This window comes from Triplophysa rosa, linkage group LG4 (genome assembly GCF_024868665.1).
Source record: "Triplophysa rosa linkage group LG4, Trosa_1v2, whole genome shotgun sequence".
NCBI lineage: Eukaryota > Metazoa > Chordata > Actinopteri > Cypriniformes > Nemacheilidae > Triplophysa > Triplophysa rosa.
Genome location: NC_079893.1, coordinates 30920418 through 31039398, shown reverse-complemented (window position 1 = coordinate 31039398; position 118981 = coordinate 30920418). Strand labels below are relative to the sequence as shown.

Below are 118981 nucleotides of genomic sequence, written 5' to 3'. Positions count from 1 at the left end.
TGACGAATAAAAATAATTATTTTGCCATTGTTTCGTTTTCTATAATATGTTACATGTATATTAGTCGTTTATTAGCTGTCTTATTGATGACTAGTCTATTCTTGGTCTATAGTTAGACGTCTATTAGGTTTTCACTGACAACCCAAATTTTGCCTTGTTTTAGAGACGTCAGGGCTGTGTTTGGACGGCTAGATGTGAAATCGCTTTCTGGGAATAAAGTGCCTTTTCATATATTTCTGAACTTAGACGGCTTTTGACAGTTATTAAAGATGTGAAGCACTATTTTCGACAGGCAAATGACACCACACGTCTGTATTATAAACTGCGAATAAACTCTCGCTCTGTCGCTCGTGTTAAAATAAATGAAACGCGCACCGTTCTCGTGATCTGGCAGATTAATCATTTTGGAATAATGCCCAAGACACTACAATTTTGTAAGGGTTTTAATGCAAAAAGCTAATGGTTCATAATGGTATTTTAATGGAAACCATTAATTTCTGTAATGGTTGATGCTTTATTTTCCATTTTCTAAAAAAAAACGTTCCAAAACGAACAAAGTAAAGAAAAAAACATCACAATGTAAATAAGATCACAGAATAAGAATATGTGAATAAGTCAATTTTGACAAAAATGTCAGAACCTTCTAATTCGAAAGCAAAGCAGTGTCAAGTGAACATCTGTCTTGATCACACAACCTTATAGCACCTTCATAATGCTTGTGACAAGGACTGTATTCTGTACTTGATTTGTGGATGAAATATCTATAATTATTGTTAATATCACTTCATATTCTACTACAATTCTTAATAATTAAATTAAAAATAAACACTCGTTTTAATTACAGTCAATTAATTACTCCACTGTACATTTGTGAAATTATGAGTCCCTGTTAAAATGTGTATAGATGGCTGTGCATAGTACAATATGCGTTTTGTCAAAATGTTTTGACATTTCATTTCAGTGATTAAAGCACCTACTGCTGCTAGTGAATGTACAGCAGGGGTGTTCCATCCTGCTCTTGGAGGGCCAATCCTTAGCAAACACAACTGAACAATCTAATCAAGATCTTCAGGATTAATGGCGCTAAACTCAGGAGCAGAACTGAATACCCCAGACGTACAGTTTTCATACAAAAACTTGTTCCAAACATGTAACATCTTTCTGTTTAACACAAAAATGCAATATATTTAACTGTAAATTATAGTACACCTTCACTGAATGAAAAACATGCAGTGAAAGTGAATAGTGACTGTGTTTCTACAAACCCAAATGTGTTTCAACATCAAACATTATTACAGAATATCCGTAAAGTTTAAATAAAAAACTATTAGTCAATTAGTTTGAGAAAAACAACTGCCTCATGTTTTGCGTAAATTATATTTTCAGTATTAGTAATATAACAATGATCTGATGGTCACTGATAAAGCAAGTGCTGTTTCCTCTTATTTTCCTCTTGCCTGCTTTTAAATGATCTATGATTTAATTAAAACTGCATGAATGGAGCATTATGATGCTTTAGGAGTGTTGAACAGAAGAATTGTTCAACATAAATATATAATTAACCCGCCCGATCGTACAGTCTTCTACTTATTTTCTTAGCTTCGTATACTGTGATAGGCAAACTGAGGCCAGTTTTACTGCACCCATGCATTGTTGTTCTTTTGTTGCACAAATTGCTATTATCTTCCCTACTTTGTACGTCGCTTTGGATAAAAGCGTCTGCTAAATGACTAAATGTAAATGTAAATTAACATTTTACCTGACATTGTAGAATCCTTCAGTCCCACAAGGATGTGAATGTCAATTCTGTTCCGGTTTCATCCTAAGTAAAAATGAAGTAGAAATATCGTATTACTTCATGTGCCTATAACAAGGAGCATATTTTTCTTTGTTCCAACATTTACGTTGCTTGTTAAACTTTTTTCTTTTACCACGAGATCTAAATGAAAATTAACCAATGGTTTTGCAACAATAACTAGTTTCACTATGGCATAAAACTGTGGTTATATAAATGGTAATCAATCCGCTAAAACCATACTACACTTTCACTGCCTTTTGTAAAAACATTGTTAATTTTCGATAACTAAATCAAAACTCGCCGAGATCAAACACGTCGATGCTTCTTGAAGTTGATTATATGTCTGGTTCTTTGATAAAAAACCTTCCGTCTTTACTCGCATGTGCGTGCACCTGATTTCTCAGAAATTCGCTGTCTGTGATTTCACACCAGTTGCTTGGGAACGTTGCTAAAGTGATGATGTAGTCAGTGGATTAATCCAATATGCAGAGGTGGTATTAACGCGCTACATTTACTTCGTTACATTTACTTGAGTAACATTTGGGAAAATATGTACTTTTTAAGTTAAATTAAAAGTGTGTACTTTTACTCTTACTTGAGTAAATTTCTAATAGAAAATCTGTACTTTTACTTCGTTACATAATTTACATTGCGTGACGTTCCTTCATTTTAAAATATGCTTTTTAAAACGCGTTGTTTATTTCAAGGTTGTCGTCTCTTTCTACGGGCATTCCCGAGTGATCGATTCTTTTGAGTCGATTCTTTTGAAAGCATTAATTGAACAATGGGCAAAACCATTTGAATAGGCTAATGAATCAGTTCAAATGATTTGTTCAGTTCGCAGCACGATCTGAATCATCTGAAGCAGGATTACTCACTCCTTGTAGCGCGAAACTTAAGAACACGCAGAACACAAAGAGCGTTGGATGAAGTGGATATTAATCTATATCTATACAATCAAAACTGCAAATGTGTCATATTGTTTGCCAGCGATGATAAATGCCCGCCATATGCGCGCACCCGCGCGACCTGTTCGTCAGACACAGCAACACCTGTCAGACACAGAAACGTGGGCTTGCAGAAATATACATTAGAAGAACAGAAGGAAGAAAACTTGATGATGGGTTGCCATTTTGGTCATTTTAAGCATGCATGAGTATCCCCATTGGTCTTCTGGATACAAAGGAGCTGGTTCGGTGTACAAATTTGATCTTGCTTTAGCACAGCCCACACAATTTCCCATCCCCTGTTTGCTGGCTATGGCAATTACCCAATCCAGCCATAAATTTGATTCCTCAAATCCTGTTGCTTTTTCTATAACGTCCTCTGCCCTTAATTTGGTATAATCTACCGTGACTACTCCTGTTTTTGGTCGTTCTGATTCTGATCGGCTCTTGTTGCTGTCTACACTGCCAGTGCTATTGACTACAGGCTGGGTTTTATTCCTTAAATTTATTTTTTATGACAGTTTTTGGGTCCATCCCAGACGTTTCTACCCCACTACTAAATATATTGCCCCCTCATGGTTAGGTTGATTCTTGGGTCCTCCTCCCGCTTCCCTGGGATACTTATGCCAATTTCCTAATGACACCGTGATTGGATTCTGTCCTGTGCGGTAATCTCTTTGGATCTTGATTTGCTTCCACATTTTCCCACAACTTCATCTTGATTAGTCACTCTACACACACTTGAAAAATGAAACAAAAATGGAACTTATTCCTTCAAAAAATTATTAAAACACACCTGTAAATGAAAAGGTTATGGTTATATAGCTAATGCATAAAACAGTAATCTCTTGGGTTAAATACTGATTACTTAAAGCAAATTGAAAATGAAAAATTATAACTCATACACAGTTATCTGTATTACCACCCCTGTGAAGACCTCCTTTAAAATTGCTTCTACTCTTGTCCAGTCCAATTTGTCCCTGCCACACCCTATTTTTGGAATTGATAAGCTTGTTATCTTATTTTCAACACAATAATCTCTCATACAGATTATGCTTTTTGTGAAGTCTTCATAGGTTGGCAATTCTTTTTCTTTTTCTTTTGTGATTAAATGAAACACCAGTCTTTGTCCCTCAGTTGTTATAGCACATTCTCCTACTGTTTTGTTTTGTGCCCTTACTTTCTCCACTCCAAATCTGTTTCTGAATTGCAATGCAATCCCTGCTCCAAATGCACAGTCTTTGCTAACACAGTGTGCCACAGGTTCTGTTTCTGGACTGTCAAATAAATCCCCTTTTGTGTACCAAATTTTTCCTTTTTTTGGTGTCTCTTGTGTTTGTGTTGGTGTATTGTCTGTGTGTGTCTGTGTATCTTCCCCCTTTTGGCTCTGAAGTTCCTTCAGCGCCAACCTTGTATCACCCAACGTCCGTTCGGGTGATTCCGCTTCAGCACACGATGTCCAATGGTACCACGTGTCTCCTTTACCTGCAACCCTTACTGTGTGAGATGTGCGTTCCACAACTTTATACGGACCAGACCATCTGGCTTGGTTCCAGCGTCTTTTGAACACTTTCAGCCACACGCACTCAGTGGTCGGAATCTCAGGAGGTACTGCTGGAATTGGTGTCCGGTCTGCAATCTGTTTTGAGAATTCTGAGACAAGAGTGTTAAGTTTGTCATAGTATGGTTTATACATCATTGGTTGAACCTTATTGAAATTCAGCGCTGCGCTTGGGCCTGGAAATTGTCTTCCTGTTAATAATTCAAACGGTGTGAAACCAGTTGTTCTGTTTAATGAGGCCCTGATGAAAAGTAGTGCTATTGGTAACGCTGCTAACCAATTCATTTTGGTCTGTGCACAGATTTTTGCCAATTTTGTTTTAATGTTTTGGTTAATCCGTTCAACTTTACCCTGCGATTCCGGATGATAGACGGTACCAAAGGAATGTTTGAGACCTAACGCTAGTTGAACTTGCGCCAGATGTTCATTTTTGAAATGTGTTCCGTTATCAGACCTCAGTCTTCTGGGAAAACCATACCTTGGGATGTAATGATTGACCAGACATTTAATGACAGATTGACTGTCTTCACGTGCAGTTGGCCATGCTTCCGGCCATCCAGTGTAGCTGTCTACCATAACCAAAAGATACCTCTTGCCCTGCACTGTGTCACCCATATCAGTATAGTCAATGACAACCTCCTCCCCTGGACCTATGCGTAAGGGAAATTTCCCCTGATGTAGGTGCACCGTACCCCTGACATTGTGGGTCTGACAGACTGTGCAGTCTTTCAGATGTCTGGATATCATGTCAGTCAGGTATGGGTGCCACCAATGTGACAATGCCCTTTTCATTTGGGCGCCCCGCACATGGCCTAGGCCATGGGCCTCAGTCAGGAGAGAATGGATCAGTGATGGCGGAATGACAGGACTACCATCTCCTGATTGCCACCCCCTTTCACCTTTCACCGTGCCACGGTCCAGCCACATGGTTTTCTCCTGGGGAGATACCTGTTCTTGGGCTAAGGCAATTCAGTCCCAAGACAGCGTAGGTAACAAGTCATTGACCGTCGGGTCAGAGCCTAACAGCTGTTTGTCAACAGTGTGGCCTGCCTCCCTTTTGGCTGCTGCATCTGCTGCCTGATTGCCTTGTGAGGTTCTTGAATTGGTTTTGTCATGGCCTTTGCATTTAATTATGGCAACTTCTGTTGGTCCCTGTATTAGCTGTGCTAGGTGTCTCATTTCTGCCTCATGTTTGATGGGCGTGTTGGTGGCCGTGAGGAAACCTGCTCTCTGCCATTGCGTCAATTCTACATGTGTTGCCCCTACTGCATATGCTGAGTCTGTATAGATGTTAACCCTTTTGCCCTTTGCCCACGTCAGAGCTTCACACAACGCCAAGACCTCAGCACGTTGAGCCGATTTTAGTCCTGTCAATGTTCCCGACACCACTGTGTCGAATTCAGTTCCTTCCTGTTTAACCACTGCATACCCTGCCACTAGTTCACCTGCCTCTGTCCTGAAACAACAGCCATCAGTATACAAATTGACAACTTCTCCTGTCATTGGTTCAGTTCTCAGATCTGGCCTAACCTTAGATTCTGAGATCGCTGTGACCTCACACTCGTGTGGTTCCCCCTCCATCATACAGTCTGCCATGTTGATGCCACTGTGTGTGAATGTGAGATTCGGCCAGGTTAAGACTTTTAACAGTCTGTCTTGTCTCAAAGGAGACATGGTAAAGGCTAACGAATTAACATATGCCATCACAGTATGGGATGTTAACACAGTCAACGGATGGCCCATAACAATGTGTGCCGTTTTTTGTAAGATTTTGACCAGTCCTGCAGCGTACCTGGTACACGCAGGCTGTCTCCTTTCAGTTTGGTCGAGCATGATGCTCAAATACAACAGTATAACTCTACCGCTTGTGTCTTTTTGGAAAAGCACACCATTGACTGTGTTGTTGCTCTCAGAGACATCCAAATAAAATGCTTTCTCATAATTTGGAGTGGCCAGATCAGAAGCTAATGCCAAAGACGATTTCAGAGCAATGAACGTCTTCTCTGTGTCTGCTGTCCAATCCAAGTTCCCTTTAAGTTGTCTGGGCCCTTTTTGTTTTACCATGTCTCGTAATGGGACTGTGCGCTCTGCAAATGCTGGAATGAAATGTCTGCTGAACCCAGCCAATCCCAAAAACGACAACATCTCCTTCACATTCCGGGGTTTTGGATGATGCAAAATTGAGGACCTGTGCTGTGATGAAATTCCTGCGCCTTGTGCTGATACTACTCTCCCTAAAAATGTAACTTGGGGCCTACATATCCGCAATTTGGATTTGCTTACCTTGAAACCTGCTTTGTGCAAGTGTGACAGCACACTGCGAGTAGCTGCCAGACAGGAGTCAGAGGCTTCTGCTGCTATCAGGATGTCATCCACATATTGAATAAGGGTGACATCTGCTGGCAAGGTATAGGCGGTAGCGCCGGATATAAGGGAGTTGTCGTTTTGTCTGACTGAGCCTTCTCTTCGGCTGCTTCCTGTTTTTTAGTTTCTGTCTCTTTTGTCTTTCTCTCATTCAACTTCTCTACCGCTGTTGCTGCCAACGCCATATTATGCCATCTTCCGAATGCCTCATTCAATTTCTCTTCCTGTGCTCTTCACTTTATGCGTTCTATCAGCCCTGTTTTTTCATTGTCTCTGTGATCAATCCATTTTTTATGCACTCTGTACTCATGCTCTATCACAACTACTGCCAAATTCACTTTGCTCCTGTCTCTCACTTTACACACATCTTTTAATTCTCCATACATCTCCGTCAATTGCATTCTCCTTTTATCCTTCTTTTTCTTCTCCGTGCCACTCATTAGTTGACTAACTATTTTATCCCACTGGGCTTCTACATTCTCTCCTCCACATGTACCATATTCCTCACATTCTCTATCAAATTCTCCCTCCATTCTGACTCCTCCCCTTTTTTTTTTTTTTTAATTACCGTTACGTATATTCACAGTATTGCCACTACAACAAATCACCACATATATTGCAACTCTTAATAGACAGTTACAAACATTTAGAACGTTCCAGACAAATATGTATATTTAAAATTCCTCCGTGTACCTTTATTATTTTAATAGATGCGTGCGTAACTAATTGTGTATATTGAAAAAATCCTAAGCTATTTTCACACCCAGTGTGATTCCGTGTACCTTTTCCTTTGACTATGTGCCTATGTTTTATCTTTGGGAGTTGAACCACGCTCCAGGGCCCTTCCCCCAGGTCCTTTGATCACTCGTCAGTGATACGGCCCCCGGGCCTCCGGTTCTTCCTTTATTTCTTTTTCCTTTGTTACTTAATTAACACCATATTCATGCTTTGTTCATGTGTTCAAGGTCATACTATACCAATTCCCACAGTCCTATCTCGACATCAAATTTAGAATTTTCAATCACAGACTTCGATTATAAAGTCGCCCTTTTAGGGCGCCCGTCAGATGTCGAGAAAGGTCCAGAGAATCGTCCACTCCTCCCAAGAACGTCGGGGTCACCAAATGTTGGACTTGGCAAAGCAATCCTCAAGTCCGCGTGTTCAATAACTCAGGAGAGTAGAAATTCTCTTCAAAAGAGTCTTATGTCTGGAACTCTGAACCGCTCGTCTCTCCCTCAACCCAGCATTTATAAGAAGACACAAAGAAGTTCAGTTTTCGAGGCGGTCTCTTCTTCAGAAATCAGCTGATTTCTTGTAAGCCTTGGTAAGCATCAGTTTCGGTCAGACCGCGCTGGTTTTAGTTCCTGATTCTCTGCAAACATAATCTTTTTTTTGGTTATCACATGGGTGAGGCACCAGACGCGCCTCACATAATTCTCAAAAACATATTGTTCCGTACATTATTTATCAGACTATAACCTATATGTAAAGAGTAAATGAATAATAAAAATAATGACAACTGTAACATGTTGAAATTTACTCATCAGTAGTTTTTTCATTGCATACTTTTTTACTTTTACGCAAGTCATTTTTAAAATAGTGACTTTTACTTGAGTAAAGATTTTGGCTACTCTACCCACGCATATGCTGCGTTCCAGGCAAGTATTCCGGATATTTCCCACCTAACACCCGGAAATAAACGTCTGGAATTGCGCTCGAAGTCAAACATCCGGACCTACTTTTTATTAGTTGTCTGTCTGATCTCTATGAAAAAATAGGCTATGCGAGGTTAAACGGATGGGTACTGCGAACTAACAGAAATGCCGCCAAATAGACCAGATAGTGCACATGTTTGCTTTTTGAACAGACATCCATTAATTTCGGAATATGGATGGCATTTAATGAAAATAGGCCTACATGGGAGTAAATTCCATAGCTGCTTTTGTCACTTGCAACGTATGGTCAGCAAGGTGCGGTATCGAGAAACTATTGTGAAACTTAAAACCTCACCGTACAGACATTCATGGAAGCTGATTTCTTAGAATGTAGAACTTTTGCACATAAGAAAGTTCTTTAGAAAAGTCTTCAATCTCCACAAAGTTCCGTAATTTTGCCATTGTTTCGTTTTCTATAATATGTTACATGTATATTAGTCGTTTATTAGCTGTCTTATTGATGACTAGTCTATTCTTGGTCTATAGTTAGACGTCTATTAGGTTTTCACTGACAACCCAAATTTTGCCTCGTTTTAGACTAGACGTCAGGGCTGTGTTCGGACGGCTATTAGATGTGAAATCGCTTTCTGGGAATAAAGTGCCTTTTCATATATTTCTGAACTTAGACGGCTTTTGACAGTTATTAAAGATGTGAAGCACTATTTTCGACAGGCAAATGACACCACACGTCTGTATTATAAACTGTGAATAAACTCTCGCTCTGTCGCTCGTGTTAAAATAAATGAAACGCGCACCGTTCTCGTGATCTGGCAGATTAATCATTTTGGAATAATGCCCAAGACACTACAATTTTGTAAGGGTTTTAATGCAAAAAGCTAATGGTTCATAATGGTATTTTAATGGAAACCATTAATTTCTGTAATGGTTGATGCTTTATTTTCCATTTTCTAAAAAAAAACGTTCCAAAACGAACAAAGTAAAGAAAAAAACATCACAATGTAAATAAGATCACAGAATAAGAATATGTGAATAAGTCAATTTTGACAAAAATGTCAGAACCTTCTAATTCGAAAGCAAAGAGTGTCAAGTGTACAAACATCTGTCTTGATCACACAACCTTATAGCACCTTCATAATGCTTGTGACAAGGACTGTATTGTGTACTTGATTTGTGGATGAAATATATATTATTGTTAATATCACTTCATATTCTACTACAAATCCTAATAATTAAATTTTAAATACACACTCGTTTTAATTACAGTCAATTAATTACTCCACTGTACATTTGTGAAATTATGAGTCCCTGTTAAAATGTGTATAGATGGCTGTGCATAGTACAATATGCGTTTTGTCAAAATGTTTTGACATTTCATTTCAGTGATTAAAGCACCTACTGCTGCTAGTGAATGTACAGCAGGGGTGTTCCATCCTGCTCTTGGAGGGCCAATCCTTAGCAAACACAACTGAACAATCTAATCAAGATCTTCAGGATTAATGGCGCTAAACTCAGGAGCAGAACTGAATATCCCAGACGTACAGTTTTCATACAAAAACTTGTTCCAAACATGTAACATCTTTCTGTTTAACACAAAAATTCAATATATTTAACTGTAAATTATAGTACACCTTCATTGAATGAAAAACATGCAGTGAAAGTGAATAGTGACTGTGTTTCTACAAACCCAAATGTGTTTCATCATCAAACATTATTACAGAATATCCGTAAAGTTTAAATAAAAAACTATTAGTCAATTAGTTTGAGAAAAACAACTGCCTCATGTTTTGCGTAAATTATATTTTCAGTATTAGTAATATAACAATGATCTGATGGTCACTGATAAAGCAAGTGCTGTTTCCTCTTATTTTCCTCTTGCTTGCTTTTAAATGATCTATGATTTAATTAAAACTGCATGAATGGAGCATTATGATGCTTTAGGAGTGTTGAACAGAAGAATTGTTCAACATAAATATATAATTAACCCGCCCGATCGTACAGTCTTCTACTTATTTTCTTAGCTTCGTATACTGTGATAGGCAAACTGAGGCCAGTTTTACTGCACCCATGCATTGTTGTTCTTTTGTTGCACAAATTGCTATTATCTTCCCTACTTTGTACGTCGCTTTGGATAAAAGCGTCTGCTAAATGACTAAATGTAAATGTAAATTAACATTTTACCTGACATTGTAGAATCCTTCAGTCCCACAAGGATGTTAATGTCAATTCTGTTCCGGTTTCATCCTAAGTAAAAATGAAGTAGAAATATCGTATTACTTCATGTGTCTATAACAAGGAGCATATTTTTCTTTGTTCCAACATTTACGTTGCTTGTTAAACTTTTTTCTTTTACCACGAGATCTAAATGAAAATTAATCAATGGTTTTGCAACAATAACTAGTTTCACTATGGCATAAAACTGTGGTTATATAAATGGTAATCAATCCGCTAAAACCATACTACACTTTCACTGCCTTTTGTAAAAACATTGTTAATTTTCGATAACTAAATCAAAACTCGCCGAGATCAAACACGTCGATGCTTCTTGAAGTTGATTATATGTCTGGTTCTTTGATAAAAAACCTTCCGTCTTTACTCGCATGTGCGTGCACCTGATTTCTCAGTGCTAGATGTGATGAGTAGTTCAGTGGATCAATCTCAATATGCAGAGGTGGTATATAAGACTGCGGCTGGACATTATACTTCGATCACAATTTTACTTGGAGTAAACATTTGGGAAATATGTACTTTTTAACAGTTAAGAAAGTTAAATGTGTACTTTTAACTCTTACTTAGGAGTATATTTCTTCTAATAAGAAAGTCTGTACTGTTTACTCTTCGTTACATTAATTAACATTGCGTGAACGTTCCTTCATTTTTAAAAATATGCTTTTTTAAAACTGCGTTGTTTATTTCAAGGTTGTCGTCTCTTTTTACGGGCATTCCCGAGTGATCGATTCTTTTGAGTCGATTCTTTTGAAAGCATTAATTGAACAATGGGCAAAACCATTTGCTGTATTTTCGAACAGTCACCTGTGTGCACACCTACTTTCAATAGCAATTCACTTCTGCTATTACACAGCAGTTTCCATAGATGCATTGAATTCAGTTTCTGACAGTGTAGCCACTGGGACTTTTTAAGAGAATTCCTGTAAGTTCTTGAAACTTTTCCTCATTTGCCATTATAATGAAATAATGGGAAAAAAATTAGTTACATAACCGGCACATATAGACAAACACCAACATAGTTATATGAAGATCATGATGTTCTCATTTGACAATGCTTTATTGTTTTGTTCTGTCATTCTAAAAGACATCAACATACCAATTTGTGTTGATTGTTATTTCAACCTAATTGCTGGATTGTCTTCATCCAACAAGCAAACAAACAGCAGTCTTTGGTGTTGTAGAGAAACACAGAGATTGCTTGTTTAAAAGTTTTATTTCTTCCTTTAGAAAAGGTCATCAACCCATCTAGATTTATGGTAATATATTTAATTTACTGATTCAATAGGAATTAACTACAGAAAAAGTGTCACATTGAAAAAAACATCGGCAGTGTAAGTGGAAGATTATATTATACATTTTTCTTTAAGCATTGCTAACGATGAGAAAATAAGAGTACATTGTGTTGACCCCAACAACAACAACAAAAAAACATTTTTAAATTGTAATTTTGATCCATAATTTATCAGAAACGGCAGGTTATTAGATGGAGCAGAAAATAAATACAATTATAAATAAAAAATACAGGTTATAAAACAAAGTGACCCCACAACATCTGACTATTTCTATAAAAATATAAATATCTCTTACTTATAAACGTGCTGCTGCTTTTGCTACTACTGCTGCTGCTGCTTCTCCTAATACTTTAAGTCCTGCTGCTGCTTCTGCACTTCCTGCTGCTCTTGTAACTGCTGCAACTGCTGCTCCTCCTCCTGCTGCTACTTCTGCTACACCTGCCACTCCCACTGTTGCTACCCCTACAGCTGTTAATACTTTTGTGCCAATCTGTCTTACTCTTTGTCGAAAATTCTCCCGGTCAATCCTCCTCTGGGCTTCTTCATACATCTTATTAGTGTAGTACATTCCTCCGTTTCCCTTCACCATTTCATCTATCATGTTCAGCAGTTTTCTGACCTGATCTTGATTCGCTCTATCGTTATTGTTGAACGAGCGATATCTACTTCCATACTGGTTAATCAGTGCCTTCATATCATTAGATTGTTGAACATACTCCTCTAATGTTTCATCGTTCAGCACGTCAGCATGAGTGAACAGAATGATAGTGTATTTTTCAGCATCCTTTCCTAAGTTCTCTTGAATCCATTTCACTGCTTTCTTCTCCTCATCTGTGAATTTCACATCCAGTCTGATGACCAGCAGAAACACATGAGGACCAGGAACAGACAACTCTACACACTTTTCAATCTCAGACTTCAGCTTCTCCTGAGTCATTGATGTATCAAACAGTCCTGGAGTGTCAGTCACTGAAATGATCCGTCCACCCAGATCAACTTTTTCTTCCTGACATGATCCAGTGACAGGAACCAACGCATGTTTTGCTTGAAATGTATCCCTGCTCAGTATAGTGTTTCCAGTTGAACTCTTTCCTGATCCAGTTTTACCCAATAACACAATCCTCAGATCTGCAAGAGAGAGCAAACGGGACAAAAACATTGTTTATCTCATAGGTTCTCAGCCAGGGGGGCGCAGGGGTACTGCAGGTGGGGCACGATGGTTCCCCTGAAACCCCGACCTTTGGAACTCGATCGCGAATGCATGGAGGAACGCGACTGCAAATTGACGGAGGGCAATGTTCCGTCTGAAGCTGCGCGCTTGAGCGACCACGCAGACTCATTGTAGGTCCTGCGCAGTGCAATTTTAGGCTGCGCACAAAAGCATAATATCTACAAAGTAGGCAAATGTCCAGGAAGCAGCAGTAATTACCTCAACATCATCTTAAGAAACAAGACACCGTTAGGGTTACAACTGAATGTGGTAGTGTCACTTCGTTCTTGCCAAGAACAGGAACTTCTGCTTTTATTGAAGTAAAAAAGTCAAAAATAGTTTTCTCATGCATTTTTTTCTTATTTGGCAGATGATGTGATGATCAACTTCCCAGCACGCGCCAGACAGAAGATGGGAGGGGATGTAGAAATAAAAGCAACAACACATATTTTCTTTAAAGTTCACGGTAGGTTGTTTGTTTGTTAAAGTAAGTAAACCAACAAAAGGATTAACCTTTTTATTTGCTATTGATTTGTATTAGATTTATTAAGTTATTTAAAATTGTATTTAGTCATTCTTTAGATTTTTTTATTATCTGAAGTTGTTGTTGGACAATTTTCCTTATTTTTATCTTATTATCATAATCAATAATATTTAACTGTATTGTATTTATAATATTTTATTTGGTCTCTTTCATGTTCTTATTTTGTATTTTTCCTAGTTGTTAAATGTTCTTTTTCTTTATAAAAGCTTCAAGTTGTTTTGACGAATAAAAATAATTATTTTGCCATTGTTTCGTTTTCTATAATATGTTACATGTATATTAGTCGTTTATTAGCTGTCTTATTGATGACTAGTCTATTCTTGGTCTATAGTTAGACGTCTATTAGGTTTTCACTGACAACCCAAATTTTGCCTCGTTTTAGACTAGACGTCAGGGCTGTGTTCGGACGGCTATTAGATGTGAAATCGCTTTCTGGGAATAAAGTGCCTTTTCATATATTTCTGAACTTAGACGGCTTTTGACAGTTATTAAGGATGTAAAGCACTATTTTCGACAGGCAAATGACACCACACGTCTGTATTATAAACTGTGAATAAACTCTCGCTCTGTCGCTCGTGTTAAAATAAATGAAACGCGCACCGTTCTCGTGATCTGGCAGATTAATCATTTTGGAATAATGCCCAAGACACTACAATTTTGTAAGGGTTTTAATGCAAAAAGCTAATGGTTCATAATGGTATTTTAATGGAAACCATTAATTTCTGTAATGGTTGATGCTTTATTTTCCATTTTCTAAAAAAAAACCGTCCCAAAACGAACAAAGTAAAGAAAAAAACATCACAATGTAAATAAGATCACAGAATAAGAATATGTGAATAAGTCAATTTTGACAAAAATGTCAGAACCTTCTAATTCGAAAGCAAAGAGTGTCAAGTGTACAAACATCTGTCTTGATCACACAACCTTATAGCACCTTCATAATGCTTGTGACAAGGACTGTATTTTGTACTTGATTTGTGGATGAAATATATATTATTGTTAATATCACTTCATATTCTACTACAAATCCTAATAATTAAATTTTAAATACACACTCGTTTTAATTACAGTCAATTAATTACTCCACTGTAAATTTGTGAAATTATGAGTCCCTGTTAAAATGTGTATAGATGGCTGTGCATAGTACAATATGCGTTTTGTCAAAATGTTTTGACATTTCATTTCAGTGATTAAAGCACCTACTGCTGCTAGTGAATGTACAGCAGGGGTGTTCCATCCTGCTCTTGGAGGGCCAATCCTTAGCAAACACAACTGAACAATCTAATCAAGATCTTCAGGATTAATGGCGCTAAACTCAGGAGCAGAACTGAATATCCCAGACGTACAGTTTTCATACAAAAACTTGTTCCAAACATGTAACATCTTTCTGTTTAACACAAAAATTCAATATATTTAACTGTAAATTATAGTACACCTTCATTGAATGAAAAACATGCAGTGAAAGTGAATAGTGACTGTGTTTCTACAAACCCAAATGTGTTTCATCATCAAACATTATTACAGAATATCCGTAAAGTTTAAATAAAAAACTATTAGTCAATTAGTTTGAGAAAAACAACTGCCTCATGTTTTGCGTAAATTATATTTTCAGTATTAGTAATATAACAATGATCTGATGGTCACTGATAAAGCAAGTGCTGTTTCCTCTTATTTTCCTCTTGCTTGCTTTTAAATGATCTATGATTTAATTAAAACTGCATGAATGGAGCATTATGATGCTTTAGGAGTGTTGAACAGAAGAATTGTTCAACATAAATATATAATTAACCCGCCCGATCGTACAGTCTTCTACTTATTTTCTTAGCTTCGTATACTGTGATAGGCAAACTGAGGCCAGTTTTACTGCACCCATGCATTGTTGTTCTTTTGTTGCACAAATTGCTATTATCTTCCCTACTTTGTACGTCGCTTTGGATAAAAGCGTCTGCTAAATGACTAAATGTAAATGTAAATTAACATTTTACCTGACATTGTAGAATCCTTCAGTCCCACAAGGATGTAAATGTCAATTCTGTTCCGGTTTCATCCTAAGTAAAAATGAAGTAGAAATATCGTATTACTTCATGTGTCTATAACAAGGAGCATATTTTTCTTTGTTCCAACATTTACGTTGCTTGTTAAACTTTTTTCTTTTACCACGAGATCTAAATGAAAATTAATCAATGGTTTTGCAACAATAACTAGTTTCACTATGGCATAAAACTGTGGTTATATAAATGGTAATCAATCCGCTAAAACCATACTACACTTTCACTGCCTTTTGTAAAAACATTGTTAATTTTCGATAACTAAATCAAAACTCGCCGAGATCAAACACGTCGATGCTTCTTGAAGTTGATTATATGTCTGGTTCTTTGATAAAAAACCTTCCGTCTTTACTCGCATGTGCGTGCACCTGATTTCTCAGNACATATTGTTCCGTACATTATTTATCAGACTATAACCTATATGTAAAGAGTAAATGAATAATAAAAATAATGACAACTGTAACATGTTGAAATTTACTCATCAGTAGTTTTTTCATTGCATACTTTTTTACTTTTACGCAAGTCATTTTTAAAATAGTGACTTTTACTTGAGTAAAGATTTTGGCTACTCTACCCACGCATATGCTGCGTTCCAGGCAAGTATTCCGGATATTTCCCACCTAACACCCGGAAATAAACGTCTGGAATTGCGCTCGAAGTCAAACATCCGGACCTACTTTTTATTAGTTGTCTGTCTGATCTCTATGAAAAAATAGGCTATGCGAGGTTAAACGGATGGGTACTGCGAACTAACAGAAATGCCGCCAAATAGACCAGATAGTGCACATGTTTGCTTTTTGAACAGACATCCATTAATTTCGGAATATGGATGGCATTTAATGAAAATAGGCCTACATGGGAGTAAATTCCATAGCTGCTTTTGCCACTTGCAACGTATGGTCAGCAAGGTGCGGTATCGAGCAACTATTGTGAAACTTAAAACCTCACCGTACAGACATTCATGGAAGCTGATTTCTTAGAATGTAGAACTTTTGCACATAAGAAAGTTCTTTAGAAAAGTCTTCAATCTCCACAAAGTTCCGTAGACACATTTTTCAGAGTTTTACACTGCAAATGACAGTAATGAATAGAAAAGCAAAAAATATAGCAACATACAAATATTTATTCTTAAAAATAAACTCTTACAATTGTAGAATAATAAAAATGCTAAAAGCATTGTTTTATGTTTGCAAATTGTTAAATTAATGCTGATGCAGATGTTCATCTAATGACTCAATCATCACTATAATAATAATGAAACTCAATAAAAATTCTGTCAAACAGGAGCAACAATTTGCTATCTGGGTGGACAATGTTTTAACTTTAAAATGCATTATTTAAAAAATATATGTATGTATAATACACATATTTTCAGGTGTCTGCTTTTGTTTCCATAGCTCTGTAGCGAATTGTTGCATGTGAACATATAAAAATGATTAATATCTGTATGATTAGCCTACATGACTGAACATGACACTTCTGAACCCATTAGAGAAACGCTGGTTTTTGGACCGATTGAGACTCCAGTTCCCAGGAATTTGAGCTCCACTCCACCCAGACCAATAGATGCTCCTGTATCCACTCCGAGCCCCAGCTTCACACCAACCGGACCGGCTTTGGCACATGCGCTCGCAACTTCAGCTCGAGCCATCGCTCCGACTCCAACCACACTGACTTCAGCACCGGCCGAGGCGTTTGGACCTTTGGCTTCTGCCTCAAACACACTGAATTCAGCACGAGCTCGACCCACTCCTGCTTCTGCGTGAGCTCCAGCTTTGGGAATTCTCTGCCCTGGTTTGTCTGTAAAAGCTACTGCATAATTCGAGCATCGAGCATATTTGGATTCTGCATCGGCATATCCTGGTCGGTCAAATGTGTCGATGACGTTTATAACATCCACGACATCAACTTCAGCTGAAGCAAGTCTCACATTTGGCTTTCTTGTAATCTCTTTTTTGCTTTTCCATGTTTCTTTCTTGAGTAATTTCTCATTGATGTCACTCGAAACTTTGAAATCTATTGGGTGTCGTCCTCCTCGTAGCCGTCTGGTGTATATGTCATCATCTTCATCTTCAGATAATAAAAATGATAATAAAAATAGCACTGAATGTTAATTAATTCAACGATGACTGCCACAAATATTACGCAGAGAAAGGCTTATTAACTTTTTTTTGCACTAGATCTCTAAGGCCCGGTTTCACAGACAAGGTTTAAGGCTAGTCTCAGACTAAAAGGAATGTGTGACCTGTTAATCTTAATCTTAATTCAACTAAGGCATAGTCCTGTTTTAAACTAAACCGTGTCTGTGCAACCGGGCCTTAAAGATGCTAAACGGCGTACGCTATGTCGTATAATTTCATAAGTCATAATAAATTACAACAGAAACAACCTAAAAAACCATAACGCTGAGTTTAGAAAAATAGACCAACTTTAAAACGCTCTTACCATTGTTGTTTCGGGGCATTATTGGGGTCAGGTCAGAAGTTTAAAAAGCTCAACGGGTGTTTGGTGGAGAGGGGTCTCTTTGTTCTTTGAAATGTCGACTTCTGTCAAGCAGTTTCACTTTCTGTAGTTAAAGCATCATGAGCCCTCATCCTTTTTTTAGTTCAAGACCATTACAGAAATGTAATGCGAAAGGAGTTGGAGGCTGCACTGGATTTTAACTACCTTACTTCTGATTGGTTCATTCACCGACGAGACTGCTTTCTGATTGGTTCCTGTCTGTAAAACCCGCCCACGGCAAATAACTCGAAAGCATGGGTGCCCAAACATCCAAACGAAATACACCTGATTGAGCTAATCAAGATCTTTGCTAAATAAACTTGTGGCAGATGTGTTAAAGCAAGTAGAAGCTAAACTTTGGGCACTTCTGCTCTAAACATATGATATTGGGGAGTCTAATTTCGATCCGACGTCAATCAGCACATTAACACAGTACAATGTTTTAGAGCAGCGGTTCTTCACCTTTTATTGGTTATGCACCCCATGAGCTGATTTAAGATCTTGCGTTCCGAGAGGGGTTCTCGTGCGTAAGATGTTGTTACGCTAATGGAGGTCACGTCTCACTGTGCAGGACGTTTTGGCCGTGTAAGTTCATGTCTGTATTTTTAATAGTTTGAAAGTTTATCTTGTATTAGAACATGTTTGGTGATTAGTGTTTAGTATTTCGGATCCGCTAGCGTACCAATGTAAAATTGGTTCGACGTTTGACATGATTTTTCAGAGATTTAGCCAAGTACAGGAAAAAATCAATAGTTCTTTAACGATTTAGCCCAATGACAAGAGACATGCTGAGTTCGAATTGTTGTCAAATGTACAAGAGAAGCACAGTGCTTTTATTTGTTTACTTCTGCCTTAAAGTATTGTAACTGAAAGACCTTATAATGTAATGTATAGGATAGGGACTGTCTGCAAAGCAAAAAACGAAGAGCAAAAAACACAGTAATTTCATCTAAATGCTTCACTTTTAAAATAAATGTCAAATCTAATGGGTGTGTGTTGTTACTGGTTCAAAGAAGAACATTTAAATGCTGGTATTGTAAACATAACTGTAAGACAAAAAAACTATTGAAATGTAACAACTGAGGAGAAAGCTTGGGAAGCTTTAGAAAGAGCGTGCACTGCACTGCCCCCTAGAGGAACATGGTGCAGTTGCTCTGAGTTTGATATTCAGCATTGGGAATAAATTAATTAAAAATACACATGTCAACCTCAAAGAGTGCGTCTTGTTACCGGTTCACAGAACAACATTTTGATGTTGGTTTCATGCGCATAATTATAACACAAGACGTGATATTTTAATGCCAACAAATATAAGGGTTTTCATCGCACAACTATTACGCAACCCATCACATTGACATTTTAACAGTTACATTACTTAATGTTTTATAAATACATTCTTCTATTTCAACTTGAAGTGTGTTTAAAGTGTGTGTCTTGCTACTGGTTCCTAGATGAACATTTAGAAGTTGGTTTTATTCAGAGAACTATAACACACAAATAAAAAAACGATTAAAATTGAACGCTTCATAAAAGCTCACAAAGCCTTTCACAGGTGCAGTACAACGCCCCTAAAGGAACACACTTTGAAGTTTACATGCGAGAGTCTGTGTATGTTTAATTTATTCATAATTCTGAATATCAAACTCCGAGCAACTGCACAGTGTTCCTCTAGGGGGCAGTGTAGTGTACACTCTTTGCAAAGCTTCCAGAGCTCTTTGTCAGTTTTCACATTTTAATAGCTTTTGTTGTGTTACACTGTTGTGAATTAACCAACATCTAAATGTTCATCTAGGAACCAGTAACAAGACACAACATTTGGAAGTGGGCTAGAAGAGTCTACTTATTATAAATGTCAATATCATGCATTGTGTTACAGTTCTGCGCATAAAACCAGCATCTAAATGACACACTCTTTGAAGTCAAACTGTGTGCTTTTAAGAATTATTTTTCTAATCAGATATTTGGATAAACTCAAAACAATTACAATGTGTTCCTCTAAGGATAGTTTTGCCTATACTTTGCCTACTCATTTGCCTATACTTTTCACTTGCGCGTGCAAAGATTTGCGTATCTTTTGCGCATGCAATGCTCTACCAGTTGAGCTATAGGATGAATAGGTTGAGCTCAATAATGAAACCAGTGCCTAAATGGTCTTCTTGTAAACGGTAACAAGACACCAAAATTTAACTGTGGATTTCTAACAATATTTTTGTGACATGACATTTTAATCACTTAACAAAATTCTGTTATTCGAATGTTTTTATTAACATCGTTCAAAAATATTCTGTTCAGGGTTTGTCAATGCTTGTGTTTTACAGTATTTTACAATCACTTAAACCTTGATGCAATTTTGTAAAACTAAATTTTTAATTTCAGTGTAAAGCAGATAAATTCACTGCAGTTATGTAGACTTGGTCTGAAATGAGTTATATTATGAGTGAAAGGCTTCTCTGAGTGAGCCTCGAGTACCACAGTTTTTTGTTATTGTAATAACAAGACATTCTGTGAAATTGATTTGAAACAATCATTGCTCTGTAGTACGATAACACTCTACTTCACATTTCGTTATTGCGTGATACAGTGTGAAGTGTCAAACTCGGTCTGATTTAGTGCTGATCTGATCTGGCTTCATTAATTCAATGTTTTAGGTGTCACATCAGAAGTGAATGTGCTAAAACACTATTGCTGTTGAGAATAAATTCAAACGATTTATCCAGACCATTCAAACAGTGCATTCTCTTCATGTTTATCAAAATAAAAACACCGTAAGAAAAGTTGGTTCCAGGTTATTGGAACTCAAATAAAACACACTTGAAACGTATGGACTACGACCTATTAACATGCAAAGATGAGATTTTAAATGACCTTTATAGAGTTACCTATTGTTATTCGGCTTGCAAACAGTAAAGGAGTCTGAAATATTAGGTTTCTCTGCTTATAAAGCATCTTCTCTATTGACTGTTTCCTCTTTTGTGGTTTCATGTGCAATTCACAAAGAAACACTAACCCTCTCTCTTTCTCTCAACAGGTAGTGGTCTAGCTTTTGTTGAAACTAGTAACTTTATATTGGCACCTATTTATTATTGCTGCTGTATGACATATCGCTTATTGCTCCTGAACTCTTTGTAAGTGGCTTTGGATAAAAGCGTCTGCTAAATGTAAATGTAAATGTGGGTTTTGTGCCGTCACGTTCCTCAGACAGACTCGAAGCATTTCCTTATGAAACTCACTCACTTTTAACCTTTACTCTCCTTTAACTTATCATTTCTTTTTCTATTTTTATTCTCAGAGCATTTGCATACATGCCTGTTTATACGTTTAACAAAATAAATTATCTTTGATTCCTTTAATGTGGTTTATATTTGATTTTCTGTCATTCTGTTGTGAAGTTTACGGTTACTAGATGTGTAACGTGTCTGTCTAGGACCTATAGGCCATGTGCATATGTCCTTATGGTCTGTTGGGTTAAAACTGTGTAAAAACTGACTTGAATGTTCATCACGCTGTAGATACAGTATTTCTGTACTTTCTGATGTTTTGCACATTTGATATGTCATTCAGGTAATCCATGCGTTTAAAACGTGCATGCTGCTCACAGTTTAATGCATAAGATCGCATGAAACCTGTTCACTTGTTTTTTCACAAAAAATTAAATCTCATTTTACTGTATTTGTAGCCGAGGTGTCACAGGAGCTATTGATATTTCTGTGACGTTCTCTTTCTGTGTGCTTCTCTGTGTTTAAGGCACTTTGTTTAAATTATGCTTTAAACAGACATAAGGAAAGTTTTTTTAGGGAAGTCTAAAGCTATCACACTGCAACATGGAAATTTAGTGCTGATTATAATGTATTAATGTATTTTGTAAAGAAGAAAGTACTACATAGCATGAGGGCAATGACAGAATTTTCGTTATTTGATGAACTATACTTTTTCAATCGCTTCTTTCAAATTCTTTGTGAGCAGAGCATTTTTGTTTTGCATGTCTTATTTTAAGCACATCCGTTGTTCATGTGTCGATGGGGACAGATTACAAAATTACAAAAAGAGGAAGAGACGTTCAGCTTGCGTTTGCATTTGGTTCTAAAGTTCAGCGTGATCGTCTGTCATCTGAGCGCTGGAGTTCAGACTCATCGGAGCTCGGTAAGAGTCTCACTTTTCAATGAATAAGATATTGTTTGATTACTGCTAATGATGAAGTTTAATCACACATTTGACATCGACGTGAAAAAGTGTAAATGTGTTAGGTCGATTCCAAGAGAGATTCAAGTTTAATCTGAAAGACTGTAGAGTGGTGTTTTATTGTTGCGTGTTTTTTATATCTTCTGTTTAGAATGGCTCGTCGTCTTCCTCTGATCTTTCTGCTCATGATTCCGGGTGAGTTACATCATCACTTCAGGGTCTGTTCCTCAGTCAGTGATCGAAAGATCATATTGGTTGTCTTTTAATGGGTTAGTTCACCCAAAAACATTCTGTCATCGTTTACTCACCCTCTTGTCATTTCAAACCTGCATGACTTTTTTGTCTACAGAACCCAAAAGAAGATATTTTGAAGAATGTCGGTAACAGAAAACCTTTGGTTCCAATTGAGTTGCGTTGGTTTTGTGTCCATACAATAAAAGTCAATGGGGCTAATGGTTACCAACATTCTTCAAAATATCTTCTTTTGTGTTGAGCAAGAAAGCCTCAGGCACTGAAAGCCGTGGTGAAACATTTACTATATTAACACATGCTCTTTTTTAGTATCGGTTACTCGCATTCATGCTACTGATGGTTTATTATGATAAAACTGATGCAGCGATGGCAGTTAAAGTCTAACTTTGGATACAGCACATATACAGTAGATTGTAAAATCAAGATATCCGACTGCTAACTATTAATCATACAGAGCTCTGAATATTCTCAATAATAATTTAAATTGTATCACTCAATACAAATTTGAAGTAGCCTGAACACCTTATCACTTGGATGTGCACTAAAACATACACAACGTCTCCAAATGCATAACATCATCACTGTACATGATGCTCTTGGCAAGTTTTCTCAAAGGTCTTTCATCATCCTCTAAAGAGCTCCATACTTTAGAGTCAGTTAAAAGTGTTTTACATCATCCACAAACTGACATTTACTTCATTTATTTGTGTTTCAGGAGTTTATAGTGCTGATGATTGTTGGGGTGTGACTTACAGCTCTTCACACATCTGTGCACTGAAGGGCTCAACAGTGACTATAAACTGCACTTACACATACCCTACTGGATATCAGATCAAGAAAGTGTTCTGGACCAAAACTCAAACACCGACAGATAATGTGTTTCCAGATCTGTCTGAGGACTCTGAATACAAACAGAGGATTCAGTATCTGAGAGATAAACAGCACGACTGCAGCGTCAGACTGACTGATGTGAGACACACAGATTCACACGAGTACTATTTCAGATTCATCACTGATAAACCTGATGGGAAATGGATCGGTGCTCCTGGAGTGACTCTTGATGTCACAGGTGAGAGTGAATGAGTGTGTGATGATAATAATGTGATGTGTTGAATGACATGAGGAGGATCAGTGTTGTGTTGTGTTCAGATCTTGAGAGTGATGGAGGGACATTCAGTGACTCCAAATATTGACAATATAAAATCATGATAAATGTCCTTTAAAGATACTGCAGACTTTACATGTTGGACCTATAACCTTTATATTTGTTTCTCTTTATATCCTCCAGATAAACCTGTGATCTCCATCAGTTCTTCTGGTGTAATAGTGGAGGGTGATTCAGTGACTCTGACCTGCAGCAGTGAATCAAATCCACCTGTTCACAACTACAGCTGGTTTAAAGAGAATCAAACATCATCTGTTGGATCTGGAAACATCTACTACATATCAAACATCAGATCTGATCACAGTGGACAATACAAGTGCAAGACCAGACATACATGTGGAGAGAAATATTCTGATTCTGTGACTTTAAACGTTTTGTGTGAGTTGATTATTAAACAGTGTAGAACATCCCAGCCTGAAACCCACAAATATTCAATATTGTCAAATGTTTTTTTCAGATCCTCCAAGGAACGTCACAGCGTCCATCAGTTCTTCTGGTGTAATAGTGGAGGGTGATTCAGTGAATCTGACCTGCAGCAGTGAATCAAATCCACCCGCAAATATCAGCTGGTTTAAAGAAGAAACATCTGTTGGATCTGGAAACATCTACAGCATCTCAAACATCAGATCTGATCACAGTGGACAATACAAGTGCAAAGCTAGAAATGAACTTGGAGAGAGAAATGCAGCACTGACTTTAAATGTCTTGTGTGAGTTGATTATGAAATATCATAATAATAATGAGTGACGTGAATGTTGAACACTGACAATATATTTTCTCCCTAAGATCCTCCAAGGAACGTCTCAGCGTCCATCAGTTCTTCTGGTGTAATAGTGGAGGGTGATTCAGTGACTCTGACCTGCAGCAGTGAATCAAATCCACCTGTTCACAACTACAGCTGGTTTAAAGAGAATCAAACATCATCTGTAGGATCTGGACAGACGTTCAGCATCAGTAACATTAATTCACGTCTCAGTGGATGGTTTTACTGTGTGGCTCAGAATGAAGTTGGATCTCAGAGATCAGATGCTGTTTCAGTAACAGGTGATAGTTTTATTAACGGTTCATCTGTGTATCTTCAGTGTGGAGAATAACTCTGGATATGCTTCCTCTTTCAGTGGGTCATAGTTCCTATAGACATCTGCTGTTTGGAATCGCAGCGGCATGTGGAGGATTGTTCACCATCGCCATCATCATTGTACTCATTTTGATTATAATGTAAGTCAGTAAATTCACTTTCCGATTGGAGCAGGTGCATTCATCTCATGTGTGTATTTTTATTAAAATCAATGAGTTATCAGATCATGTTTATTATTTAACAGGAGGATTCGAAGGGTTGCAAAAACCAAAGAAGCTGCTGTGAATCAAGTGAATCGACAGGTTTGAATGATTGTTTGGAATGATTTGATTTTGCTGTGTAACTGTAGCTTGTTCTTGTAAGAAACATCTAAACTCATGCGTTCATATAAAATGGTAGAAAACGTGCAACCCAATATCAGCGTAATGTTAAAACATATTACGTTGAAATAGTGTTAGGCCGAAAGACGATGCCAAACTTGTATTAAGACTTGTGTCTGCACAGCTTGCATTGTATAAAGAAGACACGCCTCGCTTTATAAGTTTTTATTGAATATAATATCAAAATAACAATACAAACAAGCCTCAGATTATGTACAGATGATGACACGCCTGAACTGATAACTGACCAGCTCGCACTGTATAATATAAAGAAGATGTGTCTCTGCGCAGATCATAAACATCTTTTAGATGTCTGTATGACAGTAGATGTCTCTGAGACGTATTGCAGATGAGTAATCGATTGATGCAGGAAAAAACACGTCTTGCAGATGTAAATGCAGACATCAAATAGATGTGTCACAGATGTGTGCTATCAGGGTTCTTACATTTACATTACATTTATGCATAAATGCGACTTATATTGCATTATATTATACATTTGTATCTGAATACGCGCAATCCCTGGGATCGAACCCATGACCTTGGCGTTGCTAGCGCTAGTTGCTATTTTTTTTATTTTTTTCAGGATGACCTGTACTGCGCCGTGAATCATGTTGATCTTGCTTCCGAATCCGCCCATTGTGATGATGTACAGTATGAAAGTGTTAAACCTCAGAGACTCGGAGGAGAACAGACAACTGCAGGAGAAGCTCCTGAATCCAGAGATCCAGAGGAGCTCCACTACGCTACGGTCCACCATCATAGCAACGCAGAGATGAGACGATCAGAAGAGAATGAAAACCACTACGGCAACATTACAAATGACAAACCTGATGCTTCTGTGAGGTGATAAGATTTGACCGAAGGAAATAACTCATCCTGAAGTGAAAATATTCATATTTCATTACTCGTTCAGCCAATGAGATTGTATTTCCTCTGTAGAAGTAAAAAAAGAGCATCAAGAGATAATCATGTCAAGTTGTCTTGTTGTTGAAGAACAAATGACCCTTCAAACAGTCGAATGTGTAATGTTGTGTTTCTTTTTGATTTTAGGTCAAATGTGGAGGACACCTCAGTGATCTACAGCAGTGTAAAATAAAGGGGGTTCAGACGTCACTTTGGATTGCTGAAAATCATATTCATGTTTTCACTTTAAGGTGAACTATTTCTGTTTCAGCTCAGCCAATGAGATTGTATTTCCTCTGTAGAAGTAAAAAAGAGGATCAAAAGATAATCATGTCAAGTTGTCTTGTTGAACAAATGACTCTTCTCATCAAACAGTTTAATGTGTAATGCTGTGTTTCTATATTATAGAATTAATTCAGCAAAAACCACCGATTCTCAATACGTAACTATTATACAAGGCGGCTTTATTTGTACTGTATAATCTCATTCATACGATTTGCACTCATACCAAAGACGGTTCAACACAATCTATTTTACCAGGTGGATAATTTATGAATTGTTACAATGTTATTTCTATGTTTTAGCACGTTTCGATGTCATGCCAGTAACGGTTTGGGGGTGGGGTTAGGGGAGGGGCTTCAGTATTGCTTTTTTGTAATAATCGTACGAATTAGCCACCTCAGAAAATACTTACGCATTCCAGTGAGCTCAGGTTGGTCGGTTAGGTTTAAGGGTGGAGTTAGGGGAGGAGCTTCAGTATGGATTTTTCGAATAATCTTATGTTCTTGTAAGATTTACATTGTAGGATTTCATACGAATCATAAACTAGTTATGAATTCCCGTGAGATCGATCAGGCTGTTAGTACTGATTCACTGATTCTCATCTTAACCTTTGATATGCCCACCAGTGAACCTCAGAAACTATTGCGCTAACATTGCAAATTAAAACCAAACCAATTGTTTGGTTAATGGTCTCAAACAAGTATAATGTAAAGCTTTGCTGAGTAAAGTTTATTTGCATTTGTTTGTGGTTCACATGGCTGTTTACACACATTCACAGTTTACCTGTTACTCAGCTGGCAGATGGTTATTGTGAAAAAATGTTTTAGGCAACTTGTAATGAATGGCGATCCTTTTTATTATGTCTAAATTAATTTATTTTTTACAATTTTGCACTGTTGCAAAGAAGCTTTATATACTTAGTTACTGTTGTGAAGAGATATCATTATAATAAAAATAAAGACCACGTTGAATACATGGTATTATTTCAGTTTTTTGGTATTATTTCAAGTTTTACGTTTGTAACTGGACATTTCCATTTTTTGTTATTGAATAAATATTAGTAGCACTGTGACTGTAATATTAATTGTTTAAAGGTTGTGGTCCGTTTCTGTGTGGAAAGATGACTGAGTTTACGACAAATAGATCAGATTTAACCCTGAAATCAAGTGGAAATACCTGAAAAATACCTTCTTTAGAAAATGGTCTTTGCTCTGGCCGGCAGCTCACACTTCTGTTATTTAAAGACAAACCATCTAAACAATTCACGAGATGTATGGATTGACACATTGTTCACAAATTATTGTTTGGCTGCAGGAGTCATTTGGATTACTTTCACGATGGATCTACAGTATGTGCTTTCTGAAGCTTTGTCATTTTGAGTCATCATTTTTATGTCGAATTATTTGTTTGTGTTAAACGTAAGAAATCTAAAATGAGATGATAGTGAGTAAATTATGAGAGGATGTCCATATTTGGATGAAGTGTTTCTTTAAGGGATGTCAGAACTTGCCTGTCTGTGGTTGAAGTGACAACATCTGTTCTTACTCAAGACGTTCTTCTGGAAAATTTGACACGCATACATGAATGTCTTCTGATGGAGAGTTATCTAAAGGTAAATTTTTAGCATTCATCTTTTTTTTTCAAGTATTTGAGTCTTCTTGATACTTTTTTGTATTTCTGTTTGTTGGCTGTTTGTTAGAGACGTTGAGGTTGTATGTTAGAGGAAGAAAGAGGAAGACGTGTACTGAACAAGTTATCAGTTTGAAATAAAGAGAAGTGGCCGTCTGAAAGACGCCAGTTTACGTATGTTAGTGTTCTTTGAGAAGATCACATATAACTAAAACACGGTAAGAGACATGCAATAAAAAAATTCAAATATCAGTTTAATGCTGTTGAATAAGTTTTAACAGGTGTGTTTATAGCACAAAGAGTGATTTATAGAAATGTATATTGTTCCTATAGAGATGTCCATCATCATGGCTCCTCCTCCTCTTCATCTGATCCTTCTGCTCATGTCTCCAGGTGAGTCGTGATACTGAAGAGGAGACTGAAATGTAGAATATTGGTCTTTGACAATGCAACTTTTAAACCTTGTATCGTGCGTGTTCAAAACATCATGTTGCAGTTGTTTGCAACAGACATAAGAACCGATGTCACCTCCCTTATAATTTTTCGTGGTAAAAGTGTAGTAACCATGTTTTTTTGGTGAATTGATTACTGTCGGCAAAATCATGGTTCTACTACAGTAACCATGTTTTTTTAAACTTTGGTTGATTTTCTGAAGGGCTGATATACGAAACATCATATTCAATAAGAATACACAGGATTTGAGAGTTGAAATAAAACACACAATTTTTCCTTTTGTTATTTTTGATAGTATGTTGTCTGATGAGTATTTTTCATCACTAGCTGTGTCTGAATTCGCCCGCTATCTCCTAGTGCACTATATCGGGTGTCCACCATTTTATAGTGTTGTCCGAATTCTAACTGAACAACTCTTTCCCTACATTCGTTCACTACTTTTTACCCACAATGCATTCTTTCAGACCATTCAGCGATCTGAAGATTGCTCATACTGCTCGAGAGCCCACACGTATTATTACATTCAGTAAATGGCAATCAATTGATTATGCTGTTTTTGCAAATTCAATTCTCACTACCTTAAATGATATGTCCTCTGCTTCACTCGAGGATAAAATTTCATCATTCAACAATGCTCTCACATCCAATTTAGATGTTTTTGCTCCCCTAAAATCACATCACATCTCATTTGTACGGTCCGCCCCCTGGTATAATGATGACTTGCGTTCGCAGAAGGTTGCTTGTCGGAAACTGGAGCGAAAGTGGCGCTGCACTGGTTTAAACGTGTTTTACCAAGCTTGGAGAGACTGTTTGGCTCATTATAGAATGGCTATTGATACTGCAAGATCTACATTTTATTCATGTATTATTGAAAATAAACAAAAAAATCCTAGAAAGCATTTCTACACAATTAACAGTTTACTCAATGTAGATGCTTCCAGATCCTTGACAGCATCTGATCAGTTATGTAATGATTTTCTTCAGTTTTTCAGTGAAAAAATTGTTAATGTCCGCAAACTTATATGTAGTTCTTCTGGGCCTGCTTCTTCTACAGTTAATTCACAAACCTTCTCTGGTACCCCATTCTTTAAATTTACTTCAGTACAATCTGAGTCACTCTGCAGGCAGGTTTCTCGTATGAAAGTCTCCACTTGCATGCTTGACCGTATGCCCTGTAGTCTTTTTAATCATGCTTTGACTATTTATGTCCCTCAGTTCTTGCTATAATAAATGACTCTTTGTCAACTGGTGTTGTGCCTGCAGCACTTAAAACTGCGGCTGTCACTCCCATTTAAAAAAAGCAAAGCACTGACGTGAACATTTTTCTAACTATCGCCCAATCTCGAATCTACCATTTCTGGCAAAACTCTTAGAGGGTGTAGTTGCGGCTCAATTGAATAACCATCTAATTGAAAATAACCTATTTGAGCCCCTTCAATCTGAATTTCGGAAACTGCACAGCACTGAGACTGCGTTGGTTAAAGTCACTAATGACTTGCTAACAGCTTCTGATTCTGGCTTTCTGTCTCTTCTCATTCTCTTGGATCTTAGCTCAGCCTTCGATACCATTGACCTTGCTTTGCTTGTCAGAGAAAGTTCTTGAGGTCTTCAGGTCTTATCTCACTGACCGCAGACAATTTGTGTGTATGGGTGGCTTTAGATCTAAGGCTGGTCTTATATACAGTATACTGGTGTCCCACAAGGGTCAGTATTGGGTCCCTTACTCTTCAGCATATATATATATATATATACACTCACCTAAAGGATTATTAGGAACACCATACTAATACGGTGTTTGACCCCCTTTCGCCTTCAGAACTGCCTTAATTCTACGTGGCATTGATTCAACAAGGTGCTGAAAGCATTCTTTAGAAATGTTGGCCCATATTGATAGGATAGCATCTTGCAGTTGATGGAGATTTGTGGGATGCACATCCAGGGCACGAAGCTCCCGTTCCACCACATCCCAAAGATGTTCTATCGGGTTGAGATCTGGTGACTGTGGGGGCCATTCTAGTACAGTGAACTCATTGTCATGTTCAAGAAACCAATTTGAAATGATTCGAGCTTTGTGACATGGTGCATTATCCTGCTGGAAGTAGCCATTAGAGGATGGGTACATGGTGGTCATAAAGGGATGGACATGGTCAGAAACAATGCTCAGGTAGGCCGTGGCATTTAAACGATGCCCAATTGGCACTAAGGGGCCTAAAGTGTGCCAAGAAAACATCCCCCACACCATTACACCACCACCACCAGCCTGCACAGTGGTAACAAGGCATGATGGATCCATGTTCTCATTCTGTTTACGCCAAATTCTGACTCTACCATTTGAATGTCTCAACAGAAATCGAGACTCATCAGACCAGGCAACATTTTTCCAGTCTTCAACTGTCCAATTTTGGTGAGCTCGTGCAAATTGTAGCCTCTTTTTCCTATTTGTAGTGGAGATGAGTGGTACCCGGTGGGGTCTTCTGCTGTTGTAGCCCATCTGCCTCAAGGTTGTGCGTGTTGTGGCTTCACAAATGCTTTGCTGCATACCTCGGTTGTAACGAGTGGTTATTTCAGTCAAAGTTGCTCTTCTATCAGCTTGAATCAGTCGGCCCATTCTCCTCTGACCTCTAGCATCAACAAGGCATTTTCGCCCACAGGACTGCCGCATACTGGATGTTTTTCCCTTTTCACACCATTCTTTGTAAACCCTAGAAATGGTTGTGCGTGAAAATCCCAGTAACTGAGCAGATTGTGAAATACTCAGACCGGCCCGTCTGGCACCAACAACCATGCCACGCTCAAAATTGCTTAAATCACCTTTCTTTCCCATTCTGACATTCAGTTTGGAGTTCAGGAGATTGTCTTGACCAGGACCACACCCCTAAATGCATTGAAGCAACTGCCATGTGATTGGTTGATTAGATAATTGCATTAATGAGAAATTGAACAGGTGTTCCTAATAATCCTTTAGGTGAGTGTATATATATATATATATATATACAGTATATCCACTAGGTGAACTACTAAGATCTCTTATCCTTAATTATCATTTCTATGCTGATGACACACAGATTTATATTCATTCAAGACCAGGTCAACATCTGGACATTGTGCATCTATCTAACTGAGTCGATGTGATCGAGAAATGGATGTCTGATAATTTTCTGTCTCTAAATGGCTCCAAAACTGAAGTTATGCTCATTGGCTCTCCCCATCAGCTGCGGAATGCAGGCTCTATAACTTTATCTATCGATGGTGTTTGGAGTTTCAAAGCAAACTAATAAATCTTGGAGTCATCTTTGATGCTTCACTGTTATTTGAGCCTTTTATTCAGATTATGGTTAAGACATCCTTTTCCATCTGAGAAATATAGCTTGTTTACGTCCTATGTTGTCCTTTTCAGTTGCTGAGAGGATGATCATTTCTTTAGTTGTTTCACGTATTGACTACTGGTAATGGTCTTGCTGGTGTATCTAAAAAATCCATTAACAAACTACAATATGTACAAAACTCGGCTGCTAGAATTCTGTCTGGGGCCAGGTCTGGAGCCTCATTTATAAAACTGTGCGTAGAAACCTTCCTAAAAGTGAACGTACGCCAGAATGCTGAAAAGGGCATACGCAAACAAAAAATGAGATTTATATAACCTTGCACACGCACACCTGCACTCAATTCCCTTTATAACTAACAGCCTACCTGATAATTTGCGCAAGTGAAAAAGTCTCACATACCACCCTTTACGCATCCACTTTCATCCATATATAGCCAATGCAAATTACCTCAGGAATATCCGTGTATATTTAAATGAGCCAGCAAATTAATGGTTCTTTACGCTTAATAATGGCAGCAATGGAGAGCAAGGCAAAGAAGCGCAATTTCGCCGACACAGAAATTGAGGTTCTTGTGAGTGAGGTGGAGGAGAGAAAGGATATTTTGTTTGGTGGCCACAGCAGTGGCATTACTAACATAAAAAAATATGTTGAGTGGCAACATGTCACAGCAGCAGTGAATGTAGTTGGTTCGGCCAACAGGACGGTTCCAGACATTAAAAAGAAATGGTCCGATCTCAAGGTGGGGGCAAAAATGGCTTTCCTCTCACCGTCAGAGTGTGTCTGCGACTGGTGGGGGCCAGGGCGCACCCGCTCTGTCCCCACTGGAGATCCGGATGGCTTCGATCATCGGGGATACCAGCGTGTGTGGTATTTTGTCTGAGAGGGAGGGAGACACAGACGTGGTGGAGACAGGGGAACCAGGTAAATCATTTTATTGCATGTGCACACAATAAATAAAAAAAAATGTTATTGTTGTGTCCTTGTTTTTCCAGAGACTGCTGGAACACAGGATGGCGAAGAGACTCCCGGCGTGGAGTCTGCACCGTCTGTGGAGTGTCCGGAGGTCCCCAGCACGAGTGCGCCCCGACCGCATGGCACGGGTGGAAGTAGTTGAGTTCTGACTGAGGCTGTCCTTCAGACACAGAGGGACACAATTGATGCAATCACCGTCGTAGCAGATGAACTTAAACAGATAAGGATGGTTTTGTGTGACATTGCATCTACATTAAAAGATATTGCTAAAAAATAAACCTTTGCGTTGTTGTCCCTTTACAAATGCCGCATTACTTCCTCACGGAGCCTTGCTCCATGATGATGGCCTTCATGTTGGGGTAGGGGGTGTGGGTCAGGCTCGTCATGCTGGTGGTAAGGGAGGTCGGGTGGAAGAGGGAGACCATTCCTCTGTGCCATGTAGAATGGCACATGCCATGATGATCTGGCAGACTTTTTTTGGGTGATATAAAAGTCTACCACCAGAAGCATCAAGGCAACACCATCTACCCTTGAGAAGGCCAATCGCGTGTTGAATGAAGTCATGTGTTGAACCAGGCCAGCGTGTGATAACATTTGTCAGAATCATGTTGGGCTCACAAATAACTTGCACATTTATGGAATGCACATGTTTTCGATTCACATAAATAAACTTGTTGTTTGTGGAGCCCTTATAGCAATATGAGTGCAGTCAATTGCACCAATTACATTGGGGAATCCGGACATTGCTGCAAATTGCCTTTTGATATTGACCTGTTGTCCAGCAGTGTAAGGAAACTTCATGTGTCGACTTGTCATTTTAATAATCCCTTTCAAAACCGCAGGCATGAAGACGCACAGGGATGGCAGTGAAATCCCAGACCAATGACAAAGTAATAGAATCTAAATTTCCTAATGAAGCGTAGCGCAGAAACGCATCATGATAGTTGTAAACTTACCTATCGGCTAACTCTCGCTGGTCAGTCCCGTTTGCCAAAAATCCTAAAACTGAAAGGACTTGGGTTGGTACCGGGATGGCGCGGTTTCTTCTAGTTACCCTTTGTAATGTTGGGCCCATTTCAGCACACAGATCCAAGAGCATGGCTCTAGGGAACCTAAATCGGCTTAGTAGCCAGTCATCATCATGTGCCAGGAAATCTTCATGGTCTCTAAACGCTCTTTCCCTCCTAAGTTTGCCATTGGCATAGTCCTCCAGCAATGCCAGCGCATCCAACATTCAATACTATATGCTGAAGTCTCACTGCAGTATGTATGTTTGCAGCGATCACAAGAAATCCTTTACACCTTGTCATACCAATCAGACAATGGTAAACCAATACGCCCACCCTGAGAAAAATATGTAATTTCCTTCATCTGCTGTCAGTCCCTCAACTGACCATCAGTGTCGCCAAACTGCTCTGTCTCCAAAATTCCCGTACGCATGGGTCAGAGTTTGCGTGGAGGTGCGCAAATTTTTGTTTTTATAAATCCCATCTTTTGCGTGGGAAGTGGCGTACGCCTCTTTCAGGACATGTTTTGTGCGTACGCAACAGTCATAAATGAGGCCCCTGGTGATCATATTTCTCCTGTTTTGGAGTCTTTACACTGGCTCCCTGTCAGATTTTAAAATCCTTATGTTAACATTTAAGGCTTTGCATGACCTTGCTCCTTAGTACCTGTCTGATCTGTTATTGCCTTACACACCATGTCGAAATTTGCGCTCTTCTCAGTGTGGTTTTTAGTGGTTCCCAAGACACGGCTTCGCTCCATGGGTGATAGAGCATTCTCCTCATATGCTCCTGAGTTCTGGAACTCTCTCCCGGCTGACATTAGGGAGGCAAATTCACTAGCGACTTTTAAATCTCTTCTTAAAACATTTTATTTTAGGATTGCTTTTACTTGATTGTAAAACAACACACACACACAAAAAATAATAATAATCCAAAGTGTTTTTTTACGAACTGTGTTGTTTTACCTAATGTGATGTCTGCTGTGAAGCTCTTTGAGAAAGCAACTTTTAATGGCACTATACAAAATAAATGTATTAGTATTATTATTATTCTGATTTTTTGAAAAAACTCGCTCACTCACTATTTTCCACGATACGTATACAATAAACGTGACAAATAAGGTAAAAATTAACTTTTCAATTTTACAAAACAAACCATTACACCGCAGGTGTAATGTAAGCATTATGACAGATGTCCTCGACAGTACTGTCAGGCGCAGGATATATTACGTCAGTGTCTGAAATCATTCACTCATTTTCATTCACTTCTTCCCCATATAGTGGACTATTTAGCATAGGGAATAGTGAATGAGTGAACGAGTGAGCGAATTGAGACAGCTCCGGTGAACCGGAAGTTGCGATCGTTTTTACTTCCGTATTCTGACGCATTTCCGAGTGAAACAGAATTTCGAATGAGAAAAAACAGTCAGCGTGAATAGCGTTTCCACTCCAAATTGATTGGATGTAAAAAACAGATGTTGTATTTTGAAATGGAACTGGCAGCAGACTGACAGTTGGAGGGGAGGAGTTAACGGATGCTCCGCCCAAATCATCTACGTTTTATCGTCAGAGGGACAATTTCACTGGGACTTCAGTGAAAACAGTGAAGTTTTCAGCAATTAAATTGTAATGTGACTGCTCACTTTTTAGTTGGGGTAGATTAAATAAACATGTCCATTTCATGCTTTTTACAGCCATCTAAAAAAATAAATAACATACGATTGACCTTATTTTGAAAATATATTCTTTTTAATGACCTTCAAAAAAAGATGCAGTTACAACATCTAGCAGCAGGTGCTGGTACACTTGAATGATGTTCAGGTTTTAAAGATCGTTCATATTTCTCCAGAGTTTCACACTTCTCACATATCATAGTCAAGTCTTCATTTCTAGTTTAGTCTGTTTAAACCGTTTTCAGTCCTGTATAAATCACAGACTGATATTTTTCAATCATTCTTTTGTGTGTTTCAGGAGTTTATAGTGCTGATGGTTGGGATGTGACTTACAGCTCTTCACACATCTGTGCACTGAAGGGCTCAACAGTGACTATAAACTGCACATTCCATGCTGATTTTCAGATCAAGAAAGCCTACTGGACCGAAACGTATGATGCATTTGCAGATCTGTTGGAGGACCCTAAATACAGTGAGAGGATTCAGTATGTGGGATATAAACGGGACGACTGCAGCTTCAGACTGACTGATGTGAGACACACAGATTCACACGAGTACTATTTCAGATTCATCACTGATAAAAATAAATGGACTGACGGACCTGGAGTGACTCTTGCTGTCACAGGTGAGAGTGAATGAGTGTGTGATGATAATAATGTGATGTGTTGAATGACATGAGGAGGATCAGTGTTGTGTTGTGTTCAGATCTTCAGGTGGAGTCTGAAGGTGAGACAGTGATGGAGGGACATTCAGTGACTCTGACATGTGAAAGCACATGCAGTCTGACTGACACATCAACATTCATCTGGTTTAGAAACACACACACATTAAATGAGAGAAAGAAGAAACTCATCCTGCCGTCAGTTAGAAGAGAGAATGCAGGTGACTATAGCTGTGCTGTACAGGGACACAAACTCACATCACCTCCTCGACGTCTCCATGTCACCTGTAAGTTCACTCTCAATTCTTTCATTATTCACTTAAGCCGACTCATCACTGATCTACTGAATATAATCTCTCAATAGATCCTCCAGATAAACCTGTGATCTCCATCAGTTCTTCTGGTGTAATAGTGGAGGGTGATTCAGTGAATCTGACCTGCAGCAGTGAATCAAATCCACCTGTTCACATCTACAGCTGGTTTAAAGAAGAAACATCTGTAGGATCTGGAAACATCTACAGAATCTCAAACATCAGATCTGATCACAGTGGACAATACAAGTGCAAAGCTAGAAATGAACTTGGACATAAATATTCAGCACTGATTTTAAATGTCTTGTGTGAGTTGATTATGAAATATAATAATAATAATAATGAGTGACGTGAATGTTGAACACTGACAATATATTTTCTCCCAAAGATCCTCCAAGGAGCGTCTCAGCGTCCATCAGTTCTTCTGGTGTAATAGTGGAGGGTGATTCAGTGAATCTGACCTGCAGCAGTGAATCAAATCCACCTGTTCACATCTACAGCTGGTTTAAAGAGAATCAAACATCATCTGTTGGATCTGGAAACATCTACAGCATCTCAAACATCAGATCTGATCACAGTGGACAATACAAGTGCAAAGCTGAAAATGAACACGGAGAGAAATATTCTGATTCTGTGACTTTAAATGTTTTGTGTGAGTTTAATTTAAAACAGTGTAGAACATTGCAGCGCGAGTATATTCACGTCTTTTCTCAGTGTGAAGAGTAAATCTTGATATTTTCGCCTTCAGTGCATCATAGTTCTTACCGGAGTCTGCCGGTTGGAATCACAGTGGCGTGTGGAGGATTGTTCATAATCATCATCATCATCATCCTCATATTTATAATGTACGTCGAAGTCTTTTACTGAGGAAAGTGACAATGTTTGTATTCATAAAATATAATATTATGAATATTTTTCTTGATTTCACAGTAAAAGGATGCAGATGAAAAGTAGAACGAGATCTACTGCTCACGAGTATGAGGTGAGATAGTCCAGAGGATCCAGATGGAGTCTTGCGAAGCAGCTCTTAAAACGTTCTTTCATTGAATAATGAACTTTCATCTTTCAGAAGGCCTGTATGGTGCAAGAGCTGTTTGCAAAACTGTAGAGTAACTTCTCTTTGTTTGTTTATAGAATGATGGTGTCAGTAATGACACATATACAGCCCTCGATCTCAACACCAGATCATCTGACCTGTACCACACACTCGCAGTAAGACAGATCTCAAACATTACAATCCACAACGAGTCAGACGATCTATCAGAATAAACATGTTCTCTGTTTCTTCCAGTTTTTTACACAGACGGTCCATCCTGAAGGCGCACGCACAACTCCCATTCTGAACTCTTCTGTGTATGAGAATCTACCAGCACCCGTCCTCAATAGTAGATCATAGGAGAGACTGCATGGGCGGTTGCAACATGGTTTATTCCTCCGGTCAGGAGCTATAGAGTGATGATGCTCATACTGCATATGCTCAGTTCCACCCTTCTGGAAAAACATCTGACATATGTGACCATTCCTTCTAGCCAAACTAAATTTAAAGGTGAAAAGTTTGTTTTAAATGCTTAGATTTTTTTCTCTTTCTGTCTAAACTGTTTGTGTTAATCATTATATATTCATATCATTTAAATCAGTGCTTTCTTAGCTTCTAAAAGGCATTGCTAGCAAGTGTCAAAGCTGTTGTGTCTAGCTAGAATAGCAATTTCTGTCATGGCTGCCAGTGTAACTGTCCCTTATGACAACAGTGATGGAAAAACTTGTCATATAAACATGATACAATTGTAATTTTATGGATTAATAAAAAACTCTTTCAATATATCTTAAAGTAGATACTGTCAGACTAGACCACAATGTTGCCTACAAAAAAAACATTGCCTAATAATAATAATAATAATACAAAATAAAAACCATGGTTCGTTACTCATTACTTGGAAATATGTTTTTTCCAATTTAGTCTTTATACCATACAGTCAATTTAACGTCACACACACAAGTGTTTCTGTAAATTTTCAGTGTCTTGTTTTTTTATTTAAAATATTTTGCCAGTTTAACTTTTTAAAGACCCTATTTGTTCACAAATAAAATTAAGAAATTGCAAAATTATGTTATAGAATATTTTTTATTTCATTTTAAAGGGGTGATTTAATGCTGGTTCATGCATTCTGACTTTTTTTACAATGTTAAACATGCTGGCTTCTCATGCTTAAAATGGTCAACTTGTCAAAAAACGAGTTGGACGTATTACGTAGTATTTCTGTGCTCGATACACTCCCCCGAAGATTCGTATAGGTTTCGGAATGCTTTTCTTTGAACACGAAAAACCGTTGCCTAACAACTTTTCTTAGTCCCTTATTGGGCAATTCTCCCGGAAAAGCACGGCCACAGCAAGGCGAAAGAAATAGCCCGCCCACGCGTCAACCGGCGAGCGATCGGAAGACCCGCTTACCATCAAGATTGGCTGCTCAGCATCAAGATTGGCTGCGTTATGGGCCTGCAGCTGCAGCTCGTTACTCTTGCAATAGTGAGAGAAGTTGAGGTGTGTTTGTTTGTTCAGGCATTTCAGTGATGGATATTATTTACACGGTGGATATAACGGATTTTGAGATCGTTTGAAACTGTTAGATGGTGCGGTCCCAATGCTAAAAGATGCCGGACATGAACTGCATGCGGTAAGTCAAACTTAATCATATGTCTGTGTTTTGTTGGCAATCGGCTCGTCCGTGCATAATGTATACAACACGAACTTATAGTGAATCAGCAGTTAGGCAGGCATAATGCCATAATGTATTGTATGCTCGTGAATTAGTTACGCCCCCCCCAGGATGTTGTCTGTTTTCAGAAATAATTGTACAGCTGTATCTATCATTAATAAATGTGATCAAGCTAAATACTCGAAGATAGGAAGTATGCAATACTACTCTGTTGGTACTCAAGATTAACATGAGATTGTCAGAAACCGCTCGTTCAAACGGACCTTTAATGAATGTTGCAACTGTCCCCTGTTATGGGTCAGTTGCAAAACTTGACTTTGTCTGTTCAAGTATAAATTGTGCGTATATGTTACAGCAGTGTAGGTGGGTAGCTGACAGATGTGGGTTCAAAATATTAAAATTTTGGCTTTTTACTAAAAACAGTCTCTGAGAAACTGAAGGAAATACAAAAGGTGTTGCAACCGTCCCCAGTCTCGACTCGGCATCAAACTCAATACTGTACAACAATAAAAAGTCAATATAACCAATCCACAATGTATTGTTTACAATTGACAACACACAAATACAAATATTTCTTGTAAATCATCCGTGTTCATCAAACCAACAACACCCACAAAATCCCCCACTCCCAGTTTCGTTTTAGTCTACTGTAGATGTTTTAAATATAAACATTTTCATTTCAAACCCTGCAGGGCTGTTGGTTCATTTAAAATGAAAGTGAAACTAGAATATAGACGAGAGCGCAAATGAACTAAATCTCATTTAAACGCGTATATGGGCACAACATAAATATGTCTTTATGGTCTTATTATATTACTTCTCCATACAGCTAAGACATAAACACAAATTAATAGCACCAATATGAAATGGGATTTCTTGTAAACCATCAAACCAGCAACGCCCCCCAAAACCCCCCATTCCCAGTTTCGTTTTAGTCTTGATGTTATAAACCCAGACGCGCTGTGATCGTCCCATTTTGTAGCTGAAACACTCTTAAAAGTAAAACAGACACTGCAGGAGTGTAACTCGACTTCAGTCCAGTTTTTGTCAGAACAGGGATATTTCATACTATCCAGGTGAAATGGCTGCAAGGAGGCAAGAAAGTGAGTATAATATTTATTTTAAGCCTTTTACATTTGTTAAAGTGTTGCATTTAAGTGCTTTTAACTATTTGTATTAGTTTTGCTGAATAAATATTGTTCTACGTAAATTCAAAAGGGAAATAAAAATATAAATGTAGATGTGCACAATATAATCAGTGTCTATAATTTTCATGAATAATTTATCGCTCAGTATGGGGAACACCTGACAACTGACATCAGTGAAATGTCTTTCGTGTGTGTTGCAGCTCAGGCATGTAGTCAAAAGAGGTTGATCTGAAAACACAAAAGTGTAAATGATGTACAGGCTTCAATTCAGACAAAAAGGATGGATAGAAAGTGATTGATAGGCTATAGATAGATAAACTAAGGGGCGGTTTCACGGACATGAGATTAGTTTAAGCCTGGACTAGGCTTTGGTTAAATTAGGATATTTAAGTCGTTTTTAAAAACATACGTTACAAGAAAAACATTACTGGTGGGAATCTAGAGACAAAACAATGACACTGATATATTTTAAGATATGTCAGTGCAAGTTGTTTTCGATGAAGACATCTCCAACATTTAAGTTAGTCTGGGACTAGGCTTAAACCCTGTCCGGGAAACCGCCCCTAAGAGTGATAGATAGATTAACAGTGATGACATTACGTTTGAGTTAAGTGTTTGCTATGATCTGCAGATGGATCCTTCACAAAGGTGCAACTAGCATCAGCTAATATTAATGCTCTGGATGTCATTGGCGTCATCGACACATTTGACAGACCAGGAGATGCGTACACAGAAGACACATACGCTCGATGTGGAACACATGCAGTAGCTTTCGAGGACGAGCCAGGAAAGAGACTCCCTAAAGCTGGAGCTCAATGTGAAGCAGGAGTGGGTCGAGCTCGTGCTGAATACAGTGTGTTTGAAGCAGAAGCTAAAGGTCCGAACGCCTCGGCCGGTGCTGAAGCAAGCGTAGGTGCACTCGGAGCCAGTGCGATGGCTCGAGCTGAAGTTGCCAGCGCGAGTGCTAAAGCCGGACCGGTTGGTGTGAAGGTGGGGCTTGGGGTGGACACAGGGGTATCTGTTGGTGCAGGTGGATTCGAGGCAAAAGTCCTGGGAACTGGATTTACAATTGGTCCAAAAACTAGTATTTCTCTTCTGGGTTCAGAAGTGTCATGTTCAGTCATGTAGACATTCAGATATGAATCATCTTTGAATGTACACGTGTAACATTGTATTAGAGGACCACGATACACATACAAAAATGTATTCAAGAAAACTTTATACTATTTTAAAGCAGAACAGTATTAAACTATATTAAAAAAAAAATGTTAACCACATTTCACAGACATGATGTGTAAATAGCATCAAAAGACTTTCAGTATTATTGATGTCATTTAGATTTTTATCAATGATAGAAATAAACACACAATGTAAAGATCTTTTTAAAAAATCTCACTTTATATATCATTGCTTTTTTTACAGAGGCAGTTTTTAACATTCATTCAGAGTAATATTAAGAATTCTGTAATGTTCTTTTAATAAAGACATGTTTCTCTTCTAATCTGTTGCAGTTGCAATATTCGACACAAGAATAACCTTATAGTTGGTTGTTTGGTTGACTTTTATTATGTAAACTTTTCCCCCAAATTGTCCTCACCAGTGTCTCTTTACCAACATGACCAACTGTGTAGCAACTGTTTCCATTTGTGTAGCAGATTTAATATTGACATAAAAAAGAGGCGCTGAGATATTGAACACAACAGCTTTACAGTAAACATAAAAATCTGATGCTATTGACTCATTTTCGTACATTCCTGTAGAGAATCATGGAGACGGTCATGGCTGCAATCTGTCAGGAAACAACACTCTACTTTACAATACAATACCATCATTATATTTAACATTTACATGCTGATTACATGACATCCTGACTATTCATAATATCTGATGTATAACTCACAATTTCTCAAACTGAAAATGAGAATATTTACCTCTAAAGCAGCGATGCCTATAGCGACACCCGCCAGCAGAACTGTATTTTCCTCAATCAGATTAACAAACGCCTGGAAACAGCCCAGCACACGCTACAACACACATCACACAATACTCTATGAAATGACAGGTATGCAAATGTATTAGTATCACAATTATTTTATTCAAAGAAAGAATACTTCTTTTGTGTTCCACAAAGATCATGTGCAGGTTTACAACCACATTAGGGAGAATAAATGATGAAAATGATTATTTTCGGGTGAGCTTCATCTATATTGTTTATGTATCATCTGGTATCCAGAAAATAAAAGTCTCGGAGGAAACCGAGCACTGTAAACCCGGATAAGTTGGCAATACTCAAATAAGCAGGCAGAACCTTCAAATTTTGATTGCTGTTAAGTTAAAGTTCGTAAGAAATCTTAGTTAGTGCGATTTAAATATTTAATTTATCCTTTTTATGAAATTAAATAGCCAGAACTTAAACAAATAAGTACCAAAATTGCATTTTTAAGTTAACTAAACTAAATTCTTTCGGTTTCCTTATTTTGCATATTCCTTACTCTTAATATGCATAAATCAAACACCTTGACTTATGCAATCCAAAATGAGCAAGAAGAGACTGATCTCAGAACTGACATTAGAACAGTTACTGCTCACTGGTGACATAACACGTTACAGGTGAAATGTAGCTTCGCAGAGACTAGGCACATGCACCACTCTTCTAAACAATGGTAACCACAAAACTGAAAAATATGTCAAATTCTTCTAAATATCTAAGAGAAGTGAACATTAAACACTAACAAGTCTTCAACTTTACTAAAAAGATATAAAACAATCATATTTTTTAAAATTTACTCTCCTAATGCAGTCTGACGCAAAGCATGCTGGGAATTGGGAATCCTTCTTGACCAATTGTTGAATTAGCATGTTTAAATTAAGTAAGGAGGAAATACAATTTTTGAGTTTTATTCAAGTTAATCAAAAATAATCATTATACTTTACTCAAAAGTAAAAAAGTGTTTCACGAACTTAAAATATTTAAGTAAGTAGAACTTTTTTATAAAATTAAGTTTACATTACTTAATCTGTTTGATTATTTTGAACATTTGGGTTTACAGTGAGGATGAGAAAGAATTCTGCCGCTTACCGCCGTCTGGACTGAATTCTCATCACAGGTTGTCGAAGTTCTCGTGCAACACGTCTCGGGATATAATGAGGTTTTATTTACAAACTGAGATGCGGTGAAGTCGGTGTAGTTGTGATATCCACAGCAGTGCAGCTAGAGACACACACAAACACGACGGTTCTCACGAATCCTTCAAATGTTTATTATGAATCAAACACAAAGACGACGGTGTGGTACCTCATCCATAGTGTTATTCCAGACGGCGGTGAAACTCTCGTCCTCTCCATATTTATCCTTGAGGCTTCCAGCAACTTTCTGTCCAACGTCCTCCAGTAATTTCTCAGCCTGGAACGATATATCGAACATGTAACAAGATGTGTGTGGTTGTCGTTTAGTAAAGATTCTCTATAAAATCATAACTGAATCCATATCCAGTGATGACAAACAACTGTACCAAAGGCTCAAAGACAAAGAGCACCACAGCCGCTGCCACCTCCACGATGAAGATGATGAGAACGATGATGAAGAACTGAAAACAAACGTCTGTGTTTATTTTTCTCTATGAGACTGAAATCTAAAGATGTTTAATGACGGGCAGCACTCACAGAGAGAAGCATACACCTGCTCTCCTGTATCGCCCCACAGCATCCCAGGAAACCCACGAGAGCGAGGAACACACCCACCGCGATCAGCAGGTATCCCACATTGGTCAGCTGTGCGAGCTCAGGTGGAGCGTCTTCGATGTGCTCTAAAAAACCCAGAAGAGAGATCTGATCCACCTTCACCCAGATGCCTACCGCAAGTATCGCGGCGCCTGCCAACTGCAATGAGACGGAGAAGATCATATTTATATTAGAAAGTTATATTAAATAACTAATATTCATCATTTTTATTTTTATATGATTGTGTCCAAAAGCAGAAAGATCTTCCTTACAAAGATGAGGCCATTGAAGACAAACATGATGACTTTAAGAAACCCATTGCAACACATTCTGGTCGATTCCTGAACAAAAAACGTTCTGTTTATACATTTTAATAGCATTTAAATGGATGTTGATTTAAATAGAGAACATACTCGTTTAAGATATTCTTACAAAACTTGAAGCTGCAATTTTCTTTTGTGAAAAATCTGTTTAGTCTCCTTCCCCCAATTCACTCAATAATAATGATTTATAATTTGAGCTGACCGGTATGATTTTCTGATATGCAAGAAACTTTTCAACTCTTGTAAAGTTAAAAAAACATGCAGTTTCATTTTTTTAAACACAGATGGCGACAGAGACACAAAAGTTACAAATTCCAGATTTTATTTGCTCATAAAGTAATAATGTCACACTGACAACATTTTTTAATGTTTTTGTTTCCATGAAATTCTTTCATTTAAAATCGTCTTTATTCTTATATAATAAAAGATCCGTGTCTTCAGTTTAATGTTTGCCATCTTTTGTTTACCAAAACCGTCTAAAGACCAGGGGCCGGTTGCATAAACTACTCATACTAGTCTTAGAAGATAGTCATCTCATTTTTTTCTTCAAGACTGGTCATACCTTCTCTAAATCAGTTACGTAAAAAAGTTGATTGGTCTAATTGAAATATGAAAAGTAAGAGTGATTAGTCCTAACTTACTGCTTGTCAGTGAGACTAGTTGTTAAGACGCTGTAAGTTTATGCAACTCAGCAGCCTTGATCAGTTTTATGAGCATCCTCATATTCAGTCATAAATGAGTGTCACGTGCCATCACAATGACGCACGGATGCAAATGAATACATAAACACACTATTCTTTCATTTATTTCTCAGAAGCTGTGAACTCTTATCACAGACCGCTCAGGGTAAAGTCCACCTGTGTTTTATCATCATCTTCTCTGAAATGATTACATCACTGATTCGTAAGGAAGTAAACTAGTAAAAAGCTTGGCAATAAATTTACGTCATCATCCCATAGACATTGAATGAATTCAAGACTGTGAGTTGCAACACAGAAGATGATAAACATTTGAATCAACGTTTTGATGGCGTTTGAATAATAGAACAATATACAAAGAACAATAAAGATCTTGCTAATGTTAGTTATCTGAAAACTCTGCTAATCTCTAACTGGCAAACAGTCAACTGCTGGAATAAGAAATACTGAATGTCTCTTTATAAATAACTTTCTGAGAAATGTTTAACTATGCCAATAAAAACAGTACTGAATTACGTTAATTTGATGTTAAAAACAATCCTTTAATTCCTGGACATAAAAGGACAATATGTCTCTCTTCTGATATTATTACGTAGCAGTTTAATTTTACTTTTTCATTAAAAAAAATGTCAAATATTTAACAGTCATGATGCTTATATAAAATTAAGTCTTACCTGTCCACAGGTGAGTGATGATGTGTAAAATGAGTCTGAAGCAGCAAGAACCTCTGAACTGAAATTTACGCTGGGGGCGGAGCTTAGACGCCAACACACGTCATTCGTTTTTTCTTAAATGATTTCCTTTGGACAAAGTTCAACTTGGGCTTTAATGACATGAGATGTTTCAACAGAAATCAACTGAACATTAAATCTTGGATAATCAACTTTTTAAATATTAACAGTAATTATTACATTAGGCTACATATAATTTTATAATGCGCACAAACCTATTTACTTAGAATAAGTTTACTAGCGGGATCAAGTGCCTTAAGTTCCCAAAACCATACAAAAAACTGCAGTCATTAGAGCTGCCAACTTCTGCAAATAAAAATAATGGACATATTTCTATATCTTTGTTCCATATGGGAAACAATATTGTGTTTTATGTCACATTTTTAAATACAGTTCAAACAAATGTGCAAGATTGCTGCAAAAATGTTGGGTTTCCATGTGTTTTCCTAATTAAATGTATACTGTACAGAAAACTTCTGCATTTTTACATTTAAAAAGTTTTACATTTATTTACATTAAAAAATAATCCAGTCACAATTAGTCCCTACAGCAACTACGACCACACACGCATATATTCTATATGTAGACATTATTAACAGATAATATTTACTAACGTTACACATTTTTTAACGCTACTCTATAGCCTACACCCTACAGCCTCTACAGGAGAAACTGCATCCGTGTGCCAACCATAAAAAATGCCAGAGTGATGCCGGCGATCCCACAATCCAACTGGACAGCCGAACGAAAACGCTCTTCTCTGGTAAAATGGTGCGTGTGGAAATGGTGTTGCCTGCAAACCCGGAGGCTGCATTTTCGGGACTGCATGTCTAGGACCCTAGGTTTTTAGCGACAATAACGGAAGCGAGACGATTGAATCTGTGTGTTTTTCTGGAGTTGGGACGACAATAAGAGAGTGATTATCAAAAATGTTTTCGTTTAAAATGAAAAACAATTGTGAAAATTTTATTTGCAAAGTTAATGTAGCTGAAGTGAGTTGATCGTGAGTTGCTAAATAGTCTTGAATGCATTATAGCCACAATATAAGCTGTAAAACGAGTTGTTAGTATATTTGTTTAATGAAACCGCAGCATTACTGGCAAGTTTATGTTGATTTAGTGACTATGGGATGATTATTAATCCTAGGCCTAGCCAGCACAATAAACTGTTATGTGTTCGTAGTGAAACCTTGTTAATACTCATTGTTTTTCCATTTTAAAGGGATAGTAGTTCACCCCAAAATGAAAATTCAGTCATCATTTACTGACCCTCGAGTTGTTCCAAATCTGTATAATTCTTTTGTTCTGATGAACACAGAGAAAGATTTTTTGAAGAATGCTTATAACCAGAAAGATTTTGCCCCCCATTGACACTACAACCTTCAAAGAACAAACACTATTATTTTCATATTATGTCAGCAGAGATGCTTGTTGGCAAAACATTATTGATAAAGTTAATTAAATTTACATTTAGTCACTTAGCAGACGCTTTTATCCAAAGCGACTTACAAATGAGGTAAACAATGGAAGCAATTGGAACAACATAAGGACAACAAAAAGTGCAATAAAACTTGTCTCATAGCCTACCACAGTATACAAAGCTAAGTTTTTTTTTTTTGATAGAAAGAGTAGAAAAGAGATAGAAGTCAGCTGATCAGTCAGGTGTTGATGGAAGAGATGTGTTTTCAGACGATTCTTAAAGATGGCTACAGAATCTGCTGATTTTGTAGCAGCGAACAGATCATTCCACAAATGGTGAACAGATCCAGAGAAGGTACGTGAGAGAGATTTTTTACCTTTATGGGATGGCACCACAAGACGTCGTTCATTTGCAGAGCATAGGGATCTGGCGGGTACATAAATCTGCATTAGCGAGTGAAGGTAAGGGGCTGCCGAACCAGGTGGTCTTGTAGGCCAGGAGCAGAGTCTTGAATTTAATTCGAGCGACTACAGGGAGCCAATGTAACTTAGTGAAGAGAGGAGTGACGTGAGCTCTCTTAGGTTCATTGAAGACCACTCTTGCCGCCGCATTCTGGATCATCTGTAGAGATTCACAATTTTGGTTCATGATAAAAACATTACTGACTATGAAAAGCTAACCAAAGACAACCACAATCCACGTAGATCGTAAATCATAGCAATCCCTTGAGAAATGTCCTCCCCAATATGGCGTATCGCAGCAACGGACCAAAGCGCTCAATCTACGGTGGCACTGATGAAAACCAAACCAGCACTTGCTGTGAAGCTTGCAGCGTTGCGCAAGACTCTTATGACAGCACTGCACTTTCATCATGTTTGCTATAGTCATACAAGCAGAATAACCAACCACTGACTCCCAGAGGCGTGACAGCTAGTGTACGCTCAGATAAAACCATGTCCCGTGCACTCAGCTACAGTGTTAGATGGTGCTATCCATACTTTATAGGATAGATTATATGTGAATGAACAGTAGCGCATTGCAGTAGTCCAGTCTGGATTGAACAAGAGCCTGGACTAGGACCTGCGTAGCATGCTCGCATAGGAAAGGTTTAATTTTCCTAATATCGTAGAGGATGAATCTACAGGTTCCGTGAAGTTTAGCTAATCATCGATCACCACTCCCAGGTTTTTGGCCATTCTGGTAGATGTGATGGTTGATGAACCCAGTTGAATGGAGAGATTGTGATGAATCTTTGGGTCGGAAAGTTTTTGCTTAAGTCTTGCACCACCTATTGTCTTATGCCTCAACTCAACTTTATTTATATAGCGCTTTTTACAATTTTCATTGTTACAAAGCAGCTGTACATGAGACATATTGACTATAAGCAAAACAATTAAAGTTGTACCTGTAAAAACAAGAAAAAGGTGAAAACACAGAAGACAGACATACCCACATACAAAACACTCCACACACACAATATGCACACGTACTAACACACATAGACATAGACACACACACACACACACGGACGCGCGCACACACACACACACACACACACACACACACACACACACACACACACGTACACAGACAAGTACGTGCACACACAGACACGCACACACACACGCACAGTGAGAGCACACATTTAAGATAAAGGAGAGAGAAGCACATAATATAAATAAATTATAATAGTTTAATTATATATAGTATAATTATATATTAAACTATAAATTCCTATATGCAATATTAATGAAGTAAAACTTTAAAATTCTAAAGCAGTCCCCCCGGCCAGGCAAATAGAAACAGTATGCAAACGGAACCCAAAACTCTAATCGAGAAAAAAAAACTCAGGAGAACCCAGGCCCAACCAGGGGATTCCAGTTCCCCTCTGTCTGTCGGTCTTCTGCATTTGATGTTCTTTGTGCATGTGCTTTTGCGTTCGAGGATGTTTACTTCATTGAGGAGGTGTGTTTGATCATGCCGAAGCAGCTCATGTTCCGCTGCAAACTTTCGGGCATCCCGCTAACCTCCACTATCGTCTGTGAGGGTGGTGGAAGATCGAGGGGGCGCCAGTTTTTCAAGACGCTGATTGGTCTAAGAGGAATGATGTGCGTGCGACAGGCTGTCAGGCAGAAACAACAGTTTTCTATGCGAATAAAAAAAGCAGAAATCACACTTCGGTTGGAAATATGTGTTAATCACGTGATGAGAGGCAGAACTTGTGGACATTTTCTTATTTTACTCATATAGTGTTGGCACTGGCATTGAGCGGTTGTGAAATAGGTAAGAGCAACATTTTTAAGTATTTTCAAATTTATATGACAAATATTTTATGTGTTAAAATGATGTTAAATCTGGTATATATTAATGTGTAATCCGATGTGTAATCTGAATATATTTATGTGTAATCCAATGTTTAAAATGAATATATTATGTGTAATCCATGTTCTAATCTGAATATTTTATGGTAGTATCGATGTCTAATCTGAATATATTATGGTGTAATCCCGATGTGTAATCTGAATATTTATGTGTAATCCCAATGTTTAATGAATATTTATTATGTGTAATCCGATGTCGTAATCTGAATATATTTATGTGTAATCCATGTCTAATCTGAATATATTTATGTGTAATCCGATGTCTATCTGAATATATTATGTGTAATGATCGTCTGATAGGTGACTAGAAGACCCTGTCTTTAGGATAGTTACAAGCATTCAATGTTTAAACATAAAATGACTTTTACTGTATTGTTTTGGTGCTTGCATTACGTCACAATGTAATGGTCACAAGAGCAGCTGTTAGCTTTATAATGTTTTATATAATAAATGATCGTATTTGCAAGTTTTTTCACATCATCCATTTTTAAAAGTGTGTTGAGTGAGTGGTCACTGGTTTGTGCTTTTGCTATGGTGATGTCAGTCAGAGTGGCTCCTCCTCTCCTCTGATTCTCCTGCTCATGATTCAAGGTGAGTAACTGATGTCAAATCAATCACTTCAGTCGTGTGATCAACACATCTTTATCATCTCTTTATATTTGATCAGTTTGCATCATAGAGTTTGTGTTTTCTGTCAATTGTGCAAAAGTTGTTCAGTTCTGCTTTTCTTCAAACACTCTCCAACCACAACTGTGAGACAAATATACTTCACACTTTTATCAGAACTGGTGTGGTATTCACCAGAAACTGCTGCTTTTGTCCCTTTCAGGAGTTTATAGTGCTGATGATGGTCGGCATGTGACTTACAGCTCTTCACACATCTGTGCACTGAAGAACTCAACAGTGACTATAAACTGCACTTACACATACCCTACTGGACATAAGATCAATACAGTGTTCTGGACCAAGATCGACAGTTCTGATCCTCCAGATCTGTCTAAGTACTCTGAATACAAACAGAGGATTCAGTATCTGGGAGATAAACAGCACGACTGCAGCGTCAGACTGACGGTGATGTGAGACACACAGATTCCACGAGTACTATTTCAGATCATCACTGATCAAGATTATAAATGGATCGGTAAACCTGGAGTGACTCTTAATGTCACAGGTGAGAGTGAATGAGTGTGTGATGGGATAGAGTAATGTGATGTGTTGAATGACATGAGGAGGATCAGTGTTGTGTTGTGTTCAGATCTTCAGGTGGAGTCTGAAGGTGAGACAGTGATGGAGGGACATTCAGTGACTCTGACATGTGAAAGCACATGCAGTCTGACTGACACATCAACATTCATCTGGTTTAGAAACACACACACATTAAATGAGAGAAAGAAGAAACTCATCCTGCCGTCAGTTAGAAGAGAGAATGCAGGTGACTATAGCTGTGCTGTACAGGGACACAAACTCACATCACCTCCTCGACGTCTCCATGTCTTCTGTAAGTTCACTCTCAATTCTTTCATTATTCACTTAAGCCGACTCATCACTGATCTACTGAATATAATCTCTCAATAGATCCTCCAGAAAACACTCATGTTGTAGTGAATCCTTCTGGTGATTCAGTGAATCTGACCTGCAGCAGTGAATCAAATCCACCTGCGAATATCAGCTGGTTTAAAGAGGAAACATCTGTAGGATCTGTTCACAACTACAGCTGGTTTAAAGAGAATCAAACATCATCTGTAGGATCTGGACAGACGTTCAGCATCAGTCACTTTAACTCCAGTCTCAGTGGATGGTTTTACTGTGTGGCTCAGAATAAACATGGATCTCAGAGATCAGATGCTGTTTCACTCACTGTTAAAGGTGAGAATCGGTGAATCTATGTTTTCAGTTTGTAAGGTATCTGTAACCATTTTTCCCCTTTAAAATCTTTTATTATGGGGGAATGTGCCACATTTTACAGTGATTATATCACGGGGCATTCTAGACACAATGTTCTGTTTTTTATGGTAGAGGGATTTATGTGGCGTTAAGAATATATTGTAAAATAAACATCAGCATTATTTTGCTTAATAACATCTGACCATGTTTCATGTAGGAGGAAACATTCTGTATGTGGTTGCTGTGGTCGCGGCTGGATGTGGTTTATTCTTCATTCTCATCGTTGTGTTTGTGTGGTGAGTTTATTCTGCCTGTAAGATACACAAAACTATCACAACACACCCTGTCATTTTACAAAATTGTGTATTTCTCTTAGTCTTAGTCTTGTATACAATGCTGTACAACTCCCCTGTGGTAAACTAAAATGCTGTACTAAACCAAATTCAAGTCAATGTTTATAATTCTGTATTACAGGAAGTGCAAACGCAGACCTGATGACATCAGACACATGCAGGTAAAAATGAAACACTAAACTGACCGCAGATCAGTAGAGATATACTGAAGATTCCCTCCAGAATGTGGACATTCATACTTCATGATTTCTGTATTTCAGTGAGTTTATCTGCACTGTATTAATAGCTAAGAGGTTTATTAACAGTAGTTTTTAATATTTTTGACTGGTAATGTTAAAGCTTTAACTGGGAAAATAAACTGTTTCACGTGAATACATCTCTGAGATTTCTTGTCTGTTGTATTGTCTCTTGTATGTGTATTTATTTTATTTTTTACTTATTTATTTTATTCATTTTTGCACCTTCTACAAAACCCCAAGAAGTTAATTTTAAACTGTACATTACATTATTATTGTTTTTTTGTTTTCTCTCATTGTAGGATGATATTTATTCCACTGTAACAAAGAGAGTCTCAGAGACTGAATCCAGAGATCCTGAAGAGATCCAGTACGCAACTGTCTGTCATCTCAGAGTGAAAGACATGAAGACATCAGAAGAGACAGAAGACGTCTATGAGAATTCTGCAGTTCACCAGCATGATGCTGCTGAGAGGTGAATAATATTCACACATTCATGAAATAATAAAATATTTAAGGTTGGACCAGCATCTACAACCTGATCTCACGGGAATTCGTAACTATTTTACAAGGTGGCTAATTCGTATGTACTTTGTGAATCGTACAAAAACGTACGATTACTATAAAAAAGCAATACTGAAGCCCCACCCCTAACCCCGCCCCTAAACCTAACATCACTGGCGTGAAAGCAAATCGTACTAAAATGTATGAATGAGATATTTTAGAGCCTAAAATAGTTACGTTTTATCTACATCTATAAAGTGCACACTTAGAAATATATTCTTCAGCTTCAGTGTTGCTTGTTGTTTTGTGTCTGTTTATCTCATATGTCTCATGTGTTTATTTCACAGATCTGATGTTCAAATGATGGAGGATCAGTCTTTTATTTACAGTACAGTCAAATGCAAATGATCAGGATCTTTGGACCCAGAAAGTAACTTGTTGATTTTGTTTTTGGCTTAGTTTAGGTTCCTAAAAGCTCAAAAGAGGAAAATAACCTGCATATGCTGGATCGGTATGTTTTAAAGCATGGTAGCTGGTTTGAGCTGGTCCTGAGCAGGAGCTAGTTGCTTATGACTGTAGGACCAGCACGTGACCAGCTCAAACCAGCTACCATGCTTTAAAATATACCTAACCAGCATATGCAGGGGTTTCAACTTGTGGTAATGTTTGCAATTTTGGCACTTTTTATTTTGCTATTTACTGTTTGGGTGCTTTTCTGTACATTCTGTACAACTGTACATTCCACTCTTTTCAAAGGCAACCTGCGAACAAACTTTTTTAAATGTAACTTTTAGAGCTGATTTTTTTGGTGCTAGATAATGTTTTCTTATAGAATTAAGATTTTAATCCTGTCAATAAAAGCATTAGTATTGAAAGTATCTATACCTGAAGTCTGAACTTATCATTGCTTTTGTGCATTATGTTTTTGGATGTGTCAGCTGCATGTTGTGGTCATGGCCCTTTTGAGAAAACTCAATTTTGTCCTATACGTTAAGCAACAAGGTCGATCTTGATAAAGTGTACCAACATACATGACATAAATTTTAATACAAGTATTATTTGTGTGAATTGTTTTAAGGACAAACCACCTGACTTTGTCTGGCCTGGAAAGTTTAAAATAGTTCGAAATGCTTTCGCTTATTGTCTAACATGATGGAAAGAAGTTTAGCATGCTAACACATTTGATCATGAAGCTAGCATGTTTTGACACAAAAATATAATGTTTTAGCCTGATGATTAAACAATGTTAATACGCTATGTCGTTACATAAACCTAGCATACGGGAGCACATTGATAACATGTTTAACATGATGTTAACATGTTTAAACATACAGCTAGCACAGGTCGTATGAACAACAGCCATGAAAATGTTCGTAGGCATCATTGAAAGCGTGATGAATACATTTATCAGGACTTACACTTGAAAAATAGCTATCTGCCTTTTTAATTTCGTAACTCTTTATTAACTATTTGACATAGTTCGATATGGTGATGGGTGCTTTCGGAACAGGCTTCATGAAGCTTCGAACCCCATATCGAATTTTTTGTATTGAATCAGTGTTTCAAAGCGCGTATCAAACTGGCTAAGTCACGTAATTTTTAGTGTCATTACTGTTTCAAATCTCAACGACGTTTTGCCACTAGGGGGTGTTGATCTGAAAGTCAACTCTTAAACCAGTGTCTATAACTGATTTAACTGTAAATCAAAAAATAACCTTGTTTGTAGTGATCTATGGACAGTGATCATTTCGGGATAAGCATCACTTAATGTGAAATCAAGCCCAAATTTACTAAACAAACAGAGCCATATGTTGTGTTATTGATATATGTTGGATAATTTGGCATTTGACATAAATTATATATAATATGAGGGCAGTAAAAAGTCAAAGGTCAATTGTAGCCTATGGGACCATTTTGAGAACAGCCTTGTAAGGTATGTGATCCTACCAATTTCATTTATTGGATGGGTAGTTGTAGCCAAAACATCTGCGGTTCTTAAGGATACTAAAAACTCGAAATAAAAAAATATAAAGAAACACAAATTTTTAAATGACTCCTAGAATGATGTGAAGTCTAACGCTGCAACCAAGATTCGAACCGTCGACGACAGCACTCTAGTTAAGAACACTAACCACTCCCCCACACACCCAAACAAACACCACCCCCCACGCCCACAGTCGGCATCTGTTAAACCCAGTGAGGTTGAAACCTCAGATATGAGGAGGTAGAAATGTACAAGTCATCTGTGGAGGCAAATGTGAAAACATAAAATAAAGTGTATGTATAAGTAAGATATAAGACACATGACACATTTAAAGTGACTGACAGAGGAAGAGGAAGTTTGGTGAAAATCTTTAGAGATGAAGAGAGGAAGTGGTCTACCCTCCGTGTCTACCCTCCTCCAATGACTTAATTTGTACTATGTACAATAATAAAGTATTTCAAAGTTAAACTTATTAATATGTTTTAACATTACCCTACCAGGAGAAAGAAAAATGGTTTGCATGTCTAAGATGGTTTGCAGGTCTCATCTGGTTCAGGCTCATTTACAGTAGACCATTTGAGCGCCATTGACACATTGTGTTAACCACAACTGTTCAAAAGCTGAAAACCACAGTGATGTTTCAAACTCCATCATTTCTACCGAAGTCTGCTAAAAGCATGTGAGGGTAAGAGCAGCTTTCTTTTTCATCATTATCCTGTATGTTCTGTTTCCAAAGCTTTAAAAGGTTTATACTGCATGTCTTTTTATCATATCGGAACTGATCAGTATGTGGTAACAAGCTTTAAATGACTTTAAATAATGTCTAATGACTTTTCTCTGGAAACACTAAACAAACAGGAGATTTAGTTAAAATGTGCTAATTTTAACTAAATGTTTCTTTGGTCTTTGTGAACATGTTTTCGAACATAGTGAAAATGTTTTTATTATTAAATATGAAATTTAAAGGTCTCCTCAGATGAGCACTTTCAACAAGTTGGTATGATTTATTAGGGTCCTCATGAAATGTCTGGAACATATTTTGCTTAAAAACACTCAATGGCTGTGTAAACAAAACCCTTCTTGCCTCGTCAAAAACAGCTATGCTCACAGCAACCCGTTTTGGTGCATGTCTCTTTAAATGATAATGAGTTACAGCGAACCCCACCCCCCTTCTGTCCGGCGTGTCAACACAACACACGTGTAGTACTGCCATGGCAATGGTTTAGCTAAATGATATTTCCTGAATTCCTCTGCGGTTAGCTACGTCTTAAACATCTCAAATCATTCATCCGGAGACAAAAAAATCAGTCACAGCAAACAGCTAATGTGCTTAAGTTGTGCGTGTATGCTTACCTAAAATCCACGGAATCCACAGCAGATCTCAGTGTAATTACATGGATTTTAGCGCTTGTCATTGACAAGTTATAACGTTACACACACAACGTGAGAGCTAGTTTGCTGTGACAGATCTTTCAGCCTAAGCACGAATGATTTGAGACGTTTAAAACGAAACTAACCGCAGTGTTCGCCCCTGTTCATTAGCAAAACAATAATGACAGCTTGCCACAGCTGAACATATTAACGCACATAATGTATTAACATTCATACAGCTAAACTCCACGTGTCCATCTGCACTTATATACAGTGAGTTTAACACTGGCTTTGAATGTTCTATTAGCCCGTGACTGACTTAGCTCCCTTCGCTATCATATGCTAACGTTATCCTCCTATTTATACGGTACATTTACGTCAATTCAGACTGTTGATAAATATTACTTACATCGGCAGTTTTGTCTCGTTCAGTCGGTCTCGATCCCTCTTGAGGAACAACTTTGAAGCTAATCCTGCTTGTACTGTCCCAGGTTGAAAAAGCACTCCGGTTTGAAGTTATTCGCGCAAACAAGCAGGTTTTTACTTAAGGTTTCTGATGGATTTCCACTAAAAATAAAATAAATCCACTCCAGTCTCTTCCGAGGTTTGGACTCTGTGCAGCGACTACATTGCATGTTGTCCACGAACTTTAGCCATGGCGTCACGTACACCGCTGTCGCTTGTGAAAACAACAATGGCGGAGCGCAGTGGGTGGAACTGTGTAGATTAAGGGGCGGTAACATTATAATAAATCCGCTTTGGACGTCACAATCGGAGCGAAATCTGAACGGCTGGATTTCTCACATGCTTGCAGGGAAAGGCTCATCAAAACAAACTTACTGGGTTCTTATTTTTCACGTTTTCTGGGTTGCTAGATGCACCGGGACCCGATTATAGGACTTAAACACAGAAAAAGTGGGGTTTTCATCTGATGTCTCCTTTAAAGACTAAATCATCACTTTCTCGTGCAGTGTGAATATAGTGTGAGCTATACTGTGACACTTTATACAACCAACAAAACCACTGATTAAAGTCTTGAGCTCATCATGTGTTGAATGTAGGTGTGGCTGTGGTGATGTCAATCATAATAGCTCCTCCCCCTCTGATCTTTTTCTTCATGTTTCACGGTGAGTCTCTGATGTTACACATTCATTACTATAAACAACACTTTAGTTCTGTTTTCAGTCAAACATTGAATTTACTGTAGTGTTGTACTTTCCATTTGCAGGAGCTGTTGTTCATGTATTCATTGTGATTTGTGTGTTTCAGGAGTTTATAGTGCTGATGATGATTGGCGTGTGACTTACAGCTCTTCACACATCTGTGCACTGAAGGACTCAACAGTGACTATAAACTGCACTTACACATACCCTACTGGACATAAGATCAAGAAAGTGTTCTGGACCAATGCTGTTCCCAGTAAAGATTCTCCAGATCTGTTGATTTAAAGGTCTCCTCAGAGAGCACTTTTCAACAAGTTCGGTATGATTTATTAGGATCTTCATGAAATGCCTGGAACATATCTTTGCTTAAAAACACTCAATGGCTGTGTAAACAAAACCCTTTCTGCCTCGTCAAAAACAGTATGCTCACAGCAACCCTTTTGGTGCATGTCTCTTTAACTGATAATGAGTTACAGCGACACCCCACCCCCCTTCTGTCCGGCGTGTCAACACAACACACTTAGTACTGCCATGGCAATAGTTTAGCTAAATGATATTTTCCTGAACTCCTCTGCGGTTAGCTTTCAGAGGACTCGTTAGTATTTAAGTCTCAAATCATTCGGGAGACAAAAAAACAGTCACAGCAAACAGCTAATGCGCTTACTTTGTGCGTGTATGCTTACCTAAAATCCACGGAATCACTGCACATCTCAGCGGAATTACATGGATTTTTAGCGCTTGTCATTGACAAGTTATAAGTTACACACACATGTGAGAGCTAGTTTGCTGTGACAGATTTTTCAGCCTAAGCACGAATGATTTGAGACGTTTAAAACGAACCTAACCGCAGTGTTCGCCCTGTTCAGAATCAGAATCAGAATCAGAATCAGAAGAGCTTTATTGCCAAGTGTGCTTGCACACACAAGGAATTTTCTTTGGTGTTGGAAGCTTCTAGTACAGACATTTAACACAATGACAATACAATATAATACGATTTACAGTCTAAAAGATTCTAAATTGTGCATATATAAAATAAAGACTATTTTACAGAAAATGGGGGATAATAACATATAAGAGACATTGTACCGGGTAGTATATAGTAGAATAAACATATTAACAGATTGTATGTACACTTGTGCAAATGGATAATTTAGTAAGTAGAGGTAGTGTTATATACATGTATACATAAGATGTAGATATAATAAGGCACAGTAGTGCACACTATAGGAGTAGTGGAAGTGGAATATTGCTCTTAAGGAGCAGTTATCTGTTTAGGAGGGAGATTGCCTGGGGGAAGAAGCTGCTTCTGTGTCTGGAAGTCCTGGTGTTTGGTGCTCTAAAGCGCCGGCCAGAGGGCAGCAGATCAAAGAGTTTGTGTGCTGGGTGTGTGGAGTCAATGATGATTTTTCTTGCCCTGTTTTTCACTCTGGAATCGTACAGGTCCTGAAGTGTGGGCAGAGGAGCACCAATAATTTTCTCAGCACTACGAACTGTCCGTTGTAGTCTTCGTAGGTCTGATTTGGTGGCCGAGCCATACCAAACAGTAATTGAAGTGCACAGAACAGATTCGATGACCACTGAGTAGAACTGGGTCAGTAGCTCCTGTGGTAGGTTGAACTTCCTCAATTGACGGAGGAAGTATAACCTCTGCTGGGCCTTCTTTACAATGGAGTCTATGTGGGACTCCCACTTCAGGTCCTGAGAGATGGTGGAGCCCAGGAACCTGAATGACTCCACAGTATCCACAGTGCTGTCCAGGATGGTGAGGGGAGGAAGTGATGGAGGGTTCCTTCTGAAATCCACTATCATCTCCACTGTCTTGAATGCATTCAGCTCTAGGTTGTTTTGACTACACCAGGCAGCCAGCTGAGCAACCTCCTTTCTGTAGGCAGATTCATCACCGTCTTGAATAAGGCCAATGACTGTGGTGTCATCTGCAAACTTCAGGAGTTTGACAGAAGGGTCTGTAGAGGTGCATTCGTTTGTGTAGAGTGAATATAGCAGTGGAGAAAGAACACATCCTTGAGGAGCTCCGGTGCTGATGGTACATGTGCTGGATTTAAATTTTCCCAACCTCACTAGCTGCTGCCTGTTCGACAGGAAGTTAATAATCCACTGACAGGTAGAGGTTGGCACAGAGAGCTGGGTAAGCTTGGGCAGGAGGAGGTCTGGATTATGGTGTTGAAGGCCGAGCTGAAGTCTACAAACAGGATCCTGACGTAAGTCCCTGGTCTGTCTAGGTGTTGTAGGATTAATGCAGTCCCATGTTTACTGCATCGTCCACAGACCTGTTTGCTCGGTAAGCAAACTGGAGGGGATCAAGAAGTGGTCTGGTGATGTCCTTCAGGTGGGCCAGTACAAGTCTCTCAAATGACTTCATGACCACAGATGTTAAAGCAACAGGCCTGTAGTCATTAAGTCCAGATATTTTGGGTTTCTTCTGTACAGGGATGATGGTGGAGCGTTTGAAGCATGAAGGGACTTCACACTGCTCCAAAGATCTGTTAAAAATATTGTGAAGATGGGCGACAGCTGCTCCGCACAGACTTTCAGGCAGGAGGGTGAGACATTGTCTGGGCCTGGTGCTTTTCTGATCTTTTGTTTGCGGAAAAGCTGGCAAACATCCTCTTCGCAGATCTTAAGTGCAGGTTGATGTCAAGAGGAGGTGTTAATGGTATAGCAGAGATAGGGTCAGGGGGGTGTGAAGGGTGAGACTCTGCATTTCAAAACGACAATAGAAGTCGTTCAGGTCGTCAGCCAGTCGTTGATTACCCAAGACTGAGGGGATGATGGCTTGTAGTTGGTAATGTCTTTCAGGCCTTTCCACACTGATGCAGGGTCGTTGCTGAAAACTGGTTCTTCAGCTTTTCAGAGTAGCTTCTCTTAGCTGCTCTTATCTCCTTTAGTCAGTGTGTTTTTGGCCTGATTATACAAGACTTTTCCCCACTTCTGTAAGCATCTTCTTTGGCCTGACGAAGCTGTCTCAGTTTCATTGTAAACCATGGTTTGTCATTGTTGTATGTTAAAGAGTCCTGGTGGGAATACACATGTCCTCACAGAAGCTGATGTAGGATGTCACTGTGTCAGTTAACTCATCCAGATCAGTGGCTGCAGCTTCAAAGACACTCCAATCCGTGCAGTCGAAACAGGCTTGTAAGGCCCGCTCTGTTTCGCTGCTCCATCTCTTTGCTGTTCTTGCTACAGGCTTGGCAGATTTAAGCTTCTGTCTGTAGGTCGGAAGAAGATGAACCAGGCAATGATCAGAGAGACCCAGAGCTGCTCTGGGAACAGAGTGGTATGCATCCCGTATTGTGGTGTAACAGTGATCCAGAATGTTGCTGTCTCTGGTGGGGCATGTGATATGCTGCCTGTATTTTGGCAGCTCACGGGAGAGGTTTGCTCTGTTTTTTTTTTTTTTTTTTTTTTTTTTTTTTCATTATTGTTTTGTGTTCATTAGCAAAACAATAATGACAGCTTGCCACAGCTGAACATATTAACGCACATAATGTATTAACATTCATACAGCTAAACTCCACGTGTCCATCTGCACTTATATACAGTGAGTTTAACACTGGCTTTGAATGTTCTATTAGCCCGTGACTGACTTAGCTCCCTTCGCTATCATATGCTAACGTTATCCTCCTATTTATACGGTACATTTACGTCAATTCAGACTGTTGATAAATATTACTTACATCGGCAGTTTTGTCTCGTTCAGTCGGTCTCGATCCCTCTTGAGGAACAACTTTGAAGCTAATCCTGCTTGTACTGTCCCAGGTTGAAAAAGCACTCCGGTTTGAAGTTATTCGCGCAAACAAGCAGGTTTTTACTTAAGGTTTCTGATGGATTTCCACTAAAAATAAAATAAATCCACTCCTGTCTCTTCCGAGGTTTGGACTCTGTGCAGCGACTACATTGCATGTTGTCCACGAACTTTAGCCATGGCGTCACGTACACCGCTGTCGCTTGTGAAAACAACAATGGCGGAGCGCAGTGGGTGGAACTGTGTAGATTAAGGGGCGGTAACATTATAATAAATCCGCTTTGGACGTCACAATCGGAGCGAAATCTGAACGGCTGGATTTCTCACATGCTTGCAGGGAAAGGCTCATCAAAACAAACTTACTGGGTTCTTATTTTTCACGTTTTCTGGGTTGCTAGATGCACCGGGACCCGATTATAGGACTTAAACACAGAAAAAGTGGGGTTTTCATCTGATGTCTCCTTTAAAGACTAAATCATCACTTTCTCGTGCAGTGTGAATATAGTGTGAGCTATACTGTGACACTTTATACAACCAACAAAACCACTGATTAAAGTCTTGAGCTCATCATGTGTTGAATGTAGGTGTGGCTGTGGTGATGTCAATCATAATAGCTCCTCCCCCTCTGATCTTTTTCTTCATGTTTCACGGTGAGTCTCTGATGTTACACATTCATTACTATAAACAACACTTTAGTTCTGTTTTCAGTCAAACATTGAATTTACTGTAGTGTTGTACTTTCCATTTGCAGGAGCTGTTGTTCATGTATTCATTGTGATTTGTGTGTTTCAGGAGTTTATAGTGCTGATGATGATTGGCGTGTGACTTACAGCTCTTCACACATCTGTGCACTGAAGGACTCAACAGTGACTATAAACTGCACTTACACATACCCTACTGGACATAAGATCAATACAGTGTTCTGGACCAAGATCGACAGTTCTGATCCTCCAGATCTGTCTAAGGACTCTGAATACAAACAGAGGATTCAGTATCTGGGAGATAAACAGCACGACTGCAGCGTCAGACTGACTGTGTGAGACACACAGATTCACACAGTACTATTTCAGATTCATCACTAATAAACCTGATGGGAAATGGACGGTGCTCCTGGAGTGACTCTTGCTGTCACAGGTGAGAGTGAATGAGTGTGTGATGATAATAATGTGATGTGTTGAATGACATGAGGAGGATCAGTGTTGTGTTGTGTTCAGATCTTCAGGTGGAGTCTGAAGGTGAGACAGTGATGGAGGGACATTCAGTGACTCTGACATGTGAAAGCACATGCAGTCTGACTGACACATCAACATTCATCTGGTTTAGAAACACACACACATTAAATGAGAGAAAGAAGAAACTCATCCTGCCGTCAGTTAGAAGAGAGAATGCAGGTGACTATAGCTGTGCTGTACAGGGACACAAACTCACATCACCTCCTCGACGTCTCCATGTCCCTGTAAGTTCACTCTCAATTCTTTCATTATTCACTTAAGCCGACTCATCACTGATCTACTGAATATAATCTCTCAATAGATCCTCCAATAAACCTGTGATCNCTAAGGACTCTGAATACAAACAGAGGATTCAGTATCTGGGAGATAAACAGCACGACTGCAGCGTCAGACTGACTGGTGTGAGACACACAGATTCACACGAGTACTATTTCAGATTCATCACTAATAAACCTGATGGGAAATGGACCGGTGCTCCTGGAGTGACTCTTGCTGTCACAGGTGAGAGTGAATGAGTGTGTGATGATAATAATGTGATGTGTTGAATGACATGAGGAGGATCAGTGTTGTGTTGTGTTCAGATCTTCAGGTGGAGTCTGAAGGTGAGACAGTGATGGAGGGACATTCAGTGACTCTGACATGTGAAAGCACATGCAGTCTGACTGACACATCAACATTCATCTGGTTTAGAAACACACACACATTAAATGAGAGAAAGAAGAAACTCATCCTGCCGTCAGTTAGAAGAGAGAATGCAGGTGACTATAGCTGTGCTGTACAGGGACACAAACTCACATCACCTCCTCGACGTCTCCATGTCTTCTGTAAGTTCACTCTCAATTCTTTCATTATTCACTTAAGCCGACTCATCACTGATCTACTGAATATAATCTCTCAATAGATCCTCCAAATAAACCTGTGATCTCCATCAGTTCTTCTGGTGTAATAGTGGAGGGTGATTCAGTGAATCTGACCTGCAGCAGTGAATCAAATCCACCTGTTCACATCTACAGCTGGTTTAAAGAGAATCAAACATCATCTGTTGGATCTGGACAGACGTTCAGCATCACTAACATTAACTCCAGTCTCAGTGGAGGGTTTTACTGTGTGGCTCAGAATGAAGTTGGATCTCAGAGATCAGATGCTGTTTCACTCACTGTTAAAGGTGAGAATCACTCTTTATATTCAGTGAAATAGAGACAAACTGAAGTGTTAGACAGAATTATTCTTTGTTTTGGAAAGAATGTTTTTGCATTTGTAAGTCAGCTGTAATATGTTCGTCCTGTTAGGACCTTTTCCTTTTATCTTTGTAAAGAACTGACGCAATTACCACTAGAGGTCTTACATTACTGTGATTATACCACATCAGGGGAGTATTTGAAGGTGGATAAATCAATGTAATGCACAGACACAACTGAGAGGCTTTTTGCTCATAATGCAGTAACAGGACTACGATACAGTTTTAAGGAGACAGGTTTGATATCAGAGATTTTTGCGGTTGATTTATAAAGATTCCGAGTTTTATATAATGCCTTTTAAAACGGGCCTCGACGTGTTCTGAGATGTGAGTTGCGCGTGATCACCGGGCTGTCAGCACGACTGAGAACAGCATGATGATCTCAGCAAATACGCCTAAAATTGGTCGCTGACTCTAATGTCACTTTAGTGGTAATACATAGGATATTATTCTTTCGGTTAGATTTCATAATGGGCAATCGTTGGTCTGATTCATCTATTTGTTCTCAGACAAAGGTCAGAGTTTATACACAGCCTAGCTAGATGCATTTATTACTTTAGACCGCCCTGTGGGCTTTTGACTCAATTGTTTTTCCCTATTGTACAAAACTCTTATGCTGTACAATAAAATATTGTGTTTTGTATCATATTATCATTTGTTACAAAATGTAATGAAGATAATCGATGGCATGTTTTTCTAATTCAATCCATGTAAACAAAAACATGTAGAAAAAGACAGCGACCCATACTTGAATTTGAGTGATTATTCTGCTTTATTCAGAGTTTTCATCGACTCTACAGAATGGCTGCCTCATCTCTCTTGACCCATCATGTCATTGAATCAATTAAAACTGTTAGTGTCAGCTCCATGCTCATTTATTTAAGCCAGACGGACTAAAGATGTGAAATGAACAACACTATTACCACACTAAAGATCTTTTCTTGTTGTAGGAGGAAATGTCAGAGTTGTGTATGTGGTTGCTGGGGTCGCGGCTGGATGTGGAGGTTTAATCTTCATTCTCATCGTTGTGTTTGTCTGGTGAGTTTATTCTGCCCGTAAGACACAGAAAACTACGGCTTCATAACCAATGACTTATATCTCAGACCCTGTAAAATAACTATATCAAACTGAATTCAAATCAATGTTTATAATTCTGTATTACAGGAAGCGCAAACGCAGACCTGATGACATCAGACACACGCAGGTAAAAATGAAACACTAAACTGACCGCAGATCAGTAGAGATATAAGAATGCTTTTGAAACTCGTATTGTATGATTGTGAGTTTAACTGTGCTGTAGTGCCGATCTACTGCATATCTGAACTGCGTATCTTCTGCAATAGATGTGTTTGTCTTATATTATTATTACAGGCTGTAGTTCTTTATTTTCTCTCATTGTAGGATGACATTTATTCCACCGTAACAGCGAGAGTCTCAGAGACTGAATCCAGAGATACTGAAGAGATCCAGTACGCTACCGTCCATCATCTTAAAGACATGAAGACATCAGAAGAGACAGAAGACGTCTATGAGAATTCTGCAGTTCAACAGCATGATGCGGCTGAGAGGTGAAAAATATTCACACATTTATAAAATAATAAAACATTTAGAATTAAGCCATTTCTTATAAAGCGCAAATATATCCTTCAGCTTTAATGTTCTGTTTATCTCATATGTTTCATGTATGTATTTCACAGATCTGATGTTCAAATGATGGAGGATCAGTCTGTGATTTATAGTATGGTTAAATGCAAATGATTTGGAGTTTTGGACCTGGGAAAAACCTTGTTGGTCTTTTGTTGATCAATTTTCTTTACAAAAGTTTATAGTAAAAATGAAACTTAAAATCACTACCATAATCCTGAATGTGCTCTATAATGTAATGGTGCTTTGCATGTGCCTTTATCAATTCTGCAATCTGTCTTTTTTGAAATGCAGTAAAAAAATAAAACGAAATAGACTGCAAATTTACAAGTGTTTACCGTGTTTCAAAATGATGTGAAAAATCATTTTACAGTGAGAATAGCACAAGCTTGTAACGGTGGTACGCCCTAAATGTAAATGGACATAGTAGAATTGAAATAATAGTTCAGGCGCTAGACAGGTTTGGGCCTGTCGATATATTCAATTCAACAGTTTCCCCCAGATAACCAAAGTTACCAGCAGTTACAGCAACAAGTATAAAATCTTCAAGTGTTATATCAATTGTATGAATAAAAAAACTTATTTTAGTTTTTATTTGAAGGCTTTATGGCTTAAGGCCTACTATTTTAGGTGTTTCAACAATATCTCTTAGGGTAACCAACAATAAACCATCAAACAAAGTTCAAAAGATAAACACTTTTAGACACAAAAGATGCACTGCACAATGGCTTGTAATTAGAAATAAACAATTTACAGTCAAAACAAAATAATCAAATAATCAGTTCCGTAATCTGCCCATATAGAGTCCGCAGCCGTAAATCTCAGCATTTTCAATAACGCACCCGTCCACAATCGGAGGAAGGAGGAACATTAAAAAACAATGATAAGAGGAGAAAAAGCAAAACAGAAGTTAGCTCCACTTTGGTTGGACTGTCCAACATGCAACTAAACTTTAAAAGTCACCATGCAATCAAACAGGAAAATTCGAAGTGTTTTACACCGTGTTGCAGTGATTATTATAAATGATTTATCCATGCACACCATTATTTTTTTATTAATTTGCACTTGTAATCTTTAATCAAAAACGTTAAGCTCCTCTCAGCAACAACACTTCACCACATGACGTCAGCAACAAAAAAGAGGTAGGACTATGCTGACTGTCCAATGGCCAGGCATTTTTAGCCCTCCCCTCCGGGCCCATCTTACAACAAACCAATCACAAAGGGAAGGGCAAAATAAAGCATTTTTTCTAATGTCAGAAGCCGTTTCACTCGGATATACGTCACGATACCGAAAAGAAGTCAATCGCAACATCCGTTTTGTGGTGACATTAAAGCTTGTACAAGGTGGGGTGTATGTCAGTCAGTGTAAGTGTTTGAACTTGGAATTGAATGAGGTAATCCCCACAGCTGTTTGCTCTTGAAATCGCACTTGCAGAAGCTCAGCGCCAAGCAGTAAAACCAGCCTTGAGCGTAAATGTAGTGGCTAAACAAACAAAGAATAAGATCCTGGATGTGATGTCATGCTTCTCATGCCATACCTCCAATATAAATACATTCTATAATCATCTCCCCGAAATTGAGATACGTGTTGTAGATGCATTACATGTCTTGTTTGTCCGTCACCTGCAAGGGCTCAGTGACAGAAGTCTGTGAGGATTGATCCAAAGCAAAGAGATTTCAGTGTGGAGAGAACTCTGATCTTTTCAAACCTCGATCATGAGGAGGCAGACACACGTGGGTCAGTTGTGGAGGCAAATGAGATCAACTTTTAAAAGACTCATTTCCTATTTCTCATGGGTGTGAGTGACACAAGCACACGTTGTGGTCAAGTTCAAGGCCTTCTCTCTCTCTCTCTCTCTCTCTCTCTCTTCACACATAAAAGTACAAATACAAATAAGTGATAGAGAGATAAACACAGACATATTTAAAGTCACTGACAGAAGAGGAAGTTCTGTTAAAAGCGTTGAAGATAAAGAGAGGAAGCAGCAACACTGTGTCTAAACTTGAGTCTGTATGTGAACTTAAACAAGCAACATGACGTAGTTTAGAATTCAGAACATAGTTTGTTTCATTTTTTTAAGATAGGTTCTGTTTTTTGAGATAGTCCTGTCTGAAAAACAAGACATCTTTAATCATTCCAAGATGATTTGCTGGTCTATTCTGGTTTAAGCTGGTCTAAAACTTAAAAACTCCATTGATGCTTCAAACTCCATCATTTCTACTGATGCTGAGGAGAGATAAGAGTCTTTGAAGGTAAGAGCAGCATGTATCATCCCGTCACTTATGTTTAATGTTCAGTTCATAAGAGTAGAAGGTTTATTATGTTTTTTTCTGATCATGTGAGCTGATGACAATTGTGTTACACTCTTAAAAAATATATTTTCTCAAAGATGCCATAGAAACATTCATGTTTTATTCACCAGATAACCTTCATTCAAATGTTCTTAAAAGAATCATTTCTTTCTTACCTTTTATAGTCTGCTGAAGATTTTAAGAGGGTAAGTGATCTCTTTGAGCAATGCTACATTACTTGTGTTTGGTCGAGGCCGCAGGTATAAAAACCTCCCATGAAGGTATAAAAACTTCATTTCTGAATGTTTTTTTAAATGTGCACTAACAGTAAAAGAGTAATGATTTCATACCAGTGTTTTAATTGTGTTTTTAGAACGTTTAGCCATGGCGTATCGTTGATTTGTTGAAATGTAATTATTGATAAAAAAAAGTGAGAAATAACTGAGATGAAGTATGGGGATGAAAATCAGACGATCACTCTCATGATGCACTTGTGTGTTGAATGTAGGTGTGGCTAAGGTGATGTCAATCATAATGACTCCTCCCCCTCTGATCTTTCTTCTCATGATTCACGGTGAGTCACTGATGTTTATTATTCAAACAAAGATTTATTTCTGTTTTCTTTAAAACACTAAATTCACTAAAGATTCATTATTTTATTGTGTCTGTTCAGACTTTAGAGTTCTGTCTCAACTGTTAAATGAGCTTTAACATAAACACCCTTCACCTACAACTGCTAGAGAAAGATCTTCACACTTCAGATGTTTATCAGAATCAGTTCTGCATTAGAAGCTGTTGTTAATGTATTCATTGTGATTTGTTCCATCAGTTCTTCTGGTGTAATAGTGGAGGGTGATTCAGTGACTCTGACCTGCAGCAGTGAATCAAATCCACCTGTTCACATCTACAGCTGGTTTAAAGAGAATCAAACATCATCTGTTGGATCTGGACAGACGTTCAGCATCAGTAACATTAATTCACGTCTCAGTGGATGGTTTTACTGTGTGGCTCAGAATAAACATGGATCTCAGAGATCAGATGCTGTTTCACTCACTGTTAAAGGTGACAATCACTCTTTATATTCAGTGAAATAGAGACAAACTGAAGTGTTAGACAGAATTATTCTTTGTTTTGGAAAGAATGTTTTTGCATTTGTAAGTCAGCTGTAATATGTTCGTCCTGTTAGGACCTTTTCCTTTAATCTTTGTAAAGAACTGACGCAATTACCACAAGAGGTCTTACATTACTGTGATTATAGCACAGGGGAGTATTTAAAGGTGGATAAATCAATGTAATGCACAGACACAACTGAGAGGCTTTTTGCTCATAATGCAGTAACAGAACTACGATACAGTTTTAAGGAGACAGGTTTGATGTCAGAGATTTTTGCGGTTGATTTATAAAGATTCCAGTTTTATATAATGGCTTTTAAAACGGGCCTCGACGTGTTCTGAGATGTGAGTTGCGCGTGATCACCGGGCTGTCAGCACGACTGAGAACAGCATGATGATCTCAGCAAATACGCCTAAAATTGGCCGCTGACTCTAATGTCACTTTAGTGGTAAACATAGGATATTATTCGTTTCGGTTAGATTTCATAATGGGCAATCGTTGGTCTGATTCATCTATTTGTTCTCAGACAAAGGTCAGAGTTTCATACACAGCCTAGCTAGATGCATTTATTACTTTAACCTGCTGCCTGTGGGCTTTTGACTCAATTGTTTTTCCCTATTGTACAAAACTCTTATGCTGTACAATAAAATATTGTGTTTTGTATCATATTTCATTTGTTACAAAATGTAATGAAGATAATCGATGGCATGTTTTTCTAATTCAATCCATGTAAACAAAAACATGTAGAAAAAGACAGCGACCCATACTTGAATTTGAGTGATTATTCTGCTTTATTCAGAGTTTCATCGACTCTACAGAATGGCTGCCTCATCTCTCTTGACCCATCATGTCATCTGAATCAATTAAAACTGTTATGTCAGCTCCATGCTCATTTATTTAAGCCAGACGGACTAAAGATGTGAAATGAACAACACTATTACCACACTAAAGATCTTTTCTTGTTGTAGGAGGAAATGTCAGAGTTGTGTATGTGGTTGCTGGGGTCGCGGCTGGATGTGGAGGTTTAATCTTCATTCTCATCGTTGTGTTTGTCTGGTGAGTTTATTCTGCCCGTAAGACACAGAAAACTACGGCTTCATAACCAATGACTTATATCTCAGACCCTGTAAAATAACTATATCAAACTGAATTCAAATCAATGTTTATAATTCTGTATTACAGGAAGCGCAAACGCAGACCTGATGACATCAGACACACGCAGGTAAAAATGAAACACTAAACTGACCGCAGATCAGTAGAGATATAAGAATGCTTTTGAAACTCGTATTGTATGATTGTGAGTTTAACTGTGCTGTAGTGCCGATCTACTGCATATCTGAACTGCGTATCTTCTGCAATAGATGTGTTTGTCTTATATTATTATTACAGGCTGTAGTTCTTTATTTTCTCTCATTGTAGGATGACATTTATTCCACCGTAACAGCGAGAGTCTCAGAGACTGAATCCAGAGATACTGAAGAGATCCAGTACGCTACCGTCCATCATCTTAAAGACATGAAGACATCAGAAGAGACAGAAGACGTCTATGAGAATTCTGCAGTTCAACAGCATGATGCGGCTGAGAGGTGAAAAATATTCACACATTTATAAAATAATAAAACATTTAGAATTAAGCCATTTCTTATAAAGCGCAAATATATCCTTCAGCTTTAATGTTCTGTTTATCTCATATGTTTCATGTATGTATTTCACAGATCTGATGTTCAAATGATGGAGGATCAGTCTGTGATTTATAGTATGGTTAAATGCAAATGATTTGGAGTTTTGGACCTGGGAAAAACCTTGTTGGTCTTTTGTTGATCAATTTTCTTTACAAAAGTTTATAGTAAAAATGAAACTTAAAATCACTACCATAATCCTGAATGTGCTCTATAATGTAATGGTGCTTTGCATGTGCCTTTATCAATTCTGCAATCTGTCTTTTTTGAAATGCAGTAAAAAAATAAAACGAAATAGACTGCAAATTTACAAGTGTTTACCGTGTTTCAAAATGATGTGAAAAATCATTTTACAGTGAGAATAGCACAAGCTTGTAACGGTGGTACGCCCTAAATGTAAATGGACATAGTAGAATTGAAATAATAGTTCAGGCGCTAGACAGGTTTGGGCCTGTCGATATATTCAATTCAACAGTTTCCCCCAGATAACCAAAGTTACCAGCAGTTACAGCAACAAGTATAAAATCTTCAAGTGTTATATCAATTGTATGAATAAAAAAACTTATTTTAGTTTTTATTTGAAGGCTTTATGGCTTAAGGCCTACTATTTTAGGTGTTTCAACAATATCTCTTAGGGTAACCAACAATAAACCATCAAACAAAGTTCAAAAGATAAACACTTTTAGACACAAAAGATGCACTGCACAATGGCTTGTAATTAGAAATAAACAATTTACAGTCAAAACAAAATAATCAAATAATCAGTTCCGTAATCTGCCCATATAGAGTCCGCAGCCGTAAATCTCAGCATTTTCAATAACGCACCCGTCCACAATCGGAGGAAGGAGGAACATTAAAAAACAATGATAAGAGGAGAAAAAGCAAAACAGAAGTTAGCTCCACTTTGGTTGGACTGTCCAACATGCAACTAAACTTTAAAAGTCACCATGCAATCAAACAGGAAAATTCGAAGTGTTTTACACCGTGTTGCAGTGATTATTATAAATGATTTATCCATGCACACCATTATTTTTTTATTAATTTGCACTTGTAATCTTTAATCAAAAACGTTAAGCTCCTCTCAGCAACAACACTTCACCACATGACGTCAGCAACAAAAAAGAGGTAGGACTATGCTGACTGTCCAATGGCCAGGCATTTTTAGCCCTCCCCTCCGGGCCCATCTTACAACAAACCAATCACAAAGGGAAGGGCAAAATAAAGCATTTTTTCTAATGTCAGAAGCCGTTTCACTCGGATATACGTCACGATACCGAAAAGAAGTCAATCGCAACATCCGTTTTGTGGTGACATTAAAGCTTGTACAAGGTGGGGTGTATGTCAGTCAGTGTAAGTGTTTGAACTTGGAATTGAATGAGGTAATCCCCACAGCTGTTTGCTCTTGAAATCGCACTTGCAGAAGCTCAGCGCCAAGCAGTAAAACCAGCCTTGAGCGTAAATGTAGTGGCTAAACAAACAAAGAATAAGATCCTGGATGTGATGTCATGCTTCTCATGCCATACCTCCAATATAAATACATTCTATAATCATCTCCCCGAAATTGAGATACGTGTTGTAGATGCATTACATGTCTTGTTTGTCCGTCACCTGCAAGGGCTCAGTGACAGAAGTCTGTGAGGATTGATCCAAAGCAAAGAGATTTCAGTGTGGAGAGAACTCTGATCTTTTCAAACCTCGATCATGAGGAGGCAGACACACGTGGGTCAGTTGTGGAGGCAAATGAGATCAACTTTTAAAAGACTCATTTCCTATTTCTCATGGGTGTGAGTGACACAAGCACACGTTGTGGTCAAGTTCAAGGCCTTCTCTCTCTCTCTCTCTCTCTCTCTCTCTTCACACATAAAAGTACAAATACAAATAAGTGATAGAGAGATAAACACAGACATATTTAAAGTCACTGACAGAAGAGGAAGTTCTGTTAAAAGCGTTGAAGATAAAGAGAGGAAGCAGCAACACTGTGTCTAAACTTGAGTCTGTATGTGAACTTAAACAAGCAACATGACGTAGTTTAGAATTCAGAACATAGTTTGTTTCATTTTTTTAAGATAGGTTCTGTTTTTTGAGATAGTCCTGTCTGAAAAACAAGACATCTTTAATCATTCCAAGATGATTTGCTGGTCTATTCTGGTTTAAGCTGGTCTAAAACTTAAAAACTCCATTGATGCTTCAAACTCCATCATTTCTACTGATGCTGAGGAGAGATAAGAGTCTTTGAAGGTAAGAGCAGCATGTATCATCCCGTCACTTATGTTTAATGTTCAGTTCATAAGACTAGAAGGTTTATTATGTTTTTTTCTGATCATATGTGAGCTGATGATAATTGTGTTACACCCTTAAAAAGTATGTTTTCACAAAGATGTCATAGAAACATTCATGTTTTATTCACCAACCCAGATAGCACAATCCATCTGGCTTAGGTCTATTGATGTCTGCATTTACATCTGCAAGACATCTGCAATACATAGTTTGCTCATCTGCAATACGTCTCCGAGACGTCTGAACGTCTGTATTACGTCTGCTAAAGATCTGGAGATCTGCTGCTTAAAAACATCTGCTAAACATCTTAGAAAGAGCAGCTTTACATCCATTCTAAATCATCAACATCTTACGGACATCTTCTAGATGTCTATATGACGTCTGACAGCAGACATCTCTGAGACGTATTGCAGATGAGCAAACTATGTTTTGTAGATGTCTTGCAGATGTAAATGCAGACGTCAAATAGACGTAAACCAGATGTATGTGTGCTATCAGGGAAATAACCGTCATTCATATGTTCTTAAAAGAATCATTTCTTTCTTACCTTTTATAGTCTGCTGAAGATTTTTTTCAAAACAAAGAACCTGATGTGCAATAGAACGATTCTGTGTGTGTTTAAAGTCTTTTAGTTTGACTGAGTCGTTGTTTTTAAGAGGTAAGTGATCTCTTTGAGCAATGCTACATTACTTGTGTTTGGTCGAGGCCGCAGGTATAAAAACCTCCCATGAAGGTATAAAAACTTAATTTCTGAATGTTTTTTAAATGTTCCAGTAACAGTAAAAGAGTAATGATTTCCTACCAGTGTTTTAATTGTGTTTTTGAACGTTTAGCCATGACGTATCGTAGATTTGTTGAAATGAAATTATTGATAAAAAAGTGAGAAATAACTGAGATGAAGTATGGGGATGAAAATCAGACGATCACTCTCATGATGCAGTGGTGTGTTGAATGTAGGTGTGGCTATGGTGATGTCAATCATAATGGCTCCTCCCACTATGATCTTCCTCCTCATGATTCATGGTGAGACATGACTTCACATTCATTACTTAAACATTTCATTCTGTTTCTTACAAAAGCACACTTTTCTTCATTTGATTCATTATTTTATTGTGTCTGTTCAGACTTTAGAGTTCTGTCTCAAGTGTTAAATGATCTTTAACATAAACACCCTTCACCTACAACTGCTAGAGAAAGATATTCACACTTCAGATGTTTATCAGAATCAGTTCTGCATTTTCAGAAGTTGTTCTTAATGTATTCATTGTGATTTGTGTGTTTTAGGCGTTCTTAGTGCTGCTGATGGTTGGCGTGTGACTTACAGCTCTTCACACATCTGTGCACTGAAGGACTCAACAGTGACTATAAACTGCACTTACACATACCCTACTGGACATAAGATCAAGAAAGTGTTCTGGACCAATGCTGTTCCCAGTAAAGATTCTCCAGATCTGTCTAAGGACTCTGAATACAAACAGAGGATTCAGTATCTGGGAGATAAACAGCACGACTGCAGCGTCAGACTGACTGATGTGAGACACACAGATTCACACGAGTACTATTTCAGATTCATCACTAATAAACCTGATGGGAAATGGACCGGTGCTCCTGGAGTGACTCTTGCTGTCACAGGTGAGAGTGAATGAGTGTGTGATGATAATAATGTGATGTGTTGAATGACATGAGGAGGATCAGTGTTGTGTTGTGTTCAGATCTTCAGGTGGAGTCTGAAGGTGAGACAGTGATGGAGGGACATTCAGTGACTCTGACATGTGAAAGCACATGCAGTCTGACTGACACATCAACATTCATCTGGTTTAGAAACACACACACATTAAATGAGAGAAAGAAGAAACTCATCCTGCCGTCAGTTAGAAGAGAGAATGCAGGTGACTATAGCTGTGCTGTACAGGGACACAAACTCACATCACCTCCTCGACGTCTCCATGTCTTCTGTAAGTTCACTCTCAATTCTTTCATTATTCACTTAAGCCGACTCATCACTGATCTACTGAATATAATCTCTCAATAGATCCTCCAAATAAACCTGTGATCTCCATCAGTTCTTCTGGTGTAATAGTGGAGGGTGATTCAGTGAATCTGACCTGCAGCAGTGAATCAAATCCACCTGTTCACATCTACAGCTGGTTTAAAGAGAATCAAACATCATCTGTTGGATCTGGACAGACGTTCAGCATCACTAACATTAACTCCAGTCTCAGTGGAGGGTTTTACTGTGTGGCTCAGAATGAAGTTGGATCTCAGAGATCAGATGCTGTTTCACTCACTGTTAAAGGTGAGAATCACTCTTTATATTCAGTGAAATAGAGACAAACTGAAGTGTTAGACAGAATTATTCTTTGTTTTGGAAAGAATGTTTTTGCATTTGTAAGTCAGCTGTAATATGTTCGTCCTGTTAGGACCTTTTCCTTTTATCTTTGTAAAGAACTGACGCAATTACCACTAGAGGTCTTACATTACTGTGATTATACCACATCAGGGGAGTATTTGAAGGTGGATAAATCAATGTAATGCACAGACACAACTGAGAGGCTTTTTGCTCATAATGCAGTAACAGGACTACGATACAGTTTTAAGGAGACAGGTTTGATATCAGAGATTTTTGCGGTTGATTTATAAAGATTCCGGTTTTATATAATGCCTTTTAAAACGGGCCTCGACGTGTTCTGAGATGTGAGTTGCGCGTGATCACCGGGCTGTCAGCACGACTGAGAACAGCATGATGATCTCAGCAAATACGCCTAAAATTGGTCGCTGACTCTAATGTCACTTTAGTGGTAATCATAGGATATTATTCTTTTCGGTTAGATTTCATAATGGGCAATCGTTGGTCTGATTCATCTATTTGTTCTCAGACAAAGGTCAGAGTTTTATACACAGCCTAGCTAGATGCATTTATTACTTTAGCCGCCTGTGGGCTTTTGACTCAATTGTTTTTCCCTATTGTACAAAACTCTTATGCTGTACAATAAAATATTGTGTTTTGTATCATATTACATTTGTTACAAAATGTAATGAAGATAATCGATGGCATGTTTTTCTAATTCAATGCATGTAAACAAAAACATGTAGAAAAAGACAGCGACCCATACTTGAATTTGAGTGATTATTCTGCTTTATTCAGAGTTTTATCGACTCTACAGAATGGCTGCCTCATCTCTCTTGACCCATCATGTCATTTGAATCAATTAAAACTGTTAGGGCAGCTCCATGCTCATTTATTTAAGCCAGACGGACTAAAGATGTGAAATGAACAACACTATTACCACACTAAAGATCTTTTCTTGTTGTAGGAGGAAATGTCAGAGTTGTGTATGTGGTTGCTGGGGTCGCGGCTGGATGTGGAGGTTTAATCTTCATTCTCATCGTTGTGTTTGTCTGGTGAGTTTATTCTGCCCGTAAGACACAGAAAACTACGGCTTCATAACCAATGTCTTATATCTCAGACCCTGTAAAATAACTATATCAAACTGAATTCAAATCAATGTTTATAATTCTGTATTACAGGAAGCGCAAACGCAGACCTGATGACATCAGACACACGCAGGTAAAAATGAAACACTAAACTGACCGCAGATCAGTAGAGATATAAGAATGCTTTTGAAACTCGTATTGTATGATTGTGAGTTTAACTGTGCTGTAGTGCCGATCTACTGCATATCTGAACTGCGTATCTTCTGCAATAGATGTGTTTGTCTTATATTATTATTACAGGCTGTAGTTCTTTATTTTCTCTCATTGTAGGATGACATTTATTCCACCGTAACAGCGAGAGTCTCAGAGACTGAATCCAGAGATACTGAAGAGATCCAGTACGCTACCGTCCATCATCTTAAAGACATGAAGACATCAGAAGAGACAGAAGACGTCTATGAGAATTCTGCAGTTCAACAGCATGATGCGGCTGAGAGGTGAAAAATATTCACACATTTATAAAATAATAAAACATTTAGAATTAAGCCATTTCTTATAAAGCGCAAATATATCCTTCAGCTTTAATGTTCTGTTTATCTCATATGTTTCATGTATGTATTTCACAGATCTGATGTTCAAATGATGGAGGATCAGTCTGTGATTTATAGTATGGTTAAATGCAAATGATTTGGAGTTTTGGACCTGGGAAAAACCTTGTTGGTCTTTTGTTGATCAATTTTCTTTACAAAAGTTTATAGTAAAAATGAAACTTAAAATCACTACCATAATCCTGAATGTGCTCTATAATGTAATGGTGCTTTGCATGTGCCTTTATCAATTCTGCAATCTGTCTTTTTTGAAATGCAGTAAAAAAATAAAACGAAATAGACTGCAAATTTACAAGTGTTTACCGTGTTTCAAAATGATGTGAAAAATCATTTTACAGTGAGAATAGCACAAGCTTGTAACGGTGGTACGCCCTAAATGTAAATGGACATAGTAGAATTGAAATAATAGTTCAGGCGCTAGACAGGTTTGGGCCTGTCGATATATTCAATTCAACAGTTTCCCCCAGATAACCAAAGTTACCAGCAGTTACAGCAACAAGTATAAAATCTTCAAGTGTTATATCAATTGTATGAATAAAAAAACTTATTTTAGTTTTTATTTGAAGGCTTTATGGCTTAAGGCCTACTATTTTAGGTGTTTCAACAATATCTCTTAGGGTAACCAACAATAAACCATCAAACAAAGTTCAAAAGATAAACACTTTTAGACACAAAAGATGCACTGCACAATGGCTTGTAATTAGAAATAAACAATTTACAGTCAAAACAAAATAATCAAATAATCAGTTCCGTAATCTGCCCATATAGAGTCCGCAGCCGTAAATCTCAGCATTTTCAATAACGCACCCGTCCACAATCGGAGGAAGGAGGAACATTAAAAAACAATGATAAGAGGAGAAAAAGCAAAACAGAAGTTAGCTCCACTTTGGTTGGACTGTCCAACATGCAACTAAACTTTAAAAGTCACCATGCAATCAAACAGGAAAATTCGAAGTGTTTTACACCGTGTTGCAGTGATTATTATAAATGATTTATCCATGCACACCATTATTTTTTTATTAATTTGCACTTGTAATCTTTAATCAAAAACGTTAAGCTCCTCTCAGCAACAACACTTCACCACATGACGTCAGCAACAAAAAAGAGGTAGGACTATGCTGACTGTCCAATGGCCAGGCATTTTTAGCCCTCCCCTCCGGGCCCATCTTACAACAAACCAATCACAAAGGGAAGGGCAAAATAAAGCATTTTTTCTAATGTCAGAAGCCGTTTCACTCGGATATACGTCACGATACCGAAAAGAAGTCAATCGCAACATCCGTTTTGTGGTGACATTAAAGCTTGTACAAGGTGGGGTGTATGTCAGTCAGTGTAAGTGTTTGAACTTGGAATTGAATGAGGTAATCCCCACAGCTGTTTGCTCTTGAAATCGCACTTGCAGAAGCTCAGCGCCAAGCAGTAAAACCAGCCTTGAGCGTAAATGTAGTGGCTAAACAAACAAAGAATAAGATCCTGGATGTGATGTCATGCTTCTCATGCCATACCTCCAATATAAATACATTCTATAATCATCTCCCCGAAATTGAGATACGTGTTGTAGATGCATTACATGTCTTGTTTGTCCGTCACCTGCAAGGGCTCAGTGACAGAAGTCTGTGAGGATTGATCCAAAGCAAAGAGATTTCAGTGTGGAGAGAACTCTGATCTTTTCAAACCTCGATCATGAGGAGGCAGACACACGTGGGTCAGTTGTGGAGGCAAATGAGATCAACTTTTAAAAGACTCATTTCCTATTTCTCATGGGTGTGAGTGACACAAGCACACGTTGTGGTCAAGTTCAAGGCCTTCTCTCTCTCTCTCTCTCTCTCTCTCTCTTCACACATAAAAGTACAAATACAAATAAGTGATAGAGAGATAAACACAGACATATTTAAAGTCACTGACAGAAGAGGAAGTTCTGTTAAAAGCGTTGAAGATAAAGAGAGGAAGCAGCAACACTGTGTCTAAACTTGAGTCTGTATGTGAACTTAAACAAGCAACATGACGTAGTTTAGAATTCAGAACATAGTTTGTTTCATTTTTTTAAGATAGGTTCTGTTTTTTGAGATAGTCCTGTCTGAAAAACAAGACATCTTTAATCATTCCAAGATGATTTGCTGGTCTATTCTGGTTTAAGCTGGTCTAAAACTTAAAAACTCCATTGATGCTTCAAACTCCATCATTTCTACTGATGCTGAGGAGAGATAAGAGTCTTTGAAGGTAAGAGCAGCATGTATCATCCCGTCACTTATGTTTAATGTTCAGTTCATAAGAGTAGAAGGTTTATTATGTTTTTTTCTGATCATGTGAGCTGATGACAATTGTGTTACACTCTTAAAAAATATATTTTCTCAAAGATGCCATAGAAACATTCATGTTTTATTCACCAGATAACCTTCATTCAAATGTTCTTAAAAGAATCATTTCTTTCTTACCTTTTATAGTCTGCTGAAGATTTTAAGAGGGTAAGTGATCTCTTTGAGCAATGCTACATTACTTGTGTTTGGTCGAGGCCGCAGGTATAAAAACCTCCCATGAAGGTATAAAAACTTCATTTCTGAATGTTTTTTTAAATGTGCACTAACAGTAAAAGAGTAATGATTTCATACCAGTGTTTTAATTGTGTTTTTAGAACGTTTAGCCATGGCGTATCGTTGATTTGTTGAAATGTAATTATTGATAAAAAAAAGTGAGAAATAACTGAGATGAAGTATGGGGATGAAAATCAGACGATCACTCTCATGATGCACTTGTGTGTTGAATGTAGGTGTGGCTAAGGTGATGTCAATCATAATGACTCCTCCCCCTCTGATCTTTCTTCTCATGATTCACGGTGAGTCACTGATGTTTATTATTCAAACAAAGATTTATTTCTGTTTTCTTTAAAACACTAAATTCACTAAAGATTCATTATTTTATTGTGTCTGTTCAGACTTTAGAGTTCTGTCTCAACTGTTAAATGAGCTTTAACATAAACACCCTTCACCTACAACTGCTAGAGAAAGATCTTCACACTTCAGATGTTTATCAGAATCAGTTCTGCATTAGAAGCTGTTGTTTATGTATTCATTGTGATTTGTGTGTTTCAGGAGTTTATAGTGCTGATGATGATTGGCGTGTGACTTACAGCTCTTCACACATCTGTGCACTGAAGGACTCAACAGTGACTATAAACTGCACTTACACATACCCTACTGGACATAACATCACAGAAGTGTTCTGGACCAAGATCGACAGTTCTGATCCTCCAGATCTGTTTAAGGACTCTGAATACAAACAGAGGATTCAGTATCTGGGAGATAAACAGCACGACTGCAGCGTCAGACTGACTGATGTGAGACACACAGATTCACACGAGTACTATTTCAGATTCATCACTAATAAAGATAAATGGATCGGTGCTCCTGGAGTGACTCTTACTGTCACAGGTGAGAGTGAATGAGTGTTTGTAAGTAACGTGTGTTGAATGACGTGTTTAAAAGTCATATTATCAGGGGGCAACCCTTGTAACACCCCTGAACACAACTGACTTTTTATAAAACCTTTTTAACCGTTGAAAAATTACTAAGATTGGAATTTAGAAATAAGTTGTTTGTTTCGCTGATCAGCTGTTTAAATACGAGCTCATCAGCTTTCCAAGCAAATGAATGACGTCTGTTGAAACAGTGACACCTGCTGGCCGGATCAGGTCACGACAACAAGCCATGAGGGTGTTAGTTTAATGAAACAAACGTGTAACCAGAGGTGGGTAGTAACGCACTACATTTACTTCGTTACATTTACTTGAGTAACATTTTGGAAAATATGTACTTTTTAAGTAAAATTAAAAGNAACTGCACTTACACATACCCTACTGGACATAAGATCAATACAGTGTTCTGGACCAACACTAGTGTTAGACCAAAATATCAAGAACCTCCAGATCTGTTTAAGGACTCTGAATACAAACAGAGGATTCAGTATCTGGGAGATAAACAGCACGACTGCAGCGTCAGACTGACTGATGTGAGACACACAGATTCACACAAGTACTATTTCAGATTCATCACTGATCAAGAGAAATGGACTGGTGCTGCTGGAGTGACTCTTGATGTCACAGGTGAGAGTGAATGAGTGTTTGTGTGTTGAATGACATCCCAGATAGCAACCAAACCAGCAAATCGTTGCGGCCCAAATCCGGCCCACACCTTACTCCCCATACCACCTCATCTGGCCCACATATGGCATGGAATGATGGCACTTGGGTGGTCTGCTCCTGTTTGCCAGGTTTGGGCCACAAGCAAGCCAAAGCAATGCCACATGTCAGCCAAAAACAAAACAAATAAAACAGAACTGACCCAAATATAAACAACAGTTCATTTCAATTCTGGCCCAGATTTATCCTAAAACCAACACCTTTCTGTGCTCCTGTTTGACAGAATTTGTATTGAGTTTCATTATTATTATAGTGATGATTGTGTCATTAGTGATGAACATCTGCTGTTAACAAACACAATCACTGCAGAAAACATCAACAAAAACTACAAAAAAAATTATTTACCGAAAGAAACACAACAACTACAACCTGAAACACAACCCAGCTTACAAAAGTTTGTTATAAGAATGTTCCTTAGAGGTTTTTCATGTGTTTGAATGCGTTTTAAAAACATCTTTTAATGTTTTAAGAATATTACCTTCATGGTGATCAGTGTTTCCTTGAGTTGGGATCTTGACCCTTGACTATTACTTTATGTGATCTGCTGAAACTGTGTGCTTTTAAAAAGCATTTATTATGGCAGTAGAAATGAGAACCTAACCAAACGGTGTTGGTATGGAACTGTTGAAACCACTGTGATGTTGTAATTTGATACTCTTGTTTGGATTGAGTGCTATGCTGTTGATCCTGAAAGAACATTATAAGATCAGGGAGTCTGATTGTATTTTGATGTCTAGAAAGATTTGTGAAAAATGGATGTATGTTAATCAAAACACATTTTAGAATCACACAGACATCAAGAATGTATGAATTGCAGCAATGGTGAGAATCAACCAACTAATTTAGATAAACGTATCAACCGCAATGCATGCTGGGAATTATAAATGAGTTTTGTGCTATGATGTTACCCAGCATGCATTGAACATGAAGTTTTCGTTTGCTGATTGTCACCATTGTTGAGATTCATACACTGATTCTTGATCACTGTGTTGATGAGTGTTTGCTAGTTGAGCTCTTGACTCTACACTGTTGGACTTCTCGTCCTCTGACTGCTTTAATTGTGCGTTTGTTGTATACAGCACATTTGATATATTGAGTAATTCCAAAGGAGTGTTGGATGGTAGTATAATCATGGGTGAATATTGATGAGAATACTGTCAATTTGTCTGATAGTAGAGAGTGAGATCCAGCTGCTTTGAGACAATCCGATATTATAAAGGTCTTCTAAATGAATTATACACATAAACATTGCAACAACCAACTTACACACAAATACATCAAGACTCAGTGTATCTCAATAATGGTAAGAATGAACTGATACGCTTCATGCTGCAATGCATGCTGGGAGTCATGCATGAGTTTTATATTATGATGTAACCCAACATGCATTGCAGCAAAAAAGCTTCCGTTTGTTGACTGTCGCCGTTGTTGAGTTTAATATGCTGATTCTTGATGGCTGTGTGTTTCTCAACAATCTCTTAATAACGGCATATAATGGTTTAAGAAATCTCATCTGCCCAAACACTGCTCAGCCTCAAACAGTCAAAATGATTACTATAATAAAAATACAAACTAAGATTAGTCAATCTCCATCACCAGTTAGCCAGCATTCTCAGGCTGGGCTTATTTCAAGTTCTTTTGCTATAAAAATTGTGATTAATAAACCAACATTGACAGCAGGCAAAGAAAAACTAGCAAATATAAGTTAAGGGTGAAGAGTCCAGCTAAAGCAAACACTCATCACCATAATGGTGACTAAATAATATAAATTCACATTGAGCTCATATATTACTCACACTGTCACATACGGATGTAACGATTCACAGTGAGCCTGTTGAAAATCGATTATAATGTGTGACGATTCAAATCGGTTGAGGTGTGAACTGAATCGCGATACATTTTTTGAACAGCAGGGGCCGCCATGTTCACTGCAAACCTAAACGTGGACATGCTGATATTTCTTAAATGCAAAAAATCCAAGAAAAGCACAGACAGTATTAGTTTGTTTATATTAAAGAGACTTTTTCTATTATTACTTTGTTATAAAATTGCAGTTTAGTTTTGTTATTTGAAATAAAACATAATTTTATTATACAAAGAGACGTGAAGCATTTAAGAAATAATGCAAGGGAAGTTGTTCATTTCTAATTTGTTTCAACTCATTTTGTAAAAATAAATCGTATCGTGAGATCAGAATCGTGAATCGCATCGCATCCTGAGCTGAGTGAATCGTTACATCCCTACTGTCACAGTATGAGAATGGTGTGACATCACGTGTTGACTGGGAATACAGGTGATAAACAGCCTCCTATATTTTATTTCTTTATATCCTCCAGATAAACCTGTGATCTCCATCAGTTCTTCTGGTTTAATAGTGGAGGGTGATTCAGTGACTCTGACCTGCAGCAGTGAATCAAATCCACCTGTTCACAACTACAGCTGGTTTAAAGAAGAAACATCTGTAGGATCTGGAAACATCTACATCATCTCTAACATCAGATCTGATCACAGTGGACAATACAAGTGCAAGACCAGACATACATGTGGAGAGAAATATTCAGATTCTGTGACTTTAAACGTTTTGTGTGAGTTCATGATGTTACAGTAGTATCACATCCACATGATATTCCTTATTTTCTTAATATTTACATAAATATCTTTTCAATTTCAGATCCTCCTTAGTTCTTGATTTGCCCCCTTGTGGGAAGGGTTTTATTTGAGTGTTCATTATTTATCCTTAGTTCTTGTTTATTTTCTGTTTGCCCCATTGTGGGCTTTTTATTTAAATAAAGTATTTTGCAACTGCTGTCTGCGTATGGGTTCTCTCTCCAAATTCATGACAATGTGTGGCCTGTGAAGTAAAATCCTTCCATCTGTTCCATACCAATTTGTTTAGGAAATATTCAACACTGAATAGAAGATGTTTATTTTAAGGTCTTTAACACTCTATTGTTCAAACATGTAAACGCTTCATACATCAACGTGTTGTTTGTTTTTAAGGAGAATCAGGCGGATAAAACAGAGAAATAACTCACTGTCACAGGTGAGATTAAATCATTTACATTTTCTACTGACTTTTATTGCTCAGTAATGTAGAAGTACACTTTCTCTTGTCTGTTTGTGCAGATTTTTTCAATCAATGTTACATTAGAAATTAGTGTGTGTGATTATCACAAGCCGTTTTGCTTATTTTCTCTTTATCTGTTTGTGTTTTCTTGACAAAGATTGATCATCACAGTCCCCCTCATAACAAAACATGTGATGTTGACTTGACATGTAATGAAATGTATGAGAATATAAGGGTAAGTGTTTTGCTTTCCTCAACATTAAAACATTAAACTCTCATCAGATATAATCATTTATCTTCCAAAACTCTCTCTCTCTCTAGATTGCTAATGACAGCTGTCATGATTCAGACTCAAGTTCTCCTGACTATGAGAATGTTACAGTATTAGAGTAAGTTTCTGTAAGTCCAACTCCTTCCACACCTTTTTTTACTCGTGTAATATTTCAGTTGAACAGAGAGATGCTGTAGAGGCCAATAAAAAACACACAAAAAACATTTGACATCCCTTAAAAGCATTGTGTGGGCGGAGCTCTCGATGATTGACAGAAGTCAGACCTGACATGACCAATTTGACAACCCTGATACACACCTGCGAAAGACGTCTATTTAATGTCTGCATTTACATCTGCAAGTGTTTGTTCATCTGCAATACATCTCAGAGATGTCAGATGTCACATAGACATGATGTCTCATAAGATGTTTTTGATTTAGAATTAATGTAAAACTGGCGTTTATCAGATGTTTTCCAGATCTTTAGCAGACGCAGGGGCAGCGCCAGGACTTTTTTCTTGGGGGTGCTAAGGTGGCTTAACAGTTTAGAGGGTGGGCTAATAAAATTGTTCAATTAATAAATGAAGATAAATCTCTTATATTATAAATATGATTATTAATATAAAACAATGTATTATTAACTGTTTGTTTTTGATCAGCTGCCCACATACATCTATGTTGTATTTCTTTTGTTTCATTTTTTTACATTAATTTCATTATCATTACTTCCCCATGGATGTATTTGTTATCTTTTACTATTTTAATACATTTATCCATTTATTACATGTATTCATTTATTTATATGCTGCATGTGACCCTGCCTGTAAAAACCCAGCAAAAATGTTTTATTGCTATATAATGTAAAGAGCATTCAGTGAAAGTATAATCTTGATATATTTTATATTGAATGAAAAAGACCATGTCAAAAATTAAAACAATCGTGAAATTAATTATTGAAATGTATTTATTGACTTAAGCCTGGTTTTCACACACAGAGTCACATGTTTTCATTTTAGCTTAATTATTTTCATTCAATAATAAAGACAATAAATAACCAAATAAATCAAATAATAGTGTGATTATTCATTAATCTGGCAGATGTTTTAATGAAAAGTGACCTCGAACTCGGGTTTCTTAAAGTGCTATTGCACTATTTTTCTGAAGCACTGTAAAGATTCAAAATACTATTGCGTTCTCCACCAAAACATGTCATGACCTGAGGGTCAAATCAGTGAAACGCCCAACTAAAGCAAACAATAATCACCATAATCATTACAACATGTTTCTGGCTCAGTACTGCCTGGGCCCTGGCCCAGATCTAAAAAAAAAACACAAGTTATGGTGAAGCTGAGGTTTTCTGGATAAAAGCACAATAGCGTGTCGGAGTCGAAGTGTGTTCCAGGCAACCTGTGATCGAATCCTGGCTCGTGGTCCTTTTCCGATTTTGCCCCCCTTTCCTTCTCTCTCCCACCTTGCTTTCTGTCCTCTCTCCTAATGTTCACCCGTCGAGGAGACTTTTTGTGCAGGCGCCATCTACTGGATAACTACACGAGATTAGCCAGACAGAATCAAGACATTTGGTCAGTAGGGGACCAGATATAAAATGGCTTTAGTTACAGTTTCATTTCAAATGAGTTTTGACATCCAGTGTGAATGTCGGTACAGTTAGTGTCTGAGAAAATGATGTGACATGTTTGAGATCAGTGAGATGATGAGAGGAAGTTCTGTAAAAAGTAAATTATATTTAACAATGATGGTGAAATTCTCTAAAATAAATTCTCAAAGCCTAAGATGGTTTGCAGGTTTTAAAAGCTGATGTTGTGTACATTTACTTATTTGTCATGTCACTGCGGATGAGGTCATGTCACCTCAAATAAACATTGAGCATCATCAACACTTCATCTTAAAAACACAAGAAGCTGAAAACCCCAGTGATGCCTCAAACTCTGTCATTTCTACTGAACAAAATATTTGGCCTAATACATAAGATTTATGTATTTTAATTGCATATAGAATTTCCATCCATTTAGATTACATATTTTTTACCTAAACAAAGTAATAAAGTTAATGTGATACAAATTTGTAAGACATATGAAAATGAAATGAGTAAGAATAAGTTTTATGTAATAATATTAATAAATAAAATGTGTTTTAAATGTATAAGAAACATGATCACATATTCTTACATATTAAACCCAATTTAATTCATATGCATCACATTTAAGTCATTTTCATTAATAAATCAAAACCAATTTGTATTAATTTATTCCTGAAGATAAAAAGAACAGTTAGACCACATGGTTTCACAAATGTATTAATAGTTAACAACTGTTAAGAAAAAAATGATTCTTTATGGGAGTAAATACTACCCATGCAATTTTACTTAAATATATTAGTTAGCAAAGTAAACTATATGGCTCGGTTCAAATCTAAATGTATACATTTCAAGAAACCACCATTATTGTGATCAGCAATACCGCTACTCGCCACTGGGGGCGCTGTACACCGTTTGGAAAGCGTTGATTTATGTTATTTTGTTTTGTCATAAGCTTTATCATTGCTTATGTTGTCATGTGAATGTTTTTTGTAAATAAAGTCTCAGTTTCACATTTCTCAGTATGGTTTCTCATGGTTTTTATCCAAGTTATGTGGTGCTTGTGAATGTGTTGAATGTGAATGTGTTCCTTAGAAGAGCGTCACGCTCAATAGATTTTAAAAAATGAACATCAGCTGACTAAAATAGGTGCAGGAGGAGAGGGGGCGGAGACTAGAGAAATCAAACAAGCTGCCTGTCAATACTCAAACTGATGCTTCCTCGTTTTCTCACTCCTCCGTCCTCCAGCCCGTGACACTGAAACCTATTGAGCTCAGACATCTCAGTTCTCTAAATCACAGGTCATGTCCACAGTCCTGCATAGTTTAGCACATTATTGCCATAAAATGTATGAATTCATGAGTTGTTTAAAGAGATACTCAACCCAAAAATGAAAATTGTGTCATGAATTACTCCCCCTAAGTTGTTCCAAAACTGTTTAAATTTCTTCGTTCTGTTGAACACAAAGATATTTGGACCAATTTTAGCAACTGGCATTTCTGGAATATCATTGACTACTATAGTAGGATAAATTTAAATGGTAGGTACCCCAGAATTGTTTGCTTTCCTAAATTCTTCAAAATATCTCATTTTGTGTTAAGAGAACAAAAAATGTTACAATATATTTTCCTACTGTGGTAATGGTCTCAATGTCATCTTTAAGTTTACACTTAATTCTTTTAATCCACATATCTGCTTATGATAATAAAAATATTGATTAAAATGTAATATTAAAATAGTGGCGTTAATATTAATTTTATGTAGTAGGCCTATATAATCAGATACAAAGTAACTAAGTAACTAGCTACTTGAGTAGTTTTTTCATTGCATACTTTTTTACTTTTACTCAAGTAATTTTTAAAATAGTGACTTTTACTTTTACTTGAGTAACAATTTCTCTAGTTACTTGTACTTTTACTTGAGTAAAGATTGTGGCTACTCTACCCACCTCTGCGTGTAACATATTAGAAAACATATTAGAAGTCATAATTAATATATCTGTTTATTTGTGGACTGAAGTATTTCAAATCTGTGCGAGAACAGACAGAAACTATAAACGCATCCTGCAGTCAGTTAGCAAAGAGAACCCAGTCAAGACGTTGATGTCACAGTGATGTCACCATCAGCTTTCAGAATACTCACGATGAGGTCAGAATGTAAACTCACTGTGTGCTCAAACTGTGATCTAACTCTTGTACTGTGAGTTTAGAGGTTTAGATGTGACTGGTTTGTCATGTGAAGTCATCATTATGTTGATGAGTGTTTGCTTTAGTTGAGCTCTTGACTCTAGTGTTTGACTTCTCTTCCTCTGTCTGCTGGAACTGTGTGTTTACTGTATACAGCACATTTGATATATTGAGTAATGCCTAAGGAGTGTTGGATGGTAGTATAATAATGGGTGAATGATGATGAGAACACTGTCTATTTATGTGATAGTATAGAGTGAGAGCCATCTGGTTTGAGACAATCCGATATTATAAAGGTCTTCTTAATGAATTATACACATAAACATTGCAACAACTAACTTACACACAAATACATCAAGACTCAGTGTATGCATCTCAATAATGGTAAGAATGAACTGATACGCTTCATGCTGCAATGCATGCTAGGAGTCATGAATGAGTTTTATATTATGATGTAACCCAGCATGCATTGCAGCAAAAAAGCTTCTGTTTGTTGACTTTAATATGCTGATTCTTGATGTCTGTGTTTTTCTCAACAATCTCTTAATAACAGCTTATAATGGTTTAATAAATCTCATCTGTCCAAACAGTAAAAATAATAACTACACTAAAAATATAAACTAAGATCAGTGAATCTCTATCATCAGTTAGCCAGCATTCTCTGCTGAAACAATTGTGATTCATAAAGCAACAATGGAAGCAGGAAAAGTTAAGGGTGAAGAGTCCAGCTAAAGCAAACACTCATCACCATAATGGTGAGTAAATAAAATAAATTCACATTGAGCTCATATATTACTCACACTGTCACAGTATGAGAATGGTGTGACCTCACGTGTTGACTGGGAATACAGGTGATAAACAGCCTCCTATATTTTATATCTTTATATCCTCCAGATAAACCTGTGATCTCCATCAGTTCTTCTGGTGTAATAGTGGAGGGTGATTCAGTGACTCTGACCTGCAGCAGTGAATCAAATCCACCTGTTCACATCTACAGCTGGTTTAAAGAGAATCAAACATCATCTGTTGGATCAGCAAACATCTACAGCATCTCTAACATCAGATCTGATCACAGTGGACAATACAAGTGCAAGACCAGACATGCATGTGGAGAGAAATATTCTGATTCTGTGACTTTAAACGTTTTGTGTGAGTTTATTATTAAACAGTGTAGAACATCCCAGACTGAAACCCACAAATGTTCAATATTGTCAAATGTTTTTTTTCAGATCCTCCAAGGAACGTCTCAGCATCCATCAGTTCTTCTGGTGTAATAGTGGAGGGTGATTCAGTGACTCTGACCTGCAGCAGTGAATCAAATCCACCTGTTCACATCTACAGCTGGTTTAAAGAGAATCAAACATCATCTGTAGGATCTGGACAGACGTTCAGCATCAGTAACATTAATTCACGTCTCAGTGGATGGTTTTACTGTGTGGCTCAGAATAAACATGGAACTCAGAGATCAGCGGCTGTTTCACTCACTGTTAAAGGTGACAATCACTCTTTATATTCAAGTAAAGTGTTTTTCTTTTCAAACTGAATGTTGTTCTGTTGTCTCTTTTGTAGGAAATATGATGATGTTTTATACAGTCATTATAGTGTTGAGTTTTGGAGCTGCAGTTGTCATTGCGGTGTTTCTTCTTTGGTAAGATGTGTGTCATGATCCTGTTCTCCTTGTCAGGAGTTTTATGGTTTTGTGGACAGGTTTGTGACAGTACCATGTCTTTTGTGCTTGTGTGTTTTGTGTGGACGCAGATGGCTTTTTTGTCACTTTGTGCCATGTGCTCTCCTGTCACGTGTCTTGGCCCCGCCCCCTTGTTTCCTTCTTAATCTCCCCCATTAGTGTTTCATTCCCCTCACCTGCCCAGTGTAATTATCCCTTGTTAGTTTCCTCTATTTATGGCCCTCTTGTCTTCAGTCCTGTGCTGGTTCGTTTAGATTCTTTCCCGTGTCTTAGGCTGCCTTGTTCCCAAAGAAGTGAGTTGGTTTTATTTTCAGTTTAGTTCTTGATTTGCCCCCTTGTGGGAAGGGTTTTATTTGAGTGTTCATTATTTATCCTTAGTTCTTGTTTATTTTCTGTTTGCCCCATTGTGGGCTTTTTATTTAAATAAAGTATTTTGCAACTGCTGTCTGCGTATGGGTTCTCTCTCCAAATTCATGACAATGTGTGGCCTGTGAAGTAAAATCCTTCCATCTGTTCCATACCAATTTGTTTAGGAAATATTCAACACTGAATAGAAGATGTTAAGATATTTTAAGGTCTTTAACACTCTATTGTTCAAACATGTAAACGCTTCATACATCAACGTGTTGTTTGTTTTTAAGGAGAATCAGGCGGATAAAACAGAGAAATAACTCACTGTCACAGGTGAGATTAAATCATTTACATTTTCTACTGACTTTTATTGCTCAGTAATGTAGAAGTACACTTTCTCTTGTCTGTTTGTGCAGATTTTTTCAATCAATGTTACATTAGAAATTAGTGTGTGTGATTATCACAAGCCGTTTTGCTTATTTTCTCTTTATCTGTTTGTGTTTTCTTGACAAAGATTGATCATCACAGTCCCCCTCATAACAAAACATGTGATGTTGACTTGACATGTAATGAAATGTATGAGAATATAAGGGTAAGTGTTTTGCTTTCCTCAACATTAAAACATTAAACTCTCATCAGATATAATCATTTATCTTCCAAAACTCTCTCTCTCTCTAGATTGCTAATGACAGCTGTCATGATTCAGACTCAAGTTCTCCTGACTATGAGAATGTTACAGTATTAGAGTAAGTTTCTGTAAGTCCAACTCCTTCCACACCTTTTTTTACTCGTGTAATATTTCAGTTGAACAGAGAGATGCTGTAGAGGCCAATAAAAAACACACAAAAAACATTTGACATCCCTTAAAAGCATTGTGTGGGCGGAGCTCTCGATGATTGACAGAAGTCAGACCTGACATGACCAATTTGACAACCCTGATACACACCTGCGAAAGACGTCTATTTAATGTCTGCATTTACATCTGCAAGTGTTTGTTCATCTGCAATACATCTCAGAGATGTCAGATGTCACATAGACATGATGTCTCATAAGATGTTTTTGATTTAGAATTAATGTAAAACTGGCGTTTATCAGATGTTTTCCAGATCTTTAGCAGACGCAGGGGCAGCGCCAGGACTTTTTTCTTGGGGGTGCTAAGGTGGCTTAACAGTTTAGAGGGTGGGCTAATAAAATTGTTCAATTAATAAATGAAGATAAATCTCTTATATTATAAATATGATTATTAATATAAAACAATGTATTATTAACTGTTTGTTTTTGATCAGCTGCCCACATACATCTATGTTGTATTTCTTTTGTTTCATTTTTTTACATTAATTTCATTATCATTACTTCCCCATGGATGTATTTGTTATCTTTTACTATTTTAATACATTTATCCATTTATTACATGTATTCATTTATTTATATGCTGCATGTGACCCTGCCTGTAAAAACCCAGCAAAAATGTTTTATTGCTATATAATGTAAAGAGCATTCAGTGAAAGTATAATCTTGATATATTTTATATTGAATGAAAAAGACCATGTCAAAAATTAAAACAATCGTGAAATTAATTATTGAAATGTATTTATTGACTTAAGCCTGGTTTTCACACACAGAGTCACATGTTTTCATTTTAGCTTAATTATTTTCATTCAATAATAAAGACAATAAATAACCAAATAAATCAAATAATAGTGTGATTATTCATTAATCTGGCAGATGTTTTAATGAAAAGTGACCTCGAACTCGGGTTTCTTAAAGTGCTATTGCACTATTTTTCTGAAGCACTGTAAAGATTCAAAATACTATTGCGTTCTCCACCAAAACATGTCATGACCTGAGGGTCAAATCAGTGAAACGCCCAACTAAAGCAAACAATAATCACCATAATCATTACAACATGTTTCTGGCTCAGTACTGCCTGGGCCCTGGCCCAGATCTAAAAAAAAAACACAAGTTATGGTGAAGCTGAGGTTTTCTGGATAAAAGCACAATAGCGTGTCGGAGTCGAAGTGTGTTCCAGGCAACCTGTGATCGAATCCTGGCTCGTGGTCCTTTTCCGATTTTGCCCCCCTTCCCTTCTCTCTCCCACCTTGCTTTCTGTCCTCTCTCCTAATGTTCACCCGTCGAGGAGACTTTTTGTGCAGGCGCCATCTACTGGATAACTACACGAGATTAGCCAGACAGAATCAAGACATTTGGTCAGTAGGGGACCAGATATAAAATGGCTTTAGTTACAGTTTCATTTCAAATGAGTTTTGACATCCAGTGTGAATGTCGGTACAGTTAGTGTCTGAGAAAATGATGTGACATGTTTGAGATCAGTGAGATGATGAGAGGAAGTTCTGTAAAAAGTAAATTATATTTAACAATGATGGTGAAATTCTCTAAAATAAATTCTCAAAGCCTAAGATGGTTTGCAGGTTTTAAAAGCTGATGTTGTGTACATTTACTTATTTGTCATGTCACTGCGGATGAGGTCATGTCACCTCAAATAAACATTGAGCATCATCAACACTTCATCTTAAAAACACAAGAAGCTGAAAACCCCAGTGATGCCTCAAACTCTGTCATTTCTACTGAACAAAATATTTGGCCTAATACATAAGATTTATGTATTTTAATTGCATATAGAATTTCCATCCATTTAGATTACATATTTTTTACCTAAACAAAGTAATAAAGTTAATGTGATACAAATTTGTAAGACATATGAAAATGAAATGAGTAAGAATAAGTTTTATGTAATAATATTAATAAATAAAATGTGTTTTAAATGTATAAGAAACATGATCACATATTCTTACATATTAAACCCAATTTAATTCATATGCATCACATTTAAGTTATTTTCATTAATAAATCAAAACCAATTTGTATTAATTTATTCCTGAAGATAAAAAGAACAGTTAGACCACATGGTTTCACAAATGTATTAATAGTTAACAACTGTTAAGAAAAAAATGATTCTTTATGGGAGTAAATACTACCCATGCAATTTTACTTAAATATATTAGTTAGCAAAGTAAACTATATGGCTCGGTTCAAATCTAAATGTATACATTTCAAGAAACCACCATTATTGTGATCAGCAATACCGCTACTCGCCACTGGGGGCGCTGTACACCGTTTGGAAAGCGTTGATTTATGTTATTTTGTTTTGTCATAAGCTTTATCATTGCTTATGTTGTCATGTGAATGTTTTTTGTAAATAAAGTCTCAGTTTCACATTTCTCAGTATGGTTTCTCATGGTTTTTATCCAAGTTATGTGGTGCTTGTGAATGTGTTGAATGTGAATGTGTTCCTTAGAAGAGCGTCACGCTCAATAGATTTTAAAAAATGAACATCAGCTGACTAAAATAGGTGCAGGAGGAGAGGGGGCGGAGACTAGAGAAATCAAACAAGCTGCCTGTCAATACTCAAACTGATGCTTCCTCGTTTTCTCACTCCTCCGTCCTCCAGCCCGTGACACTGAAACCTATTGAGCTCAGACATCTCAGTTCTCTAAATCACAGGTCATGTCCACAGTCCTGCATAGTTTAGCACATTATTGCCATAAAATGTATGAATTCATGAGTTGTTTAAAGAGATACTCAACCCAAAAATGAAAATTGTGTCATGAATTACTCCCCCTAAGTTGTTCCAAAACTGTTTAAATTTCTTCGTTCTGTTGAACACAAAGATATTTGGACCAATTTTAGCAACTGGCATTTCTGGAATATCATTGACTACTATAGTAGGATAAATTTAAATGGTAGGTACCCCAGAATTGTTTGCTTTCCTAAATTCTTCAAAATATCTCATTTTGTGTTAAGAGAACAAAAAATGTTACAATATATTTTCCTACTGTGGTAATGGTCTCAATGTCATCTTTAAGTTTACACTTAATTCTTTTAATCCACCTGGTTTAAATGAGAAACATCTGTATCTGGAAACATCTCAAACATCAGATATGACCACAGTGGACAATACAAGGGCAAGACCAGATATATATGTGATGTAAAATATTCAAATTCAGTGACTTTAAATGTTTTGTGTGAGTTCATGATGCAGTGATGTAACAGAGCCACATGATATTGTAATGTATTTTCTGATTTAAAATGAGCTCTTTTCACTTTCAGATCCTCCCAAGAACATCTCGGCACCCGTCAGTTTTTCTGCCGCGATACGGGGCAAATGTGCAGAAATGGCAATGCCAAAAGAGCGAAAATGGTAGAAACAGAAAAATAACTCAAGATCAGATCATATATAAATTCACCACATATAAATACTGGATATGCATTACTTAGCATTTTGACTGAACATGTTAAGCTAACTTAGTTGCTAGCATAGCTTTTGATCATTCTGATAGCTGCTGGGTCCATTGAAAAAACAGGTTTTCCCCCTAAGTTGTTCCAAAACTGTTTAAATTTCTTCGTTCTGTTGAACACAAAGATATTTGGACCAATTTTAGCAACTGGCATTTCTGGAATATCATTGACTACTATAGTAGGATAAATTTAAATGGTAGGTACCCCAGAATTGTTTGCTTTCCTAAATTCTTCAAAATATCTCATTTTGTGTTAAGAGAACAAAAAATGTTACAATATATTTTCCTACTGTGGTAATGGTCTCAATGTCATCTTTAAGTTTACACTTAATTCTTTTAATCCACCTGGTTTAAATGAGAAACATCTGTATCTGGAAACATCTCAAACATCAGATATGACCACAGTGGACAATACAAGGGCAAGACCAGATATATATGTGATGTAAAATATTCAAATTCAGTGACTTTAAATGTTTTGTGTGAGTTCATGATGCAGTGATGTAACAGAGCCACATGATATTGTAATGTATTTTCTGATTTAAAATGAGCTCTTTTCACTTTCAGATCCTCCCAAGAACATCTCGGCACCCGTCAGTTTTTCTGCCGCGATACGGGGCAAATGTGCAGAAATGGCAATGCCAAAAGAGCGAAAATGGTAGAAACAGAAAAATAACTCAAGATCAGATCATATATAAATTCACCACATATAAATACTGGATATGCATTACTTAGCATTTTGACTGAACATGTTAAGCTAACTTAGTTGCTAGCATAGCTTTTGATCATTCTGATAGCTGCTGGGTCCATTGAAAAAACAGGTTAGCATGTTAACCAATTAGCATGCTAAGCTAACTAGCATAATACAACAGACAAAGGGACATTCAATTTTGGAAAGATATTTTTTTGGAATGGTAGCATGTATGAAAGATTATTTGAGTTGAGTTTGACCAAATTTGTAAATAGAGTAACAAACAAATGTTTTATATGTTGAAATCGGCATAAAACAGGGAACATAATGAGAGAAAATAAATTTAGGACAAATTATTTAAAAGTGTTTTTTTAAAACACTTATGTATTATTAACCCTATATGGTGCTGCCTTTAAACTTTACAGGTACCTTCAGAACATGCTGTTGATGATTCCTACCAAATTTTGTGATGATATGTTGTATAATTTAAAAGATATCACAATATATGACACATTTCCATACGGCAGACAGTAATGTGGGCGGGAGCAGGACAAGATATATTATTGCCAGCAGTGGGACAGAACTCCACGGAAGCGGGTGGGAATGACATCCTTCCCACTCACAGGTCTCTCTAGGTCATCATTCTCTTAAAGGTATAGTGTCAAATTCACATGAGCCGCGTCTAATCGACCTCAAGCTTTAGATGTCCCGTAAGAGCTTTAATGTCGACCAGTCAACTAGCCGTTCATTATTTCTCACCAAAATTAGAGTTAACAAATACAGCATGACCCAAGGAATCCGAGGACACCAAGATTGTGATATTTTGATGAACATTTAAAAAAGTTACAGAAAAAATGGTCAGTTTTCAAATCTCTTGACCTGTAGGTGGCCTAAATTTAGCTTGGACATGAGGCTGATAAAGAGTACCGGGTTTCGTTTCTTCTTTTGAACAATGGACGAAACCTGAACCATTTTGGGATCTGTTTTGGTCAATCTGAAGAGTAAAAAAATGAAGTAAATAAAATAATCTGTGCATTTTAGTCCAAAGATGATCTGAACACATGTTTGTAAGAACTGGAGCAGCAAAAAAAGGAATACTGTAACGTTTGAAAATGGCCGCTACTGAAATGGGCGGAGTCTTGATGTAAGATATGGAATGTGATGGGCACGATGAGTCAAATGAGATCTATTAAGTACAATTTTGTAGATTAAAGGGTTCAAAGGGTATGATTTGAAAAGTGAATTTTTGAACTGGTGGTGGCGCTATAGAGTCCTAAGAAACCTAAAAATTGGTCGGATGACTATTGAGGACCACCAAATTTCTGTCTTTATTTCACAGAACTGATGTTCAAATGATGGATTATCAGTCTGTGATTTACAAATGCAAATGATCTGGTGCATTAAGAAACATTAAATTCTGCCTCAGATTTAAAGCGACAGTTCAATGCAGAAATAAAAATTGTGACTTCGTATCTCAACAGCTGTTTTTTCATCACACATTTAAGCTATACTGTAAAAAGATGTTACCTAATTTTACAGTTTTATTTTACAGAATGTTTTTTATTATTTCAAAAACATGTCAAACATCTGTAAAATGTAACTGTAAAAATGACATTAAATTACATTTTACAGTGTACACATAATATCACAAACATGAATAATCATCTGGTGTTTTGTTCTTGATGAAGTGTGCCGATATAACACTACAGGTTATGAAATAAGGATCTGAAATAATGCGTCATCACAAGCGTCTTTAATCTTAGCTTTCTAAAAATGAATGAGTGTAAGTGAGGATGCCAGTATTAAATGTGAACTGAGCCCTCTGGTGGCTCAACTGAGAATCATTAGATTCTGTACTGATGTCATGCTTCTCTTGCCACACCTCCAATATAAATACAAACATCATCATGTTTCATCATCATGAGCTGGAATCAAAAACGTCACATTAAGTGCTTTTCTATCATGTAAAGTGCAGCGCTATTCAAATCACTCCATCAAGTTATAGTCATAACTAGCCTATTTCTTCATTTTTATTCCCTCCCCTTATTCTTCACAGTGACTTTATTTTGAATGGCACACAAATGTCTTCCTTTAGTCTTTCTATCTCACTGATGTTGCCATTCTCAACAGTTTCATGCTCTTCTCATTTTGACGATGTTAAACTTTCATCAGTGTTTACTTTTTGACAACTTGCTCTGTTATTTAGTCCACTCTCTCTTTATACTCATAATAACTATATGAGCTAAATCTAAATCATGTTGATTTGTGTGGCTTTTCCTTTGTTTTTGTTTCTACTGACATTATAATAATGGCATTATTTTACACAGTTGACACTTGCTTTCTCAAATTCACCCATCGAGGAGACTTGTGAGCATGCGCACCGCATGGTTGTTGTGCTGGCGTCATCTATTGGATGGATGAACTTTAAGACATTGGTCAGACAGAATCTAGAAATGTTATATATGAGACACAGAGAGTATGGTCAGGTGAAATGGCTTTACAGTTTAAATAAAAAATGTTTTTTACACATCTACTATAAAGTGTGAATGTTGGTAATTTAGTGCCTGAGGGAAAAGTGTAAGACGTGATATATTTAAGATCAGTGAAAGGAAAAGCTTTAGAGAAGAAGTAATGCATCTGCCTCCCAATGAACTGAATTATATTAAACAATCATAATAAAGTATCTTTAAGCCTAAGCTTTGCAGGTTTAGTAAGCGGATGTTGTGCACATTTACATTTAACCTACTTATTTGGCATGTCACTGAAGATAAGGCCATGTATCACAACCAATAAAAGTTGAGCACCATTAACACTTCATCTTAAAACACACATGTGTTAACCACAGAAGACTGAAACCCAGCGATGCTTCATCATTTCTACTGATGTCTCTGAGAGATGAGAGCGTGTGACGGTAAGAGCAGAATTTATACTCTCTTCACTTATGTTTTATGTTTATATTTTTTAAACTAGAAAGTTGTGCTTTACTGATGATGAGCGGATAATAATTTGACAACATTGAGATGCTAAAACCACCTTTTAGTTTGATGTTCTCTAAAGAGCCATTTTCAATGAATCTTTATTTGAAAGCGATCTTATTGAACAATGTTGATGGTGTTTGGTGCTTCAGAGGCTGCAGGTGTGAAACATGCAGTGAATTTACAACATTACAGAGCTCTAGCATTAATGTGAATATCATAGTGTGAGAAAACTCAAGTCTTTTCTCTGGAGAAACATCTGAGACACTAAAGAGCGCGTGTGAATGTAGCTGTAGATGTTTTTGTGATGTTTTATGAGAAACAAATAAACTAAATGAGGAAAAGAGTTGAGCTGAAACACTTCATCATGTGTTGAATGTAGGTGTGGCTATGGTGATGTCAATCATTATGACTCCTCCCCCTCTGATCTTTCTCCTCATGATTCATGGTGAGTCACTGATGCTATTTGACTTTACATTCATTATTATAAACAACACTTTCTTTTTCTTTCTTTTTAAAAACACTCAATTCATCATTTGATTCATTATTTTATTGTGTCTGTTCAGACTTTAGAGTTCTGTCTTAACTGTTAAATGAGCTTTAACATAAACACCCTTCACCTACAACTGCTAGAGAAAGATCTTCACACTTCAGATGTTTATCAGAATCAGTTCTGCATTAGAAGCTGTTGTTCATGTATTCATTGTGATTTGTGTGTTTCAGGAGTTTATAGTGCTGATGATGATTGGCGTGTGACTTACAGCTCTTCACACATCTGTGCACTGAAGGACTCAACAGTGACTATACACTGCACTTACACATACCCTACTGGACATAAGATCAATACAGTGTTCTGGACCAACACTCAAACACCGACAGATAATGTGTTTCCAGATCTGTCTAAGGACTCTGAATACAAACAGAGGATTCAGTATCTGGGAGATAAACAGCACGACTGCAGCGTCAGACTGACTGATGTGAGACACACAGATTCACACGAGTACTATTTCAGATTCATCACTAATAAACCTGATGGGAAATGGACTGGTGCTCCTGGAGTGACTCTTGCTGTCACAGGTGAGAGTGAATGAGTGTGTGATGATAATAATGTGATGTGTTGAATGACATGAGGAGGATCAGTGTTGTGTTGTGTTCAGATCTTCAGGTGGAGTCTGAAGGTGAGACAGTGATGGAGGGACATTCAGTGACTCTGACATGTGAAAGCACATGCAGTCTGACTGACACATCAACATTCATCTGGTTTAGAAACACACACACATTAAATGAGAGAAAGAAGAAACTCATCCTGCCGTCAGTTAGAAGAGAGAATGCAGGTGACTATAGCTGTGCTGTACAGGGACACAAACTCACATCACCTCCTCGACGTCTCCATGTCACCTGTAAGTTCACTCTCAATTCTTTCATTATTCACTTAAGCCGACTCATCACTGATCTACTGAATATAATCTCTCAATAGATCCTCCAGATAAACCTGTGATGTCCATCAGTTCTTCTGGTGTAATAGTGGAGGGTGATTCAGTGAATCTGACCTGCAGCAGTGAATCAAATCCACCTGTTCACATCTACAGCTGGTTTAAAGAGAATCAAACATCATCTGTTGGATCTGGAAACATCTACAGCATCTCTAACATCAGATCTGATCACAGTGGACAATACAAGTGCAAAGCTGAAAATGAACACGGAGAGAAATATTCTGATTCTGTGACTTTAAATGTTTTGTGTGAGTTGATTATGAAATATCATAATAATAATGAGTGACGTGAATGTTGAACACTGACAATATATTTTCTCCCTAAGATCCTCCAAGGAGCGTCTCAGCGTCCATCAGTTCTTCTGGTGTAATAGTGGAGGGTGATTCAGTGACTCTGACCTGCAGCAGTGAATCAAATCCATCTGTTCACAACTACAGCTGGTTTAAAGAGGAAACATCTGTAGGATCTGGAAACATCTACAGCATCTCTAACATCAGATCTGATCACAGTGGACAATACAAGTGCAAAGCTGAAAATGAACACGGAGAGAAATATTCTGATTCTGTGACTTTAAATGTTTTGTGTGAGTTGATTATGAAATATCATAATAATAATGAGTGACGTGAATGTTGAACACTGACAATATATTTTCTCCCTAAGATCCTCCAAGGAGCGTCTCAGCGTCCATCAGTTCTTCTGGTGTAATAGTGGAGGGTGATTCAGTGACTCTGACCTGCAGCAGTGAATCAAATCCACCTGTTCACATCTACAGCTGGTTTAAAGAGAATCAAACATCATCTGTTGGATCTGGAAACATCTACAGCATCTCTAACATCAGATCTGATCACAGTGGACAATACAAGTGCAAAGCTGAAAATGAACACGGAGAGAAATATTCTGATTCTGTGACTTTAAATGTTTTGTGTGAGTTGATTATGAAATATCATAATAATAATGAGTGACGTGAATGTTGAACACTGACAATATATTTTCTCCCTAAGATCCTCCAAGGAGCGTCTCAGCGTCCATCAGTTCTTCTGGTGTAATAGTGGAGGGTGATTCAGTGACTCTGACCTGCAGCAGTGAATCAAATCCACCTGTTCACATCTACAGCTGGTTTAAAGAGAATCAAACATCATCTGTAGGATCTGGACAGACGTTCAGCATCAGTAACATTAATTCACGTCTCAGTGGATGGTTTTACTGTGTGGCTCAGAATAAACATGGATCTCAGAGATCAGATGCTGTTTCACTCATTGTTAAAGGTGATAAAAACATTCTGTACATGCATTCCTCATTAAGAATTGTGTGCAGTTTGTGTTTCATAATCTTGTAATATACTTTATAAGCTTCAGGATGGCTTTCTGTGGTCCTGTTTGCTGTCATCACATGCGGGTGTGCAGTTTGTGTTTTCATTGTGTTCATGAGGTGAGATCTGTTTAGAGATCATTAATATTTGTGTTTTATTCATGTTTATTAATGAAAATGTTTTATCTTCGCTGCAGGAGGAGAAAACGTGCTGATAGAATCGGGCTGAAGCAGGTGAGTCAAACACAGACAATTCATTAATGCGTCAAATCATTAAATGACATTGTTGGTGACTGAGTTTTGTCATGTTTGAGTGACACCTGCTCGTATAGACAGTGCAGTGATTTCATAGTTCTAGACTTTAAAACACTTTAAAGTGAGTAAAAACCATTCCTTTAATGTGCAGGTTCCTCGCCGCTGCTCGTCTGAAACACAACATGATGATGTTCAGTACGCCGGTGTTACACCCAGACATCTGAGAGAAGATCAAACATCTCCTGAATCCAGAGATCCAGAGGAGGTCCAATACACAACTGTCCACCATCACAGAAACACAGACGTGAGAAGATCAGATGAGACTGAAAACCACTATGACAACATTACAAATCACCAACATGATGCTGCTGTGAGGTGAGAAAATGTCCAGTAACGTTCAGTTATTATTTCAATGTCAACTCCTGTAAACTGACTTTGATTTCGTTCAAATATCTTAAACCTCATATAGAGAACTTCATTCTTTCATTCACATCCTGCATTGCTTGTTATTGTTATATGTCATTTACATTAACTAGTTGATAAAGAATCATTCACACATTTCTCTGAATGCTGTTTTCTCCACAGATCTGCAGTTGAAATAATGGAAGATAAGTCTGTGATTTACAGTTCACTCAGATGATCGATACTTCAGGTCTACAGGATCGATACGATCAGGATTCTAGATCAACTTCTTTATCCTCTCTGCAGGAGTAACTGTTGGTTACTGCATAAGTTAAAGGACCAGTGTGTAGTTTTTTGCAGGATCTATTGACAGAAATGCAATATAACATACATAACTATGTGTTCAGAGGTGTGTAAAGACCTTACGTAATGAAGCGTTATGTTTTTATTATCTTAGAATGAGTTATTTCTATCTACATTCACCGCCGGTCTCATCACATTGAATTCATCATGTTGTTTCTACAGTGGCCCTAAACGGACAAACTGCTCGAACACGCTTCGTAAATACGTTATCTTCTTTGGCAAAGATGTGATAATGCAACGATATCTTAGTCCTGTGTCAGCCACCGTAGTGTTTCGAAAGGGAGGGCGGGGGGTGGAGTCAGCCGTTGGTTGCAATTCACAACCTCACCACTAGGTTCCGCTGAATTTCATACACTGGATCTTTAAAAGCATTATTGTTTTTTTTAAACGTACCTCGTTTTTCTCTTTCATCTCTGCATCATTTTATATGTTACTTATATTAACTGGAGGTATCAGAATGTATTTGCTTAATGTAAATATAAAATGTTTTAACGAGTATAATAAAGAAGTGACTGAAATAAAACGGATCATAAAGTTTTCTTTGGAAACATAAGAATAAAATAATATATACAAAAAACATTTTGTCTCTGTACATACAATTAAGACTCATAAAATGTATAAAGTCATGAGTTGAGGTCATCCATTCTCAAGAGATTTTTAAATGTATTTTATAAAGGGCAGCCAGATCTCACATGGGACGTCTCCACATTCCCACCCTTCTCTTCCCAATCCCCGCTTTGCATTATTTAAAGAACAAAAATGAGCCCATCAGCACAGGAGGAAACAGACAGAGATCTGAGGTAGAAATCGAGGTATTGCTCTCAAGAATCAGCCACGGATGTGCTCACACTGATCTAACACACCAGGCCTTAAACCTTCTGCTTTACACCAAACACAACTGTGAACGATGAGCGCTCGTGTGTTCTCATTGGTGCATGAGGAGAGGGGGCGGAGACTGTTCAATACGAAGACCGATGCTTCCTCGTGTTTTCACCCTTCTGTCCTCCAGTCAGTGACCCGGAAACCGATCAAGTTCAGCCATCTTGTAAGACATCTCAGATCTCTAAACGCACCGAGCTTAACATGTGTTACAGTCTCATCGGTTGGTGTCACTGTTCACACAGTTGATGAGTTGTGTGTGTTTGTGAAGGTGTTTGAGGTCGTGTGTTTGACCCTCAACAGCTCGCCAACAACTGACTCAAGAAGAGGAAGATTTTAGTCTTTTAAGAGCTTACAGTAACAAATTCCTTGTGTTAGAGCTCATCTGATTATTTACTTGTTTACATCAACAATGTTTACATCATTTATGAGTTAAAGCTCACCCAAAAACACACCAAAAGCTCCAAGGGCCTTGACCCCCTTTAGACACACGTAACACCAACAATATCAAATATCTTTCTAAACACATTGATACTGACTGAATTTGTAATACCCACCTGACTACAGAAATAACAAAAGTGTCTCATGTTGTATGTGGGGAAAATCACCTTTTTATATCAGTCAGAATAGTGTCATTATTTTAATTCATAATGTTTAAAAAATATATATGTCTAAAGACACGCCCATCTGTAATACCGCTACTCACCACTGGGGGCAGCTGCTCACAGTTTGAGAAGCACTGATTTATGTGAATTTTGTTTTATCATAAGCTTCATCATTGCTGGTGTTGTCATGTGAAAGTTAACATCTTTTTTTATAAATGAAGTCTCAGTTTCGCATGGTTTCTAAATGTTTGGGGTTTATTGCCTTTTTTGAGTTATGCTGGTCACGGTTCAGCATATGTGGTGCTTGTGAATGTGTTTGAGGTCGTGTTCAAGGATGAAGTCATTAGAAGAGCATCACACTTAATAGAATATAAAATAAAATAATTTTAAAGAATACATTTTTTAGCTGACTAAAAATAGATGTGAGGACACAGGCTAGAATAATGAGACAAAAACAAAGCATAGAGATGTTGAATGTACTATTTGAGGGGCAGTCTGATCTAGAATGGGACATCTTTACATCACCTACCCTTCTCTCCATATTACTCATTTCCTCATTTAAAGAAAATCCTCATTTAAACACACTTGTGTGTTCTCATTGGTGCAGGAGGAGAGGGGGTGGAGACTAGAGATATCAAACAAGCTTGTCAATACTCAAAATGATGCTTCCTTGTTTTCTCACTCCTCCGTCCTCCAGCCCGTGACACTGAAACCTATTGAGATCAGACATCTCAGTTCTCTAAATCAGAGTTCTGCATAGTTTAGCTCCAACCCTAATTAAACACGCCTGAACCAACCAAGGATTCTAGACCTCCAGGAACACGGTTGGAGAACCCTGCTCTAAAATAGCCCCTTTGGTTTCGTCCCTACACTAAAGTGTCTTCCCGTGTAATGATGGTTGTTGATTATTATTATTATTATTATTAGTCCCTGCGTTTCATTTAGAAGGATGCCCTAAGCCCTTCAAAGTGTTTACCCTCCGGAGTGAGAGCTTCACAGGGTTGAAGGGTGTAGTGGACCAACCAACTTTGGGTTTCTTGAAGTGCCCTTCTGCATCATCATCCAGTGCCCATAAGGATAAATCATGGGGGCACGAAGTGTACATCAGTTGTACTTCAAAATCTTTCATTCTGAAGGGCCCTTTGAAGTGGCCAGTTATGAGCACTTCGGTTTGGCACGACCCTTCAATATGGCGGCCATGATTGTTTTCACTCCGAAGTGCCCTACGGAGGGCCGATATATCCCGTTTGGAACGCACCCAGCTACTCCACGTATGTTTGCTGGCTATGTTTTCTCAAGTTCACTCATCACAGAGACCTTTGATTGTGTGCATTACTGTGCCATCTCCTGGATATACTGCATATTTCCCAACCCAAACTATAATAAAGACAATAAAATAACACTTTGTTTTAATGTGTTATTATTTGATAGCTCAGCTTCATAAGTTGGGTTTACCGGTCACAGGTCACGAGTTCTGTGGTGTTTGTGAAGGGGTTTGAGGCTGATGTCTCCAGCAGGACGTCACCCTCAACAGCGGATTTTAGCACCAACAACTGACAGAAGAAGAGGAAGTTCTGTAAAAAAAAACTTTAGAGAAGATGTTGCATCTGCCTTCCAAAGAATTGAATCATATACTGTATTTAACAATCATGATGAAGTAATTCAAAAAGATACTTTTTCAAGAAGTATTTTAAGAGCTTTAAATAAAGCTAACAAGTGGTGTCTTGTCTGAAAGACTTTCAAATATCTCTTAATTTTGTTTTGTTTCTAAGATTTATGCTCTTAAAAATTAACATATACTATAAAGGGCTTTTAGCAGATTCCGTTAAACATTTTTTGCAAGCAACCTTTCAGTCAAATGTTCTTAAAATAATTATTTCTTTCTTACCTTTTTGTAGTCTGAAGAACATTTTTCCACTACAAAAAACTTATATGGTTGTTTAAAGTCTTCAGTAAAAAAACTATTATGAGTGATCTCTCTGAACAGTGTTATGTACTTGAGTCTGGTGTCTCAGAGGCCGCAGGTATAAAGAAACAGATTTTCACATGTTATCATTCTCTGTAAAAGTACACGTCTGTTATCAACCGTAACAAGAGCATCTAAACTTCTCCTAAACTGTCTTATGGCAGCAGACACGCATGACATGACCGTTCACGTAGATAAAGAATATAGAGTTCAAGCATTAATGTAGATATCATAGTGTCAGAGATAACTCAAGACATCTGACAAACATAAGAGCGCCGTGTGAATGTACAAACAAACTAAATGTGAACAAACAAACTAAATGAAGAAAAGAGTTGAGCTGAAACACTTCATCGTGTGTTGAATGTAGGTGTGGCTATGGTGATGTCAATCATGATGACTCCTCCCCCTCTGATCTTTCTCCTCATGATTCACGGTGAGTCTCTGATGTCATTTGACATTCATTACTATAAACAACACTTTAATTCTGTTTCCAATTAAAACACTTAATTCATCATTTGATTCATTATTTTATTGTGTCTGTTCAGACTTTAGAGTTCTGTCTCAACTGTTAAATGAGCTTTAACATAAACACCCTTCACCTACAACTGCTAGAGAAAGATCTTCACACTTCAGATGTTTATCAGACTCAGTTCTGCATTAGAAGCTGTTGTTCATGTATTCATTGTGATTTGTGTGTTTCAGGAGTTTATAGTGCTGATGATGATTGGCGTGTGACTTACAGCTCTTCACACATCTGTGCACTGAAGGACTCAACAGTGACTATAAACTGCACTTACACATACCCTACTGGACATAACATCATTTTAGTGTTCTGGACCAATACTATTGTTAGACCAAAAGATCAAGAGCCTCCAGATCTGTTTAAGGACTCTGAATACAAACAGAGGATTCAGTATCTGGGAGATAAACAGCACGACTGCAGCGTCAGACTGACTGATGTGAGACACACAGATTCACACAAATACTATTTCAGATTCATCACTAATAAAAATAAAGAGAAATGCAAATAGACTGGTGCTCCTGGAGTGACTCTTGCTGTCACAGGTGAGAGTGAATGAGTGTGTGATGATAATAATGTGATGTGTTGAATGACATGAGGAGGATCAGTGTTGTGTTGTGTTCAGATCTTCAGGTGGAGTCTGAAGGTGAGACAGTGATGGAGGGACATTCAGTGACTCTGACATGTGAAAGCACATGCAGTCTGACTGACACATCAACATTCATCTGGTTTAGAAACACACACACATTAAATGAGAGAAAGAAGAAACTCATCCTGCCGTCAGTTAGAAGAGAGAATGCAGGTGACTATAGCTGTGCTGTACAGGGACACAAACTCACATCACCTCCTCGACGTCTCCATGTCTTCTGTAAGTTCACTCTCAATTCTTTCATTATTCACTTAAGCCGACTCATCACTGATCTACTGAATATAATCTCTCAATAGATCCTCCAGATAATCCCTCCAGGTTTAAAGAGACTCAAACATCATCTGTTGGATCTGGACAGACGTTCAGCATCACTAACATTAATTCATGTCTCAGTGGAGGGTTTTACTGTGTGGCTCAGAATAAACATGGATCTCAGAGATCAGATGCTGTTTCACTCACTGTTAAAGGTGATAATCACTCTTTATATTCAGTTAAAGGATCTGGTGGAGCTCATAGACATCTTTGAACTAAATTAAAAGTTTTGTTGTGTTCTATTGAAGGAAATATGATGTTCTACACAATAATTGGAGAAGCGTTGGTTTCTGGATCTGCAGTAATCCTGTTGCTGCTTGTTTGGTAAGACGTGTCAATTCACACTTTATTTATAAAGCACTTTTTAGAAACAAAAAGTGTTTGCCAAAGTGCTGTACAAGCATAAGAAATGCGTAAGGAATAATTGACGACGGGCCGTTCAATTATTGAAAGTTAATGCACACCCCGAGGTGGTAATGCGGTCACGACGCGAAGCGGCGTTACACCTCGGGTGCGCATTAACTTTCGATAATTGAACGGACCGGAGTCAATTATTCCGCTTATACCACGGTCACAACACCACAAGACGTTGTTCCGATGTTTTATCAAGACATTTGTATGATATTTGTCCCGGAATGCACTTGCTGAAGCAAACTGAATTGTGACATTGGTGAGTTGTTTGGGGCGTTTTTCTTATTTTTTCATTTTCTCCATTTGTGTTTTCATGACAAAGATCAATCATCATAGTCCTTCTCATAACCGCAATAAAACATCTGATTCTGTGTATGAGGATGTAATGGTAAGTGGTTTCATCACCCTGAGAATAAAAAAACATCTATGCTAACAGTGTTTCTCTCTCTCTCATATAGATTGCTGATGACGGCGGTGATGATTCCGACTCAAGTTCTCCTGACTATGAGACTATTATATGAAGTTTCACTTACCTTAGATCATTTCTTATCATCTTGTTTTACATTTCCACTCATTAACCAAATAAAAAGATGCTGAAGAAGCGATAAAAAGCCATTAAAAGTTTTGTGTGGGAGGAGCTCTCGATGATTGACAGGATTGACGTACACTCTTTAAAAAAGCCGTAACCGTTTTGGTGCCATAAAGAACTTTTAACATCTGAAGAGCCTTTCTGTTTCCCAAAAGGTTCTTTGTGGTGAAAAAAAGGTTCTTCAGATTATAAAAACGTAAGAAAGAGACTGAATGGTTCTTTGTGGAACCAAAAATGGTTCTTCTATGGCATCGCTGTGAACAACCTTTTAAGCACCTTTATTTTTATGAGTGTAGATCTGACATGACAAATTGTGCGAGTAAAAGCATTATCTTTGTGTTTCCCCCTTGTTTGTCCCTTTGCTCCGCTGTTTTATTTTTATCTCTGTATTTGTTTTTATGAGAACTGAAGTTCGTATAAACTTGTCTGATTTTATATTATCATCTCATGATTTGCTTTGTTCACATCATTTAGAACTGAGCTTCCCAAACTTCGGAGAGTTAAAGCTCACCAAAAAACATTTTAAAAGTTCAAAGGGCCTAATTTGTATGTTCTTAGAAACATGTAACAGAACTGAGTCAAATATCTTTGCAAACACATTGTTATTGACTAAATAATAATATTTTCTGTGTTGCTGACGCAGAGAAGCTTATTCATGCATGTGTGACCTCAAGACTTGACTACTGTAATGCACTGCTTAGTGGTTGTCCTGCATCATCAATAAACAAACTACAGTTAGTTCAGAACGCAGCTGTTAGAGTTCTAACCAGGTCCAGAAAATACGATCACATAACCCCAATGTTATCAACCCTTCACTGGTTACCCATTAAGTGTCGTATTGACTTTAAAGTTCTTTTAATCACTTATAAAGCCTTAAACGGTTTAGCCCCTACCTACATAACAGAGCTTCTACCACACTACAACCCATCACGCTCTCTAAGATCTCAAAACTCCAGACTTTTGATAACACCTAGAATAACTAAATCCACCAAAGGGGGCGGAGCTAGCACCTAAACTCTGGAATAGCCTTCCCGATACTATTCCAGGGTCAGACACACTCTCCCAAATTAAATCTAGATTAAAGACACATCTTTTCAGCCAAGCATTCACTTAATGCAAAGTATGCTAAATAAACCACCGGGAGACTGCATTTATTAGATATTATTTACTAGAATGATCTTGATTGTTCTATAAACACCATGCACTGTGCTGTGTTTTTCTTATTTTCTCCTGTAAAGCTGCTTTGGAACAATGGACATTGTGAAAAGCGCTACATAAATAAAATAAAATTGAATTGAATTGAATGTGTACCGGAAGTTCAGTTGGGATCACAAAAGTGCCCATGCGCAGTGATGTCTATAAACGTTTCAAATTTTCTAATAATTGCTATTTTGTTTCAGTGTTGCGAGTGTCTAGCACATGAGATGTTTTACAGTTAGAAGTTGGAGAAGTCAAAGAGGAAAACCCCACATGTGAGGTGAAATGCGACGCTGCATTATCAGCAGAGAGGGCGTCGGTCAGAAACACATGTGGGTTATTTTTTGCGTCTTCACTAGCGAGCAGGAAGCGTTGTGTATCGAGTGTCGTGGTTTATGTTTATGTGAATACTCGGCTTTAGTTTCTCTTTGCTCAGCTCTTCTCCAGCTGACCACACAGCTGATGCTCAGAGAAGACACGGCACTGACCCCTGGAAGTGTGTGTGTGCCAGAGGGAGTGTTGTGTGTCCAGTCCTGGGGTGGGTTTGGTATGAGCGTGTCAGGGGGTGTTGGGTGTCTGTGGGATCCGGGTAGCGTGTGCAGGACGCGTGTGCCCCTTCTACCCAAAACAAACTGGCACACGCACACACTCACTCTGAAATGGAAAATACACGGTTGCTGGTGTAATATGACACTCGCATTCACAGATATGTACAGGAGAGAAAAAGGTCTGAAATAGATGAAGTTCATCCATCCTCATGTCAGACAGCAGTTAATGCTGAATTAATGTTGAGATTTGACATTGATTCAACATTATACATTTACTCACATGTTGATGGTTGATTTACTGCATGTGATAGCACTGACCTCATTAGATATGATCAGATTTGATTATAGACAGGTGTTCCTTACAAAATATAAGTATACTTCAGATTCATTTTACTATTTAGGCAAAGTTCAAGTTATACTTTATGTATAAGCACTACTACTAGTATACTACTGTACTACCTCTACTTGGGGGACTAAATTATTAAAAATTGGCAGACTAAAATGATGTCTGTAGGTGTAACAGTAGTACATTTTGAGTGTACAAGTTGAGTGAACTGCTAGGCTAAATTTGTCTGAGAAGTACATAAAGGTAAACTAAAAAGTATACGTTCCTATTTTTAGTTTGAAAGAGGTATACTAATAGGAGACAAACTTCTTTTTCGTAAGGTAAAATCTGAAATTATTTATGTTTTATTATTGAATACATTACAATTTTATTATTATTGTTATTATAATTATTATGTATTTATGTGTATTTATTATGTTTTTTATTATTATTGAATATATTACAATTTTATTATTGGATATATTTATATGTTTTATATGTATTTATTATGTTTTTTATTATTATTGAATATATTACAATTTTATTATTATTGGATATATTTATATGTATTTATTATGTTTTTTATTATTATTGAATATATTACAATTTTATTATTGGATATATTTATATGTATTTATTATGTTTTTTATTATTATTGAATATATTACAATTTTATTATTATTGGATATATTTATATGTTTTATATGTATTTATTATGTTTTTGTTATTGAATCTATTATAATTATAATTGTTTATATGTATTATAATTATTTAATTCATTTATACGTTTTATTTTTATTATAGTGACTTATATTTATTTAGATGTAAATCTATATTTTGTCTCTTAAAGCTGTAATCTTTAACTTTTAGGTTAAAAACAAAAATCCGATATTAAGCAAATACATACAAAATGTGTTGTAAACGGTCTGCTTAACTCAATTCACAACAGTAAGATTATAACAATGATTTATCATTTGAGCTGTCATGTCAAATGTCCGTTCAACATCATTTGAATTACGTAAAGAAAACTGCAATTTTACGTTTTAAACTGAGATGGCGAGAGAGATTAACAGATTGCAATTTTAATTATTAGATTAAAACAGAACAACACATTTTATTGTGTTTACATAATTACTGTGGCTATCAGAATATAAAATAAATGGCCTGATAAAACATTAGATTGATTGATTAAATATTATTTAATAAAAAAAGTGTTGTCCGGACCTCCGCCGCAAAAAAATATAGAGACCACCCGCCCCAAAGCCTTAAGCCTAGGGGAAACACTGGTGTTGTTAATAATAAACCATCACACGCGCACACACACACAAGCAAACGCGCACACACACACGCACGCACGCACGCACGCACGCACGCACACACACACACACACACACACACACGCACACACACACACACAGTGTTTCTGAGTTATCTGTGGTTTCATTCCAGTCGTTCTTGAGACAGCTGAAGGGGTAAGCCTTCATGACAAACATTTGAGACACGTAACACCACACACTATACCCACACTCAAATTAAATTAATAATGCATTCCACACAAATGCAAAAGACATTTTCATTTAGCCCGTTCTCATTCTCGGTTGACTGTCTGGTCGTCTGGCCGCCTGCCTGTCTCTGGTCGGCTGCGATACGGAACTCACGGTCACATACAAAGTTCTCTGAACTTTGAACAATGCCGCTATGACATCATGAGAACAGCGTGTCCATGGAAACAATTATCTGTTGTCATGGTTCTCATGTAATGACAGCGCAGTCACACTCTTGTGTGTGTGTGAGATGTTGAATGAATAGAGGGATGTTTGCCCAGTATCTAGAAGCAAAAGAAACGCTCTCTCTCTCTTTCCATCTGTTTGCTTCTCCAGAGTCTGAAACCAAAACTTTTATGCCGACCAAAACTTTGGTGGAGAATCATTTTCCAGATACATCTCAGACTATAAATCTAAACTATTACAGTATACATCTGAGATTCTGCTTTCTAAAAGCCAAACTCACACAAAATCAGTGCAATATAATAATTATTCAACGATAAAGAATTCATGAAACATCAAATCCTTCCCGCTACGACTGTGAAGTCTCAACGTCTGTCAAAAGTCAGTGCAGGAGTCCAACTTGGCATTCATTTGGGGGGAAAATGCACTAAATTCCAGTTCAGAGACTCTTTGGCCTGAAATATTTTGCATGAAGGATTAATGATCGCTTGGATCTCAAAATCATATGAGGTTAGAAAGTCCATCTCACCGACTATGAAAATAAAAGAGTGAGGATTGATTTCTACAATATACGTTCTTGTATTTATGATAACAAACTCCAGGACTGAAGGGGGCGGTAGATTTTCCAGTAAACGCGCCTTGAAAAAGGGCTTGATTTTAAGTGGCTTGATATTAAACGTTGACAGTTTGACTAAACTTGTTCAGCAGGCTTTTCATTGAACATTTTCCATCATGAAGGCAGTGAAAGAAAAAACTGATCACAGAGGAAGACTTTGCATTCAAACGCACAATAACGTGAAGATTTGGCAACTTTCTCTTCACTTAAGGAGACCCAAAAAACATCACACTTATGAATCATCCACGGTTTGCTTTAATTAAGTAATGGAGCAGAAAAGGCAACTCATGAAAACTATACACAGAACGCACATTTGAGCATCCAACACACATAAACACACAAGAACCCGGTCTGGAGAATCGACCGCTCGGACTATAAACAAAGCTTTCAACAAAAGCACCAAAGCTCTTTTCTCGGCAAGAGAACAGATTCATAAACTCTGATTCACAAGTGTTACAACACACTCTCTTAATATTAGTTTCATATGCAAGAAATCAGGCAACGGAAACAAACAAAACAAAAACTTCTGTTGCTCTAGAATCACAGATGGACAGAATCACCGACCTCTCGAAACCTGGCAACAACATTTCTGAATCAAACATCACTCCAATATTTAAAGAAATAAATAAGACTTTATATTTTACTTCATGTAAATGAAGTACTTTAAGGACCATTAAGATTTCTAGCGTAAGATGATGTGATCGTCCGCACGAGTCGGTTTGTTTCAATCCATGTCTATATGGCACGGGTTTGTCCCCGACTCCAGAGCCGAGCGGTAGAGTTTGAGAAAGTCTTCGTAATGAGGAGAACATCCCACCCAAGCTTCTCCAAACCTCACAGCTCCCGTCAGAAGAAACTCGCCCTGTCCCGCCCGAGGGCCGCACCGCTGCGGGATCTTTACGCGACCCGTCCACCGGCCGCGGCCGCGCCCCCCACCGCCGGACACGAACACGCGACTCTTCTGACGATACATGTCACTCAATGACACCACAGCTGTGATCTGATCTTCATCCTCCTCCTCGATCCTCTGAATACTGCCACGCACCGCTAAAAGAGAGGAAGAGAACAAGACGTTAGATGGACTAACAAATATATGTTTTCACAACTGAACCAAAAAAAACTCAAAAATAAGAAAGCAACGGTTGAAGAGTAAATGGAAAAACATGTTTGAGACTTCTGCGTCGTCAAAGGTTTAGGATGATTTGTTTGTTCCAATTTTGGTTTATACTTTAGGAGTATTTTACTTTACTTTAAGAGTAAAGTCACATCTCTTAAGAGATTCAGAAAAGATCTCAAAAGCTGTTTAGAATTGGCAAAAATGTCCACAACAAAAAGGTCTCAACATGTACTTAAACATTTCTTATCGAGTTATGCTGATAAGTATACGTATAATAAATTAATAATATTGTATAATATTAATAATTATAATATTTATTTTTATATAGATCTAAATCTATATTGTTTTGTCTGTTAAAGCTGTAATTTGTAACGTTTTTGGTTAAAAAAAATAAAAAACTCATACATTGAGCAGCAAGTACATACTTCTTAACTTCTCAACTCGATTAACAACATTAGGATTACAATAATAATTCATAACTTGAGCTGTCAAGTCATGGTGATAGAATCAAAAGTTTACATATTTCATATTTAATTATTGGATATATTGTTGATGAGATGAGATATGAGAACAAGACAAGAAAGAAGACAGCAAAATAAGGACAGAAAAGAGACAAAAAGAATAAAAGAGAAAAGAATAAAAAGAACAGGAGAGAAGAGAGATTAAAGAAAATAAGAGGAGAGAAAATAATGAAAAAGAAAAAAAAGAGAAGATGTGAAAGTTACCGAAGTCACTGGTACACAAGTCCATGAGCACCTCTTCATCACTGCAGCGTTTACATGAAGCTGAAACACACATTATTTACATCAGTCACAGTACATACACACAACTCTGCAATAACGGGTAAACATCAGCAAAACTACTGCTTCACCTATACAAGTCACTGACAAATCCTTCATCTCCCGACTCTCTAATGAAGAAAGTTCCTCCAGACGCTCATGTGCAGTTATCAGACAAGTCTGGATTGTGTCGGTAGACTCCAGCTGTGCCCAGACCTGCTGTGATGTTTGACCTTTGCCCTCTGACCCCACTTACACAACATTATAATCATTACATCACCCCCACCACCACCCACTCCAAACCCCCGTCTGAAGGTCTGCAGTCATGTTAAACCACAACACGGTAGACGTCTGAAGGTTCTTAACAACAGACCCGGCACAATTTCAACAAAATCGCTCCACTTTAAGTATGAACATGTCACCTGAACCAGTAGTGTTGTTTGCGTAGTCAGATGAGGTTAGCAAGTCAACGTTAGTGTAAAATAAAACCCCTATCCCTAACACACACACACACACACTTTTTCTCACTTCAATCCCTTTGGACCAATCGCAGGACGCCTTCCAAAGTAACAGACTGACCGAAAGCGACAGGTGACTGAGGACATAAAACCTCAACAGTTCATGAATCTGACGCATCTTACTCAAGAAAAAACATGTTTTTCGAAAAGCAAATCCCAGGAATTGTGTAGATTACAACATTTAGTGTTTCATTACACACAAAACTATTGTTTAACCACAGTGACGTCTCAGTCAACGGCCAATAAAACAGGATCTTTCACACGAAAGCGGCCAATCTCAGCTCAAGAAGCGTTCGACCAATGCAGAGCTCTGTGATTGACAGGCTGGTTGACCCGAGCGTGACCTCTTGATTAAAGTTTATTTTCTTCTGTCAGATAGAACATGGGGTCGGGAGCGGCTGGTCTTTGTGTCTGTGTTTCAGGATTTATGAGGTCATTTTACTACCTTCCTGAACTTTCATCTGAGTGACGACCGCTTGACAGCGATGTTATTCTACTCGACTCTCCTCAAGGTCTCCTACACATCTCTTTCACTCATCCTTGGGCGATGTATAAATGACATTCAAAATGAAGAAACTTCATTTAAACGTTATATTTTCTAAGAATCAGGTTGGTGGCACGACCTTCTTTAACTATGAGACGTGATCGAGACTTCCAAGACATTTCATACAATGCAAAAATAAAGAAAGGGTCAACATTTGATCTCTCAGATTTGATTTCCTAGGCAATGTCATTTTGACATTTTTTACTTCAGCCCACGTAAACGGAACAACTACACAAATAACTTGCAACCTTCTCTGTTGAACATAGATGGCGATAGAGAGACAAAAATGACAAATTGTAGCTTTAAAACCCTTTGATGCATGAATTATAACCTCAGCTAGCTATGGATTTTTTTCCCATGTGGCATGAAAAACAAGATTTTTGACATATATTTTCAAAGAAATGTCCAGATGTCGAGTAGACGTGCAGATTGTTTTTAACTGTCCACTGTAGTGACCTCTATGCATGCATAAAGTAAAAATAAACTAATTTAGCCATAAAAACTGCATATATGATAACTGTATCTTAAGGCTGAAGTTGCGCACCGCCGGAATTTTGTAACCTCGCGTACAAAGTACGCGCATGTGGCGCATGCGTATTCCATTTCTTGCAGTAATTAGATTAAACACCAGGTGGCGGCAGTGTCCTGGGAGCATCTATTCACGGTAGTAAAGAAAACCTGACCCCTGTAGGCCTGGAGAGGTATTGCAATATGTCGCAATGCGCATGCGTCAATTCCCGTGTGTACGCGTACGAGTCGAAAGCAGCATACTTTGCAAGGCTGTGTGTTCGGCTGTACGTGTAAAAAAAGAAGTATGCCACAGGCATTACGCACATTTACAAAAATACAAAAAATATAATTCTCATCTTTACCATATTTCTATGTTTTTACCTGTGGGCGAGTAGAGCTCATTTCCCGTCATCTGTGTCGAAATCAACTGATACTGAAACGCCGTGATTCTCTTGCTGATGTCCCGCTGTGCGGTCGCCTCCACAAACAGCGCCCCCTCCTGGAGACTGAAGCAGCGCACGTGACCGGCGGCCTGCTCCGCCTCTGACAGCAGTGGTCTCAGCTCTCCGGCCCGCTCCACGTACAGCGCGGCTCCCTGCGAGTCAACGTGAGGTTTGATGCATGCGTGCAGGCGCTCGCCATGTCCCGCAGATGTCTGCAGGTTGGGTCGAAGGTTAACGATGATGGCACCTGTGGGATAGAGCCACTCCAGAGAGCCTTCGGCACAGCGCAGGTAAACCTGCTCCACGTCCCGGGTGTGAGACTCGTGCGTCAGACCGCTGCCAAGAGAAAACAGATGGTTATAAGTTGGTTAGTAAAACAACGCTAAAAAAACACAAGAGAAATCCATGATGGATGGGAATGTGTGTGAAATGCTTTCTGAAGGGCGCGGAAGGATCCGGCTATGTCTGAAATCGCAAAAGCAACGCAGTTTGATCGTAGCTTCTGAAATCTCATTGGTCAAAAGTTGCCCAAGTCACTCATTTCAGTTTCACAACAAAGCAGTACTTTCTGACACACCCTAAACCCTAAGTGTGTAGAGTGCACTACAGGGAGCAACCTGAGGTTAAGTGTACTGCTCAAGGGCACAATTTTAATCGTTCACGGCTCGCTACTTATGAGTCAACAGTGCTTCGGAAACAAGCCCCGAGCTTCAACCGCGAGATCTTTAAAGCCTAAAAATGGGTGTTCGGACCGAACGTGACCTCTCGAGAAACAAACTCCTCCTGAGGAGATCTTTCAGTCGAATGAGGAGAGATGTCAAAAGATGGCGATAAAGGGAGAGTTCAACTAATAATGAAAGTTCTGTCATTTTTTCACCCTGATATGGTTAAAAACGTAACCATATCGTATGCGTTTCTTTCTTTAGTGGAACACAAAAGAAGATACTTTGAGAAATGTCACAGTGGTTTGTGTCCACAATGGAAGTCAATGAGGTTCAGTGTTGTTTGGTTATCAACATTCTTCAAAATATCTTCTATTGTGTTCCGCAGAAGAAAGAAACTCACACAGGATAGAAATGACACGAGGATGAACAAACAATGACAGAATTTTCATTTTTGGGTGAACTGTCACTTTAAGTCAAAAACTGTTGCGTGTTCATTCTGTTCTGAAGCTGTCATCCAGATGTGACATGAAAGCGATGTAAAGGGAACATAACATACAAGTGGTCGTGTTTTTAAGACATGATTATAACGTTTGTGTCTGTATCTGGACTCAAGACCATCTGTGTTCAGAGGATCAACAACGCAAACTCTTCAGAACCCTAGAATAAAGACCACTGCTTCAAAAAATATAAAGACATAACAGTTAGGATGGTTAGAAAATAACGACTGAATGTTTATTTTGGGTAGAAGGGACCTTTTTAAGAACTGCAGCAATGGGGTTCATAGCCTGCATTAGAATTAAACTAATGCGCTTCTTTTGGAGGTTTGGTTTCTATTCTGAAATCAGGGCCAAATGTCCTCCAGAGAAAAGAGCTCAATCCCACACGCACGACCCCCGATTCCCCCATTTCATCCGGCTTGCTTTTAATTAACGTTATTAAACCTTTTCTGGAGCCAATTAAGCTGTGGAGTGTGTAATAGAGGCCAGATTCACTGCTGCCTGCTTCAAAGACTGAAACAAAGACCAAAAGTGCAAGAGCTCCTACATGCACAGACCTTTCCACATGTTAAACACAGCTAATGGAGAGAGAGAGAGAGAGAGAGAGAGAGAGGGAGAGAGAGAGAGGGAGAGAGAGAGGAGAGAGAGAGAGAGAGAGAGAGAGAGAGAATAATTTTACGCGAATTTTACGCTTTAATAAAACATTTTACGCTCATTTTTGCAGTAAGATCAATTGCTTAGTTACAAGCAAATCACTAAATTTATAAATTTGTAGTTTAAACGTTTATAGTTTCAACCACTTCGTTTTGACTCACTGTTCAACTGAATCATCAAACAGAACCGAACGTCTCATTGTCAGCACATGTCCAATGCAGTGTTGCCAACTTTTGCAAGACAAATAAGCAACCGCAGCTCAAAAAACAAGCCCAAAACAAGCCCAACATTATTCATGATCATCAATGTAATTTATTATCAATTATTTATTATTAATGAACGAGCCTGGGTCATTTTAAATTGACACTACCCTGTTTGAAAAACACAAACATAAATTATTTTACAAAAATTAATTGCAAATCTCTGATGTGAGCAGTATAGGGAGAGATGGAAAGGAGAAGATATAATGACCACTTAATATAGCTGTTAAGTAACATAACACAGCCACACATTTATAATAAAGTAAAACTGAACTATATGCATTTGATGTATACTTTTTTAAATTATATTCTGCAGTGATCAATACATTTATTTAATACAATAAAAATGTTTGATGTTTACCTTATAGCCTAATAAATAGGGTCATCCCTCCCTACCCCTTTGCTGCACCGTTATCAGATCTGAACGTTTCGTTCATTTTCTCATTTCATTCTAATCGTGACAGATTTAATACATTTAGTTTAGTTGGTACAGGAAAGGAGGCGGTGTGTTTGAGGACAAATTAAGCTATTCACACGTGCTTAGGCTTGAATAACGCTGTGTAGCCAAACGCGCAGATCTACACTTTTAACATTTTTAATGATGTAGCCCGGTTATAAAATGCTTTTTATCTTTAAGTGAATATTTCATCTGTTTAGTATATTTACCTCTGATTACCCAAAGCGCGCCGATGATTACGTGAAGAAACCACTGTAACATTCTTGGCTTCTGTACGTTGTGTTACGTGCTTAGACATGTTGTGTGACCTCCTGCGGCGCCGCGCAGACCAATCGGCGCGTGACATCATAGTACCGCGAGAGTGATTCGACAGTAGACGTCTCTGTATGCTTTCAAATAGCTCTCGCGGTGCTGTGATGTTATGCTCTGCCGCATGTAGTACAAAAAGCCTACCTTCGAGCAGACAGTGTTAATGGATTGAACAAAACAGCGACCATAGATGTAAAGAAACAAAGTTGCTTGTCAGGTTCAGAACAAGCAACCATATTTTTTAAAATAAGCCAAAAAAACCGCAACCCGCAACAAGTGATTTTTTAACGCGACTTGACAGAAAAAGAAGCCCAAGGTCGCGTATTATAAGCGGACTTGGCAACTATGGTCCAATGTAAGGGCATGTCCGGACTAAACCACA

At 37.8% G+C, this 118981-nt stretch overlaps 10 protein-coding genes, 2 long non-coding RNA genes and 2 pseudogenes across 15 annotated transcripts in view; 10 read left to right on the top strand and 4 right to left on the bottom strand.

The window, feature by feature from the left end:
- Window positions 1–11603: 11603 nt before the first annotated feature.
- Window positions 11604–15988, bottom strand: LOC130553227 (GTPase IMAP family member 9-like). 3 transcript variants are annotated; one of them, XM_057332078.1, is made up of 3 exons: window positions 15944–15988; window positions 15604–15666; window positions 11604–12992 (listed from the first exon to the last, which is right to left on the bottom strand). In XM_057332078.1, exons 2-3 carry the CDS (start codon window positions 15608–15610, stop codon window positions 12160–12162), a joined length of 840 nt encoding a protein of 279 aa, XP_057188061.1. In that variant the 5' UTR covers window positions 15611–15666; window positions 15944–15988; the 3' UTR covers window positions 11604–12159. The 3 variants fall into 3 exon arrangements, with proteins under 3 accessions (XP_057188061.1, XP_057188062.1, XP_057188060.1); XM_057332079.1 differs by having other exon boundaries at window positions 15749–15982; XM_057332077.1 differs by having other exon boundaries at window positions 15604–15982.
- Window positions 15989–16978: 990 nt separating this feature from the next.
- Window positions 16979–18263, bottom strand: LOC130553243 (uncharacterized). The gene is made up of 2 exons (XM_057332107.1): window positions 18112–18263; window positions 16979–17736 (listed from the first exon to the last, which is right to left on the bottom strand). The coding sequence occupies exons 1-2, from the start codon at window positions 18128–18130 to the stop codon at window positions 17123–17125; spliced, it is 633 nt and encodes a 210-aa protein (XP_057188090.1). The 5' UTR covers window positions 18131–18263; the 3' UTR covers window positions 16979–17122.
- A 3951-nt stretch (window positions 18264–22214) lies between these two features.
- LOC130553193 (B-cell receptor CD22-like) lies at window positions 22215–27383 on the top strand. Of its 2 annotated transcripts, XM_057332008.1 has the most exons (10): window positions 22217–22308; window positions 22499–22542; window positions 23315–23668; window positions 23888–24142; window positions 24222–24473; window positions 24551–24808; window positions 24883–24982; window positions 25087–25144; window positions 25809–26068; window positions 26276–27383. In XM_057332008.1, exons 2-10 carry the CDS (start codon window positions 22500–22502, stop codon window positions 26319–26321), a joined length of 1626 nt encoding a protein of 541 aa, XP_057187991.1. In that variant the 5' UTR covers window positions 22217–22308; window position 22499; the 3' UTR covers window positions 26322–27383. The 2 variants fall into 2 exon arrangements, with proteins under 2 accessions (XP_057187992.1, XP_057187991.1); XM_057332009.1 differs by lacking the exon at window positions 24222–24473 and having other exon boundaries at window positions 22215–22308.
- A 548-nt stretch (window positions 27384–27931) lies between these two features.
- On the top strand, window positions 27932–38503 carry LOC130553196 (B-cell receptor CD22-like). The gene is made up of 11 exons (XM_057332015.1): window positions 27932–28022; window positions 28110–28257; window positions 28373–28432; window positions 35768–36094; window positions 36175–36417; window positions 36495–36749; window positions 36830–37093; window positions 37190–37286; window positions 37372–37423; window positions 37576–37653; window positions 37733–38503. The coding sequence occupies exons 3-11, from the start codon at window positions 28375–28377 to the stop codon at window positions 37835–37837; spliced, it is 1479 nt and encodes a 492-aa protein (XP_057187998.1). The 5' UTR covers window positions 27932–28022; window positions 28110–28257; window positions 28373–28374; the 3' UTR covers window positions 37838–38503.
- A 3472-nt stretch (window positions 38504–41975) lies between these two features.
- On the bottom strand, window positions 41976–44358 carry tspan34a (tetraspanin 34a). Its single transcript, XM_057332130.1, has 7 exons — window positions 44296–44358; window positions 43967–44182; window positions 43816–43890; window positions 43599–43706; window positions 43383–43514; window positions 42235–42327; window positions 41976–42092 (listed from the first exon to the last, which is right to left on the bottom strand). Exons 1-7 carry the CDS (start codon window positions 44350–44352, stop codon window positions 42042–42044), a joined length of 732 nt encoding a protein of 243 aa, XP_057188113.1. The 5' UTR covers window positions 44353–44358; the 3' UTR covers window positions 41976–42041.
- A 5751-nt stretch (window positions 44359–50109) lies between these two features.
- Window positions 50110–51455, top strand: LOC130553071 (B-cell receptor CD22-like; annotated as a pseudogene).
- Window positions 51456–62281: 10826 nt separating this feature from the next.
- Window positions 62282–65257, top strand: LOC130553070 (B-cell receptor CD22-like). The gene is made up of 8 exons (XM_057331811.1): window positions 62282–62289; window positions 62367–62566; window positions 62647–62889; window positions 62967–63230; window positions 64253–64340; window positions 64467–64506; window positions 64704–64870; window positions 65000–65257. Exons 1-8 carry the CDS (start codon window positions 62282–62284, stop codon window positions 65058–65060), a joined length of 1071 nt encoding a protein of 356 aa, XP_057187794.1. The 3' UTR covers window positions 65061–65257.
- A 2517-nt stretch (window positions 65258–67774) lies between these two features.
- Window positions 67775–70326, top strand: LOC130553069 (basigin). Its single transcript, XM_057331810.1, has 6 exons — window positions 67775–67814; window positions 68087–68302; window positions 69322–69409; window positions 69536–69575; window positions 69773–69939; window positions 70069–70326. Exons 1-6 carry the CDS (start codon window positions 67775–67777, stop codon window positions 70127–70129), a joined length of 612 nt encoding a protein of 203 aa, XP_057187793.1. The 3' UTR covers window positions 70130–70326.
- Window positions 70327–72913: 2587 nt separating this feature from the next.
- Window positions 72914–89316, top strand: LOC130553068 (B-cell receptor CD22-like). The gene is made up of 16 exons (XM_057331808.1): window positions 72914–72967; window positions 73267–73332; window positions 73594–73941; window positions 74022–74264; window positions 74342–74605; window positions 75624–75711; window positions 75838–75877; window positions 76075–76241; window positions 76371–76411; window positions 79120–79185; window positions 79442–79780; window positions 80266–80451; window positions 82884–83132; window positions 88559–88813; window positions 88894–89157; window positions 89234–89316. The coding sequence occupies exons 2-16, from the start codon at window positions 73275–73277 to the stop codon at window positions 89314–89316; spliced, it is 2691 nt and encodes an 896-aa protein (XP_057187791.1). The 5' UTR covers window positions 72914–72967; window positions 73267–73274.
- Window positions 83532–84880, top strand: LOC130553267 (uncharacterized). Its single transcript, XR_008962835.1, has 3 exons — window positions 83532–83590; window positions 83772–83849; window positions 83936–84880. It is a non-coding gene; the product is annotated as an uncharacterized LOC130553267 (long non-coding RNA).
- A 660-nt stretch (window positions 89317–89976) lies between the features above and the next one.
- Window positions 89977–91325, top strand: LOC130553266 (uncharacterized). Its single transcript, XR_008962834.1, has 3 exons — window positions 89977–90035; window positions 90217–90294; window positions 90381–91325. It is a non-coding gene; the product is annotated as an uncharacterized LOC130553266 (long non-coding RNA).
- A 6752-nt stretch (window positions 91326–98077) lies between these two features.
- On the top strand, window positions 98078–101452 carry LOC130553186 (B-cell receptor CD22-like). The gene is made up of 10 exons (XM_057331995.1): window positions 98078–98129; window positions 98405–98758; window positions 98839–99081; window positions 99500–99757; window positions 99835–100098; window positions 100176–100439; window positions 100524–100602; window positions 100680–100716; window positions 100889–101112; window positions 101323–101452. The coding sequence occupies exons 1-10, from the start codon at window positions 98078–98080 to the stop codon at window positions 101375–101377; spliced, it is 1830 nt and encodes a 609-aa protein (XP_057187978.1). The 3' UTR covers window positions 101378–101452.
- A 2618-nt stretch (window positions 101453–104070) lies between these two features.
- On the top strand, window positions 104071–107365 carry LOC130553067 (uncharacterized; annotated as a pseudogene).
- A 4713-nt stretch (window positions 107366–112078) lies between these two features.
- metrnlb (meteorin like, glial cell differentiation regulator b) overlaps window positions 112079–118981 on the bottom strand; it is a 7465-nt gene continuing 562 nt past the window's right edge. The window contains exons 2-4 of the mRNA XM_057332076.1: window positions 115696–116093; window positions 113689–113748; window positions 112079–112893 (exon numbers count right to left, since the gene is read on the bottom strand). Coding sequence (XP_057188059.1) covers window positions 112571–112893; window positions 113689–113748; window positions 115696–116093 — 781 coding nt within the window. The 3' untranslated portion in view covers window positions 112079–112570. The remainder of the gene's footprint in view (window positions 112894–113688; window positions 113749–115695; window positions 116094–118981) is intronic.

Excerpts from the sequence above, each read along its gene's own strand:
- LOC130553193 (XM_057332008.1), top strand. The coding sequence starts at position 22,500 with ATGGCTCGTCGTCTTCCTCTGATCTTTCTGCTCATGATTCCGG. Across the intron at positions 24,474-24,550 it reads ACTGACTTTAAATGTCTTGT|ATCCTCCAAGGAACGTCTCA; the intron begins GTGAGTTGATTA and ends TTTCTCCCTAAG. Across the intron at positions 24,983-25,086 it reads GTACTCATTTTGATTATAAT|GAGGATTCGAAGGGTTGCAA; the intron begins GTAAGTCAGTAA and ends ATTATTTAACAG.
- LOC130553196 (XM_057332015.1), top strand. The coding sequence starts at position 28,375 with ATGTCCATCATCATGGCTCCTCCTCCTCTTCATCTGATCCTTCTGCTC. Across the intron at positions 28,433-35,767 it reads CCTTCTGCTCATGTCTCCAG|GAGTTTATAGTGCTGATGGT; the intron begins GTGAGTCGTGAT and ends TGTGTGTTTCAG. Across the intron at positions 36,750-36,829 it reads ACTGATTTTAAATGTCTTGT|ATCCTCCAAGGAGCGTCTCA; the intron begins GTGAGTTGATTA and ends TTTCTCCCAAAG.
- tspan34a (XM_057332130.1), bottom strand. The coding sequence starts at position 44,352 with ATGTGTTGCAATGGGTTTCTTAAAGTCATCATGTTTGTCTTCAATGGC. Across the intron at positions 44,183-44,295 it reads TCTTCAATGGCCTCATCTTT|TTGGCAGGCGCCGCGATACT; the intron begins GTAAGGAAGATC and ends GTCTCATTGCAG. Across the intron at positions 42,328-43,382 it reads AGAATTCAGTCCAGACGGCG|CGTGTGCTGGGCTGTTTCCA; the intron begins GTAAGCGGCAGA and ends TGTGTGTTGTAG.
- LOC130553069 (XM_057331810.1), top strand. The coding sequence starts at position 67,775 with ATGACTCCTCCCCCTCTGATCTTTCTTCTCATGATTCACG. Across the intron at positions 67,815-68,086 it reads CTTTCTTCTCATGATTCACG|TGGAGGGTGATTCAGTGACT; the intron begins GTGAGTCACTGA and ends CTGGTGTAATAG. Across the intron at positions 68,303-69,321 it reads TGTTTCACTCACTGTTAAAG|GAGGAAATGTCAGAGTTGTG; the intron begins GTGACAATCACT and ends TTCTTGTTGTAG.
- LOC130553068 (XM_057331808.1), top strand. The coding sequence starts at position 73,275 with ATGGTGATGTCAATCATAATGGCTCCTCCCACTATGATCTTCCTCCTC. Across the intron at positions 74,265-74,341 it reads TCGACGTCTCCATGTCTTCT|ATCCTCCAAATAAACCTGTG; the intron begins GTAAGTTCACTC and ends ATCTCTCAATAG. Across the intron at positions 79,781-80,265 it reads AGTGACTCTTACTGTCACAG|AACCTCCAGATCTGTTTAAG; the intron begins GTGAGAGTGAAT and ends CAAAATATCAAG.
- LOC130553186 (XM_057331995.1), top strand. The coding sequence starts at position 98,078 with ATGTCAATCATTATGACTCCTCCCCCTCTGATCTTTCTCCTCATGATT. Across the intron at positions 100,440-100,523 it reads TGTTTCACTCATTGTTAAAG|CTTCAGGATGGCTTTCTGTG; the intron begins GTGATAAAAACA and ends ATACTTTATAAG. Across the intron at positions 101,113-101,322 it reads CAACATGATGCTGCTGTGAG|ATCTGCAGTTGAAATAATGG; the intron begins GTGAGAAAATGT and ends TTTTCTCCACAG.